Source organism: Peromyscus eremicus, chromosome 22 (genome assembly GCF_949786415.1).
Source record: "Peromyscus eremicus chromosome 22, PerEre_H2_v1, whole genome shotgun sequence".
Taxonomy (NCBI): domain Eukaryota; kingdom Metazoa; phylum Chordata; class Mammalia; order Rodentia; family Cricetidae; genus Peromyscus; species Peromyscus eremicus.
Window position 1 is genome coordinate 35,848,431 of NC_081437.1, and position 142,851 is coordinate 35,991,281.

General features: G+C 48.4%; 1 protein-coding gene across 1 annotated transcript; it reads left to right on the plus strand.

The window, feature by feature from the left end:
* Positions 1–5,404: 5,404 nt before the first annotated feature.
* Positions 5,405–92,386, plus strand: Nol10 (nucleolar protein 10). The gene is made up of 21 exons (XM_059248491.1): positions 5,405–5,557; positions 7,945–7,990; positions 10,818–10,916; positions 13,934–14,011; positions 16,185–16,222; positions 17,470–17,606; positions 18,437–18,502; positions 20,185–20,245; positions 22,063–22,148; positions 28,297–28,375; positions 29,646–29,795; positions 33,647–33,713; positions 36,185–36,237; positions 61,984–62,110; positions 66,099–66,178; positions 66,362–66,460; positions 67,822–67,911; positions 76,662–76,835; positions 77,312–77,559; positions 86,782–86,884; positions 91,584–92,386. The coding sequence occupies exons 1-21, from the start codon at positions 5,492–5,494 to the stop codon at positions 91,701–91,703; spliced, it is 2,067 nt and encodes a 688-aa protein (XP_059104474.1). The 5' UTR covers positions 5,405–5,491; the 3' UTR covers positions 91,704–92,386.
* The last annotated feature ends 50,465 nt before the right edge of the window (positions 92,387–142,851 follow it).

Here is a 142,851-nt window from a genome sequence, read left to right on the forward strand (position 1 = left end):
TTGTATGCATGTGTGTCTGTGTGGGGGAAATGTGTGCCTGAGATCGGTTGTCCTTGGAGGCCAGAAGAGGGTGCCAGAGCCCCTGGAGCTGGGGTTTGGGTTGTGGACTGCCATCTTTAGTTACTGGGAACAGAAACACAGCAATCATCTGAATCATCTCACCTAAGTTAGCTATGGATTCACTATCTTCTTGCCTTAGCCTCCCCAGGGCTGGGATTACAGGGATATACCACATGCCCAACTAGGGCCTCTTCACAGGGTCCAAATACTAGGTTTTTTGTTTTTTGGTTTTTTTTTGGTTAGGTATGTATTTTGTAAATATTTTCTCCCAGTCTTGATACATCTTTTTCCTGTTTTTTATTTATTTACATATGTATCTGTGTGAATGCACGTGTATGTGCTTGTGCAGGTGGACAGGCCTTTGGGCACACAGAGATCAGAAGGCATTGGATCCCCTGGAACCAGAGTTACAGGTGTTTGCCAGACGCCTGGTTTGTTGTGCGGCTGCTGGGATGGAAACCCTGGGGCTCATGTTGTGTTGCTAGCGCTCTTCACGGCCGAGCCGCCTCTCCGGCCCCGGTCTTGAGATACCTGTATTCACTTCCCTAACCAGGCCTGTTCATGCTCACCACTATCATCGCTCTTGGCAGCAATGGTGATGCGGGAGTGTGTGCCGGCCTGTTGTCATCTCTGACCGACCAAAGCATGCAGGAAACGAAGTGTTCTGTGTCTTTTGTCTCTTGTCGCAACCTGTTCGCCATGGTTAAGCTTAAGTTAAACATTCACAGTACCATGGTCCAGTTACTCAGGTCTGCCCTCCAGAGCTAAATGGTGACGATGGACCAGTGTCATGTTCATTACACAGATAAGCTGCCAAGCTGTCTACACTTGTTGAAAGTTGACTCTGGGAGCAAGGAGGCCCTCCCTTGTCTCCACCAAAACTCCCTGTTCTGGACCAGGTCGGTCGCCTGACTCTTTAAGGGGGTAGAAGAGAAAAACACAAACACCTAAAAACACTGCATCAGGCTGAAGTGAGGGCTCAGCCATTAAGAGCAAAAGTTGCTCTTGCAGGGGACCTGGGATTGATTCCTAGCACCCATTGTCAGGCAGCTTACAACTGTAAGATCCAACACCTCTAGGTTTCACGGATATTCACATGTACACACCTATAACCAGTCACAACCATAGCTAAAAATAAATAAATGCACTATTTTTAAAGACTTTGTATGGCTGAGAACAGCTACAGGGGAAGTATTTCCAACAGATGTTACTGTTGTTCATCTCATCTGCAGTGGGAGAAAGAGGCCCAGAGCTCATCCATGGCGAGTTCAGTGGGACCCTACAGGTGACTGCCTCAACCTCTCTCCTTGATTTCTGCGGGATGTTCGTAAGCGCACAAACATGTGGGGGCTCCCCTGACAATGTGACGATCTGTTCTCCCAATTGGGCTGCTCCAGTTATCTCTACCACATGTTCCCAACACCCAATTTGATGACGTTTTCTGTTTATCCGCTGCTTCTGCCTGCTACGTGCTGTTTGTTCTTTTACTTTCGCTTGCTTTATACTTAATAAACTCATTCAAACCCAACTATGGCTATTCTAGGTCATTTTCTGGACTGTAGAGAACAGCCATGACCCTCTGTGGTCAGGCTCTGCAAGCTGTGAGGGCATGAACTCAAATGTGGTCACAGTGTCAGGCACAACATTGCAAAGATGGGGGTTGGGAAAAGCATCATGCACAGCAGTCTTGTGGGCAGGCTGTAGTCCACAGATGTAATTAATTAGCTTATGCTTGTTCTCAGTGAATATCCAGCCATCTTTAGTCAAAGGATTCTTTTTAAAAACATACCGAAACATTTTAAGATAAAGGAGCGGGGAGACAGATATGTGGGGTCAGAGGACAATTTGAGTCAGTTTACTTCTTCCACCGGGGGACCCAACCGGTTGTTAGGCTTAGCAGCGAGCACCTTTACCCTCTGAGCTATCTCTGGCCCTTGGTCAAAGGATTCTACAGTTGAACAGCTGAAACCTAGTGTGGTGGCACATGCTTTTAATCCCAGTATTCAGGAAGCAGAGACAGGTGGATACCTGTGGGTTCAAGGCCAGCCTGGTCTGAGTGACACTCTGGAATCAGTGACTTATGACAAACACATTAATTTTCACAACAGCCAGCTGCAGCAGGCACTGTCACAAGCCTTATTTTTTCAAGGAGGAACCAGAGGCAGGGGGTTAACTCTCATTATTCAGCAGCACATGTAGAGCCAGCAGTGAAGTGCAAGCACTCTAGCTCAGAAATCTGTGACTTAGCCTGAAGAGCAAGCATGTAACACAGCCTTCCATCCAAGTTCACTGCTACCTGGGGACTGGGTGCCACCTGGTTAGACAAGAGGCCGCAGCACTGGAGCAGTCACACTCTGAATGCAGCTGCTGCCTCCCCAGAAGGCTGTGGGGGAAGTAGGTCAGCCCCTGGGGCTCTGAGTGTGCAGAGACCTTGCTCAATTCAAGCAAAGCCTGTGTTCTTCTGTGTGCAGTGGCTGACTCTTGGTTGTGCTGTTCTGGTCAGAGACAAGTGGATGTGCCTGAAGCAAGAATCATCTTCACGGAGCTGTGCAGTATCGACCCCAAAGGCTGAAGTGTGTCCAACATTGAAGGACCCTGGGTCAGGACGACTTTTTTTCTCTTCTTTTTATGTGTGTGTGCTGGGGATCACACCCATAGCCTTGAGCGTGCAGGCAAGCACTCTACCACTGAACTACACTCCCAGCAAGGAGTGCTATGTTCTGTTTGTGTCTTCCCCAAATTCAAAGGTTGAAATCATAGCCCTCAAGGTGATGATATGAGGGGGAGGGGTCTTGGAGGGTTGCCAGGAGGCTTTCTGTGGTGTGACAAAACACCCGTGAAAGCAACCCGAAAAGAGGACAGGTTTGCACTGGTTCGTGCTTTCCGAGGTGTCCTCCATGGCTGGCAGGCTGTGTGGGCTTCAGGACTGTGGTGCGGCTGACCACCATGTGGCAGGAACATGTAGCCTGGGAGAATGTGTGCCTCAAGGTGTGAGGGAGAGGGAGAGGGAGAGGGAGAGGAAGAAGGAGGGAGAGGGAGAAAGCAGAGAAAGAGGAAGAGAGAGCCTCCAAAGGTATGCCCCAGGGACCTACTTCTCCCAAGCAGGCTCCAAGTTAAAATTAAAAAAAAAAAATCTTAGTAGTTTATTTTGTGTGGGTGAACACGTGGAGGTCAGAGAACAACTTGCAGGAATCACCTCTCTTTCACCACATGGGTCCTGGGATAGATCTTAGGTCACCTGGCCTGGTGCAGGGGCCGCTACCTGTTGGGCCATTTCACTGGCCCAGACCCCAACTCTTAAGAGCCTATTCAGCTATCTATTGATCAAGTTGGAGCTGTTATGATTCAATCACTTCTTAATGTCACCATCAGCTGGGGACCAGAGTATTCAACCCATGAACATTTTAGGGAGTGTGATAGTTCATATTCAAACCATAGTGGGGGATGCTGGGGTTAAGGGTGGAGTCCTTATGAACTTGACTAGTGTTCTTATAAAGTAGGCTTGGGGAAGCCCATTGTCCTTTCTTTTTTTTTTTTTTTTTTTTTTTTTTTGGTTTTTTGAGACAGGGTTTCTCTGTGTAGCTTTGCGCCTCTCTCCTGGAACTCACTGGGTAGCCCAGGCTGGCCTCGAACTCACAGAGATCCGCCTGGCTCTGCCTCCCGAGTGCTGGGATTAAAGGCGTGCGCCACCACCGCCCGGCCCATTGTCCTTTCTACCAGGTGCCTTACTCAGCAGTGAGAAAATGCTGATGAAGGAAGTCAGCTCCTTCCGGAGCCTGAGGGTATCTTGGTCTTGGACTTAATGGCCTTCAGAATTGTGAGAAATTTTTGTTGTTTATAAGCTACCCAGCCTGAGGGGTTTCGTTACAGCAGTCAGAGTGATCAATTGTTTCATTTTATCAGCAAGTATTTACTGAAAGGGTCCTGTAACCAGTATTGGCTCAGACAAGGGCCATAGAGATGTCACTGACTACAGATGAGGGAGGTGGTCAGGAACTACAGTCCTTGATGCCAATTACCATAGGTTTGTTTCAAAATAGTCAATCATTCAAGGATGGTAAGGTCCCTAGTGGATTGTTGAAACTGGGTGACATGCAGAGGGTCAGAGACATTATTTAATATTCATATATTACATTTACAGCGGTCTAAAGTAACAAACAGGTGGGAGAAAGGAGACACAGTGACAAATACATTAAAGCAGAGCCATTCCCAGGATGAATAAAGATTTATCGGTTCTTTAAAAATGACAGTTTTTGGAGCTGGAGAAATGGCTCAGTGGTTAAGAGCGTTTACTGCTCTTCCAGAGGACCCAGCTTGGTTTGGTTCCAGCACCTTCACAATCACCTATAACTTCGGCTCCATGGGATCCACTGCCTTTGGGTAGGCACCTGCACTCCTGTGCACATACATACATATACACACAATCAAAATAAATAAATAAATACATGCATTTCATTAACTTCAAATGGACCACCGTCTCACGGAAACTATAGTGTCTGAAGAAAACAGCCAAGTTTAGAAACAAGACACAGCATTACTTTTGGGCTCAATACTATCGACCTTACAGGGTGTTTTATATAACTGGGCATTTTGCTCATAGAAATGAACCAGTCAGAAAAAAAAATCCCAAATCTGCTGTTAATATCATTTATACAACACAGGAAAGTTCTACAGCAGATCCGCTCTGCCCAGAGAAGAAGCAGACAGGAGTGTACGAGCCCTCTCAAAGCCAACAGGTACCAGTGAGCCGCGGCCCAAAGACACAACCCGCCCTCGCCGAGATGTAGACCTGAGGGACCTTGAGGATGAGAGCTCACGTGCCTACTTTTAACCAAAGGTTCTCAGGGGGAGCCAGAAGATTTGGTGGTGGTTTCACAGGACTTTGGAGAAAGCATTACTTAACCGTTCTCTCTTTCCCAGGTTCCTCTTTGCATACTATTGTTTAGTGGGAAGAGGACACAGAGACAGACTGGAGAGGGCCCTGGCTAGCAGTCAGCCTCTTCGGTAATAACGCCGTCCCAAGTCCTCAGATCCGGACAACAGAGGCAGCCCGTGCTGAAAGCGCAACGCAATTGACGAACGTCCCATACATGGGAAGAGCTGTCATCACATACTTGTCTCACATGCCATCAGATTCAAACTTACTCCCTCGCCTCATGCTTCCTCGTACACTTTTCCTTTTCCTTTCAGTGTTTTTCCGCCCCTAGAGTCACTTGCACGTCTCTCCAGACAGACTCGGCTCTCCATCAGCATCTCAGCCCCGCAACGGGAGTCCAAGTGAGCGCGCACTTCCGGCGGCGTCCGGAAGCGCGTCATCAGCCCGCGCCAGTTCCCGCACGCTGTCCCGGTGCGCCTGGGATTCGGGCGCTGGAGGACTCCGGTGGCCCGCGATCTGTGACTGCTTGCCGGGTCCCGGCTGCTCCGCGCCGCCATGCAGGTCTCGAGCCTCAACGAGGTGAAGATTTACAGCCTTAGCTGCGGCAAGTCCCTCCCCGAGGTGAGTCCTCATCCCTTCGTCGCCGTCGCTGCCCCTCTCACTGCCCTAATAGATCTTTAATGCTGCCTGGTTTTATGTCAGCTTCACACAAGCCCGAGTTATCCGAAAGGAGGGAACCTCAATTGAGAAAATGCCTCCGTAAGATCCAGCTGTAAGGTATTTTCTTAATTAGTGATTGATGGAGGAGGACCCAGCCCACCGTGGGTGGTGGCACCCCTGGGCTGGTGGTCCTGGGTTCTGTAAGGAAGCAGACGGAGCAAGCCGTGAGGAACAAGCCAGTGAGCAGCACCCCTCCATGGCCTCTGCATCAGCTCCTGACTCTAGGTTCCTGCCCTGTGTGAGTTTCTGCCCTGACTTCCCTCAGTGGTGGACCGTGCTATGGAACTGTAGCAGAAATAAATTCTTTCCTCCTCAGATTGCTTCGGTCATGGTGTTTTTAATCACAGCATAGAAACTGTAAGACAGCACTTTTGTTCTGCTTGTATTAGGTTCATGTGAAAACATGCTGACGTCTAGAAACTATGTCCTTTAATTGAAACATCATTGCCTGAAATACAGTCGGAGCAATATAGTCACAGAGAGTAGCAACTTACTTACTGCAGAGAGGGAAGGAAAACTCTGGCCCATCCCCACTCTCTTCAAAGTGCTATCCTGGTGTACACAATGCCTCAGTGTATACTTAAGGTCTTGAGAGGTGAGCCTGCATGTCTAGAGACTTCTTTTTTTTAAAAAAAAAATTTTTTTTTTATTTTTCCGAGACAGGATGTCTCTGTGTAACAGGCCTAGCTGTCCTGGAATTCGCTTTATAGACCAGGCTGGCCTCGAACTCACAGAAATCTGCCTGCCTCTGCCTCCAGAGTGCTGTGATTAAAGGCGTGTGCCACCACCCAGTGTCATTAGCAACTTCTTCTAAAGATTATTCTGCTGTCTAGTAAGAATAGTACATTGGTTTTGTTTTTCCCTTTTAGAAGTGACAGATTTTTTTTTTTTTTTTTTTTTTTTTTCTGAGACAAGGTTTCTCAGTAGCTTTGGAGCCTGTCCTGGACTAGCTCTGTAGACCAGGCTGGCCTCGAACTCACAGAGATCCACCTGCCTCTGCCTCCCGAGTGCTGGGATTAAAGGCATGCGCCACCACCGCCCGGCTAGATTTTTTTTTTTTTAAAGATTTATTTATTTATTATGTATACAGAGGAGGGCGCCAGATTTCATTACAGATGGCTGTGAGCCACCATGTGGGTGCTGGGAATTGAACTCAGGTCCTCCGGAAGAGCAGTCAGTGCTCTTAACCTCCGAGCTATCTCTCCAGCCCCCCCCCCCCATTTTTTTTTTCCTTTCATTTCTTTGGGGCTCTTAACTTTGAATGTGTTGACATTTTGAGCTGGACAGTTCCTTGTTAGTGGTGTTTTATAGGATGTTTGCAGCATCCCTGGCCCATACCCACTAGATACCAAGATTACATCTACCAATGTGATGCCATACTAAATCTTTAAGATTTGCCATAAGCCCTCTGGGGAGCAGAACCTGCCCTGGTAGAGACCCATCCACTCAATGTCACTATAATTGACAAGTGCTTTCTCATTGCTGTTCATTCCCCTGCTGCCTGTAGAACCAAATCTGCTTTCGGTGAATGTGTCAGTGAAAAACAACACTTCTTATCCAGGGCTGGCTATTAGGCCAGTCGTAGATCTGTTCTTATTCTTTGTAAGAAATATATTTTGGTTGGCAAAGGGACACATTTATAATTCCAGTGTGTGGGAGGCTGAGACGGGAAGATTGTGAGTTTGTGTTCAGTCTGGGGTACAGAGCTACATAGTGTGACTGTCTCAACACACAGAAACATGTACATGCATACATGGGGAGTGGCGCTCGCTCCATATAGAAACTAAAACCCATCATTGAGAGCTTCTGTGATCTCTTAGCTTAATGGACTAGTTTTATTCTTTTTTTTAAATGCTTTGTAAAACAGCTGTCCAAAAAATTTTGTTTAGTATATGTAAATGTATTTTTAAAAATCCAGAAAATATGCTATCATGGAGTTAAGATTATAGAATAGTCTCACTTTCTGAGCCGGCGGCGGTGGTGGTGGTGGTGGTGGTGGTGGTGGTGGTGGTGGTGGTGGTGGTGATGATAGTGATGATGATGATGATGGTGCGCATGCCTTTAATCCGAGCACTCAGGCAGAGGCAGGCAGATCTCTGTGAGTTGGAGGCCAGCCTGGTCTACAGCGTGAGATCCAGGACAGGCTCCAAAGCTAAAAGAGAAACCCTGTCTCAAAAAAAAAGAGAAGAATAGTCTCACTTTCTGTTTTATTGTTCCTGTAAGCTTGAGTTTTCTAAAATGAAAACAATTCAGGTGTGTTTTACATGGCGGTATCTGTTTTCTCCTAGTGGCTTTCTGACAGGAAGAAAAGAGCCCTGCAGAAGAAGGATGTCGGTGAGTATTCCTGGTGCTCTTTCCTGCTCCAGCTGTCTGCGGCTCACGTGACAGTGTCCTCAGCTGTCCGGCTTTCCAATGTAGGGTATGGGAACTAAGCTTTGCACCCTTCTTTCTTTGATGTGATTGTCTTGCTGATGGTGTGGACCTCAGTCTCACCCCCCTTTCAACCTAACGAGTTAGCCTCTCCTGGTTTCATGGATGGCATCCAGGCTCCTGGGTCAGAGTCACAGCCTTTAGTACTCATGACGCAGCACAGATGGCCCGAACATCAGCGTGTTTGTCCCACTTGCCCCTTGAGTCCCTTGGGAGGGTTTCAGCATGGCTTGGATGAGGCATGCACACAGTGGGCCTGCGTTTCAGGGAGGAGCCCAGGTGGGAAGCCCACTGTTTGCTAGCAGGCGGTAAACAGGCCTGGCCTTCTGTGACTCCTCCATCAAAGTTCTCAGCTGCCAGTAACCCTGAGACACGGCTTAGGAGGACGGCCTTTCCCACAGTTCCGTGACTGCGTTCTTCCTAGTGTGTCAGAACCTTTATGTCAGTTGACTCGCTCAGTTTTGCAACAGAGAGACAAGAAACTTTGGTTTTTCAAGACAGGGTTTCTCTGTGTAGCTTTGGAGCCTGTCCTAGAACTCACTCTGTAGACCAGGCTGGCCTCGAACTCACAGAGATTCCCCTGGTTCTGCCTCCCGAGTGCTGGGATTAAAGGCATGCGCCACCACCGCCCGGCAATTAACTTTTTTTTTTCTTTTTTAATGAACAAAAGAACTTCATGTATAAAATATCTGAATGTAAACAATGAGATTGGTTTGTTACTTAACTGACCTTGATAAATTTATTTCCATTAAATGTTTTCCAGTTGAGGTGCTGTAGATGAGAGGAAACTTATCTTCCTGTAGATTTCATTTAACTGAGTCACTAAAAATTGAGCACTACGAGGTTACTGGCTGTGAGATTGAGATCTTTTGGCAAGCTTCTTGGAAAAATAGACTTTGTATAATACTAAAGTCAGGTAGAAAGTGGGATATGTGTATATATATATATATGTGTATATATATACATATATATACACATATATATATATATTTTGAGACAGGGTTTCTCTGTGTAACAGCTCGATCTGTAGACCAGGCTGGCCTTGAACTCAGAGATCCTCTTGCCTTTGCCTCTGCCTCCCAAGTGCTGGGATTAAAGGCATATGCCACTCTACACCAAACTTTCTATGCTAATATCTTATATAAGCCTAAGATTTGGAACCTTAGGCTTAGAGATATTTAGGTATATATATATATACACACACACATATATATATCCTCCAGCTGAGGACTGAACCCAGGGCTAAATCCCCAACCCTGAAAGTGGGATTTTTAACTCAGAAGGAGTTTTATCTGGTCCCCCCCCCCATACCCCCCTCTGCTACCTTCCAGTGTACTCATGTAACAAAATGGATTCAGATTATTTATGCTTATAAATAATAAATTAGTCCTGCTCAGGACTAATTTGTGTCTAGTAATTCAAGTGGTTCCGTCTTTGATTTTTTTGTTCGTTGTGGTGCCAGGGATTGAACCCAGGGCCTCACACATGCTAAGCATGCTATCTGCCACTGAGCCACCCCCAGGCCTTAAACAAAGCATAAGCACGTCATAGATAAGCAGTCCTCCCAGTAGTCATGTTTATATGGCAACTGGTCAGAATTCTTCCCCTGGTAGAAAAAATGGTTGTTGTTTTTTTTTTTTTTTTTTTTTTTTTGAGAGAGTAGGTGTTAGTGCTGTGGTCCACAGAAGCTGGGCTAGCTCTTCTCTAGCCTGGGTCCTCTTTACCAGAGAGGGCAAGAGCTAACAGGTATGCATCAGCATCAGCTCTAGGCTAGTTTCTTTCTTCTTCTTCTTTTCTTGGTTTTTTATTTTTATTTATTTATTTATTTATTTATTTATTTATTTATTTTGGTTTTTTGAGACAGGGTTTCTCTGTGTAACAGCCTTGGCTGTCCTGGAACTCGATCTGTAGACCAGGCTGGCCTTGAACTCAGAGATCCTCTTGCCTTTGCTTCTGCCTCCCAAGTGCTGGGATTAAAGGCATATGCCACTCTACACCAAACTTTCTATGCTAATATCTTATATAAGCCTAAGATTTGGAACCTTAGGCTTAGAGAGATTTAGGCGAAATCACTCTGATTTTTGTTGCCGCTGTGATTAATGATGGTTTAGTGTTTTCTCTGTTCCTCCTTGACCTGGGTCTTAAAACTGTGCTGATTCCTGTGGACATTTTCTCTTCAGTTAAAGAAGATGCCCTTTCTTTCTAAAAAGTGAAAAAAAAAAAATACATACTATGCTAGCTTTCCGTTATTATCCCAGAGTACCTGAGGCCAACAACTCAGAACAAGGAGCGGTCTGGAGCTTTCTGTCCACGTGCCGCTGGTTTTGTTGTTTGGGGGCCTGCGGTGAGGCAGCACGTGGTGGAATGGACTGCTCACTAAACAGGAAACGAGAGGAGATGGAGCCAACGAGTGTCCTATCGTCTCCTTTGAGGGCATGACTCCAGCGACTAAGACCTCACTGGGTCCATGGCTCTAAAGTTTTACCACCTCCCAATTAAACCATGGACCCAGGAACCAGACTTTGGCGAGCTTGGGCCTTTGGCGGCATTTCAGATCCAAACTGTTAGCAGGGAGGAGCTAAGAAGAAATCTGGGGGGCTGTGTTGGGATCGTTCTCACGGCTGGGAGCCTTCGGGCTGTGTGCTGCTGCTTGTGTAGCTGTGCCTCTCTGGCATGCCCTGTCCTCCCCGATGCCCACGATGAACTAGTTTTTCCCCTTCTCTCTTTGTAGATGTCCGTAGGAGAATCGAACTTATTCAGGATTTTGAAATGCCTACTGTGTGTACCACTATCAAGGTGTCAAAAGATGGGCAGTATATTTTAGCAACAGGTAAGCATCTTTGTGGGTTCAGTTTGCATGCGCTCCGTAACAGGAAGTGCTCTAGTAAGAAGGGTTACTCTCCTTGTTTACCCCAGCGTTTCATTATAAACATTTTCAGAGACACAGAAATGCTTAAATGAGCACCTATTTAACTGCGACCTAGATTCTGCCGTGAATAGTTTACTGTGTTTATCTATCAATGCATATATATATTTTAAATGAGTTTTCAGAGTAGGTCACAGATTGAAGCTTCTTTATTTTTATGTTTTAGTTTTCGATTTTGGGAATCTCTATATATCCTAGTCTGGCCTGAGACTCACAGTCTTCCGCCTCCCCTCCACTTCCGAGTGCTGAGACACAGGCCTGTGCCCTCACACCAGGCTTTGCTCCATTTGAACAGCTTCGTACACACCAGCCAGGCCCGTTGTGCCGTGCTAATGGCTCTCTCAGCACCCGCACATCTCTAAGCCTCTGGGTTTTCTCGGTTTACTGTTCTTATTTTTTGTGTGTGAGTGTTTGCCTGTATGTACGTAAGTGTGTACACCTTCTGCTTTGGGTCCCAGAACTGGAGTTATGCATAGTTGTGAGCCATCACGTGAGGGCTGAGAACCGAACCGTGGTCCTTTGGAAGAGCAGCCGGTCTCTTGACTGTGAGCTTCTATTTTGAGAAACTAGTCAGGAGTGTTGAGAAGATCTGAGCTGTTTGGACAGAGTTACTGAGGGGTACAAGGGCCTTAGACCTTTAATTTAGGTCTTGGTCTTCTGGATCTAGAGACACTAAAAGATGGTGCCAGTGCTCTGGGGTGTAGATTTAGTGAGAAAGAGGGGTTTTGTTTTGTTTTTTGACAGGTTCTCACTCTGTAGCCCTGGCTGGGTAGACCAGGCTGGCCTCAAACTCACAGAGAACTAACTACTTGCTGCTGCCTCCCAAGTGCTGGGATTAAAGGTGTGCATGCGCCGCCGCCACTGCCGCCGCCACCACCTGCTTCAGAGAGGTTTAATGTCAAGTTGCACTTTCTTTTATGAAATCATTCTCTACTTCTGACAAGATTAATTGCTTTCTTACTTAGAACCCTGGGTTTTCGTGTATCCTAAAAAGACTGTCTTCATCAAGAGTGTGTGAGCATTGAGAGTGAGTCTCAGAACCGAAGGTTGGGTTTTAATGACTTTTCATGAATAGCTCTATCCACAGCTAGTAGCTGTGACTGGACAGTGCTGTTGGGTGCGGAGTCCTTCTTGGTGCCTCCCCTCTGGCCCTTTCCTTGGAACTCGTGGAGAATAGACTCGGAGCCGGTCGCTGTCTGCTCTCTTCAGTAGAGCCTGGCTTTTCATCCTCGGCCCTGCTGCTGTCTCCATCTCTGTCTCTGTCCTTGGACTTGCGGCTGAAACAAGGTGGATAGAATTTGTCCTTGGAGGTGCTGTGGTCTAGTTGGGGAAATGGACTAGCCAAGGAAGTCAGTGCAGGGGATGTGTGGACTGTGGACCTGTCACAGAGCGAAGCAGCCTTCAGTTCAGAATCAGGCCCGATTCCAACCTGCCCCTTCCCTTCCCGCCAGTGCTGGGGATCAAACGCAGTGCTTTGTGAGTGCGTGCAAGTGCTCTAGAGACTGACGTCTCCAGCTGCAAGTCTGTCCTCAGTGTCCTTGTCAGACTTGACAGCGGGGGCACAGGGGCTGATTTTATACAAGTGTATGTTTGCCACATTTCTTTGTCCTGAGAGTCAAGATAATGCCAGTGAACCCTGTAGACAGTGCGGAAATACAAAGGAAATACAAGCTCAAACCCAGCGGGAGCAAAGGCCCTGCGAATATTAATAGTTTTTCCTAAGGCCCATCACACACAGTCGTCGTCCAACAGTGGACTCAAGGTCTGTGTGCTTCTCTGCTGTGGAGGGGCTGTTGTTCTTTGGGAGACAGGATGTCCTCTCTGGCCCAGAGCTCATGTGCCATCTGCCTTAGCCTCCTAACTGCTGGGATAAAAGGCATGCATCCCCGTGCTAGGTATATTTTTGGGGTTTTAGAGTTTTCTTTTTAAATGAAATCCAGGTTTTGATGCATGCTAGAATACAGGACCCATCCCCCAACCCCCACCCCCACATAATGTCATATTTTGCTTTTAGAAATTGATCTTTGTTTTTCCTCATTGCAAGCATGGTGCATTTGTACAGAATGCAAACAGTGTAGAGGACTGTGACATAAGATGTGAGCATCCCCACATTGCTCGTTAGAGATGGTTGGTGTCTGTACTTCTCTCCCCACCATTCCCGTGCCGCATCCTTTAGCCATACAGAGTTGGGAGCATATGCACTGTGTTGCAGTCCTCACCTCTGGTCTCTGAACTCATTCTTTTTGTAATCCGTCTTAGGGGCTGCTGAGGTGGCTCAGCAGGTACAGGTGCTTGCTGCCAAGGCTGACAGCCTGAGTTCGATCCTAGAACCCATGTGGTGGAAGGAGAGAACCAGCTGTCCAGCACACTTTGGGAGTCTGTTATCATCTCTGTGTGCTTCATGTTTCCTGGGTGGGTTTGCCGCTCTGTTTAAGTATTGATCTGTCAGTGGAGTTCATTTGTGTGACAGAGTCACAGGGGACGTATTCCCACCGCTGGTACGCTTGTGGCCGGCCTTCTGTAGTCCTCAATTTGTGTAAGTTGAAGTACAGTTTCAAAGTGATTTTCCATCCTGTACCTTACAGGTACTGGAGATTATCAGGCAGGTTCTATCAGTTTGTTTATGAGCGATCTAACTTTCACTGGCACAAATATTAGGCATCTTTTTCATCTTTTGTGTTCTCATAGCAAGCTGTTTGGTTGTTCCTGTCTACTTTTACTGGGTTATTGTGAGTCTACTTCATTCCCTGTGGCTTGTTATTCCCTTTGGGATGCTTGTGTGGGGCTGCTGTTAGAGCCCTTTCTTTGATTTGTGAGAGCTATCTCACCTCAGGCAGAAAGGACAAGCAGCAGTTCTGTGGGGTGTGACTATGAAGAGTGTATCCTTAGGTTTTGCATCACAATTGATTATTTTTTTATAGGAACTTATAAACCTCGAGTTCGGTGTTATGATACCTATCAATTATCCTTGAAGTTTGAAAGGTGCTTGGATTCAGAAGGTAAGAGGCTAACTGAACTCATAGATAGCTTTTTATATTCGTCCGTCACGCTGATTTTTGAAATGGGAGTGGGTGTGTTTTGGTTGCTGGAGATGAAGTAGTTAGATATGATGCTACACTTACCAGGCTGTAGCCCACACTGGGTGGGCCCTCTGCTCTGCACAGGGCTACCCTCAGTGGGTGGGCCGGGTGGGCTCTGTAAGCTCTTCAGAAGTCTGCTTCCAGACTCACTCAGCCTGTTGTGGCTGTGGAACTGGATGGTGGGGTCTCCTTGCTGGTTCTCAGCCGGGCTCCGTTTGGTTTAGAGAGGCTGCCAGGGCTCTGCTCTAGCTGGAGACATCTTTTAGATCTTTCTTTTTAGCCTCATTATTTTACCTTATGTGTATGGGTCTGCCTGCATATTTATCTGTGCACCATGCATGTGCCTGATACCATAGGAGGCCAGAAGAGGGCATCTGATCTACTGGGACTGGAGTTATAGATGGCTGAACTCTGCATGTGGGTGCTGGGACTGGAGTTATAGATGGCTGAACTCTGCATGTGGGTGCTGGGACTGGAGTTATAGATGGCTGTACTCTGCATGTGGGTGCTGGGACTGGAGTTATAGATGGCTGAACTCTGCATGTGGGTGCTGGGACTGGAGTTATAGATGGCTGGGAGCTGCATGTGGGTGTTGGGACTTGGATCTGGCTTCTTTGGAAGAGCAACAAGTGCTCTTACCCAGGAAGCCCTATTCCTGGCCCCGAGAGACCTCTTCTGTTAAGAGTCATGTGATTAGACAGCTATTCCCCGTTGTCATACTGCACAACGTAATCCCTGGGAGCAGTGTCTCAGTAACTCTCAGGCCCCACCCGTACTCACCAGGGGACACTGCACCCTGTAAAGGTCACAGCGGTCACTACAGAGTTTTTTTTTTAAAGATTTATTTATTTCTTATGTATACAATGTTTTGCCTGCATGTATGTCTACAGGCCAGAAGAGGGCACCAGATCTCATTATAGATGGTTGTGAGCCACCATGTGGGTGCTGGGAATTGACTCAGGACCTCTGGAAGAACAGTCGGTGCTCTTAACCTCTGAGCCATCTCTCCAGCCCCCAGAATTCTTTCTAACCCAGAAAGCAAGTTAGAATGGCACAGTTTTACTTTTATCAGTGAGTCTGGTGTTTAGGATCAAGGGGAATGATGCTAATGGATACACTGTTGTGTAGAATTATCAGATCATCTAGTCTACCACACTAACGGATACAGTGTTGTGTAGAGTTATCAGATCATCTAGTCCACCACACTAATGGATACAGTGTTGTGTAGAATTATCAGATCATCTAGTCTACCACACTAACGGATACAGTGTTGTGTAGAGTTATCAGATCATCTAGTCTACCACACTCACGGATACAGTGTTGTGTAGAATTACCAGCAGATCATCTAGTCCACCACACTAACGGATACAGTGTTGTGTAGAGTTATCAGATCATCTAGTCCACCACACTAACGGATACAGTGTTGTGTAGAGTTAACAGCTCATTTAGTCCACCACACTAACGGATACAGTGTTGTGTAGAATTAACAGCTCATTTAGTCTACCACACTAACGGATACAGTGTTGTGTAGAATTACCAGCAGATCATCTAGTCCACTGTTTGCTTCTGGAGAACAGTAGGAACTTTGTGTGCCATTCATAACTGTTAATTTTTGTTTGGAGATAAACTTTGTATAAGCAAAAGCTACTGTTGCCTCTTTTTCTTTTTGTTTTGAGACATGGCTTCTCCCTGTAGCCATGGCTGATTGGGAACTCTTTATGTAGACCAGGCTGGCCTCAAACTCACAGAGATCCTCCTTCTTCTGCTTCCCAAGGCATGAACCAGCATATGACTTCCCAGCCTGGTATTCTTTTTTAAAGCAGTGTTCTAAAGGATGCTCTTTCATTTATATTTGAAAGTCTTAAAAACTATTTAGAACGTCTCAGCAAGGCAGTGGCAAAATTTTTTAGGAATCATAGTTTGTAAATTTTCTTTAGGTCTATAAAAAAAAATCTAGTGGGAATTTTTTTCTTTTAATGTATTTGTATAAAGTTATTCACAGTTAAAACCAGTTAGAATCCTCGCAAGAAGCTTGTGTTTTTGTTAGAACATCAGTCGATAATTGTGATTTCTTTTTTCTGTTATTTTTCAGTTGTCACCTTTGAGATTTTATCTGATGACTATTCAAAGGTATTTACTATCCTTATTTGTATGTCTGTGTGTCTATGTGAATGCGTACCACGTGTGTGCAGTTGCCCTTGGATGCCAGAAGAGGGCATCAGATCTCCAGGTGGTTGTGAACTGCTGCGTGAGTGCTGGGATCTGAACTCAGGACCTCTGCAAGAGCAGCAAGTGTTCTTAACTGCTGAGCCGTCGCTCCAGCCCTGGAACTTATTTTTCTAATAAATATTTCTGTTATAGTCCCAGTGTTGAATTAAAAATCACTGTGTAGTAATAGATAATTTATCATTTTATATTGATTTTTGGCCAGGTGCTTGTATGATGTGTAGTATATTTTAAAACAACATTGGGAAAGAGCCTTTGATCAACTAATGTAGTTGGTTCTCAGCATCACCGGGCCTGGCCTTTTTTCTAAGGACCTGGTAACAGGTGCCCTTTGTCCGGCGTCAGATGGTCTCCATCTGTGGTTCTAATAATTGACGTTAGCCTAGGCATGTTTGCCAGCTTGCCTTCATCTCCTTATTTATACAAGATAAGGAAGCCATCGGGTTTTTCAGGTCTCATAACTCAGCGAGAGCTGGTAGTGTGCTCTGGTACAGTTCTGAGTGCAGTCGAATAGACTTCTTCTCCCCTTTTCCTATTGCCATTTATTTCTCCGTCTTCTGGTTTTTTTTTTCTTCTCCCGAGTGCTGGGAATAAAGACATGCACCACCACCGCCCAGCTCCATCTTTCAGTTCTTATGGTCATTTCAGTACTTACAAATTGTCAGGGAAGCCCTTACTTAATTTAAAATGGAAATGATATAAAGTGCCATGGTGCCCTTTAGTTATTCACCAGTAAAAACCACTTCAGGAGATCACACAATAACTTTTTATGTCAAATGTCATCTTGGAAGAGTTGAACTCACAGTTGAATTTCATGGCTTTTCCCTCTGGCTCAGTTCCTCCCACTATGAGGTACAGATTACCTTTCAGCTGCAGCAGCCATTTATCCTGGCTTGGAATATGGCAATTTTATAACTTATTTTCTCTATTATTGATATATTTGCATTTAAACACCATGCAAACTTCTCAGACACGCTCTGTAGTGTGCTGAGTGTGTGCACACAGGTCTGCGTATGTGTACAGAGCGTGAGCACACAGGTCTGTGTATGTGTACAGAATGTAAGGAGGGGGAGAGATGAGAGTGTTTCTTGCTTGGGAGTTTTAGTGATGCTGAAAGTTAAGCAAACTAACTTTGATTGTTTTCTTTTCAGATCGTCTTCTTACATAACGACAGATACATTGAATTTCATTCACAATCAGGTTTTTACTACAAAACCAGAATTCCTAAGTTCGGCAGAGACTTCTCTTACCACTACCCGTCCTGCGACTTGTACTTCGTTGGTGCGAGGTATCAGTCAGTATTTTTCTCCTTCCCACCTCCCCCACAGCTAGCTTCACTAGGATTGTTTGTAGCCTTTATCTACTCAAGTGTTCTTAATAGAGAAAGTGATGTGTCATTACTGTGACAGGGAATCGGTCTTAGAAAAAACAACCCAGTAGTTTACGTGCTGATGCATAGTCTTCAGTAGGTGGTATCACTGAAATGCTTTAGCACCTGCTGTTTTACTAAGGTCCTTTTTAAAGACCTAACTTTAAACTATGCCTGTGTCGGGTGTTTAAGCCGGAACCCACACAAGCCTCACAGGGCGGCCCCGTTGCTGGGGTTTACAAGACACTGCCGTTTGTTTTGTCTTTTGACCTCCTGAGTTTATAGTTCCTGCCCTAAGCTTGTCCAGTATTTTGTTATGAATGTCATGTATAGTTGTGGACTTGTTTAGGGGGCTGAGGACGTGGCTCAGTGAGTGAAGTCCTTTCTGTGCAAGCATGGGGAGCTGAGTGCAGGTCCCAGGTGTGATACGAAAACCCGGCATGGCAGGGCAGGCCAGCAACCCAGTGCTGAGCTGTGGAGGAAGAGCCCCTGGAACTGGACTGACAGATGTTTGTGAACGGCCTGGAGGGTGCCGGGAACTGAACTTGGGTTCCTGCACGTCTCAGCTCTTAACTACCAAGACTTGGCAAATTCTTGAACAAAGTGAATCTGTTTAGAATAAGTTCTTTATCAGCTTTTCAGAGGGAAGTGATGGCTCATGGGTGACAGCTTTGCATGTGCTTCTGAAGTTTGTATTTACTCACAGGAAAATGCCACATGTAGTTCACCAGATTCTCTGTTCCTTGCAGCTCGGAAGTGTATAGATTAAACTTAGAACAAGGGCGGTACCTGAACCCTCTGCAAACGGACGCCGCGTGAGTACTTCAGCCCTATGGCTACATTGACTTTGTCCAGGAGATGGCGCCAGAGGCTCATGCCATCAGATGACCTAGTTACACTAGCATCCTGGGCCCCAGTTGATAGGGTATCATTAACTGTGCTCTGAGCTGCAGTTCTGATTGAGTTCAGTGTCTTCTCTGTTCCTGATGCCATCAGTCCATCTGTGGATGTGGTCTACACCAGGCCCTAGGTTTGCTGCTGAGCAGATAAATCAATGAAGGAGTCAGGGTTTTTGTTGTTGTTAAACAAAAAGATTTGCTGAGAAGACCAGACGATTCCTTAGAAGTTGGAAGTTCTCATGCAAAAAGACTTGTAGTTTAATCCCAGTACTCAGGAGGCAGAATTGGGTGGATCTCTCAGTTCAAGGCCAGCCTGGTCTGCATAGCAAGTTTCAGGATAGCCAGGGCTATATAGAGAAACTCTGTCTTAATATAACAACAACAAAACTTCTGACTGACTTTTAAAAATGCAGTTTATTATTTTTACTTGTAGTAGTAAGTTTTCACTCATGCTTTGTTTTGTGGTATTTTTATTTTTTGAATTCAGCCTCCAGTGACAGCTGGTTTTGGCAGGGTCTATTCTGTCTCCATGCACTGGGATAGGTGGCCTGCCCAGGGGCCTCCTGCCTCACCGGGGTAGGTGGCCTGCCCGGGGGCTCTGCTGCCCCACCGGGATAGGTGGCCTGCCCGGGGGGCCTCCTGCCTCACTGGGATAGGTGGCCTGCCCGGGGGCTCTGCTGCCCCACCGGGATAGGTGGCCTGTCCGGGGGCTCTGCTGCCCCACCGGGATAGGTGGCCTGCCCGGGGGCTCTGCTGCCCCACCGGGATAGGTGGCCTGCCTGGGGGCCTCCTGCCCCACCGGGATAGGTGGCCTGCCTGGGGGCCTCCTGCCTCACCGGGATAGGTGGCCTGCCCGGGGGCTCTGCTGCCCCACCGGGATAGGTGGCCTGCCCGGGGCCCTGCAGCTAGGCAGACTTGGAAGCTGGACTCCATCTGTACTTACAGAACTAACTTTGCCTTGTCTCTGTGAGAGGCTTCGGAGAAGAGAACATGGAGAGGTAAAACTTCCAAGCTGGCAAGATGGTTTTGTTCTGCGCTGACTTAAAATACTTTTAATTAAAAAAAAAAATGTAACTTCATAATACATGATTGCATAATAAAAAAAGTTATCTGCTCTTCAGCTGCTTGATTTCTTGTTCATAACCTCTGTTATTTATTACGTATCCTTTATACTCTGGACACGGTTGAACATTTTGTTCTTTAATTTAATCCTCACAATAACCCATTGAGGTAGGTCAAAATTCACTTCAGTGAGTAAGAAAATGAGGCTTTGTTTGTCCTCCAGGTCTTGAGATTGCCATAGTGATGACCTGTGTTCTTAAGAATGTGGCATTGCCTTGGAGGAAATAGAAGGGCCTTTCTTCCCATGGTGGAATAGTATTTCAGAGGGAGGGCCTCTCCTGTCTGCCATCCAGCAGGTAGTGTCACCCTGGGTAGCGGGGGCTCTGGTGACTGTGAGCCGAGCCCTTAACTCACCCATGCCTGGATGCATTCCATGTAGATGAGAGTCTGCATGTTTCTGTCCACGGCATTTGGGTGGCTCTTCCCTGACCTAGATGCTCCCTAACACTCCTGTCCTGTTTGTTTTCCTTTCTTAGGGAGCACAATGTTTGCGACATAAATGCGGTGCATGGCTTGTTCGCCACGGGAACGATAGAGGTTAGCGCGTGTTCACTTCACTTTCATCAATGTGTTTTCGTTTGTTTGCAGGTCCATTTTTTTAAAACTTCTTTGTACATTTATTGTGTGTGTGTGTGTGTGTGTGTGTGAACATGTGCGTGTGAACATGTGCGTGTGAACATGTGCGTGCTTGCTACAGTGCTGTGTAGCGATAAGAAGGCAACTTACTGGAGTTGATTCCTTCTTCCATATGAGCCCTGGGGGTTGAACTTAGGTTGTCAGTCTTGCAGTGAGTTCCTTACCTGCTGAGCCATTTTGACAGGCCTGCAGCTCTGTCTTCATTCACAAGCGATTTTCTGGGAGCCGGAGAGATGGCTCAGCAGTTACAAGTGAGTCTTGCTCTCGTAGAGGACTCAAATGTGTTTCCCACCTCCCAGGTAGGGCAGCCCCGCACTGCCTGTGCCTAACACTCTCCGGGAATCTGACACCATCTGCTGGCCTCTTTGGGCATGTGCACCCGCAGGCTCACACCTATACACAGACCTGCATATGTCGTAATTAAAAATGGAGACCTGCCTGGCATTGGGAGGCCTAGGTTTGGTCCCTGGCAGTGCCTAAACCAGTGAGCCAATCAAGTAATCAAGCCAATTAATTAGTCAAGCCTCAGCATTTAATTTCTGAAAAAATTTACACCTTTAGAAATGTTGAAAACAGCTGGACGGGGTGGCACACGCCTTTAATCCCAGCATTCAGGAGGCAGAGGCAGGCAGATTTCTCTGAGTTCGAGTCCAGCCTGGTCAGCCAGCCAGGGCTACACAGAGAAACCTTGTCTTGAAAAACAAAAATTAAAAAAAAAAAAAAAATGAGAATAGAAATGTTGAAAACATAGTTCAATGATTGCATTCTTTACTCCCCCCCCCTTTTTTTTTTTATAAAAATGTTGATTTATTTAAAAAATATTTCCTGAGTCATTTGAAAGTAAGTCATGGATATTATGACATTTTATGCCTAAATGTATAATTCTTAAAAATAAAGATTCAAGGGGTTGGAAAGATGGCTCATAAGTTAAGAGCACTGGCTGCTCTTCCAGGGGACCCAGGTTCATTTCCCAGGACCCACATGGTAGTTTACAACTGTCTGTAACTCCAGTTCCAGGATTCCAGCACCCTCACATATATGTAGGCAAAGCACCAATGCACTTAACATAAGAATAGATAAATTTTAAAAAAATGAGTCAAGCTGAGAATGGTAGATCATACCCTCAGCACTTGCCGGATGGTGTTGGAGAGTCAGAAGTTGAAGGCCAGCCTTGGCTACACAGTGAGTACCCCAGGCTAATCTTGACTATGTAAGTCCTCATCTCAAAAAGCCAAAGAAAAGTAAAAAGTAATACAGATTAAAGCAAATACCTGTCCCATAGCCTTATCTACTCAGGAGGCTGACACAGGAAGACCACTTGAGCCCAGGAAGTGGAGGCTAGCCTGGACAACAGAGTGAGGTCTTTATTCAAACAAACTAACACAAACCCATAAAGACCTTTCTCATAAAATCAGTACTTTTAGTATTACTAAGAAGTTTAGCATTGATTTATATAAAATACAAATGTCTTTATTGCTCCTTCTTTCCGTAGATGCCAATCCAAGGTTTATGTGTATAGTTGGAACTTTTTCATTACTAGTTTCCTTAATTATGAAAGTAAATCACCTTGCGGTGAAACATGACAGTGCCAGGATTATAGGTTCTAAGCTAAGCTGTGATTCTTCATGAAATTAGTGGTAATAAATCTTATTTTTGGTACATGTTTGAAGTTTTCCTAGTAGCAGCTTTTACTTAAGATTGGATTTTCCTTTGTTCAGGGTCGAGTGGAATGCTGGGATCCAAGAGTGAGAAAGAGAGTTGGCGTGTTGGACTGTGCGTTAAATAGTGTCACAGCAGACTCAGAGTAAGTAGCAATCAGTTGCCTTCGGCTTTAGGTCAGCGTGACAGCGTGTTGTGAACTGCTGGCATATGGAAGTCCTTCTGGCTCACACCCGAGACTGGGGTCTGCGATGGTTGTAACAGTTCTTTCCTGTGAAGCTGGGGCGGGCCGGGGAGATGGCCTCCCTCCAGGACTGCCCAGAGTGCACGGCATGCTTCTTCAGCTGCTGTGGGATTGTCAGGTCCGCTGTCAGAACTGGGATTTCAGTTCTGCAGGGTCACTAATCGGGTGGGACCTGTTACTTCAGTTAGCGGTGAGTTAGTGGGCTGACAAGTGTGCTTGGAATGCTCTGTGGAGGGAGCAAGGGATGATGGTTTTTTCTTCTTGTTGGTCGAATTCCTACACTTGAAACATTGAGAGGTGCATACTTGGAGAGAGAAACCCTGTGACCCAAGTAGTGGATTGAATTAAGTAAGAGACAAGCATCTGTGTGTGTGTCCCCAAACTCACGGGTGTGGGCTGCCTTCACAGGCTGGCACCCCTGCCCAGGTGTTTGCTGTGGGATATGAAGGCAGGTCCCCCTCAGGCAGATCCTTGCCCTGGGCTTACCCGCTGAATCAGTTCACGTCCTCTGCCCCCCCCCCCCCCCCAGCTACTGCAGAGAGATTGACACCCTCTGTTAACATGCGTGTGGGAGGGTGAAGCGTCTGATGGTCACAGGCTGCGGCTACAGTAAGCACCCTTAAATCACGGCAAAGGGTTCCCTCCTCTAGGGTGGGAATTCCTGATTCCTCGGAAAAATCTGCTTATATGGAGCTTCTTAGTCAGCTGATGCAGCTCAGTGGGAGAGCGCTGTGGAGTGTGTGCTGTGGAGTGTGGGGGGCTGCGGGTTCAGTCCTCAGTGGGAGAGCGCTGTGGAGTGTGCGCTGTGGAGTGTGCGGGGCTGCGGGTTCAGTCCTCAGTGGGAGAGCGCTGTGGAGTGTGGGGGGCTGCGGGTTCAGTCCTCAGCGGGAGAGCGCTGTGGAGTGTGCGGGGCTGCGGGTTCAGTCCTCAGCGGGAGAGCGCTGTGGAGTGTGCGGGGCTGCGGGTTCAGTCCTCAGCGGGAGAGCGCTGTGGAGTGTGGGGGGCTGCGGGTTCAGTTCTCAGTGGGAGAGCGCTGTGGAGTGTGCGGGGCTGCGGGTTCAGTCCTCAGCGGGAGAGCGCTGTGGAGTGTGCGGGGCTGCGGGTTCAGTCCTCAGCGGGAGAGCGCTGTGGAGTGTGCGGGGCTGCGGGTTCAGTCCTCAGCGGGAGAGCGCTGTGGAGTGTGGGGGGCTGCGGGTTCAGTCCTCAGTGGGAGAGCGCTGTGGAGTGTGCGCTGTGGAGTGTGGGGGGCTGCGGGTTCAGTTCTCAGTGGGAGAGCGCTGTGGAGTGTGCGGGGCTGCGGGTTCAGTCCTCAGTGGGAGAGCGCTGTGGAGTGTGCGCTGTGGAGTGTGCGGGGCTGCGGGTTCAGTTCTCAGTACCGCAATAACAAGCAATCCAGGGGAAAATGGAAGAGCAGGAACAGAGAGATACGTCCTTCTACGTAGACAAATCTTACTCTGTGTGTTAAGAAATACATTGATTTGTGTGTCTGCTTTAACTATTACATTTAGAGTGACAGTAGAGACAGTTAACTGGTCATCAGCTTCATTAATCATGACATGGTGTAGAGAATATTAAGCAATTTTAAGCCAGGAAGTTCACTCCCACATAGAGTAAACTAATGCAGAAATGCATAATAAGGTTTGTTGTTGAAGATTGGGGTGTGTGTGTGTGTGTGTGTGTGTGTGTGTGTGTGTGTGTGTGTACACTAGTGCAGGTTCCTGAAGAGCCAGAGGAGAGCGCTGCACCCTCGAGAGCTTGAGCTGCAGGCGGTTGTGAGCCGCCCAGTGGGTGCAGGACCAGATTCTAGTCTCTGCAGAGCGGTTCGCGCTTTTCTCCCCTGAGCCAGATCTCCAGTGCCCGAGTCAGAAAAATGAGTGTCAGCAGAAAGGAAGAAAATCAGATATGTTACAGGTTCTGAAGGAAGTAGAGAGGTTCATTTTCTCTCCCCTCTAGGCATTGGTTTGTCTTTGAATTACAGTTGAGATGTGTGCTCTGTTCACTCTGTCCTGGGTTTGTTTGTCTCCCTCCCTCCCTCTCTCCCTTCCTTTTTTCTCTTTTGTTTTTGTGAGACATAGTCTTACTCTAGCCCTGCCTGGCCTAGAACCCTGTAGACCAGGCTGGCCTCAAATACTGGGATCCAAGGTGTGCGCCCGATGACCTGAGTCAGTCTCTGGGACCCACGTAGGTGGAGGAGGACTGACTCCAGAGAGTTGTCCTGTGACCTCCAGGTACACACACTCCTGTGTGTATTCACACAACTTTTCTTTTTAAAGCAAACAGATCTGTAACAGTCACATATTATATCTTAAGGCTATCTAGAAATTCAAATAGAAATGCAGTGACTATAGGAGATGTGATACTAGACAATCTAAGAAAAGCCATCTAACTTTGGTCTTTAGAAATAGGAGAGTACTTTTTTCTTTTGGTTTTTCAAGACAGGGTTTCCCTGTGTAGCCCTGGCTGTTCTGGCGCTCACTCTGTAGACCAGGCTGGCCTCAAACTGGGAGATTCGCCTGTCTATGCCTCTGCAGTCCTGGGATTAAAGGCATGGGCCACCACATCTGGCTGAAATATGGAAATATCTTTTAAAAATAAAATTGAATCCCAGGGCAGCCAGTTACACAGAGAAGCCTTGTCTCTGGGGGAAAAAAATTGACTCACATTTTGTACTGAATTCTTTTGTCCTTTAGAGGTAAGGCATTTTCAGCTGTTGTAGTTGAGTATATTTGCTAAAAGCAGTCATTTTGAAAATAAGTCTACTTAGCATAACCAAAGATGCTAAGCCGTTTCTGAACAGAAAGAATAGCAGTAGCACACCTGCCATGCAGTAGAATTTAGCCAGCCAGAGCCTCCAAGAACATCGGAAGGTTTACAGTTGAGCACTTATTTCCCAAACATCTGGAATTCGAATTTCTAGGTTATGACATACGTGTGTGTCTAAGGGCTTGGATACATGCTCAGTTGTCCTACAGAAATTGTCCTACAGAAAGCCTAGAATAAATGTAAGCGTCTGCCGACCTATCGAGGGGACACTGTCTCCTGGTACTCAGCTTACCCTCCTCCCTAGCATGTCTCATCATTCTTCTCATCTTCTTTCTTTTCAGTTTTACTACATTTATTTATTTGTTTTTCGTGCGTGGGGCACACCCATGCTGCTTCACGTATGTGGAGGTCAGAAGTCGTCTCTCCTTCCACCCGTGGGTCCAGTTGCCAGGCTTGGAAGCAGGTGCCCGCCCCCCCATGCTTGGCCCCACTGAGCCTTCTCTCTATGCTGTTTGTTCTGTGAGCTAGGTTCTCACTCGTGTGTGCTGGCTGTATTCCTGGGCTTAAGAGAGTCCCCTGAGTCAGTTTCTGGTACACAGTATACACACAACACCACACCCAGTTTATTGTTTAGAAAGAGCAGAGGATGGCAGTTAAATAAAGCTACCTAACTGCTTAGCAGATCATGATTTGAGTTGTTTGGTTGGTTTTCGAGACGGGTTCTCTGCCCTAGCTGTCCTGGAACTCACTCTGTAGACCAGGCTGGCCTCGAACTCACAGAGATCCGCCTGCCTCTGCCTCCTGAGTACTGGGATTAAAGATGTTCCACATCATGCCTGGCTATTTATTTTCTCTTTTTATATTAAAACATGTTTGTTTTTTGAGATAAGCTCCCTTGTAGCTTCAGACTGGCCTCGAGCTCACTGGGTAGCTGAAAATGGCCTTGAACTCCTTCCCGGAGCCAGAGCAGTTTATGTTTGCCAGAGACTTGGTGAGTCCTCTGTATACAGGAAGTGATGTTTCCGTTGGGTACTTTACTTTGATGTGCTCTGTAGAAGAAAACTCCGTCAGTGGCATGCTCGGTGTTCAGCTTTTGAGAACTGTTTCAGAAGCATGTTCATGGAGGGAAGGGTATATGAATACACCTTTCCATGGGAAAGAAAAACCTACAGTTGTCACAGTGTTTTATTACGGTTTTGTGACCTTTCTATAAACAGGACAATAGCCTTGCGTGTGTATAGACATGAGAAAACACCCAGAGGTATACCAAAATGTTCAAAATAGTTGGCTGTTTTTTTTTTCTGCTGATTAAGTATAAAATGATCTTATTGTATTTTATCATTTTTATAAAGATTTATTTGTTTTTAATTATATGTGTGTGTCTGTTCCTGCACATGAAGGCCAGAAGAGGGTATTGGGTCCTCTGAAACTGGCACCACTATCTGGGTCCTCCAGAAGAGCAGCTGGTGTTCTTAACCGCTGAGCCATCTCTCCAGCCTCTGTATTTTACCTTTTATGTTTAGCTTTATGTTTTTCCTGCAACCCTGCGGCCTGCCATTTCTGTTATTAAACTGCAGAAGGTGGAGTCGATATCACTGGACAGAGTGGGAGGCTGCTGTTCTTTTCTATGCGTGATTAACATCTGTCTTGGCCACCTGAGGAAGTCTGCAGACTTACCAAAAAAACAGGAAGGACTAATGTGGCAGTTGCATAATTTGGTTAGGAAATAAATGTGCATAAGTCAGTGAATTTGGTGTTTATTAGCAATAGCCCAGTAGGAGGAGGCAGTAGACCCAAGTTCTCATAACATGAACTCTACAATTACTGAAGGATTCATTTACCTGAAGAAAGTGATAAAGTTGCATTATAAAATAAACCTTAGTGAAGTAGGAAAATACTTCCTTCCGTATGAAAAATTATTCTAAAGTTCATCTGGAAGAGGAGTGACGGAATTTTTGTAGCCCAGAGGCCTCCTTCCCAGCTGCTGCTCAGAGCAGCTCCGGGCTGGGTCTTTAGGTGGCAGGAGAGGCTTGCTGATGCTCTGGCTCTCAGCCTGGCCTGGCGTCCTAAGGACTAGAGCAGAGCTGTTGTCCTCTTGTTTGGGTGAGGTGTGATCTCCCTGTGTGGCCCTCGCTCCGCCTCCTGGGGTTCCAGGCGTGCTCAGCACAGCCAGCCCCTGTCCACTGCTGACCTCAGGTCTGGTTGTCCACCTCCGTCTTCAGTGCTGGAGCGTGAGGACTGTGGCCCTGCCCCTGTTCTACCTTCAGTGCCTTAGAGGGTGTTAATCTTTATTTCAGATGGATGAAATTGACCTATTTCATTTTTGAAACAATTTTAATTATGGATATCTGTGTCTATATGCCCATGAGTGCAGGTACCTGCAGAGGTCCAAGGTGTCAGGTCCCCTGGAGCTGGAGTTATAGATGGTTGTGAGTCACCTGACATGGGAGCCGGGACTTGAACTTGTGTCCTCTGCAAGAGCAGTACATGTTCTTAACCACTAAGCCCTCTCTCTCTCCTGCCTCGGTGAAATTGATTTTACATCAGAAGTAAGCCTACCCATGTCCCAAGATAAATTGTTTTCCTGAATGAAGATGGGGCTGTTGGGGGCTGGGGAGATGGCTCATTCAGTGAAATGCTTGCTACCTGTACAAGGCACGACTTAGTTCAGATCCCAGCATCCTTGTCAGCCTGTCACAGCAGCACATACACGTGATCCCAGAGCCGGAGAAGTAGAGATGGGAAGATCCTGGAGGTTCCTGACTAGCAAGCTCCAGAATTACTGACTAGCCTACTTCAAAAGTACAGTGGTGGCGCATGCCTTTAATCCCAGCACCCGGGAGGCAGAGCCAGGCAGATCTCTGTGAGTTCCAGGCCAGCCTGGGCTACGGAGTGAGTTCCAGGACAGGCACCAAAACTACACAGAGAAACCTTGTCTCGGAAAACCAAAAAAAAAAAAAAAAGGTACAGTGGATTGCACTATAGGAAGATAACTGATAACATGGACACACACACACACACACACACACACACACACACAGACACAAAATTTCTGAAAATAGGCTTCCATTGTCTGAACAGAAAGGAAGGTAAAGGTGGGTTAGCGTTACATTTGTTTGTGAAATGTCTTTTTTACTATGAAAGTTTGGATGCAGTTAGACTGTAAACAGATAGCTGGGAATAGGATTTTCCTCATCAGATTTGAAGTGAAGACAAATGATGAGCCTATTATATAGTAAAAGGAGGTTTGGTCCACAGTTTCAGAGGACAAACATTTGCCTTTCAGGATAAACAGCTTGCCCACAATCTCTGCACTGAAGTTTAATGGCGCCTTGACCATGGCAGTTGGAACATCCACAGGGCAGGTAAATACGTCCGAAGTGGAACTTCACACGTAAGCCAGTATTTTGGATATGTATTGGGAGACACATACTTGGGACAGGAAGTGAGACTGTTCTCTTTTGGCCAGGTGGAAAGAGTGTTCCAGAATGCTAGATCCTTCTAGCACCTGGGAGATTGATCTAGGTCCTTTGGAATTGGAGTTGAAGTGGGTTAGTCCTCAGACATTTGTGTGTGTGTGTGTGTGTGTGTGTGTGTGTGTGTGTGTGTGTGTGTGTTTGATTTTTTTTCCAAGATGTTTCTCTGTGTAACAGCCCTGACTGTCCTGGAACTCACTTTGTAGACCAGGCTGGCCTGGAATGCACAGAGATCCAACTGCCTCTGCTTCCCCAGTGCTGATATTAAAGGCGTGCACCACCACCCCAACTCAAGGTGTGTTTTTTCCCACGCAACACTTCATCCTACAGTGTCCACAGAACTTGCCTTGTCTTTCCAGTCTGAAATGTATGCCTTTCCTTCCTTCCACACTCTTGTAAGTTGTCTGACCCCAAAGAGGTCGGAGATAACCTGTAATAAATAGATTTACTGCATCTCATCAGGCCTAGAGGGGACCTGTCACCTAAGATGGGGAAACCCAGCTTCTGGGCTCCCCTGCCTCTAACGATGGAAATCTGTCTTGGACCTGCCAGGCCCTTTCCTGCTGAGGCATGCACTGGCCACATTCTCTGTCATGTCGCCTGTCACGGCTGCACCTGCTGTGTCCTGGGCCATCCTACAGATCTGCTGATTAACAAATGAAACAGCATCCTTACAAACCTCTGTTCTTTCCTATGTAGATCAGTAATTGTCAAATCAGTATACCTAAAAACTGCTCCTGGGCTTGACGTCATAAAACTGTATTCTAAGGGCTGACTTTCTGTTAGGCTCTGAGTTGAATGTGTGTGTTGTGTTCACAGAAGGGTATGGAATGTGTGTCAGTCATTATTCCAGGTTTGTGTTTTTTAATTGATTTATTTTGAGACCGCCTCCTGTAGCGCAGATTGGCTTCACACTCCATAGGTAGCCAAGAATGACCGTGAATTCCTGATTCTCTTGCCTCCGTATCCTCGGTGCTGAGGTCACAGGCATGTGCCCCCATGCCTGGTTTTTGCCATGCTGGGGAATGAACTTGGGGCTTTGTGCTCTTAAGTGAGCACTCTGTTAGCTGAGCCCCCTCCCCAGTTCCCAGAGTTCCTACTTTTCAGTGTGCTGTTTTGAAAGTGGCTTGTCTGACTAGGATGAACTATTCTCTTCTAGGTATTGCTGTATGATCTCCGCTCAGACAAGCCGTTGCTAGTCAAGGATCACCAGTACGGGCTGCCCATTAAGTCAGTTCATTTCCAGGACTCGTTAGATCTGGTCTTGTCTGCAGACTCCAGAATTGTCAAAATGTGGAACAAGAACTCCGTACGTACTTTCTGCTGAGATTGCTCCCCGTTTTCCTTGCCTCTTCCTGGTGCTTCTGTTCATTCCTTGTGGTTTGGAGGCTTGTGTGGGTCCTTGAGAAGGGGGTGCTGAGTGGCCATCTGGGAAGCAGCAGGCCAGGCCCCGAAGGACAGAGTGCATCTGTGTTTGAGGAGAGCTGACAGGAGCCTGTCTGCAGGGAAGGAGCGTCCCACTTGGCTGGCCCTGGCTGGCGGCGTTCTTCTCATTTGGTTAAGTGCACTGTGCTGTCCCATGCGTGAGGAAGTCAGGACAACTGAGGGACTGAACTCAGGGCCTCAGGCGTGGCGGCAAGGGTCTCTGCCCCCAGCTGTCTTGCTAGACCCTGGCTTGCATGTTAGAAGTACGTTAGAGGAGAAAAATCGCCGTGAAAGAGAGTCTGCCCCTGAAGAGCCAGCCTCTTATTTTCCTGTGGTCTGTGAGGGTGCGGGTGTGCTGTAGCGCCCTGGGGATCGGAGGGTAGCTTGGGTGTTAGTCCTTCCACCATGGGTTCCTCATGGAATCATGCAGGTCCTCAGGGCGGCACAGCAAACGCTTTGACCTGCCCAGCCATTTTGCCAACTCCATCCCGAGAGCTAGAGGCTCACTCGCCACCCCGGCAGAGTCTCAGGGCTGCTGATTGTCTTTCCACGATAGTGTCGCTGTGTGGCCCAGGGTCATACCTCCACCAGGTAGGGTTAGAGATGGTACCTGTACAGTAATTTCATATGTCTGTCTGTGTGTGTGTGTGTGTGTGTGTGTGTGTCTGTCTTTGGTGGTGGTACTAGGATTGAGCCCAGGCCTTGCACGTGCATGGCAAGCACTGTACCACTGAGTTACATCCTCAGTGTTCTTTTTACTTTTTATTTCAAGAGAAAGTTTTGGTAAGTGAATAGTGTTTTCCTAAGAATATTTGGATGCTGGGTGGTGGTGGTGCACGCCTTTAATCCCAGCACTCGGGAGGCAGAGCCAGGTGGATCTCTGTGAGTTCAAGGCCAGCCTGGTCTACAGAGCAAGATCCAGGACAGCTAGGGCTACACAGAGAAACCCTGTCTCAAAAAAAAAAAAAAAAAAAAAAGATAATTTTGGTTTTTTTCCCTTCAACTCCAAGTGTTAAAAGTAACACAATTCTGTATTGCTGATTTTAATCTACCTTCTTTTTTTTTTTCTCATTTATTTAAAAGTTTGGTTTTTTTTTTTTTTTTTTTTTTTTTGTTTGTTTGTTTGTTTGTTTTTAAGGCACGGTCTTATATAGCTCAGGATATCATTAACTCCTGGCCTGTCTTGTCTGCTGGGCCTCCAGAGCACATGATTATAGGTGTGCTCCACCATGCCGAGGCTCATGTTTTTCATTTTAAACCTAAGTATTAGCTGGGTTGGATGGCTCATGCCTGTCCTCTCAGTACTTAGGAGGTGAGGCAGGAAAGTCAAGTTCAAGGCCAGCCTGGGCTGGAGTGAGACTTGGTCTCAAAACCATTTTACATCAATAAAACAAAGTCAGCAGCAGTTGCCTCTGTTATTCTCTTTTTAAACATTAAAAATAAATATGTTGAAGTTTCTGCACGTGTGTTCCTGCCGCATTGCTCAGGTGCCTTCCGTGGAGAGGAACTGCAGGCATTTGCCAGCTCCCTGACTAGGGTGCTGGGAGCCGAGCTCAAGTCCTTTGGAAGGCAGTGAGTGCTCTTCACTGCTGAGCCATCTCTCCAACCCATAGACTCTAAAAATTCTGTTTTCAACATATACACTAAGTCTGCAGTCTAAAAAGTGTCCACTTAAAAACAGAAGACGGTCCTGAGATGGCAGGAGGCCCAGGATTAGAAATTCAAGGTCATCCTCAGAAACCGGAGGGGCCTACTCCACACTCACTGCCCAGGGCAGGTGCTGGGTTCTCGGGCTATGAGCGGCTCCCCACAGTCCAGCCACCATCACTCTGGCTTTTCCAGCCAGTACTTGGGGGTTTTTAATTTTGCATTTTAGAGCTAGAGAGATGGCTCAGTAGTTAAGAGCACTGGCTGCTCTTCCAGAGGACCCAGGTTCAATTCCCAGCACCCACATGACAGCCCACAGCTTTCTGTAACTCTAGTCCCAGAGGGTCACATGCCCTCTGCTGGACTCCCCAGTCACTGCATACACATGGTGCATAGTCATACATTCAATAAAAATAAGTTCTCAAGATCTTACTTTCAAGCTTTGCATTTTTATCTCCACAAGTGGTGACCTTACTTTCTTTATTCTTCTGGCTGTCTTGGTGTTCGCTGCCCTCCTTGAGGTGTGTCCTTTCCATTGGCTGTTTAGCTTACGAGAAGAGGACCAGCTTACAGCATTTCTGAATTCTTGGAAACATTACCCTGATGCTTGCAGGGGCCTTGACCATGCTTCCTGCTTTGTAGACTTTGGGTTTGGGGGGTTTGAGGACTCTTGGGGGAGTTGGCATATCTTAGACGAATAATTTTTCTGACAATCCTAACTGATGGAAAAACTCTATTTAACTGGGTAGGGTGTGCTTGCCTACAACTTCAACACTTAAGAGGCTGACTGAGGCAGGAGGACCAAGAGTTTGAGGCCAGCTTAGACTATGCAGCTTAGACTCTGGATCACATAATAATCATCATAATAAAATCAAAAAGTCTTGCTAATTGTTTTTAATTGTATAAGTGCATACATTTTATTTATTTAGAGATAGTCTCGCTATGTAGATAAGGCTTCCCTGGAACTCACAATGTAGCTCAGGCCAGCCTCGAACTCACCCTCCTACCTCTACTCTCCAAATGCTGGGATTATAGTTGTGTGCCCCCACAGCTGGCTCTTATTTCTGAAAACTCCCAAGATACTGTAAAGAAGGTGTTCCCTTGCCCTGGCTTCTGTCCTCCCTAAGCTGGCGACCCATTCAGTTTGCCTGTGTCCTTCCAGACCCCTTACTCCTGCATTCCTGTGCTCCAGGGTTCATGGCCTGTTGTTCTGTGTGCTCCATGTGTCTGTCGCTCAGGCCATCAGAGCCTTGTTCTCTTTCCTTTTCCTTGCCCGCTCCTTCCCACTTGAGTGGGAGATAGCCGGGCGAGTTTCACTGCTCTGATGAACAAAAACTTGGCTACTGTTTTTCCTGAACCGTGAAATAACCATCCTGCCTGGGCTCCGTCTCCACCCTCTTCTGGCAGTACCACATCCTGGTGTCAGTCTTCTGCTCATGACTTACGGCTGCAAGAGCTGGCAGAGCTTGTCAGCGCCCCCCTTGAGGACATCACACCGTAATTACAGCCATCAATTCCATTTTGGCACTTCTTGTTTCTTAAGACTGAACACTTCCTCTTGACTAACAGATTACCCAGCTCTGCGTGACCTGCTTTCCTTGTTTATCTTTCTCCTGGTCTTCCTCCACCCCTGCCTCCTCCTGGGCCTTTCTTTTCCTCATTTGCAGCAGTACAGTAGACTGCTCCCCACGTTGAAAGTCGAATGTCTCAGCCTTCACGGTGTAGTGACTGGTGGTTTGTGTTCACAGGGCTCTGTCTGGTGCTTCGCTGCCCTTTGGGTTTTTGTGATACTGCTGCACAGCTCACCTTTAACTGCCATCCTCTACTGTGTACCAGCATCTCTAAGACTTGGAGTCTTCTGTTTTGTTTTGAACAGGGCAACTTTCTGCTGCAGTTTTATTTCTAAAATGAGAATATTTGATAGGTTAATAAGACAAATAAGATTTTAAAGTATAAATTCTTTCAATTAAGTTATTTCTTTTATGTAGCACTAGGTAGATTGGGTCTCCATTTTTATTTTCTTTATGTGTCATTGCTAAAAAGCTGTGTTTGATGATGTTAGTAATTCATTTTTGCTTACTGTTTTAGGGGAAAATATTTACTTCATTGGAGCCAGAACATGACCTTAATGACGTTTGCCTCTATCCCAACTCAGGTAGGCACTCACCTCACGTTCCTGTGTTGTAGTTTTAAACTGCATTTGCTTCATAAGAAGGTAACATGGGCTCGGCCAGGACAGTTCTTGAGTTTTTCGCTTACTTGGAAGAAGAAAGAGCAGGAAGTGGTGTGGATGATTCAGAAAGGGCCACTCTTCATGACTCAGTGCTCAGCCCGCCTAGCTATTAGTAGAAACTGCTAACAAAATGCAGGTAGGCGGGAGGTGAGGTACTATTTTGGTGTATTCTTTTATGTGATTAGTAATAGCATGTGGAAATTGAGGTTAGGGATTTGGAGGAGGCTGGAGTCACCTGGTGATACAGATGGTGATAAAGGTTTGGGATCTACTGCATCATGTACTGTTCAGCAAATTATATGATAGGTTTCAACATTCAGCAACACGTCCAGGGCAGATCCCAAATGGGGTCTGCGAGAATGAACCCTCTCCGTCTCTAGCTGTGTCCTCTAAAGAGAGGCACCCACAGTTCTGCTGACAGGATGTACAGCGAAGCCCGAAGTGTCTCATCGTGCACGTGGGGACAGTACTGTGCCAGTGTGTTACAAGGAGTCATGAGGCAGAGCCGCAGGGCGGGGGAGGGGCAGAGGAGGCTTCCAGGGGCTTCCGTGGAGGGCGGTCACTGAATGGGGTTCGAGTGTCTTTGTGGTGAGGTGATCACGGAAAGACAGCGTCAGAAGGATAGCAAGGAGGGCTGTGGGAGGGCCGAAGTGGACGGACAGGTGGCTGCAGGTGCCGGCAGCCCGGGAGTGACCTGAGTGTCCCCAGAGGGTCCACACAGATGAAGGTGGGCTGGCCTGGAGCTGGAGTGCCTAGGAAGTAGTGTTCTGAGTCGAGGAGCAAGCACACGTGTGTTTCTCACATCTAAGGATTAAGCAGTGACAGGAGAGGCCTAGTGGCTGTTTGCCGCAGACCAGCACCCGGACCCACCCGGTGCACCGTAGTGTAACACATGCAGCCGGCCCTGTGTTGACCACGGGCGGCACCCGGACCCACCGGGTGCACCGTAGTGTGACACATGCAGCTGGCCCTGCGCTGACCACGGGCGGCACCCGGACCTCCTGGTGCACTGTTTCTCTTGGGAGCGATAAGCAGCAGCATTTTGAGAAACTGGGTGGAAACACTGCCCCTAATTCCCGTCACCTCCAAAGAGCCGGGACTGCCTGTCAGAAAGAGTGGCTGCGTTAACCCGTGGTCCCCGTACTGCTCTTGGAGTCACTGCTGCTGTTGAGTTTGACATTACGTCAGAAACAGAAAGCAAGCTGAGGAAGGCGTGTCGGTAGCTACACGGAGATGGCGGGGTGGTTCTGCATCTGTTGGTGGGATTTAGACTATTTAATGGTTTGTTTGATAATGTAAGAAACCTTTTCATTTTATCTGTTTTGAGTAAATTTTCGTGTTCCACATTATATGGGCTAGTGATGTTTATTTTAGAGGGCACCATGCTCACTGAGATCACATACAAGCTTCAAGGGTCATACATTACCTTGTAGAGGATCAGGTAAATGTTGGCTGAGTTCATGTGTAGTCGTGAGAGGATTGGCTGTAGTACATCTCGCCGTCTTGGAGGTGCTGCAGAAAACTTGGGGGTACTTGCTGGCAACTAAACCATCTAATACCCGACACGAAGTAGCTAAATGCCTACAAGTGATGGATTTCTGGGTTGCTGGGGTTCTAGGGAATCCTTTGTTGAATGATAGAGCTGCCCTCCTGCCTGGTTTTGCTTTCTTGCAATGGGGATGCCGTGGAGACTAAATTAACTTCCTAGTGGTTCATTCTTTAAATTCCCTAAGATGATCGTGGCACTCTGACATGTGGGTCTTAAGAAAATGTTTTCTGTGTGAGTGTTCTGCGTAAATGTGTCTGTGCACCACATGCATGCTTGTGCCAAGAGTGGTCAGAAGAGGGTGTCAGGTCCTCTGGAACGGGAGTACAGAGAGTTGTGAGCCACCGTGTGGGCGCTGGGAACTGACCCTGGCTGTCTGCAAGAGCAGCAAGTGCTTTTAACCACTGAGCATCTCTCCCACCTTGATGTGTGGGTCTTTTGGGGATAGCTCTGTATAATGCTCCCTTAGGCATTTGATCTGTGGTCAGTGGTGAAGTTCAATGCAGACGTTCTGATGCTGGGATCTTTGCTCCCTGGAGTCCTGACTGCAGGAAGGAACCTTCCTCCCCATTATTCTTCGCATATTGTGCTCCTTATGCATGAAGCTGGAAATGTTCCAGATCTTGTGTAGAGCTGAGTGCCTCTCTGGAGCCTGCTCATGGCCTGAGCTCCTCAGGAAATTCATACATAGGGTTCACCCGTGGGGAGTCAGCTGTCCTACGACTGAGGTCCCTTGCCCAGAAAGGCAGCTTGCAGATACTGGCAACTCAAGCCTTTCAAACGTTAAACAAGTAGAAAAGGGTTCTTCTTGTCATGTGGTTAACGTTTTCATTGTGTTTGTTTTTAGGGATGCTTCTTACAGCCAACGAATCCCCCAAGATGGGCATCTACTACATTCCGGTAAGAGCCAGCAGGAGCAGGCACAGGGTTTGTGTGTGAACTGGTCATGTGACAGCCTTTGGGCTCTGTGTGGCTGTGCCGCACCACAGACTCACTGTAGATTCGGCGTGCTCTGCGGCTGAGTAAATGTCTCAGCATGCTGCCGTGGGGGATTGTTTTGTGCTGTCTTAGCGCAGGCTTGAGAAGACCAGTCTTCTCAGGCATGCTTTGTTGTTTGCTCTGCTGTGGAGTGTTTCAGGATCTAGAACTTGGAGCTGTTGACTCAGCAGAGGTCTAAATCAGAACAGAGTCCAGCACTCCTGGTTACCTCACGGCAGGCTGTTTCTGTTAGAAGTAAGGTGCACTTGAGAGAGGCCATCTCAGTCTAATCACAATCTGTTACTATACTGTCACCCCTCAAGAATTGTTCTTCTGCACCAGGAGCCCCCACACTTTACCGTTTAGACTATAGAAGGAGAGAACAGAAAGATGTTCTCTTAGGAAGGCAGCCTTCGTGTAGAGCTGGCGTTAGCCATTCTGAGGTCTGGGGGGAGAGGTGGGTGACGGGTCTTACAGATGGGAGGACTTGAGAGCTGGACTCTGACTGCTGTGGGCCGCTCAGCTGTGTGTGGATTGGTTTTTACCGCTCCGCCCGCTGCTGAGTTCTGTTGTCTTGGGAATCTGATGCCACGGCACTCCGAAGTGTTTGTTCTGAGGCTGTTCAGACAGGAAGCTGCTGCTTTTCCTGCACTGTCACTGCCCCTCCCCCAGCCGCACGGCCTCCACTTGTGCCTGGGTCCCCGTCTTCCCTGGTTCCCGTCGGTTAATAGGTACACTGGCTGCATCAGCCGTGTGCCAGGCACTGTGCTGGGTGCCAGCAGCATCACAGTGTACACACAGTCTGTCACCACTGCTCCATCCTGGGTTAAGACGGGAAGAAAGGCGGGTTGGGGTCTGGCCGTGAGCTCTAGGAGGAAGACTCTGAGAGTGCCTGGGAGGAGAGACCCCTCCCCCATTGTGGGCTAGGTGCCTGTGGGAACTTCAGTAAACTGCACAGAGTGACTTCAGGGAGAGCCTGGAGGTTGATTCTGTAGACTAGCTGGAGGGGTGGGCTGAGCCACAGGTGGAGTAGTGTTCAACAGCAGGAAACTGCCTGTGGAGAGAGCGCTCAGGGAGAAAGACTCATGGGGCAGAGCAAGTGCCAGACTGGGAAGGGTCAGAAGTGTGTGTGCGAGGGGCACAGGGAGCCTGGCACACCTCGAGCAGCCAAGAGAGCCAAGGCTGCCCTTTGGAAAGGTTGTGTTGGCTTATTTTTTTTTTGTTCCAAGTGATGGGGACTTCGGGTGCAAGTCAAGAGGGGCTGATGCAGCCAACAGTGAGAAGCGGCCCTCTCGACTCCAGTCTCTCCCAGGCCCCAAGTTTCAGCTTGGTAGCAGAGATTGGACAGGCAGCTGTGGGGTGGACCCAGAGCTCGGGTGCCTGCACATGCAGGACCAATGTGCACAGAGGTCTTGCTAGGCAGAGCTGCAGGTTGTCCTTTGCTCTCCTTCCTGGCCCCGTCTGTCCCCCACTCTTGCACCAAGTCCTGCTCCTCAGCGCCGTGTCTGTACTTGGCACCTGCTCTCTCCCTGCTCCTTCAAAGAGCGAGCCCCGGGCTGAAAGCTTGCCATTTACCGGAAGATTTATATCAAACTTGAGGAGCTGCATTTGGCCCAAGGCTCAGGTGAGGCCTAGAGAACCAGAGACGTATGTGTTTAGTCCATGGCTGGTGCCAAGTGTAGGAGGTCTGACCTGTGATTTGTAGGAACATCTTATAAATCAGTGCAGCCGCCCCACGTCCCTGCAGGCTGAGCTGCAGAGAAGGCAGCGTGGTGTTCTCTCAACGTGTTCGCTTTTGCCCTTCCAGCTGATCCCATCTTTCCTGAACGCTTAGACTCTCTGGAGACTGACACAGTCCTGACTTTAGCTCCCCACACCCTTGCCTGTGCTAGTCCGTTGAGACCACGTGGGTCCCCTCATCTCCATCCCGCTCTCCCAGTCCTTCCCTTTACCCTCTCTCAGGGAGTCCTGTTGTGTCTGCCGTCTCACTTGTTTTAGTGGCTGATTTATCAGTGGTTCCACAAACAAGGACAAGACACAGCTGTCCAGGCTCAGTTTTTCTCTGCAGTGTGGCTCCATCTCAGATAGTTCTGCGTAGTGACCACCTTTGGCAACTGTAGACTCCTGAGGGAATCCAAGTGCTCTGTGACACACCTCAGAGTCCAGCCGTGAGGTTGGTACTGCACTGGAGTGTCCCTGACCTCCAAGGCTCTGCGTACAGCCAGCCCCTGTGCTTGCTGGCATTGCAGTCTCTGGGCTCCACAGCCAGGAGACCCTGGGTCCCCAGTTCCTTGCATGTTCCATTCTGGATGTGCACGCATATCAGAGGAAACTGTGTTACCTGCCTGGGCCTGGGCTCTCTTCCCTCCCTCTGAAGGGTAGGACACTTGGCTCAGAGCCTGCCTTTCTGTCTGCGTTCACTTCTGGTGGCTCATCACCCGGTGCTTTATGACCAGCTACCAGATTCCTCTCCAGCTGGCCGTCTCTTCACCTGACAGGTGTATCCCTGTCTCCTCAGGGCTTCCACTTGGACGTCTTAACTGTACACCACGTGTCCATGTGTAGCCTCAGCAGCAGCCTTCGGTCTGCGCATGGCTCCTGCGGGCTTGCCTGGAGTCATCGTCTCGGCCTCTTAACGTGTTTCTTATTTTACTTTTGTCCCACGTTCAGTCTGCCTTTTTTTTTTTAAAGATGGGGGTCTTCCTGTGCCATCAGGCTGGCCGTGAACTTGCAGTTGTCCTTACCTCAGCCTCCAGGGTTCTGGGATTACACGCGTGCTCTCCCATAACTGGCTATGCGGTCTGTTTTCCGTACATCGACTAGCTTGACTTCAACAGTAAAACTACAGATGGAACAAGCATACGTCAGTTCTGTGATCTGCGTAAAACTGGTCCAGAATAACGTCCTGACTCCTCACACAGTTACGATGTTCTGTATGGGAGCCAGAAAAGGCTGGAGACCAGATTCTCCGTCTCGTCTCACCCTCTTCAGAATAGATCTTATTCTATTATCTATAAGAAATAGCTTAAAGCCATTTCTACTAAGAATGATCAGACCAGATTGCCAGCCAAGCCAGTCATATATTAACCAAAACCCAAGCACAACACAAACTTATTAGAGAGGAAATGCTTTTCTGAGTGGGTGGTGGCCTCTGGTGAGCTGGCTAGGTCTCGTTAGTTTGACTCTAGCTGGAGTGACCTAGGAAGAGGGAACCTTGATTGAGGAATTCATTACGTTTATCAGATGGGCCCACAGGCAAGGCTGTGGGCATTTTCTTAATCAGTTACTGATGTGGGAGGTCCACCCCACTGTGGGTGGTGCTCCCCTTGGACAGGTGCTCCTGGATAGTGTAAGAAAGCAAGCCATGGTGGCACACACTTTCAATCCCAGCACTTGGGAGGCACAGCAGGCAGATGGCTCTCTATGAATCCAAATCCAATCTTGTTTGCATAGTGAGTTCTAAGCTAGCCAGTGCTACATAGTAAGACCAGACCCTGTCTCAAAAAGGGAGAGAGAGGGAGAAAGATGGAGGGGTGGAGTGAGGAGAGGAAGAAAGGCAGCTGAGCAGGCCCTGCGGAGCAAGCCAGTGAACCGTTTCTCCATGGTTCCTGCCCCTGCTTCAGTCCTTCCTGACTTCTTTCATGTTCAGCTGTGATTGAGACATGTAAGCCAAATAACGCTTCTTCTTCCCGAGTTGCTGTCAGTCGTGGTGTTGATCACAGCAATACAGAGCAAACTGGCCCGCCGGGGCCTGGACATAGGGCCTGCACATGCTGGCCCAGCGCTCTACCACTGGACCTCCCCAGCAGTCTGAGCAGAAAGACCAGAGGTGGAACAAAGAGCGGAGGTCCGCTGCTTCCTTGACTCACCTGTGGGAGCCAAGGTGCATGGAGCCTGGACCAGCAGGAGTGAGGTGCATTTTAGGGGATGTTTACCCACGTCTGTCTGTGGGCCATCTCTGAGAGACCTCCAGAACTGTTCAAGAATAACTTTTCAAAAGTCTTGTGAGGTTGGCCCTTGCGCACACATAGTACAAAAAAAGCACTTGGAAATATTTTTGTTTGTTTGTTTTTGGTTTTGTTTTTTATTTGTTTGTTTGTTTGTTTGTTTTGAGACAGGGTTTCTCCATGTTATTTTGGTGCCTGTCCTGAATCTCGCTCCGTAGGCCAGGCTGGCCTCGAACTTACAGAGATCCGCCTGGCTCTGCCTTCTGAGCTCTGGGATATTAAAGGCGTGCGCCACCGCCACCGCCACCACCACTGCCCGGCTAGCACTTGGAAATTTTAACAAGCCGCCAATTAGGCGAGGGAACCAGTACATTTCATAAGCAGATCCTAGGGGAAGTCTGGGAAGGTAGACGTTCACATGGATCAGGTTACACCAAGTGGAAATATGCAGGCACAGGAGAAGCTTCTCCAGAGGCCTGGAGGGCTGACTGGCCACCTGTGTCACAGTTACAGACTGGATCCCATCACACCAGAGTCAGATCATCTTGAAGGCTGTGCTCTAGGCCAGGGCTCTTCTGTGAGCAAGGCTTTATTGGTAAGCAGTGCCCTCCAGCATTCTCACTGAACAGACCACGTGGCCTGCGAGCCCTCACATACCCCTCTGTGCTTACTTACCTGTTTCTCTGTATGTCCATCCCCACTACCTAAAGCATGGGTTGTAGGGAAGTTGTTTCTTTTCCCCAGCACCCACAGCAGTTTGCCTCCCTGTAGATCTTCTGTGTTGAACAATCAGTGAACAAAGAAATACATGTGAGGAGTCTGACGGCCAGATGCTGGGAGCTCTAGATGGTGGTTGTGTATTCTGACAGCTTTAGCTGTCTTTAGACCGGACTGGCATTTCGCATGAGTCGTCTTCTGCTGCAGGTACAGAAGTGGAGCCTACTCCTGTGTCCGAGCATGCTTCTGTGTTCTGAGCAGCTCGGCTCTTGTTCTCTGGAGGCACATTCTGATCAATCAGTGTAGGGGACCAGCCCCCACACTTACTTACCCCAGGGACTCGAGAGGAATGAGGGATAAGAGTTAGAAATAGAGGGGAGAGAAAAACACAGGATAGACTCGGGTGGGCCTGGATCCTTAGCCATCGGCCCAGAACTTTATTCTAAAGGTCTATTTATAACAATGCCAAGGGGTGGAGCAAAAGACCTCCCCCTTGCTAGTTACAGTCACCTGGTACCCAGGCCCATGGTCCAATCAACCTCTTATGCAGTCCTGCTGGGTACAGCCACTAGGAAACCTAGTGGGCTCCAACACACCAGCACACTGCAGTTTTGAGTGATGCAGGACCTTTGCATGGAGGTGCTGACAGATCGCTACAGCTAAGACTATCCAAAGATTTGACGCTGATTCTGTTTGCAGAATAGATTGATTCAACCCTTTTCTTTTGCTGCCAGGGGCCACCCTCAGCAGCACGGGGCTCAGGGAAATCCACGGAGGGGCATACTGTAACTTTTCATCTGGGGGAGCAAGGGAAAAGACACTCGCTCTCCTGATGGTTTCCCTCAGACCTTTTCTTCATTCTTCTTTATTCTGATTCTGTATCCTCTATTTATTTATCTCTATCCAGAGATGTCCCTTCTGTTCCTCTTGATGTGTTTCTTGAAACTCTCTTGATGCTTTCCTCCTAATTCTCTCGTTCTTGATGTGTTCCTTCTCACTCTGGTTTCTTTCCTTATTCTCTGTCTTTATTTTTCCTCTATAGCTCATATACCCCAACAAAATCTTTCAGGCAATTTAGAAATTACAACGTGGTTACATTCTGTTTTTCAAGTGAATGATTACAATGAATACAAGTAAAAAAAACAAAAACAAAAACAAAAAAACAGCGTGCTTTCTATATCCCCTACAACATTTTATGGATTACAGGTGAAAAACAAATTATCCTCAAGAACCCACATACTTTCTTACCCACGCAACTTGCTATGGATTAACAGAGTGTAAGCAAGCAAAGTATTCTTCTCAGTCAGGTGTTTTGGCTGCATTTTGCAGTTACAGAGAAGGGACCAATCACTTTATTACTTATCTTGAAAGGTAATCTTATAAGAAATCTTAAAGGAATCACAAACCTAAACTTTTATACGTGAAAAACAGTCAGCTCTCCTTTAAGTCTTTAGGGTGCATACCCACTCATCAAAAGTTTTTTTATATCAGGAGATTGAGGGCAGAAATGGGTATAAGGAATTAATCATCAGCTTTGGTCATCAACCAATCCTAGCAAGGAAAGTACATCAGTTAGTAATAATTGGGCTGTTTTGTTCTGACCTTAACGAGTTCCTCACTCAGGTATGTGCCTTTCTAAAACTTTAGATTGTCTTCTTGGGTTTTTTACCTCAAAGCTATTTGACAAAAACATCTTAGTCTAACTTCAAGTTCTTTTCAAAGCTTTGTTTCATCTATGATGCGCTCTAAAACCTGTGAACACATCTCCCAACACTCAGGTTAAAAGAATTTAAGCTAGTTGGGCTACTGGGACTCAGTTGTTTTCCTTAATCATGAACCTAAGCCACAGTCTATGTGGTTCCTCAATAGAAACTCGTGTGTTCTAGCTGTGTAACTCTTCCTTGTTTTATTTTTAATCATCAAAACTCTATTTAAACTAACATTATCAATTAGACAGTACAGCTTAGGAAGAAATCATCTTCACAATAATCTACAGGTAAAAATGCCCAGCAGAATAGTATGTTTCCATGAGATAAACACACTACATTACAGGCAGTGGGGATCTCCTCACACCCATTCACACCATGCCAGACACCAGAGAAAGATGGCAGCGGCAAACATGGGAAGGCACAGCAGGAGCAAAAGACATTCCGGGGTCTGTGGTCTCGGGGCCTTGCCTATTCGAGATTCACCCGTCAGGGGGTTTCCTCCTGGTGGCCTGACACCTGAACTTCTATTGCCACCTGCTGCTCCTCTGATGTGGCCACTGTCACTTTTCCTAGGAAACTGCAAGCCAAGGCTGTGTAGCCTTTTCTGTCTGTAAGGATATGTATTTAGCTTTTGCTGTTGTCTGTAAGGATATGTATTTAGCTTTTTCTGTCTGTAAGGATATGTATTTAGCTTTTTCTGTCTGTAAGGATATGTATTTAGCTTTTGCTCTCTATAAGGATATATATGTAGCTTTTGCTGTTGTCTGTAAGGATATGTATTTAGCTTTTGTTGCTATCTGTAAGGATATATATGTAGCTTTTTCTGTCTGTAAGGATATATATGCAGCTTTTGCTGTCTATAAGAATGTATGTGCAGCTTTTGCTGTCTGTAAGATATATTTGTAGCTTTTGCTGTCTGTAAGATATATTTGTAGCTTTTGCTGTCTGTTTATTGAAGTTTCTGCAAAGTTACTCTGTGTGCAGGGCACATGTGCCACTATGGTACATGCGTGTGTGAAAGACTAGACATAGATTTTGCTTTTCTTCGGGTGTGGGTCTGTGCTGTTCCCTGGAGTTGCTGGAAGTGCTGTTCAGTCTCCTTTCTAAGATCTGGGGTCCAGTGTGCCTGATGGGCCCTGTGGATTCAATTCAGCTCACGGCCGACAGCACAGGCTCATTGTGATTACTAACTTGATACTCTAGAGAGCTCCCCAGATGAGCTATCTGTTGGCATAGTAGTATGTGCTGAAACTGCTGTTACTGTATTAGTGTGCATGTCAATTGTGGAAATGATTGATGACATTTTCCTATAAAAGGCTCATTAAGTCAGAGGACTGTTGGACACGGTAACAGAAGTAATTTTGTTAGAAATTGCTGTTTTATAGGACTAGTAGCAACATAGTCCCTTGGTTTGGGGAAGTAGTGCCATAGGCAAAAACACTATCCCCAGGGACTGTGCCAGCAAGCAGAGGATGTACAAGACAGAACACAAGTCGACAAGTAGCTGCTGAAATGCCCTCCTCCCCACTCCAGGTGGCGAGTGTGCTTTGAAGGCAGGAGGAAGCCTGTGAAGCCAGAACAGAGAGCAGGAAGGAATCCTTGATTTACCGCTGAGCACCGGGTTATTCGTTCAAGGTCAGATAACCATTTGTTAGCAGGGCTAGATCCAGGGGTGGTGTCCTTACTCTGTGTCACTCAAGGGAGGAGCTCAGGTTTTAGAGTAAGGTAGAGCTGAGTGAAGACTGGCCTAGGCACTGAGTCACCTTCTTTCCAAGCCTGTTTCCTGGTCACCGTGAGAGTGGGGAGCCAGAGTAGGTGCTCACCTTTGGAGCACTTTGAGTTAGGGTTGGCTTGCTGCTCCCTGGGCACTGAGAGAGTGTTCTCGGCTGGCTCCCCATTCTTTTCCCTCCTGCGTCTAGGGTAGTGCCAGTGATGCATCCTCACTGGGAGCCTGAGAAAACAGCTGTGCGGTCCTTTCTGTTGTGGGCTGTGGTTGAGATGAGCAGCAGCACCAGGGAAAATACTCATTTCCCCACATTCTCACAGTGACAACACACCGAGAGGACCCTGGTCATTTCAGATAACAGGGTTTGGGACGTGACTCATCACTACTGGGCACAAGTCATCTGCTTGTGTAGTGTTGCTCCAAAGGGTTTTTAAAGTTTGGTGGTATTTGTCTGTAATACTGGGGATGGAGGCTAGGCTTTTATCCATGCTAAGATGCCTGTCACTGCTCCAGCCCTTTTTGTATATTTTATTCTGAGATATGGTCCTATATGGCTCTACTAAGTGTCCAGGCTAGCTCTGCACTTAATCTGTAGTCCAGGCTGGGCTTAATCTCAAGATCCCCCCTGTCTCAGTCAGCCAAGTGGTGGGCACAGTAGGTCTGTGCTACCAGGACCAGCTTATTCTTCTTTGTGAAACAGGGTCTTATCATGCTGGCCCGCTCTAGATCCTCCTGTCTCTACCTTCCATGTGTGGGGGTCACATATCCTACCACATGTCATACATTTCAAATTAATGTTTATGTTCCACTTGGTTATAGCCACTTGACTTTAAAACCCGCTGTCTGTGTAAGAGTTTAAATTAAGATTTATTTTTTTTATGTACATTTGGGTTTTGCCTGTATGCATGTCTGTGTGATGCCAGATCTCCTGGAACTGGAGTTACAGACAATTGTGTACTGCCGTGTGGGTGCTAGGAATTGAACCTGGGGTCCTTGGAAGAGCAGCCGGTGCTCTTAACCCTCTCTCCAGCCCCTGAGTTTAAATCAATGAAATAAAGCTAAGAAACGTAAATACAATGACTAGAATACAAAAGGGGGAGGATTTGTAAGATCCAGTTAGAAAGTACAGAGCAGGCAAGGAAGCCCTTAGCAGCCTGTGCAAAATAGCAGAGGGCTTTGGTCAGCTGTTGAAGTCCAAGAGCCTTAGAGAGTGCCCAGGTGTGCGGGGTGTGTGACAAGGTGGGGCAGTGAGGGTCTCCTGAGGCCCCTGCTGTTCACTGAGAAGTGTTTCTGGTAGTTGTGGATTGGAAGACTCAGAAGGAAGTTCAGTACTTACCAGGTACAACCCATTGCAGGAAGCATTTTTGCAAAAGGTAAGGAAAAAGAGATCTTAAAGGCAGCATGTGTGAGGTGAGGAAAACCCCAGCGTACTGGCCTGAAGAAATCTTCCATCACTGAGTGCGCAGGAAGAGCTCTCGGGCCATGAGAGGGACACACCACATGGCAGAGCCACCAGAGCAAAGAGAAGGCAAGTTTGAATGAAAAGACGGGATTCACTTTCAAGTTCAAGTTTGTCTTGAGAGATGATGGTTTTCAGAGGTCTTGCTGTCTAATAAATATACGGAACATCTGCCGACTTTTAACCTCCAAAGAAGGCAGAAAGGTAAAGCCAGGTCCACGGGAAGATTTGGAAGGACGGGGTATCTCATGGGTGCTCACTTATGGGATGACAGATGGGAGGTGTTGATAGGTAGCACTTGGAGTTGGAGTCCAAGTTCTAAATGTTTTCACTAACTTTTCTTTCCAACTAGCAAAGACAGGAGAGTGTTCTTTTGTTTTTCCTTCCTAGCCCAAGTTCACGGCATTTCTCTCATAAGTGGACTTGATCTGTGTGTGAGCGTGCAGTCCAAGGCAGTGTTCTCGTTTGGTGCTGCTGGCCATTTATGTCTGTAACTGTGAAGTGAGAGGTAACGCTTGGTGTCAGTGGCAGTATGTGCTCTGTTTTCAACTTTATACACAGGAGACGGGAGCTTCCTGTTCTAATCTAAACACTCGGGCAGTGACAGTATCTGTGACATTTTTCTTAGCAGAGGAAACCCTCTCCACTTCCCATCACAATTATTGGGCCACAAAAATAGCAGACATACCTAAGGCATTAATGTGTGAAGGTCAGGAAGTAATTTTCTAAGCATCCTGCCATATTTTCAGACATTAATTTCAGTTCTGATTGGGTTAAAAATACTGGGTTAAAAAATTTACAAGTGGGAATATTTGACACACTATGGCATGTGTTATATTGTGTTAATGTATCAGGTGATTCTTGACACACTTACAGCATGTGTTATATGTGTTAATGTATCAGATGATTCTTGACACACTTACAGCATGTGTTATATTGTGTTAATGTATCAGGTAATTCTTGCTTTACTGAAGTGGGCACATGTCAGGCTGTTCGTTCTTGAAATTAATGACCTCCTGTCTGACTCTGGCTTGAATCTGACGACACCCACGGCCTTGCCTCCACAGCTCTGTTCTTCCTTCCATCTTGGGGCTCTCTGGGCTGATGTCTCTGCCATTCTTTGGAAGTAAGGCTTGTATGCCAGCTTTCTGTGAGTGAGACCACTTAGATGGCAGAGGTAGAGGACAGTGTTTGGACGGTGATTAGATTCACCTTTTGAGACCGGGGCACTGAAATCATCAGGTGCGTTGTCTTTGATTAATGTGCCCATTAGCTGTGTTTTCTTTTCTTAGAAATAGAAGGCAGAGAGGGGCCAGTGACATGGCTGAATGATAGAGAAATCGGGCTCAGATAGAACCAAGTCAGAGAGCCGTGAGAGCTGGACTGTCTGTCCCTCATTAGTGCTCCCACTTGCAGCAAATCTCTCCTCTGGGCCTTTTCCTAAGATTGTCCACGTGAGAGAGCAGCTTGTGTGCCTTTGCTGTTTGGTTTCTTTAAGACAGGGTCTTGTGTAGGCTGGCTGGCCTTGAACTCCCTGTGCTTGGTTTCTGTGTTTTGAGATAGTCTCAGTTGCATTGTCTAGGCTGACTTCAAACTCCAGCTCTGAAGCCATTCTCCTGTCTCAGCCTCCGAAGTAGCCGTGACTAAGTGCACACCTTTATGCTCAGCCTAGTACAGCGCTAGCCTCTTGGGGAACAGAGTGGTGCTGTTGGTTGGAAGAGAGTGACAAGACATTGAAGGTTAGCTGCTTGTCCCTGTTTCCTGTGTGTCTGTCCATGATCATATACCCTCATTCATCTGGTCATCACTAGTTTCTAGACCAGTTTCTAGTTCAAGGACATCGTTCTCATACCTGCCTTCCTGTTAGTGTTCTGTAACACTTGCCAAAGCCGCCCTAAGTCTCCGTCGTCAGCCTGTGTCCACAACTTGCATTAGTTGGTCACTCAAGGTGGTGTACATTTGGTAGATTTTCACAAATGCACGGGGTCATTGGTTAACGTGATGGTGTCCTATTAAAAACCTGTGTGCTCCATCTCTTCCTCCCTCTCTGTCTGGCAGGCCCCCAGGAGCCCATGGCCTCTTAATTGTCTTCATAGTTTGCCTTTTTCCTAGAATATCCAGCAGCCATTCACTACACAGTTGTTTCTGTCTTTCTCACAGTGATTTGCTTTTAGTTTCCCTGAATCCCTTCTTGTGGCTTACTTACCAGCTTATTTCTTAGGAAGAAACCTATTGCATGCACGTGCAAGTTTGTTACGCCTGCTGACCAGCTAGTTATTTCCTGTTTTCTGTGAAAAAAAAAAAAAAAAGTGTCCACAGTCAAGGAGCAGGGAGGGGACCTTGGTGCCCAGCTCTCTCTTTTCAGCCTTGCCTTGGGATGTGCTGCCAACATTAGGGGGATCTTTCTCAGTCACACACGCTCACACACTCATGCATGCACACACGCGCGCACGCGCGCGAACACACACACACACACACACACACACACACACACACACGCCTATGCTGATGAAGCCTTTGGGGTTTGCCCTAGTCTGTACTGTACCCAGGGTTACCCGAGATGTGATCAGGATGCCTAAAGGACTGGGCTTTTAAGCTTGTTTTTATTTTAATTTTTCCTTAAGTAGCCACGTGTGGCTAGCAGTGACCATGTTGGCATGTTTCACGGTACAGCCTTAAACATCGCAGACAGGCTTGGCCGTTAAGCCGCGTGGCTTAGACTGCTTACTTTGATCTTCATAAAGAACAGCTCCGGTCCGCTGAAGTTCCTTTTGTAGACCTCCTTTAAAGGAGGCCCTGGCGGGTCTGTGATACCCGGCTTCAGTTCAGCCTCAGAAGTGGGGTTCTCCCTGGGTCTGTTGGTGCATCCTTCACCAGGGCCTCTTCCCTGTTGTGTATCTCCTTTTGCCTTGGTGCTAAGCACCCCAGGGCTAAGTCTTTGCTTCACCCAGAACAGCTGGTTCCCGCCAAACTGTACGATTCCTTCCCCCCCCCCCCCCCCCCCCCCCCCCCGGAGCTGAGGACTGAACCCAGGGCCTTGCGCTTACTAGGCAAGCGCTCTCCCACTGAGCTAAATCCCCAACCCCTGTTTTGAGTTTTTTAACCTAAGCTTTCTTCACAGTCATGTTGGTTAGATTTTGCGTGGTGCCTGGGATCTAGCTTGAGACATCACTAAGAAAGATTATGGAACACGCACTCTTCCCTTCCCACAGCCTGCATCCACTCCCCGTCTTCAGATCCTCAGGACACTCAGGTGGGGGAGTCTCGATTACCCTTCAAGGAAAGTGTGAACACTGAAGTCTCTGTAGCACCTTAGAGTCGGCCGCATTTTACCATTGAGTCCAGATAGGTGGTGGCTGCTGTTGTTGGTTGGCTGGTTTGTTGCCGTTTCGCCCTTGACTTTATTTGGAGAACTGGAAGTCTTTTGCTAGGTTTGAAATATCTTCTTCAGGGTTTCCTGGTCACTGTGCATGTCCCCTGGAGGTAATGAGTAACCACTAAGGGGCAGAAGAGTTTCTGACCTTCCTAGAATAGCGCTGTTGAAATGTGCAACTTTGAGAGAGTGTTGTAGAATTTTTAATTTTAATAGTTTTATTGGTTTTTTTTTTTTCAGGGTTTCCTTCCCTGGATGTTTTTGTATATTATATATAGCACCCTTGGTTTTACAGACTCATTCGGAAAGCACAGAGAAGGCACTGAAAACTTATTAGCTTGTCTTTTGCTGGCAAGGAAGTCAGGTAGAAAGGAAGCAACTGCTGTGCTGACAGCCAAGGCCAGCACGCTAACCATCCGGGGTTCTTGGCAGAAGACAACGGCTGAGCAAGATCTTGGGGGAGTGCTCACTTCCAGGTGCATGATCAAAGCCATAACTCCATTCTCCGGTGGTAAAGTTGGCCTAGTGCCTCTCATGTCCATGGGCGTGTGAGGTTGAGTTTGAGCAGTTAGGAGAGCGTAAGAGGAAAAGGCTGCGGCAAGCAGAGGACCTTGCTTAGCATCTTGTTACTGCAAGCTCTGGGTGTGAACTCTAGGAAACACTCTGGAATTCAAGTGCAGTATGACACAAATACCAAATTGTGGTTTGGAGCTGAGGTACAAGGCCAGGCTCCTCAGCAAAGAGACCTTTAAGAATTTGTTCTTCTCATTCAGCTAACAGTGGACTTTGAAAGAATGAGACCATGTTAACATTGTCCTCCTCCTCCTCCTTGTTTGGGTTTTCAGTCAGCGTTGAAGGAAAATGGAAGCTGAGGAGTTTTTCATGTTATTTAATTCGCCATTCTGGATTCCTTTCTGGCTGGAGAGATGGCACAGAAATTAAATGCCATATTGCTGACCCGAGTTTGGTTCCCAGCCCCATGTAGGGCAGCTACAACCACCTGTAACTCCAGCTCCAGGGGCTGTGGTGATCCCTGCTAGCCTCTATAATACCACATTCATGTGTGCAAACCATACATAGACAAACACATACACACACAATTAAAAATTTTGTAAGCTATATGCCATTTATTTTTTAATGCAAAGCAGAAAGAGATGTAATACTTGTCATTTTTACTTCATGAGGATTCAATCAGTCTCTCTCTCTCTCTCTCTCTCTCTCTCTCTCTCTCTCTCTCTCTCTCTCGACAAGGTCTCTATTTAGCCCTTGCTGTTCTGGAACTCACTATGTAGACGAGGCTGGCTTCAGACTCAGCTCTTCTTACCTCTGCCTCCTGAGTGCTGGGATTAAAGCCATGCACTGCCATGCCTAGCTCTAAATATGTCTAGTTTTGAATATCTGAGACAGATGATTTGAGGAAGGCATCTCATGTTTTTGAATAAGGTATTTATTCACCTAAACTAAGGGGTTCCCTTGGGTGTCTTTCTGCTTCCCCGATCTCTAGTCTAGCAGGAGCTTCTGGTTCTTGCTGAGCTATTTGGTTCCAGGTTCTTCACACTCTGGTAGGACAGTCTTCAATGGATGGTTTTCACCAGCTTCCTTGACGAAGTCCGAGCCTTCAAGTAATGTTAAAATTTATAAATGCAGAGGGGTGGGCTGATTCTGTGTCCTTCTGGTGAGCTAGGAAGCAGTGGTTCTCTAGACAGTCTTCTCAGGGATGGAATGGGGACCTTGAAAGTACTTGGGTCTTTCTGGCCTCTCTGTGGCTCAGCTGTGCCAAGAATGATCCCTAGAAGTTGGTGAAATTGATCCTAGAACCATCTTGCTGTCCCCCACCCAATTGAGTACCAAAATTTGAAAACAAATGAAAAGATTTAAAGATTGATGTAGATAGAAGTCCTACGAAGCTAAACACTTAAGGTGGAAAGTGTTTCAGTACTCTTGGCACACGCTCCCTGAGATTCCTGCCGGAAGTGTTTAACTGGATCTAATTACCCAGGGTAGTCACCGTAATCTAATTATGAGGAGCAGTCTTCTTTTCTTTTTTTTTTTCCCTGAGACAGAGTTTCTCTGTGTAGCTTTGTGACTTTCCTGGATCTCACTCTGTAGACCAGGCTGGCCTCAAACTCACAGAGATCCACCTGCCTCTGCCTCCCGAGTGCTGGGATTAAAGGCATGCGCCACCACCGCCCGGCCATGAGGAGCATTCTTAAGGATGGGGACCTGGTTGGCCAGCTGGCCTGAGCCCTAGAGAATGTTCCCATCTGAGAGGCAGGAATGGTAGAGAATCTTCTAGTTAAGTGCACCATATGATCCTTAATTAGATTTTAAACACAACTTTGTCTAGAACTCTAGTGTTTGCCCGTCAGAGGGTGTAGTCTAGTGGCTTCTGTATTTTCGGAGTCCTGCAGTTGTTACCGCCAGCTAACTCAAGGCTGTTTCACACCTAAAGGAAGCTGCTCACTGTCTCTTCCTCTCCCTCCCCACAGTCCCACCAACCACTGCCTCCTATCACTGTAGAGTGTTTCTGAACATTTCATATACATGGATGGTTTGGTTTTCACCTGTTTTCAGGGCCCATCTATGCTGTGGTGTAGATTAGAGAGTTACTTCCTGCTGAGTGATAGATTTCGTTCATTCTGTGTGTGCAGCGCTCACACGCCATTTGTCGGTGCTGAGTGTCTTTATGACTTCACTCGGGAAGCTGTTTCTATCCGCCCATCTCCACATAGCGTCCCCTCACCCCATGCCTTGTCACTTGATTGTTGTTGAACACTAGAAACTTGGAAGAGAACGTAGCAACTGTGGAAGTGAGTTGGTTATTGCTTGTGTAGCAAGGCTCCTGGGCTAACTATAAAGTCTGTTTCTCTGTTCTATGGAGCCCCAGAAGTCTCTGTTTGCCTTGCTTAATTGTCAGTTAATGATTGAACAGAGATTTCTTTAAATGCCTGGAACCAGCAAGTCTCCAGCCTCTATCAGAGTATCTTGTAAATACAAGTCAGATCATGTCAGGCCTGGGCCAGAACCCTCTGATGGCTTCTGTCTCACTCAGTAAAAGAAGAAGGAGGTCCTGCAGTGGCCTTCAAGAAGACCCTTTTGGCTGTGTCTGGCAGGTCTTTTTAGCGACCTCACACAGGCCCAGCAGTTCCAGATGTGCTCTGTAGTCTCTCTGTTGGGTCTCTGGCCTGCCCACCTCCTCTTCTTCATCACATTTCTCCTCCCATTTTCCCCACAGTTCCTGGGAACAGCGTAACTGTTTCCTTGTCTATGGTTCTCTTACGGAATTGAAGCGCATGGGGGGCGGGGTATTTCTCCTTAGTTTTGCTCTTTCTCCACAGTGAAAGGTGTTTTTTGCTTGATGGTCTTGGATATCTTTAGCAGTCCATTCTTGTGTAAGAGTGAGGCAGTGGGATGCTGCCTATAGATCCTGTGTGAGAGGAGGCAGTGGGGTGCACCTGGGATCCTGTGTGAGAGGAGGCAGTGGGGTGCTGCACCTGGGATCCTGTGTGAGAGGAGGCAGTGGGGTGCACCTGGGATCCTGTGAGGTGAGGCAGTGGGGTGCTGCACCTGGGATCCTGTGAGAGGAGGCAGTGGGGTGCACCTGGGATCCTGTGAGGTGAGGCAGTGGGGTGCTGCACCTGGGATCCTGTGAGAGGAGGCAGTGGACTGCACCTGGGATCCTGTGTGAGAGGAGGCAGTGGGGTGCACCTGGGATCCTGTGAGGTGAGGCAGTGGGGTGCTGCACCTGGGATCCTGTGAGAGGAGGCAGTGGGGTGCACCTGGGATCCTGTGAGGTGAGGCAGTGGGGTGCTGCACCTGGGATCCTGTGTGAGGTGAGGCAGTGGACTGCACCTGGGATCCTGTGTGAGAGGAGGCAGTGGACTGCACCTGGGATCCTGTGAGAGGAGGCAGTGGACTGCACCTGGGATCCTGTGTGAGAGGAGGCAGTGGACTGCACCTGGGATCCTGTGAGAGGAGGCAGTGGACTGCACCTGGGATCCTGTGTGAGGAGGCAGTGGACTGCACCTGGGATCCTGTGTGAGAGGAGGCAGTGGACTGCACCTGGGATCCTGTGAGAGGAGGCAGTGGACTGCACCTGGGATCCTGTGTGAGGAGGCAGTGGACTGCACCTGGGATCCTGTGTGAGAGGAGGCAGTGGGGTGCTGCACCTGGGATCCTGTGTGAGAGGAGGCAGTGGGGTGCACCTGGGATCCTGTGTGAGAGGAGGCAGTGGGGTGCACCTGGGATCCTGTGTGAGAGGAGGCAGTGGACTGCACCTGGGATCCTGTGTGAGAGGAGGCAGTGGGGTGCTGCACCTGGGATCCTGTGTGAGAGGAGGCAGTGGGGTGCACCTGGGATCCTGTGTGAGAGGAGGCAGTGGACTGCACCTGGGATCCTGTGTGAGGAGGCAGTGGACTGCACCTGGGATCCTGTGTGAGAGGAGGCAGTGGACTGCACCTGGGATCCTGTGAGAGGAGGCAGTGGACTGCACCTGGGATCCTGTGTGAGAGGAGGCAGTGGGGTGCTGCACCTGGGATCCTGTGTGAGGAGGCAGTGGACTGCACCTGGGATCCTGTGTGAGAGGAGGCAGTGGACTGCACCTGGGATCCTGTGAGAGGAGGCAGTGGGGTGCTGCACCTGGGATCCTGTGTGAGGAGGCAGTGGACTGCACCTGGGATCCTGTGTGAGAGGAGGCAGTGGGGTGCTGCACCTGGGATCCTGTGTGAGAGGAGGCAGTGGGGTGCACCTGGGATCCTGTGTGAGAGGAGGCAGTGGGGTGCACCTGGGATCCTGTGTGAGAGGAGGCAGTGGGGTGCTGCACCTGGGATCCTGTGTGAGAGGAGGCAGTGGGGTGCTGCCTGGGGAATCCCTGTGCATCTCTTCTCATCCCCTGGAAGTTTCCCTGTTGACTCTTTGAACCAGTTTCCAGACCCCAATGCCTCAGGACCTTCTGGGCCCTTTGGCTTTCTGTAGAGAACACCCCTGGTTCTTCCTGAGGTAGATGCACAGCCGCGCACGCTCAGCCTCTGGCATTCAAGGGACTGGGAAGGGCCCTGATATCGAGACCAGTTGTCATTTCAGCCCACGGCTGGGTTGCGTGCCCCTTTGTTCTCCACAGCCCCGAAGCCTCCAGAGAGTCCTTTGCTCTGGTCTCCTAAAGGTGTGGGAATTAGGTGTTTACTAGCCCCGTCACCCGCTTCCGTCTGTCCCAGATGCACTGTGAGGGACTGTCGCTGCCTCCCCGTCTCTGCCTCCCCCTTCTCACCGCTGGCCGCCTCTGTGCGTGCTCTCCGGTGCCGCTGTACAATCTCCTGCCCTTCACAGTTGAGTCCTTTTCATGGTCGTTTGTGTCATTTTAGCAAGGCTTGGGGTTGGGAGCTGCCATTACTAACTGCAAGCTCCTTTAGTTCTTAATGTTGGCATTAACTTTGTATTGAACTGTTTGCCCGGAATGTCCAGTCTGGCTCTTGAATGTCGACATACTGCCTAATGCTCCTTTGTGCTTTGAGAGCCTTGCACAGGACAGGGAGAGAAGAACACCGTAAACAGGGTCTGTTTGTTTCTCTTGGCCTTATTTTTCTTATCATTGCAGTGTCTAAATTACATTTCTAAACCAAATCAAAATTCAATCGTAGGAGATAAATTTTCTCCTTTTCAGTGGTAAACTTTGCTGTGAGGTAGTGCAGGTCTGTGATTCTAGCAGCTGAGAGGCAAAGGTAGGATGATTAGGAGTTCAAGGACATCTTTAAGAATTGAGGCCAGCCTGGGCTAAAATTGTTCCTAAGAAATAAAGTAAGTCTTAAGCACTAAGATTAAATCCTAATGATGCTAACGTGAGTTTTAGGACCAGAGGACAAAAGGCTACAGCAGAGCAGTGCACCTTTGAATGACTCATAATTACTCAGGCTAATGCATGTAAACTTGGATGTACAATTAGGCAGCTCATTATGCTGCAAATGCAATTACATGCTCAAAGACAGCCCTCCCTTTGGCTCGCCCAGTCTGTGATCGCTGCTGTGAAGTCTCAGCTGTCAGAACTGAGAACACAGGCCGGTGATGGGGGTCCTGTAGCCGACAAGGAGCGAGTTTGTCTTAAGAGTTGAACATCTTAAATTACAGCAATCTAGTCTCTTCCCTAAAGAATCTTGCTGTACAAACATAGAAAGTATCATGAATAAAATAGCGGCCCACGATGTTTATATTATAGCTTAGCTAAGTTTGGTGTATAGTCACTACATGAAACTGTATTTAGTATGTATATTTATATTGGAGTACAATGTTGTCCTCTCTCTCACCTGTCAGTTTTATATTTAAAAAAAGAAGCAAAAACTTCTTTTTTCTTTTTCATAACTGACCTGGCTCGTTAGGACTCAAGCTTGACCTAGATTGACATTGATTCTTTATTATCTTTATTTTATCCCAAATAAGTGTATGAATATATATGATTCTGCTGTAGACACTCTTAATGGGTTTACTAATGGGCCACTAACCCAGAATCCGCTGGAGATGTTATATAATCTGTGGTATATTTACTGTAGTATTATTTAAGATGCCAAACTTCTGGGCTGTAAGGTTGTTTGTAATAAAGAGGAATGACTTCACAGTGAGAACAGCAGCTTGCTGTTTGGACCTAGGTTTAAGCCCCACAGGGACTTACCCCTTTACCCCCTTAAAGGACTTTACCCCTTAGAGTGGTCACTAGTGCTGGTGATGTTTATTGCTCTAATCCCAGAATTTATATTTCTGTTTTTAAAATGTCCTGGAAACAGTTAACTCATGTGGCCGCTGAGTGAAAAGCTTATTCTGTAGTCCGGCTCGGCATTGCTAGGAGTCAGCAAATACAGGTTCTTTTAAAAATTGCACTTACTTTGTGTATGTTTATGTTGGTGGCTGCTCACATGTGGAGGTCAGAGGACAACTTTTTCCACCACGTGGGTCCCAAGGATCGAACTCAGGTGTCAGGCTAGGCAGCAGGCACCTTGCCCGTCAAGCAGCTCATCCTTCAGCATCTGGAATGTGTTAAGCGCATTCTCTGCTGCCGAGCTACAGCTCCTACTTCAGAAAACGTGACCTGGTTGATGGAATGGTAATGACCATAGATTGTTAAGAAAAAAAAAATAATAAGTTTTCCTCAAGTGGTAAAAACAAAATTTAGTAAGTAAATCGATATGTCTTCAAGGATTAGTTGACAAGTAACATTATGCCTTGGAAGACAGCAAGGGACTTTGACAGGTTAATATGCAGTCGTTGTAAGCACAGCAGAGCCGTGACCAGGGTTCTTGCAACTGAACGATAGGCCTATGAAGAGCGCTGGTGTGGATAAGTTCCACTTCCTACGGTGGCTATAATGTTTTCTCTGAAAAGGAAGTGGGAAATGTGCTTAGTAAAGTCACCACTAAATTTTGGGTTTTGTGGGAATATTTCTTCCTATAAAATTTAATGACCCCAAATCTGATTGTAGAGATTATTTATCCTAAATAGGCCTGTCTCCTGAGAAACAGCTTAAAACAGTTCATGAAAATCCAGGTATTTAATCAAAAGGAAGGTCACAGATGTTCTGGGGGTCTGCAAGATGGCTTGGCAGGTAAAGGTTCCTGCCACGAGCTTGATCCCTGGGACACACATGTTGAGGAAGAGGCCGTTTCCTGCTGATTGCCCTCTGCCCTCCATATGATACCTTGTCACCCTCCCCCGCTCCACATACACTAATAAATAAATGTAATAATGATTTTTTTTAAAAGAAGGCTGGAAAACTAGCTTTAGAGCTGGTCTGACATTGGTCATTCCTTCCACCATCCCTAAGATGAAATCCATCTTTTCTTGGTCCTTCAGGTCCGAGGCTGTAGCTGCCTCCACGGTAGGGCTCCACCTGTCCTCACCTACAGTTCTCTGACACAGTCAGGGAGCTCCAGTTGGAAATAGTCCCCGACATGGTGTGTGACAGAACTTTACCTTGGGGAGACAACACACACATCTGCTCACCCTAGACAGAGAACCAGCGACAGAGCAACGTGTGGATGCCACCAAAGTCCAGCATGGTGGACCATGAGTGTCGCTGGGGTTACCCAGCAGTATGGGTGAGGGGTCATTTTCAGGAGCAGAAATTCCTCAAAAGACAAGCGCATCACCAGAGCCTAGGCCAGCAGAGGTACAGCTCACTGAGCTGGGAACCCAGAGCCCACTGCAGAACCTGCAGGCAGCCCACCTGGTGGAGAGTGTCTCCTCTTCAGACAGCCCAGCTGGTGGAGAGTGTCTCCTCTTCAGACAGCCCAGCTGGTGGAGAGTGTCTCCTCTTCAGACAGCCCAGCTGGTGGAGAGTGTCTCCTCTTCAGACAGCCCAGCTGGTGGAGAGTGTCTCCTCTTCAGACAGCCCAGCTGGTGGAGAGTGTCTCCTCTTCAGACAGCCCAGCTGGGTGGAGAGTGTCTCCTCTTCAGGCAGCCCAGCTGGTGGAGAGTGTCTCCTCTTCAGACAGCCCAGCTGGTGGAGAGTGTCTCCTCTTCAGACAGCCCAGCTGGGTGGAGAGTGTCTCCTCTTCAGACAGCCCAGCTGGTGGAGAGTGTCTCCTCTTCAGACAGCCCAGCTGGTGGAGAGTGTCCCCTCTTCAGACAGCCCAGCTGGTGGAGAGTGTCTCCTCTTCAGACAGCCCAGCTGGTGGAGAGTGTCTCCTCTTCAGACAGCCCAGCTGGTGGAGAGTGTCCCCTCTTCAGACAGCCCAGCTGGTGGAGAGTGTCCCCTCTTCAGACAGCCCAGCTGGTGGAGAGTGTCTCCTCTTCAGACAGCCCAGCTGGTGGAGAGTGTCTCCTCTTCAGGCAGCCCAGCTGGTGGCTGCTGCTTCTGGGCAGCTGGTCTGGTCTCAGAGTCTTCCTGCGGCTTACCTTGTCTGAGAGGGACTCTCAGATTCTGTTGCTCACTCTGACAGGGAGGGACCTAGTGACTCCAGTCAGTTTCAAGGACTTCCTGAAGCTATTTTGAGTTGTAGTGCTTCCCTTCAGAGTGGACTGGGGGGACACTGTTGTGTACCACTTGGGTTTTTTTATTTGGGGACTTTGGGGGTCACTTTGCCCTAGGTGATATAATAATTATTTACATAGCACTTATTTCATTATTTGTTTGTTTGTTTGCTTTTGTTTTTTTCAAGATAGGGCTTCTCTGGGTAGTCCTGACTGTCCTGGAAATTGCTTTGTACACCAGGCTAACCTGGAACTTACAGAGACCCACCTGCCTCTGCCTCCCAAGCACTGAGGACTAAAGGCGTACACCACCACTGCCCGGTTGCACTTTTATCATATTAGCTTTTAAAATGATTTTTTTAATGTATATGTGTGTGTTCCTGCATAAGTTTATGTGTACTGTGGGGGACCTGCCCCCACTGTTTTCCCCAGGATACTCTTGAGCAGGGAGAAGTAGAACATATATAGATAGAAATATAAAGGGAGAGAGACAGAAACACAGGATAGCCTTGGGTGGGCCTGGATCCTTATCTACCAGCCCCTTCTGTCTCTGCTAAAGGACTATTTATAGAAATGCTAAGTGTTGGAGCAAAAGACCTCCCCCCAGCACAGCCAAGTGCAGACCATCCCAGACACCTGTGACCATGCCCGTGGTCAGTCCTTCCCCTTATGCAGCCCTGCTGTGTAAAGCAAGCTCAGCTCTCACTAGGAAAGCTGTGGACCCCAACGGTGTACCACATCCATGGAGGAGCCTGAGGAGACTAGAAGAGGGGAATGGGGACCCTGGAACTGGAGGTACAGGCGGCTGTGAGCCATCTGGTGGGAACTGAACCCAGGTCCTCTGCAGGAGCAATAAGCACTCTCCAGCCCCATCCATACCCCAAAATTGTAGTGGGTAGCCATTCCAGCTTTGACCTGGAAGTTAATGCTCTATCCATTAAATATTCACATTTATTATCAATAAAATCAATTTTGGGTACAAGCCTGTTTTATAAATTCTGGTTAGCAGATTCCAGAGAAAGAATCTTTTTATGTAAATCCTGGTTAGCAGATTCCAGAGAAAGAATCGTTAATCATTTCCAGAGAAAGAGCATTAACTTCCAGGTCAAAGCTGGAATGGCTAACCACTACACAAAATTTAGAAAAATTTTAAAGTATTGCACTGGGTGTGGTGGAGCAGCCTTTAATCCCAACACTTGTGAGGCAGAGGCAGGTGGATCTCTGAGCTTGAGGCCAGCCTGGTCTACAGCCTGGTCTAACACAGAGTGAGTTCCAGGACAGCCAGGGCTGTTACACAGAGAAACCCTGTCTTGAAAAACAGAAACAAATTGAAAGTATTATTTTCATGTGTAGTCTGCATGTATAGTTTGCAGTGATGGGGATTGAACCTAGGCCCACACATCTGCTCAGCTGGTCTTTTACTTTAAAATATATAGAAGTCACCTCTAGTTTACAAGCATATCAGCACCTTCACAGTTTCGTGTAGGTGGGAGACTTGGAACTGGTCCCCTGATGACACCAGGAGTCCCTTGCACCACAGTCAGAATAGATCTGATGTTCACCAAAAAGTGATCTTACTTCTGATAGTTTTATAACATACATAAGTGTTTTCATCTGAGTAACAAAAAGAGACCATTTGGAAATAGTTTTCCCAGACATTTTAAATTGTAATGCCAGTGTGTGTGAAATCCATACCTGCTTTGTCCCTTACTTGTCGACCTACAGTTTGGAAGACTGTCCCAGGTGCTGAGAAATCAGCATTAAGAAAACCGATGAGGGCCTCACGTCTTTGTGTTTGGGGCCTCGGGGCCTGAGTTACAGAAAAATGACCATGAGCACTTGTGTCTGAAGAAGCCAGGATTGCTGGGGAAGCTTTGCTCCTCCAGTCGCGGCTGCTGGAAGAGCTTGTGCTTGCAAGTGCAGAACTCTGCCCAGCTCCCCCCGGGCCGCGAGCTTCTGCCTTGTCACCGGGCGTGTTTCAGCCAAGTCCCTGGGGTGCACTTTCCCTGGACTCTGTTCATTGCTATGTGTGACTAGGGCGCACGGATGCACGTGTGTGTGTGTGTGTGTGTGTGTGTGTGTGTGTGTGTGTGTGTGTGTGTGTACGTGCACACTTGTATGCACACCATCTATATCTTCCCTCTGGGGGTAAAGTTTAAACTCTCAGAGGGATCATTGCCAAAAAGTTCTTTATATATTGTAATGTTGGGTATAGGTGTCTGCTGATTTCACGCTACTACCCCACAATTACTTAAACCCACAGCAGTTCCTTTAAGAGAGTCCTTCATGAATTGTAAAAACTGTGTTGCATTTCTTGAAGGTTGGAATCAAACCATTTCACTTATCATTTAAAACAGTATAAATTGTAGTACTGGGAACCGGTCTGTAAGGTTCCTGTGCTCCTTAAGTCTTGGTTTTCATGTTCTTAGCCCCGTAGCCTCTGTGACGGTGTATTGGGGCCTTTTTACCCCCTTTAATAGAAGAAGGTGTTAACAAGGGCTGTTCCCCTTTGTGATGCCTCTCTCTCTTACCTTCTCAAAAAGTTAAAACTTGGTTTTCTAACTTTCATTGTGGTTTTGGTTTTCCCCTGTGTAATTTCTGCTGACATAAACAGGTAAGTTGTCTTTGAAGGTTCCATTGTGCTGACCCCGGGCTCTCTTGTCTGTAGTGTCCCCAGGGTATGAGCAGATTTCTCTGGAAATAAGCACTGACCCCAGTGGATGTGGCATGGTGTGGGGAAAGAAACTGTCAACAGTCAAAAGCTACCCAGGAGTGGGGCCTCGTTCCATTAGCCTGCTGCCGTAAGCCCTGTTCAGTCTCCTGGCCTTTCCCTGGGCTGCCTAGTGGGTATTTACTTTAGGTCAGGTCTGACGGAGTCTGTGTATGAAAAAAGGTGTGGTGTACTAATGATATACAACATTCTTTGTGTATAAGGTTTATTAACGACTGGCTAGAACCATACTTGGGTTTTTTTAATGAGAACGTTTAAAATCTCTACACTCTAAACAGTTGTTGCGAATATAATACATTGCTCTTAGGTATAGTCTAGAATTTAATTTTGTGTGTTTGTGTCGGGGAGGAATGAATACCCGTGTGTGAGCATATGTAAAGGGCAGAGGTCAGGCTCGGGTATAACTCCTCCAGTGCCGTCCATCTCTTTTTAGACTCCTTTGTCGTTGCTGGGCTGTGACTAGGCTCCACTGGCCGTCCAGTGAGCCCCAGGATCTGCCGTTCTCCATCGCCAGTGCTGGACTTGCTGCGCTCACTCCCACGCCGGGGCCTTTGGGTTCGGTTTTGGTTTTCACATGGGTTCTGAGGATCACCGAGATCCCCACTCTTGTGTGGGCTAAACACTTTGTGATATTTAAATGGGCCACATTAATTAGGATAAAATTATCAACTGGGGAATACCTTGAAAGGAAGTCATTCTTAGACTTTTGCTTGTTGTTGACAAGCTTTTTTAAAATCCTAGTGCAAATATATATTGTAGAATTCTAGCACTGTCTTCAATGAGGGACATGGTAGGTAAATGAATAGAAGTTATCATAAGTATCTGAATTGCTTGTCTGTATTTTGATAGTTCTAATGTAACAACGTAATAGCTTTGCACTTTTCCCTTTCAAGTCTAAATTCTTCTACTTTATTTATTCCTTTTCCATTATATTCTTGGCCATGTTTGCACATACCGTAGCTGTCTTTCTTCTGATTGAAACAAATACAACTATGATTAAAGACCTCTGCTATATGGTGTTGTGGTTGACACGGTGACCTTTAATAACCCCCAGGTCTTGGGACCTGCTCCCAGATGGTGTTCGTTCCTGGACAACTTGACAGAAGAACTAGAAGAGAATCCAGAGAGCACAGTGTATGATGACTACAAATTTGTCACCAAGAAAGACCTTGAAAATTTAGGTAAAATGTGATAAAGTATTTATGAAATTGTCTTGTTTCCACTTTCGGGAGTTTTGAACATTAGAATAGACTGAGCCATTTTTACCTGATTTTCCAAATGTCCCATTTCTGCCAAATCAGATATCAAAAGTGTTCTAAATGATCAAATTTATAATCTCTGCTCAGAAAAAGGCTCAGGTAAGTTCGACCAGCTGATGCTGTGTGTGCCCTAGCTGGGAGAGGCTTCCTTTTAGCGCACTGACAGCCCGTCCAGAGAGGAGAGAGCGCGTGGCGTTGACAGTGATAATGGAAGTGTAATAACTTTGAGTCTCGCAGACAGGAAGCAGGTGGTTCTCGGGTCTCTTTTAGGTGTATTTAGTCATAAAGAACCTAATCCAGAACTTAGGATTCAAACCTCCCAGTGGAATAGACTCTTAATGCAGGCTAGCATTCCAGTCTGAAATCTGAAGGGCTCCAAAGGTGAGACCCTTGTGAGCACTGACTTGACACTCAGATGCTCCAGGCTTTTGAGCCTGCATTCTGAAATTCAGGACTCACAGCTTCCCATCTCTGTAGCCAACACCTGACCTCACCAGTTTGCAGAGAGGTTGATTTTGGATCAAGCTGTTAGATTTTGCAGTCTCTGACTAGTCACACCCACTGGGTAGACCTGTAGTGTGATCAGTCACTAAAGAGCAAATCTATCGATACTTGGGTAATCGATCAGACCACATACCCTGAGGAAAACTTAGGTGCTAAGCACATGCAGACACATACTTAAGTTGTGTGTTTTACATGTCAGTACAGTTCAGTTCTCCCTGTTAAGGCTCCAATGCAAAAGTCCACCCTTGCAATTTCACTAATATGTTGAACTCGAGGAAGTTGTCTCTGATTAACTCTCACAGTTACAGTAGAAGAGCACCCCAAGTTTAATTCTGCCTTTGTGGTGGTGGTGGTGTTCCAGTGCATACTACTTTAGACGGCTACACGAATTTTCCCAGTGTGATTTTCAGAGCAGCAGTGAGATAGGCGGACAGCACCCGCCTGTCTGTAGTCTCACTCGCTGCAGAGACCGAGGCAGCAAGATCACAAGTTCCAAGCCTGCCTGGGTACTGAGTGAGACTATCTCAGAATAAAAGTGAAAATCTGGCTCGGGTTGTGTGTCAGCGACAGAGAGCTTGCCCAGCACGCACAGGCCCTCTTGGTTCAGCCTTCAGCACCACCAAAAAGAAAAGAAGGGAGTGTCTTGATGCTCTTCCAGAGCATCATCTCATGCATCATGCACGGTTTCTTTTGAAGATAAATCGTCTCATAACATCCATGGTTTTTTCATTTGTTTGCTTGCTTATTTTTTGTTTTTGTTTTTGTTTTTTTTCTCTCTCTCTCTCTGAATACTTGCACCTAAGTAATTTCTAGAGAGTCGAGAGATGGTTCAGCAGTTACGAACACATACTGCTCTTGCAGAGGACCCGAGTTGGGTTCCCACACTCACATCAGGCAGCTCATAGCCATCTATCACTCAAGCTCCGGAGGCTCCACCATCCTCTTCTGGACTATACAAGTACCCGCATCATTAAAACACGTTTTTAAAAGAACTAGTTTCTGTGATATAGCAGAGAGTTCTTAAGTGTTTCCTAAATGTGGATGCACTTAATATGTTCCTGTTCTAAACTTTTTATTGTTTATTACCGCACGTGCGTGTGTGTGCGTGTGTGTGTGCGTGTGCGTGTGTGTGCGCGTGTGTGTGTGCGTGTGTGTGTGTGTGCCTAAATGTGGATGCACTTAGTATGTTCCTGTTCTAAACTTTTTATTGTTTATTACCGCACGTGTGTGTGTGTGTGTGTGTGCGTGTGTGCCTAAATGTGGATGCACTTAGTATGTTCCTGTTCTAAACTTTTTATTGTTTTATTACCACGCGTGTGTGTGTGTGTGTGTGTGTGTGTGCGCGCGTGTGTGTGTGTGTGCGTGTGTGCCTAAATGTGGATGCACTTAGTATGTTCCTGTTCTAAACTTTTTATTGTTTATTACCACACGTGTGTGTGGGTGTGTGGGTGTGTGTGTGCGTGCGCGCGCGTGTGTGTGCGTGTGTGCCTAAATGTGGATGCACTTAGTATGTTCCTGTTCTAAACTTTTTATTGTTTATTACCACACGTGTGTGTGTGTGTGTGTGTGCGCGTGTGTGTGCGTGTGTGTGCGCGTGTGTGTGCGTGTGTGTGCGCAGGCGCGCGCACATGATATATTTTTGTAGCATGCGAGGCCAGAAGACAGCTTTATGGAGTGAGTTCTATATTCTTCTATCTTTATGTGGGTTCCAGGGATTGAACTCAGGGCATCAGGTTTACATGGCAGTTGCTTTACCTGGTCCTCTCTCTTGTCAGCCCCTGTATTCCTATCCTAAATGAAATGTAAAGTTTCGATATCCTGAAACTTTATGTGAATAGTGAAGACCTTTGGGCAGAGTCTATCTGTGTAGCCTAGGCTGGCCTCACAGTCTTCTCCTTCCTGTGGTAGCCTCGTGGGTGCTGGGATTGTATTGTAATCCTGTGTTACCATGCCTGGCAGTGATAGAGATGTTTGGGATGCTAAGGCTGAACTCGGAGGCTTTGCATGCTAGACAAGGGTTCCCTCTGACCTGGACCCCAAGCCCGATAGTGTGCATGAATGTGTGTATACACGAGTTCAGTTTGTCAGCTGTTTGTGTTTGGGAAGACCAGGCCTTGACATGGTCCTTGGTTTCTGGAGATGTTGACAACACTGCCTCAGCTTTTGCTTCCCTATTCCTACTTAACAGTACACACGCCTGCAACCTAGTGTTGATTCCCAGAATACTGCTTCAGAGCCAAACTGTTTCAGCCGTGCAAGTGGTGCACGCCTTTAGTCCAGCATGCAGAGGCAGAGGCAGGGGGATCTCTGTGAGTTGGAGGCCAGCCTGGTCTGCATGTCTACACAGAGAGTTACAGGACAGCCAGGGTTACATAGAGAGACCCTGTTTCAGTAATTAAATGAACAAACTGTTTCAAAAGCCAAGAACCACTGTTACAAGGAATCTTCTTTACCGTAGTCTGTAGCATGAATCTTAAAAGGTCTTATTAATAAAAACAAACCTGGAGCCAGGTAGTGGGGTGAATGCTGGAAGATCAGAGAAGCAGAACAAGCCACAGCTTCCTCACCTCGCCAATTCCTCCGCTGATCCTATTTCCTCAGACTGGAAGCCTCTGAGTCCTCATCCAAATGGATCTCAGCTGAACTGCTTCTTGAAAGCCTGAGATCTTAACCAGCTCTAGTTCCTGGTCCTCACGCCTTATATACCTTTCTGCTTTCTGCCATCACTTCCTGGGATTAAAGGCGTGAGTCACCATGCCTGGCTGTCTCTAGTGTGGCTTTGAACTCACAGAGATCCAAAGGGATCTCTGCCTCTGGAATGCTAGGATTAAAGGCGTGTGCTACCACTGCCTAACCTCTATGTTTAATATTATGGCTGTTCTGTTCTCAGACCACAGATAAGTTTATTAGGGTGCACGATATTTTGGGGAGCACAATACCACCACAGTAGTCATATTCATAAAGACTTTTCCATCACTTTATACTTAAGACATTTAAGACAAGTGATAATAGTATTAATAGAATTACTTAAATCTTCCCATAGATAGTCAAGATTAATAGTTTTTTCTAGTCCTTAAATATTTTACTCTAAAAGGAAACTGAGTCATAATTCAATTGTGTTAAGCTTAAGCTTTAATGACTGGAGAGGTGGCTCAGTAGTTGAGAGCACCAGCTGCTCTTCCAGGTCAGTTTCCAGCACCCACAGGCTGCTCACAGCTTCCTGTGACTCCAGTCCAGGGATCCAACACCCTCCTCTGGTCTCTACGGGCGTGCATGCACGTGGTGCACAGACATACAAACAAGCAAAACACCCACACACATAAATAAAGGTTCAGAGACAGAAAGAGAAACTGAAATTTTAATGAAGACTTCATAAAGTCCTCTCCTCTTCTGGTGACTCTCGCAGGGCTCACACATCTCGTCGGATCACCGTTCCTCCGGGCATATATGCATGGATTCTTCATGGACATCAGACTCTACCACAAGGTAAGGACGAGCTGTCGGTATTTCAGGGATACTAAGCCATCCACAGCTGCCGCCGCCTTCCTCATGCCTTCATAAAGCATACTTGTGCATTGTAAGGGATCCGCTTCCTTTGTACAGTAGTCATGGTGTATACATGCTACTAAACGTTACCTCTCACTAATTTCTTTCTTTTGTTCTCAAAAGGTGAAGTTGATGGTAAATCCATTTGCTTATGAAGAGTACAGGAAGGATAAAATTCGACAGAAGATAGAAGAGACACGCGCACAGAGAGTCCAGTTAAAGGTGAAGCTTCTCCTCTGCATTAGATCTACCAGAGGAAATAGTTAAGAAGTCTGCCATCATGCTGTGGTTCTCCTTCTTTTAGTTCACATCTTTTGTTGGGAGGGAGGGTGGTCAGGTGTTTAGGGAATAATACATACTTGAGCTTAACCAAAGGCCAAGACCCGGGGCGACGATCTATCTTCATGTCTGCTGTCCGCACACTCAGAGCATCCGATGATGCTGACAGATGTTAGAAATCTGCTTGTCTCGTTCTCCGGTGTGCTCGGTTCTCAGGTTTTCTGCATCCTGGGATACCTAATACAGAGCCATGGTACAAGCAGCATCAGCTGTATTGATTGAGAGGATTCAGTGTACTAACAGTCCACCAGGCATTAGAGCCCTAAGAAGGCAGAAACACTGAGGTGTGGATGGGAGGGCGCTACCTGCAGGAAGCACCTGCCACTTTAGAAAGATGTGGTCTAGTGAGGGGGACCCAGACTCAAGGAGCTGCAGGCTCGTGCTCTTGAGGGGTATGAGAATGGTCCTGGGTGTGTTGAACATTGCAGACTGGTGTCCGCCACTTCTGCTGAGGCCACCTGCTCTTCCCATGGCCAAGAAGTGCTGTTGGGTGGGTGGTTCCCGTCAGACCAGGAGCAGACAGGGAGGAGCTTCCTGTCTGCCTGTTCCTGCCTTCCTGGCTCTCCGGCATCCCATCCATTGAGTCAAATCACTGAGCGATAAAATATTTATAACTGAACATTGGTTTAAAATGTGTGTGTGATATCCGTACATTCTCAGTAACCAAGACTAGTTAGTGGCTTTCCTGAGATTGCTTCAATACTTGTTCCATTTTCCACAGCTCAGAATTTCTAATAGCAGAGAGAGACTGTGGGTGTGTCTGTTTTTAGCAGGAGAGGGTCTGTACCTGCCAGAGTTGCATTTTACGTAGTACGTTAAATGGAACACGGTGTGGAAGAGGACAGTGGTTGTGTAGCCCCATCGTTTATCTGAGAGTCCTCAAGCTCCCATCTAGAATTTACGTTAAAAATTCACCCCTTAGGGAGCAGGAAGCAGTGAGCATTTCAGAGGTTCCCACAGCTGCCACAGAGGGCGGAGCAGGTGGCGGCAATGCCACGGGTCCCAGGCCCTCTGTGGCAGCTTCCCGGTGAGTTGGAGAGGGCACGCTCCTCCCAGCAGCAGACTCGAAGGCTCCTCACCGTTCCGTGCCGTTTGGGCTGCCTGTTCCCTCTGTCGTTCTTCCTACCACGGGCTGATAAAGTAAGAAGTAAGAGTGGACCGTCCTTAGTGAGCTCACGCTGCTCAGAGCTGCCAGCCTGTATGGTCAATGCCTTTATCTCTGTGCACTGTATTCTCTCCGCCAGAAACTGCCCAAAGTTAACAAAGAACTGGCGCTCAAATTAATTGAAGAGGAAGAGGAGAAGCAGAAGTCCACACTGAAAAAGAAAGTGAAGGTAAGACGTCCTGAGGCAGAGAAAGCATCAGTAAGTTGCTTTGCATTTAATGGGCAATAATGTGTATCTCTTTATTGTTGGGGTTCCCCACCCTGCTGTTGAGGCAGAATGTGCTCAGTGTGGGGAGTTTGGAAAACAAGGGGAAGTGTCAAGTTGAAAGTCGCCCTATAGTCTTTCTATAGGGAGAGCCTTAGTGTTGGGGGATCCCCCTGTCTTAGTCCCCTTAAAGTTACACGCTGCAATATGAGAGTAACGTGTATATGCTGAAATGTTACCCTGGTTCTAGAAGATAACAGTGGTAGTTTCCCACGTTGTTGAAAATTCTCTGTATTTTAAATGGCTGCATATTCTGTTATAACTTTCTTAATCCTTTTGTTTCTAAATAACTGTTGTTTTTTTACATTCTGACGAGGTTCTTTGTTGTTGTCTCTGGCTTTTATCTGCGTTTATGTTATGTTGAACTTATGTCTGTGCAGCCTCCTCCTCCTCTGGCTCAGGAACAGTTGCTCCTGTCCGTTAGGATCGTCTGCGTGTGGCAGGGGGAGCGGCTGTTTGGGTTAGCCCCCTGTGAGCTCTGGACTCCAGTGGTGCATCTGACCCACAACAGAACCTCCACATTCAGCATCTCTGAACCCAGCCCCGCCGTGGCCCGACCACCCTCATTACTCCACCATTATGTCGTGGAACGGCACACAGACATGACTTCTTAGAGTGACACCTTTCAGATCGGCACACCCTTGATGTTCTGGAAGTGAACATGGAAATCTGAACCTCTTGATCTGCATGATCTTAAGGGATTTTCTGGGTCAAGGGTTTTTAATTCTAGAAATAGCTGCTTTTGGGTTTTGGTGTAGCATTATGGGAGGTAATGTGCTGACATGTAGCAGCTACCTGCCTGCCTTTCCTGAGGTGTCAGTAGACAGGGACCAGCCAGAGAATAGTAAAAGTCAGCGCAGTCTTGGTGTTGTCCCAAGGTGAGGAAATGTCCTCCCTTTTCCAGATCTCTAAAGACTCTGGAGTCCCCCCGAGTCCTGTTCCCTCCTGTCCTACTGAGAGCAGACAGGCAGAGAACCAGTGTGCTGTACTGCCCCCACACCCCGCCCTCACCCCCGAGGGAGCATGAGGACCTGGCTCATGGAGTAAAGTGGGCCGAGCTTTGGGGATTCCCAGGGGCTTCTTGGCACGTTGCTTGTTCTTTCCCTCTGCTCTCCAACCAGTGGGGTGAGTGTGAGCCCCGCTGTGCTCTGGTTTCTCGGCCTTCCTCAGAACCCAGGCCCTTACCTGAGGCTGGCTGTACACTAGCTGTGATAGTGGAGGCTCCCACAGCTTCCCCGTTACCTGTGGCGTGGAAGGACAGGTAGGATGTCTTAGTACTGTGATTCTGTGGGAGTTCAGACTCCCCGTTCCGTTTTGCCGTCTCTCTTCCTCGTCCTCTCCCGGCAGCTTTCATCCTGGTCTGTGACATTCTTTAAGGAAATTATTTCAACCTTAGGAAGCCCTTTTAAAGTAAAATACATAGATGGTTGTGTGTTTGCATTACATGACTAAACCAGTACTGAACAATGACTGAAGCTTACCCATTTAAACTTACATCTTTGTACTGTGGCTCTGCACCTCCCAATGTACACCAGTGTGTATGACCAGGTGTGAAACTGCCTGGAAATGTGTGGCTTCCTGCTCTGCTGGTGTACTCCCCCAGTGTCACATTGACCTGGTTGGCTGAGCCTGAGGATGATTAGCCTATGACGTCACAGTGTCACTTACAAGCCACGTGAAGTGATCATTGTACTTTCTTGGCCTGGAGCTCCTAGAAGAAGAATGGAGCTGATTTAGACCATAGATGTATGCACTTAGGGGTACACGTTGTGCTCGTGCTCCTCAGCACAGCGGTGCTATGGGGTCTTTGGACTAGATTCAGTTTTGCTATTTTGAGCAGCATGGTGTACGGCCGAGCCTTCTCACGAGGCTGTGATGATAAAGATGCAGAAGCCTGCTCATCCCCTTTGGGAGACTGTGTGTTAGGGACAGGGTCTTTGTGTGTGTGTTAATGTACTAAACATCATGCCTTCCTCAGGCGCTGTCCATCTGGCTGGTGCCTGCGGCTCATTGATGAGACTAGACTAGGTGGCCAGTGAGCCCCAGGGCTCTGGTTGTCTCTACCTCCCCAGTGCCGAGATTATAAGGACACTGCCATACCCAGGTTTTCATGCGGGTGCTGGGGTCACATTTAACCAACTGAGTCATCTCTTCAGCCCTTCCGTTGAAAGTCTTTTGTTGAGGTTGGATGGAGGCAAGGTCGTACAGAGTGGTAGGAATGACCTTTAGAGCTGGAAGCACACAAAGCCGTGCTCATAGTCGGTGGGAGAATTACCATTGCCCCTTCCCCAGGGCTTTCATGAGAACTTCAGAGACGTTCACCCCAGTCCAGGGAAATGAAAACAGGCAAACTGAAGCCTTTTAATGTCCTGGTAATCCGAGCAGGAGAGGACATCCTCGTGTTTTGTTTATTTACTTTATTTAGTGAACACTGTTGAATAATTTGAACAGTTCTTGCTGTCCTCTCTTCCCACGCTGTCAGTATGGACCCAGTGTTTTCCTCGTCCGTCCTAGTAAACTGTCATGCTCGTCTTAAGTTTCGGTGGCTTCCAGAGTTTCATCCTTGGCCCCGTTAATATCATTAACTGTCGCCAAGAGTGAATCCATTTCTGCAGCCCTGGGGATTAAACCCAGGGTCTCATGTTTTCCAGGCAAGCCCATGGCACCAAGTCCCCTCCTAGCTATTTGGAGAGTTCCTTTCATAGGAATGGTGTTATTCCAAGGGAGGTATTTCCCTTCTGTTACAGCTGCTTTCTCATGTATTTTGAGACATTTGCGTCACGCTGTTTTCTCAGGTGCATCTGGAGTCCCAGCCAGGTGACAGTGTCCCTCTTTCCACTGCCAGCTCTTTGCTCTGCCCTCCTTCCCTTCCTTCCCTCCTCCACTACATTTTCATCTCTTTCTCCCTGTTACTTAGCAGCTTAGTGAAGTGAGTGTGTCCTTGGGATACAGGTGCCAGCATGGCTGCGCCACGCTCCTGGGCTGTGTAAACTGGTGACCTGCTGCACATCACCGAGAAGATTGAAAGAAGCACATGATGGCCCCTGGTCATGATCCTGGCTCTTAGTCCCGTAAGAGTGGGAGTTTGTGGGAGTTTACACTCCGTGCTCATGCCACAGTGGAGTAATTCAGAGGTCACTGAAGTTTGAATCCTGTTTTAAGGGCCTGCATCTGTGGGCTCCCTGTGAATAGACTTTCTGGACATCACTTCCAGGCGAGTCCCCTGTTCCCTCTGCATCTACTCCTGCCAGCTCCTGTTCTGAACTCCACAGCCAGGATGGCGTGCGTTTACTCTGGATTCTTCCTTAGGGGCTGATTGCTGGGCTTGTACTGTTTGTGGCGGATTCAGAGGTGGCGAAGCTTAGAAAATGTTACATTCTCATGTCACCTACCTGGCTCTTTATAGCCAGTTCTGTCTTTATAGCTACAGCACTGACCACTAAATTCTTCTAGGAAGGAAACTCGGCTAGTAAAATGGGCCCTGATTTACTTTTTATTGACTTAAATCAAGCCCCATTATCAGTGTTCAGTCTTACTCTTGAGATACAGGCATAATATATGGTCTCCTAAAAATCTGTCCTTAGACAAAGTTATATAATTTGTCATCCAATGGTTTTATCTTCAAACCAAACTGCTCACAAATCAAGGGAGGAACTCTCCCTGCCCCTCCATCATTAAAGAGTGCTTTAAAGAGTTGTGGGCTGCTGCGGACGTCAGTCCCACCTGTGAGTGGGAGTCTTCAGAGCACCGTTTCTGCCCCCTGACAGAAAGTAAGCTCTGCCGTGGCTGCTCCTGGAGCCTAAGAAGCAGATGAGAAAGCTCTTCCCAGTTACTGCTCCCACTGATGATGTAATGGAGTCCAGTAAGCTGTTTACCCTCCAGCCCATCCATGTTGAGCACACTGCGGGGAGGGAGCAGTCTACACAGTGTCAGGGAGCACTGTCTGAATGCTCTTGGAATTTAGAACTCGGTGGTGGTAATTACGATTGCCTCCAGCAAACACGGGTGGAGCTTCCCAAACACACGGGCAGCTCTGAGATGTGCGGGGACCTGGGCCCATTTAAGGGTCCCACAGCATCATGTGCTGCTACACACCAGCCCTGTTGGCTCAGCCTCTGATGCTGCAGTCTGGGTGGTGCATTCTTCCTGGGTTCTGTGTGTGTGTGTGAGAGGCTGCATGTATGCTGCGGCTGGAGCACACGGGACTCAGTAAGCACCCTTGAGGCTCCATATTAAAGCGATAATTCATTGCTCTTGGGACAATATATGATTATGTGCAAACATACTGGGTTATATCAGTTTTAACATTAGAATTTTATCACTTAAAGTTTTTTTCAACTGCCAATTACAATTCGTGTGTTTCTTTTTAATCGCAGGGATAGGAACACTAAAACTAGATGTTTCTGTAGGCCTGCTGGGAGGGTTGGCCACACACCTCATCTTCCCTCGTCGTCCCGTTCTCCCGTCCTGCCTCGTTTGTGCCTCTGTGGGGACTTGTACTTCTGTCTTTGTGGCTTGTTATTTTGGTATAAAGCTCTGACCTGCTGTTGCCTTTCCTGCTGCTTCTTGACTTTTTCCTTCCCGCTGAAGCTGGCTGGTAATTTTGGTTAAGTCAGAATTGGGCATTTACAGTGTTGTAACATGTAAATGCTATTTGTAGCCAAGCCACCTCACATGACTTTGATTTCCCCTGGAGTTAGGAATCGTTCTGTGTCGTTATCACCCATCAGCCCCTTGCTCTGTAGCACAAGTCTGGACCTGGTGGCAGGAGTCTGTGTGGATCAGCTGTATCTGTCTGTGCGTCCTAAGACTTTCTGGGCTGACCATCACCTTCCAATCTTGGGGTCTCCCTGTGCTGTTTCATGTCCTCCTCTATGCTGGACAAAGAATTGGGAGAACCCTGGTTTTCTGAAGGAGTGTGGTTTCTTCCTAAACACTTTCCGGTCTCCAGATAAGTGCCCAGTAAGGGCTCATGGGGGCAAATACAGAATGCAGGTCCTCACAGCAGCCTCCCACGCCTGGCCTGTGCTCTCCCCAGCCAGCGATGTGAGGGTCACTCCTGAAATAGGAGAGGTGACATCCCGGCTCGGCTCTCCTGGCCACCGGGCCGTACTGGGTGAACTGCCAGCCTGCAGTCCGGCCCAGGTGGATTGCTGACTGCCTGCCGAGTCACTCAGCCTAGAAACCCGAGTTTCAGTGTTGGGGAAATTCTCTTAGCGGGGAATTATTTTCTGCCATAATCTTGGTTATTCATAGTTGGGGTAGGGGACTAGAGCTGCAGGAAAACGCAGAGGTGGGGACAAGCTGAGATATTTGGGAGATGGCCCACATCAGCAGCTCTCGGGTCTGTAGCCAGGTGCTCCTGCTGGGAGGGGAGGAGGCCCGAGCGTCAGCATCCTGAGGATTGTCATCTGCAGGCTGGGAGAGCACCTCCACCTGGCCCACCGCCTCGTTTCCCGCCCTGTGACTGCAGCACACTTCCATCTCACGGGATTGCCCACCCCACTGGGCTCCCTCACCACTTCTTGGCTAGAGGTGGGCTAGAGGGCCAGTGTTGTAAGCCGCAGGCCTTCCTTGTATGTTCTGTCTCAGGACAAGGTAATAACAAGTGTCTGCTCAGATCTACAGATGTGATTCTGAGGGAGTGCTGAACACCACTTCACGTGTTTTCCAAATACTGACGAGAGAGAGAGAGAGAGAGAGAGAGAGAGGGAGGGAGGGAGGGAGGGAGGGAGGGAGGGAGGGAGGGAGGGAGGGAGTGTGTGTGTGTGTGTGTGTGTGTGTGTGTGTGTGTGTGTGTGTTTATAGGGCAGATCGCTAGCCAGACACTTGTAAACTACTTCAAGAACATTTCTACCTTATTCTTTTTTTCTTTTAAGACAGGTGTGAAAACAAGCAATTAGACAAGGAAAAATCCCTAGGGGAAATACTTTTACAGCTGGGTCAAAGGAGTTTCTGTTTTATAATCATTCATCTAAAGCACACTTGTCTTTAGGCAGAATAATTTGTTTGTTGTAAATTAAGAGGGAAAATCTTTAAAATACCAGCAACATATTCTACTTAACAGTTTGTTTTTTAAATATAATAACTTTGGTAAATACAGCAAGGTATTAAAGTTTTTCCTTCTTTGTTTTTTAACCTAAAAGTGGGCACATAGCTATTGGCCTGAAATATTGGTTGATCGCCAATATTACCTTTCCTACATCTACAGGTGACTCTAAAATTCACCTGGTAGCCTCCTCCTGTCTCCCGAGTCCTGTGTGAGTTACTGTTCTCAAGGCACCTAGTGGTGTCATTCGAAACGTGGATGACGTCTGTGTCACACGTAGTCTTAAATGAACATTATTTCTTGCCCTTTGCTCTAGTCCACAGCTTTTGTCCTGATGCCCCAATGATGGCTCCAAACTCACCGTTCCCAGCGGTCCACTCACTCAGGCTCGACCACGAAGAGCTGTTTCCAGCCCCGTGTCTAACCCTTATCTCATCAGCTCTGTGGAGACAGGTCTCACAGTGGTGGTCCCTGACTGGCATCAGTCCCTCCCTTTGGTTTCCGTCACCCAGCTCAGGCCCTGGCCTCGTCTCCTCGGCCTCCAGGGCGTCCCTCAGCCCTGTGCTGTGCCGCACACTGCTGCCGCTCTGAGCCGTTCGCTAGCCTGGTGCTGCAGCCCCTAACACGCTCTTCAGCGTCTCTTCCTTTCCTGCCTCTGTCCTGAACAGTGGCCCCCAGGCCCCGGGAGAGCATTGGGGGAGTGGTGAGAGTTCTGTAGTCTGGCTTGATCCGGTTTTAGTTTTGTTTTTAGGATACCTTTTCCAAGTTGCTGGTCTGCTGTTGCCGTCTGATTCCCTACCCTCAGTCAGATGAAATGCTCTCTCATCTTTCTTCTTTTTTAATTAAGTATTGATATTGTGTGTGTAAGTGTGAGTGCTGGGAACAGAACCTAGATCCTCTGCCACAGTAGCACGGGCTCGTAACTGCTGGGCCGTCCAGCCCCTCTCTTCAGATTCTATTTGTCAAAACTTACTTGCTTCCCAGTCTCCTCCTCGACACCATGTCCCCAGGATACCCTCATGGATATTTCTGTTGGAATACTTTCTTTTCCCGAGTACCTTCATTCATTCTGACCATCCTTCATACATTCTGACCATCCTTCATTCATTCTGAACATACTTCATACATTCTGACCATTCTTCATATATCTGCACATCCTTCATATATCTGCACATCCTTCATACATTCTGACCATCCTTCATTCATTCTGACCATCCTTCATTCATTCTGACCATCCTTCATATATCTGCACATCCTTCATTCATTCTGACCATCCTTCATATATCTGCACATCCTTCATTCATTCTGACCATCCTTCATATATCTGCACATCCTTCATACATTCTGACCATCCTTCATTCATTTTGACCATCCTTCATATATCTGAACGTACTTCATACATTCTGAATGTTTCTTCATACGGTGCCTTGTAGCAAACACTTTGTGGCTTTTTTCTTCCCTTTGAAGTTGTGGTCAGGAACTAGAGCTTTTCTCTCCTTGGTCTAGTTTAGAAATGTTTACTCAAGGAAGACTTTTGAACTTGGTGTCTCTTAGAATTTTAGTTAAGGGCTTACCAATTTAGAGTCTCATACATGTAATAAATGGGCCATGTCTTGTGATTTACCATGTTTTTATGTATCTCTGCCATACAAATGCAGCATTCAGAACTTAGTTCAGAGGCAGAGCATCAGCCAGTAAAATAAAGTCTGTTTTGTAAAGCAAGAGCCATCCCAAGCAGGCTGGCCTGTCCCAGCTCTGTTCCATGCCGTCACTCTGATTTATAATTGTTCCTGGGTGGCTGCTTTCCTTCGGCTTCCGGGCCCTGCGCGTGAGATGACTATCACCTGTGACATGAGCACAGACCGTCATCTGTGTAATGTGTTTATTGTACATGTTAGGAAGCTCGCTACTTGAAGTGGTACAGGTAAAGGGAATTAATGTCAGTTCTGAGCTGTGCAAATGACTCTGACTAGCCAAAGCTTTATTGTGTAGTGATTGTACTGTGTTCTTTAAGAATGAGTGATGGTCCAGGAAGAAAACTAATGAAGTTATCCTTAGAATGTGAGCCTGTGTCCCGGCTCCAGATGACTTAGCTGGCTGGTGAACGGCTGCTGCCAGCCTCGCTACACTTGCATGCTGACCGACAGTTTCAGCGCCTTCCACTGTAGAGTGGGAGGTTGAACAGCTTTCCTGGTTTACTTTAATATGTGGCTATGCTTTAAAAGCTATTTTAAAATTGTATGTATTTCCTTGGAAAATGTTGAGTTATTTGTTTTGCACTAGAAATATCAATTGAAGAAAATTATTTCCTATATATTAAGTATAAAATTAGCTCCAAAGATTCATTCTTAGTTCATTATGTGTAATGGCCAAGAATTAGCAATCAGCTGCTAAGTATGCCAATAGAATTCTTTTGTTGGTGGAAAGTAAAACCTAGAATCAATTGGAAAGTTCTAGAGAGCAGTTTGAAAGACGTTTTGGACATTTTACAGTGTTAGTGGCTATCCCTTGTGTGCTTGTTGGTTTATAATAGAGACGTGTTGTAAAGCTGTCTTCCGATGAGATCTGCCTAGGTACCGACTTCACCTGGCCCCTTTCTCCGCAGAGCCTCCCGAACATCCTCACCGATGACCGATTTAAAGTGATGTTTGAGAACCCCGACTTCCAGGTGGATGAGGAGAGTGAGGAGTTCCGTCTTCTCAACCCGCTCGTCTCGAGGATCAGTGAGAAGAGGAAGAAGAAGCTGCGACTCCTGGAGCAGCAGGAGCTGCCCAAGACCGTAAGCACTCGCGCCACGCCGTCTTCACCGCGTGCACCGTGTCCTAAGGAAACTCGAACCGTCTCTCCTCCTCCTCCTTCTCACGCCTTCCCTCCGTTAGTCCCTTGTTCCACTAGACGCTGCTCTCCCCTTCTCATGTCATGTGTGTGTCATGTGTACATACGTGATTCTGTGTGCGTACAGAAAATCTGAGAGCCTCAAGTGAAAGAAACCATGACATTTCACAAAGAGATACTCTCTGTCAGCTGCTGCTTTCACATACAGTTCTCTGTGAGTTACAAAGCCTTTGACTGTACACGGGAGGTAATTAGTTGCATACTAATTGCTTGACATTCACCCCAGAGTACATCTTATTAATTAAGGCACGTCTTCTGATGTGCGATGGAGCGGCGGCTGTCACGTCCTCCGAGGGGCTGCAGCCTCTAATGAGCCATGTTTGGCTGGGGGAAGAGCTCGTCTTGCTTTTTTAATTTCAGGAAGAGGAGGAAGAACCAGAAGGGAAGCCCAGCGATGCGGAAAGTTCGGAGAGTTCGGATGATGAGAAGGCCTGGGTGGAGGAGGTCAGGAAGCAGCGCAGACTTCTGCACCAGGAGGAGAGAGTGAAGCGGCTGGAGCAGCTGAGGGAGGACCAGCAGACGGTCCTGAAGCCCCAGTTCTATGAGATCAAGGCGGGAGAAGAGTTCAGGAGCTTCCAAGAGTCCGCCACCAAGCAGAGACTGATGAAGTGAGTACCGCCATGGGGTACACCACCCCAGCAATGGCTCCTGTCCTCTCAAGTGGTGTGTCCCTGGGGAAAGTGTGGGGATGTGGAGGAGGGGAGCCCCCGCCCCAACCCCTGCAGGAAACTCACTGGTAAAGCCCTGGGCCCTAGCTGCTTGTTAGACACCTTTTTGCCGTTTTCATCTGTTGACATGTTAGGACACTTGTAACCGTTAGATGCCACACTCTGGTCCCTGGTTTTCCCTTGGGCTCCCGACCTCCAGGCACTTGCCTGTCCATGCCCTGGAGGTCAGACAGAGGTAGCAGAGGCAGCACCGTTTGTCTCTTAACAAAGAGTGATGTTTAATTAGTTGGTTTTGAGACAGTTTTGCAGTGAAGTCCAGGATGGCCTCAAACTTGCCATTCTCCTGCCTCCACCTCACTTTTGAGTCCTGGAATGATAGGCTAACGGAAATTTTTGTTGTTGTTTGGTTTTTGCTTTGTTTTGATTTGCTTTTTTGAGACAGGGTTTCTCTGTGTAGCTCTGGCTGTCCTGGATCTCGCTCTGTAGACCAGGCTGGCCTAAACTCACAGAGATCCACATACCTCTGCCTCCCAAGTGCTGAGATTAAAGGCGTACCATCACTGTCTGGCCAGAAATCATTTTTAACAACCAGATCAAGGCCTGGGGGACTCCTCAGTTGGTAAACTGTTTGCTGGTCCAGTGTGAGGGCCTGGATTCAATGCCCAGCATCCATGCAAAAGAGCATGCAGTTGTTCATGTCTGGGAACATCTGATCCCTGGGGCTTGGCCGGTCAGTCCAGCCAAGTCTGCAGACACCAAGTTCAGTAGGAGGTCATGTCTCAGAAAACTGAAGTGGAAGCCGGCTGTAGTGGTGCATCCTACACTGGGATTAAAGGAGGCAGAGGCAGGAGACTGCAAATTCAAGTCAACCGGGGCTCATAGTAAGTTCCAGAGTAGCCAGGGCTGTATGGAGAGACCCTATCTCAAAAATAATTTATGAATTAATTAATTTTAAAAAGTAAAGTGGAGAGTGATTGAAGGTACTTAACTTTAGCTACTAGCCTCTGTATACATGTGCATACATGTGTATGTGCATTTACACACACACATATAGGCAAATATACCAAACACATGTGAGAATCTTGGTCATGTTTACCCTATCTCCATTACCTGATTATTGGAATATTATTCAGACATTTGCTAGAAATTGTTAGCCCTTTGCACCTGAATGGAGGGATGTAAAGAACAACAGACTAGTCAGCTATGAGCGACAGACAGAAAGAGCGGTGGCTGCCAGGGCCTGTTGGAGAGAGCAGGGAGAGTTTGTGTCCAGTGGGTCCAGAGTGTCAGTGGGGGGAGAGGAGCCTGTCCTGGAGACGCTGCTGCTCGTCATGGCTGTGCGGCAATGTGAATATGCTTGGTGCTCCCAGGCTCTCCACCTTACATGGCTTAGATGGTTTTCTGTCATAAATATTGACCATAATGGAAAAACATCAACCCTCAGAAAAATTGTATTGTTTTAGACTGTTTTCATTGGTCAGGTATCAAATGATGATTCTTCCGTGTGAGACTCTGTAAACAGAGCATTGAGATAATGGTTGGACACTCTAGGTGGTCTTTGGAGGCGTCCTGAGAGAAAAGCTGGGATGCCCTTGGGAGCAGCTATGAGGTCAAAGAGGACTGAGCCGGGGTAGTCAGGTAGAGCCGGCCCCACGTTCCATCCCTGGAGCTTCTCCAGCACCCAGCTTTCCATTCAGGAAAGATGGTGTTTGGAAGGCCGAGGGGGTGAAAGGTTGGGTGGGGAAGGCATCCGTGATGCTTCTGGGGTTCTGCCCTGCCTTTCGCGTCTTCCCACTTCAGCAGCTCATCTAACGCCAGGGACAGCAAACGGTGGGTGGTTCCTTCCACTTCCACGTGTCTGGTAATCAATCCAAGGTGTGTTAGAGAATAAAGAAGCCACTGAGACTCCACACACACAGAGTCAGAGATAGAGCTTTGCTTTGGGGGACTGCTGTTTGTCGGGTTTTGGTTTTTTGAGACAATCTCGCTCTTCAGAGAGCCCAGGCTGGCTTAGGTTTTCCTCCGTAGCTCAGGCTGGAATGCGCTCGGAGTTATTTGTGAGTGGAATCACATCGTATTGCTGCTCTCTGCACGGCCTTTTGAGAAGCTGCTGAACCACTTTGCGGGGCGGGTGCATCGTAACTGTGGCAGCTTGCTTTGTCCCGATGTCGCTCTTAGGCCTTGTGTTGGGACAGAGCGTGTGCGGAAGCTTCTGCAGGGTGCATGTCTTGGTCAGATTTTCAGATGCATTTGTCCAGTTTCACGTGCTTGGACCAGAACAGGCACAGGATAGGGAGGCACCGACTGCCAGTCACCCCTTCCCAGTCTGCCCGGGGAACCGCTGCTGGGAAGCTGGAGTGGTTGTTTTCAGTGTAACCATTGGAACTGGGCCACACTTGGGGGTGCGTGTGTCACTCAGCTCGCTGAGTTCTTCCTGGGGGCTGGAGCAGGACAGGAATGTAAAAAACAAACAGGGTAAAAATTGGTGTTTAGAGGCTGAAGAGATGGCTCCGCAGTTAAGAGCACGTGTTGTTTTTGCAGTAGAGGAGGGTCCAGTTCCCAGCACCAACGTGGTAGTTCACAACCATCTGAAATGCCAGTTCCCGGGGATCTGACGCTGTCCTGCACATGGTACACACACATATATGTACATGAAACACTCATACACGTAAAATACATTTTTTTAGATAATTCTATTTAATGGAGCTGGAGAAATGGCTCCGTGGTTGAGACTGCTAACGGTTCTTTAGAGAACCTGACTGAGTTCAGTTCCAGCACTGACATCAGGAAGCTCACAACCACGTGTAACTCCAGCTCCAGGGAAATCTGACTCCCTCTTCCATCCTCTGTAGGTGTCCCCACGCATAGCACACACTCCTGCAGATCATACACCATGCACAGCACACACTCCTGCAGATCACACACCACGTAGTTGTTTTTTCTTAATTTAAGGATAAACAGCAGATCTGGCAAGGTGGCTCTGTGGTACAGACACTTGACCTGAGTTTGATCCCACATCCCACATGAAGGAGCAGAAGAACTGGCTGCTATAAAATGATATCACACATGCTCCTCCGCACACTAAATATAATAACTAAACTTTTAAAATAAAAATAAGCAATAGCTGAATGAACCCACTGTAGTAAAACACTTTTAGAAAATCAAACATTCACTTTGAAAAGAGCTGGAGAAGTTACTTTGCTTCTGTGAGCCTGAAAAGCCCCACTACTTAAAGAGCTAACCCACTGGAGTGTGCTAGCATTGGCCAAAGCAGCTTATTGGGTGCTAGCCTTGACTGAATTATTGTAGCAAATCCTGACCATACATATCCTAATACTGTTTCATAAAGCATTGAACCATTCTCCTTCGGAGAGCTGAAGTGACTCCTCATGTTGACTCCGTGAGTCACCACAAGGCAGTCCAGAAAAGACAGCATCAAAACTGGATGTGTTATGTCTAAGTATTCAATTGGACTTGCCCAGCTCGAAAATCATTTTTGTAGCAGCAGAGAACGTAAATGCAGCCGGCAGTCCGCATTTATACATATGTCTATCAACACAAGTTTCCATGCTTTGCATGTTGCTAACTGTATTTGTGAGTTATTCAGCCACTTATCAGCTTCCCCACCCACTATCCATTCATCAAACATCCAAGGAGTTCCTGGTGTGAGCTAAGACCCTCCTAGACCCTGAGGACAGGAAGGAAGGAAAAGAAGGAAGGACACATGCCTGTGTTGCTCTTAGCTTAGCAGATGTCTTCTGAGTCAGAGAGGTGTGGAGGAGAGACAGAAGAAAGAAAGGGGCTTAATTTAGGGAAAACTCAAGAAAGTCTTTGTGAGAGTCATGTTGGAACTGGTTGTTTGAAAGGCCTAAAGCTGAGCACTCAGTGGGGTGGGGACAGGTCCCGCCAGGTCCCTGGAAAGCCATGGAGCACTGTCCAGCTGAGATTAACATCATCAGATCTATCCCAGTCTCTCCCTGAGTAATAGAAACACTTGTACAATAACATGCTGCATGTCTGTGGTAGAATTAAGGCTTAGAAGTGTAAGAGGCTCCTAGCTAGATACCCATGGCACAGTACCTCAGCTCTAGAGCAGTGGCATAGGACAGTTTGGAGGAACCACTCAGAGAGAGTCTTAGCAGAGATGGAGCCTAAGCCTCCTCGAGGCAGGAGGAGCTGACAGACTCCGAGCCCGGTTATTACCCGGAAGACCATTGAGAGGGGCAGGGGTGGGGGAAACAGACACCAGCGGTAGCACTGGCTACTGACTTAGTCCAAAGGCAGAGTGGAACAGTCAAGGGTGGTGCTGAAGTGTCCAGAATGTTCCATGTGCTAGTGGTGCAAATGTAACACATAAAGAATGGAGCTGGGTTTCAGCATATGAACTCTACAGAGTCTGTCCTCTCGGTGGTGTTCAGTGGGACAGTCTGGGACTGTTTCTCAAACCAAATGCCTGACTGGACTGGACTGGGTAATGCTCAGGAGATTGTAAACATGTTTTAAACAGGAGAGTTGATCTCAAGAGATCTGGCAGTGAAAAGGTGTCAGTATCCTGATGGGGACAGTCCTTTAGGCTGGAGAGGGGGTGTGTAACGGGCGGGGAAGACTCAGCCTCAGGGAGTGGGTAGTAGAGCATCGAGAGAAGGGAAGAATTGATTGACAGTGGGTTAGTAAGGAAGCAGGTAGTGATGGGCCAGGGCCACGTCAAGAGAACAGCCTCCCAAGGGCAGATGCCTCCTCAGCTGAGGGACCAGGAGGGTAGAAAGATGTGAGCCGTGCTTGCTGGCCTTGGGTGGAGTGTAGGCACACAGGCTCTTTTGGGTGTGTGGGGCAGCAGAGACCTGCAGGACACAACGTGGAGGAACAGAATCCAAATGGAGTCCCTAGGTAGCTTCTGGGTGGTTCTTCTGATCCACTGTGTAAAAGTGTTTGTTCTTTGAATCGGTGCTCTGAGGTGGGATCTGGGAATTCAGAGATTTTCTGAAGTAATCCTGCCTTTGAGGACCTCATCTGTGATAGGTAGTTCAGGAGATCTTAGTGAGCGTCCTGTCATGGTGACCACATTGTCCGTCTGTGGCACATTTTCACTCTTCGGTCACTTTTTCCCAGCTCCCCCCACTGAGAGTGAAGGAACGTTGACCACAAATGGAGAACATTTAGAGCATCAAGTTCTCCTCTTTTTTCTCAGCTTCCTGAGTGCTGGAATTCCAGGCATGCTTCACCAGGTCCAGCTTCAGAAATATAGTTTTGACATTAATCCCTTACTTGAAGGACGGTGTGATAGCCAGTCATACATGAGCCTGAGCTGTACCGCCAAAGAGTGCACCTGTCAGGTGGCACCCAGCCTCCTTCCTTGCTCCTATGGATAGTAGCCTCCTCCTTCAGCAGGCACAGGTCATGGCAGTCATGTTGCTCGGCTTGTTCTTTTCACAGTCTTAGAACTAGTGTGTGTGAGAGAGTGTCATGTCTACTTTGTGCTTCACAGTGGTCTTTGGGATGGGTGTGTGGCTCCTGCTGTACTCTCCTTGGTGTGTGTCTTCAGGTCGTTTGCCTCTTTCCATGTCTCATGGCTGTGAATGTACTCAGATGCAAGTATTGCTTCAGAATGTATCCTCAGTGACACGTGCTGGATCAAAAGCTGTCCTTAGCAGAGGGCCTGCTTCCCCGCAGCTACAGCAGCTGTTGAGCATGCCAAGAGAGGAGGCATCACATTGTTGGCTGCTTGAATTGATCCCCTTGCAAACAAACAAAAAAGCACCATTTGCAAACTGGAAATGTTGAAAGTGTTTCTAATCTTTATAGGAAAGGCAGAGATTTGTCGGTTATTAAAAAACTGCCTTTTTTAGCGGACATGTGGATGTGCTTGCATGAATTTATGTGCATCATGTATGTGCAGATACCAGTGGGGGCAACAAGGTGTCAGGTCCCCGGAACTGGAGTTTTAGGCAGCTGTGAGCTGCCGGTGTGGGTGCTGGGACTCAGACTCTGGTCCTCTGCTTTTAACTGCTGAGCCCCCAGAGTTAGTGATTCAGGAATGCCTAAAATTAAATTGTGAAGACGGAAGCACGGTGTTCTGGTTCCGTTTGCCATGTGACTGGACTCTGTGCTGAGGAACACTGCTCTCCATTGCCTTCTGCTCTTCAGCTGGCTCTCTCCTGCAGAGGGGTTCGAAAAACCTAGTTGAAGAGTGATTTTTAATTCAATGTTGCTAATTAAAAAAATTATAAAGTATGTGCTGTGTTTTAAACCTCGAAGAAGTAAGTCATTCCCCTTTCCTGGGGCAGCTAATAAATATCTCATTTGATTTTTCCCTTGTAGTTTATGCCCATTTTCTTTTTTATATTAAGGTTTCCTTACTAATCATTTAGGCTCTTCCCCTGAGAGGCCTCTGTGCTACCTTGGGTAGCTGAGTAATTCGGCTTCTAATCTTAATTCCTGTATCTTCTTTTAGCAGTCACCGTGTTTTTTGTTACCTTGTCCTGCTTACATTTTCTTTTCCTGGAAATACACAATTGTACCAATTACAAAGTGTCATGTATCATCACCCCCTACACATACCCCAGACCTGAAACCTGGGGTCGGGGGGAGACAAGGAGGGCCTGAGGTAAGACAGGAAGTCAGCCCGTCCCTACCTGTGTGCTTCTCTGCATCCTGTCCCAGGTGTTGTGCAGCTGTGTCTGTCCTCCGTGGTCTGTCTGTCCAGTCGCACTCAGGCAGCAGACACTGACCTGCTGGGTGGCAGCCGCGCTCGGCGAGCTGACCTTCAAAGGGAGGGAAGTCGAGCGTGCTTTAATGTAGAAGTCTGCACAGCATCCCCAGCTGCCTCTGATCTTCTGCCATGGCTCGTCCGAAAACTCAGCTTGCTTGCCTCTCCAAGCAGCCTAGACAGAACAAGTTTTTACAGGCGCAAGAGGAGAGAACATTGGGAGAAAAGCAGTTATATGCCCTAGCGTGGAGGAAGTCAGGGATTCTTAAAAGAGTAGTAATTTCCCACAATTGACTTGAAAAGTCTTTCACTTCCCAAATGAAGGTTCTCTGTGGCCCACTTTGTCTCTGTGGCTCCATAGTTGTTCAGAATTCCTGTGAACTTTGAAGCTCACCGTTTAGAGCTGTAAAAAGAACAAACGTGAGCAGCTGAGGAATCTGCCTAGGTGGACAGTTTACTGCACTGCAGTCAGCCTGAGCCTTACCTGAGTTCTTTACAAACGTGAGGCTAGATTTTAATGTCTTCTAGTTTGTTACGTGGAAGCTTGTCACTGAGAACACTGGATGGACATGTCTCCTGAAGAGATTGCATAAATCCAGTGTGGTCTGACACACACCTGAAACGCGCAACTCCCTCCCCTGAACCCCAGCTTTAGACGTGATCCCCACCCGGCCCGGGGCAAGTCATTTACCATCACCTCCCTTTTGCCGTCTATAAAGGATAAATACTCTGTCTCAGGGATGTTGAAAGGATTAATTAGTTAGTCTGTCAAGAACTTTGAAGATGAAAAGTGCTTTAAAAGTGCTTCTTAATAACATTATCGCCTGGAAAAGAGCGCCGCTTTTATGCTAACTGCTCACACCTCAGACTGAAACGAAGTGCGCTTAGCACGTTACTCGGAGTCGTAAAGTGAGATCAATTTCTCATGGTGTGAACATCAAACATGGGCTTCAAAGCCTCAGAGGAACACGACTGTGGAGCAGCTCCCTCAGGAGCAGGGTTCCAGGCCATAATTAGTCACAGCGAGATCGAGAGAGCAGCTCCCACCCGCCTTTGCTTCTCGTTCCGTGGGTTTTCAGCAGTGGCTTTAACCGTAGAGCCTGTTGGTGGGGCCCCTCGAGGAGGGGGGGGGGAGTGGCCTTCACTTTGTTTTATTCATCGCTTGTGTGGACGAGAAGGAAACGGAATTGAAAGCAGACCATTTTCTCTCTCTGGTTCTCTCTTCTGTCCTCTCCTGGTCTCCTCAGAGGGGTCTGCGTGTGCTGCGGCCATTCTGAAGCGGTCAGTGAGCCGTACTGTGTGACTGTAGGTTTACTTCAGTTTTCTCCCTCTAAAACAAGTTAGGGGGCTATCTTGAGATGTTCTGATTTATGATAGAGCATTCCGTAATTTGCAGGTAAGTTTTTATGTATCATTGATGCTTTAGAATTTGAGTGTGATATTGGTCCTGGAGAGTGGGCCGTGGTGGTACATGCCTGTGATCCCAAAACTAGGGAGGCTGAGGCAGGATTGCCTAGTGTTCAAATCAAGGCCAGCTTGGACTATCGAATAAAAGTCTTTGTCTCAGTACAGGCTCACACACACATACACCCCGGCACTGGAGATCACATGAAGGATTTTTAGGTATAAAAAAGAAAATTAATTACAGATCAGCCAACAGTAATAGAGATTCCCACTGTATAAAGAGACTGGAATAGTTTAGAAAACCTGATCAAGAAGTGAATTTAGATTTAACTCTGGAATAAAATGTGTCCAGACCTTAATATCGCAGCCAATGTCTCGGTAAAAAGAGATCAGGTAGAATTTACCCAGAGTATCCCAGGACAGCCGTGACTGTTACATGGAGAAACCCTGTCTCTAAAAACCAAAAAAAAAAAAAAAAAAGAATTTACCTGAAGTGCAAATTGTTTCTGTTCCTGGACAGTATGAACAGATGGATTTGTGTTCAAGTTGTCCAAACAGAAGATGGGAACTGCTTAAAGCTGAGGAAAGAAAAGCCAGGCGAGTCCTAGCAACGCTCTGTGGCTGAGAACTCAGTGTGTGCCTAGTGCTTTGTGGAAGGTGAACGAGGGGCCCGCATGTCCACCCGCCCCACTGGTTCACATACAGAGTGGACTAGGATCACCCCCGTCACTGCAGAGCGGCATCACAGGAAACCATGCGCCAGAAGCGTGGCTCTTTGCGTTTTGGCTTCAGACCTGTAATTGAGGAAGATAAGTGCAGCCATCGAGGTCTAGTTCCTTAGACAGGGGACTCATTGGTGTTTTACAGTGTGCTTATGCAGAGTGACAGTTTGAGGACAACCAGCTCGTCTTTGGGTTCTGCTAGACAAGTGTTACTGTCTACCGTGTGCTGCATGAAAGACTTGTTCATGCGATCAGTCCTAATTAAATCTTGTTCCAAATGGTAAATCAACGCATGTTCATTAACGTGCCGTTCTTTTAAATCTCCTACAGCAAAACTCTTGAAGATCGGTTGAAACTTGAAGCAAAGCACGGGACACTGAATGTATCGGACACCACTGTGGGCAGCAAGCAGTTGACATTTACACTCAAGAGGGTAAGTTGTTTCCTGGTGTTATGTTCTCATTCATACAGGAAACAGTGGCTCTGTGTCTGGCTTCTGGACCACTTTCCCAGACTTCTCTCGCTAAGGCAGATCTGTTCCCTACTCCAGTGCTTCCCTGTAGCCAGAGCCCCTGCAGCGTGACATCTGAGGAAGAGTGTCTGGGAGTGTTGTGGTGATGTGGGGAAGGGGGGCCTCAGGCCGCAGACGGCCCTGCCTGGTGACCGCTGTTCCTCTGGGTCTCTGTGGCCCCTGACTGAGGAAGGGGATGAACACCCAGTACGCACCTGGAAAGGACTAGGAAATGGCTAGCTGTAATGCCCCATGAGGAGCCCATGTGGCCCGCCCAAACACAGCCATTTCCCAGCATGCTTTCGCAGCCAGTGGGAATCTGTTGTCAGTTGTCTGACCCATTTCTTCAGCCAGCTGCAGTGTGATTGATGCCTTTGCACGTTGTGGGAGGACTGAGTTGCTCAATGTCTGCCACTAGCTAATAAGTGGAACAATGCGGTCTCATCCTCAAAAAATAATTTTCTCGTTCCCAGTCAGTCCCTCAACAAAGTCATCTAGTAAAAAGGGTGACTGCGACCCCAGCTGTGGCTCTGTTTCTAAACTGGCATGTCACTTACATGCCCTCAGTTTTCTTTTTCAGTGTGTGTTTCTGTAGTCTTTAGCGATGCAGAAGGGGAGCTGTGTGTTTCACACAGGAACATTCTTTAGCAGTACATGTTTTTGCAGTTTTCTGAAACCGTCAGTCTGTAATTTATCAGAATTTTTAAATTAAAACTATTTGATAGATTAGATTTTTTTCCAAAATAGAATGAGCAGAGTTTGACTTGTGTTAACAAGGCTTATTGTTAACTTCCTGTCTCCACTCTGTAAGCACAACTTTATCACCTTTGCCAGTAGGCTCCCCTCTAGAAACAGACCTTTGCCGCCAGGCTCCCCCCTAGAAACAGACCTTTGCCCACAGGCTCCCCCCTAGAAACAGACCTTTGCCGGCAGGCTCCCCCCTAGAAACAGACCTTTGCCGGCAGGCTCCCCCCTAGAAACAGACCTTTGCCGGCAGGCTCCCCCCTAGAAACAGACCTTTGCCGGCAGGCTCCCCCCTAGAAACAGACCTTTGCCGGCAGGCTCCCCCCTAGAAACAGACCTTTGCCCGCAGGCTCCCCCCTAGAAACAGACCTTTGCCGGCAGGCTCCCCCCTAGAAACAGACCTTTGCCGGCAGGCTCCCCCCTAGAAACAGACCTTTGCCCGCAGGCTCCCCCCTAGAAACAGACCTTTGCCGGCAGGCTCCCCCCTAGAAACAGACCTTTGCCCACAGGCTCCCCCCTAGAAACAGACCTTTGCCGGCAGGCTCCCCTCTAGAAACAGACCTTTGCCGGCAGGCTCCCCTCTAGAAACAGACCTTTGCCCGCAGGCTCCCCCCTAGAAACAGACCTTTGCCCGCAGGCTCCCCCCTAGAAACAGACCCCCAGTTTCTCTGTGTGGCTCTGTGCGGCCATATTGCTCTTGTTCCTTAACCATAACCAAGGCAGCCCCAGCAAGGGGAAGACCAGAAGCAACCCTGGGCCGATTTTCAGTGAAGTTGGAAAATACGGACAGAAAAGGACGTGCACACTCACGCTGTTTTCTTTCTCTGGCTGGTGCTGTTGGTCCTCCATGTCCGTGCACATGCTCAGCAGCCCTCCACAGCTGAACCACATCCCCAGTGCTTTGCAGTGCTCACTACATCTGTAGCTAGCTCACTCTAACCCGTCATCACAGAGCTAGGGAGATGGAGTGGGGGACGCTGCTCAAGAGGCCTGGCTTTGGGCAGTGAGAAGATGCAGTCATTTCCCACCACACCGCACCGCACCACAGTACCGCACCACACTACCATACCACACCACACTACCATACCACACCACACTACCATACCACACCACACCACACCGCCATCGCACCACAGTACCATACCACACTACCATCACACCATCACACCACACCACACTACCATACCACAATTCCACACCACACCACACTACACCACACCGCCATACCATACTGCACCACCACACCATACACCGCACCACACAGAACTTTTAAATCAGAAGACTCCAAGTTGAATGTCACTTTGTAAATTTGTGGTAAGATGAAAAGATACCCTAAGAATTGCTTGAAGGGACCTCAGAATCCAGTGGAGGCTTTGAAACTATTGGGGGAATATACTACATCAATTAGTGTTTGACTTGTGTGTTTATTACTTGGTTGGCATGCTCTTAATTTTTAAGTCTATCAGTGTTAACTATATTTAGAGAACGTTTGTGTGTTTGTTTATAGAAGTTTCTTTGACTTCTGTTTATTGTGTATGATGCATCGAGGGAAATCCTGGAGTCGTCCAGTGCATCCCTGGGTGCTTCCTGCGGTGGCGTTAGACTTCACAGGGAGACGACTGCTCTGACGAGCACTGCAGGCCTGTCCTCTCCCTTCCCCAGGAGGGCTGTGGGCCATGGCAGGGAAGTCAGGGCAGGAGCTAGGAGGAGGAAAAGCTGACTTGGAGAAGAGCTAATTGCCTCGTAATCTAGATGAGTGGGTAACACAGTGGCAGTCTCCCGGTGCAGCCTTGGGGAGAGAGGCTAATGATAGAGCTTTGTCTGCAGAACAATAGTGGCCTCCTCCCAGCTCCTCCTGCCTGTCCTGGAGACCGGGCCCCACGGCCACACGAAGACTCCAGAAAGCTCTTACTCAAGCTCCTAGCATCCTGTCCATCTGGACTCAGCATATCATCTTCCACCAGTATCTGAAACGCATCTCACAAGCCAGACGTGGTAGTGCTTGTCTCTAACCCCAGTCCAGGCGCTTGGGGCCTGAGGCAGGAAGATCATGAGTGTGAGGCTAGTCTAGGCTGCATAGACACTGTCTGGGGCTTGGGGGCGCTTTTTAGGGAAACTTGGTTATCCATAGCTGCAAAATGTTCTTCCCCTCTTCTGCTTCTGACCCCAACCCCTCACTGGAACAAACCCAGAACCTAGATAGATCATCATAATCAAACAGCTGTGTCAAGCTCTGCTGGGGTCGTGATGTCGCAGTTTGGTCTGCAGGGCAGGTGCAGCCCCCAGGTTCCAGAGTCCCCCATTAACGCAGGAAACCAGTACAGTGCTCTGAAGTGCCACCCAGCTCAGCCCTGGGTCTTCCTACGGGTCTTTCTGCTAAGGAAATGGACAGGGTAGATGACACATTACAGAATTCGCCCAGAGTGCGTGCTCCAGAGGAGGTACACCGCTGACAAGGAACCGGACCAGGGCTTTAAGGAGCAGAGGCCCATGCCAACATGCATTTTTTATAGATTTTATTTATTTTTATGTGCACATGCGTGTGTGTGTGTGTGTGTGTGTGTGTGTGCGCGCGCGCGCGCGCGTGCCATGTCATGCATGTGGAGGGCAGAGGGCAGCGTGTGCCGTCAGTTCTCTCCTCCCCCATGTGGGCCGAGGGAATTGAACTCAGGTCATCAGGCTGATTGATGGCAAGCACCTTTACCCACTGAGCCGCCCCAGCAGCCTGACGTAATGTTTTTATTTTTAAAAACGTACCGGGCGGTGGTGGCACACGCCTTTAATCCCAGCACTCGGGAGGCAGAGGCAGGTGGATCTCTGTGAGTTCGAGGCCTGCCTGGTCTACAGAGTGAGTTCCAGGACAGGCACCAAAGATACAGAGAAACCCTATGGGGGAAAAAAAAATGCATACCGGCCATGACCAGAGGAGTGAGCCAGGAGGATGTGGTTGTGTCACAATCCCCCACCGCCACTCAGTGAGGAGGGGAGGCTAGGAGAGAGAACACTGGGCGCTTAGTCTGAAAATGAGCACAAGATCCTGATTGGGAGAGAGAGCCGAGGATGCAGAGATGACTCTTTCTGGCCTCATCAATTGCTTCCCTTCCATCGCTCTCCCACACGCACTGTTCAAACGCAGACAGTCTCCTCAAGGGAAACACTGGTGCGTCCGGAAAGCTCCAAGTGCAGCAGGCGCTGGGGTCTGAAGCCAGGCCTCGCCCTGTGAGGCCCAACAGCCACTGGGGAGCAGGCGGGGTCTGGGAGCATTCCCTCTGGGAGGCAAGTGAAGATGGAGAACTCCTGGCAAACCATCCCCTCCGTCAGCCTGGTACACCCCAGAGCTGTGAACCTGGAGCCACCTGCCAAGCCTGGCAAGGGTGAATAAGAGCTAGTCTGTTCCTTCGGGGGAGGCTGGATTCATCTGTGTCCCTCCCTCCTCCCGAGCACCCAAAAGCTCTTTGGAGCTAGTCCTAATGAGGGAGTTAATCAGGTTTGGGTCATAACATATTTTGATAAAATAGGACATTTTTTGTTTGATTTGAAGTCTGTGTGAATGACTTCACAGTTCTAATGTGCAAGCTGAATGAGCTGGAGTGGTTCTCTGGCTCCTTGAAGCATCCCAGGGGTCTCCTGCAGTATGCTGGGCTGGTGTGTGGATGCTTTTCCTCCTGCCCAGGGATTCAGAGTCTCTCCTTTGGGCAGTGGAAAGTGGCCTTTGTCCGGCTGCTGCCACCGGCCGCCAGAACCTGATGCTGAGTTGTGCTGTGTGGGGGAGGTCCCAGGACTCTGTGACCGGGCGACCCTTTGCTGCATCCTAGGGTCTCCAGATGACCCCTGGCCTTCTCTTTTCCGCCCCTCTACTCACTTGCCTTTCTTTTAGTCTGAACAGCAGAAGAAGCAGCAGGAGGCCGAGAAACTGCATCGCCAGGAGAGGAAGAAGCTGCGGAGGTCTGCTGGCCACCTGAGGTCCAGACCCAGAAGAGGCCGGCCCTTTCACTGACCGGGGAACGGCCTGTGTGACCAGGAAGCAACACTTCTTCAAGACTGTGGAGTCTCACCAGGGAGTCAGACCCAGGCGAGGGAACTGAGTGGTGATGGAGGTCTGACCTGGCCCGCCACTCGGCCTGAGCAGTCCTGAGTGCTTTTTCTAAGTTGTTGCCCCCTTAAATACTGTCGTCTCTGGAGGTAATGGGGAAAGCAGGCACCGTTTCTAATACTGGAACGGTCTACATGAAATGAAAAGTTTCTGCTGAAAACGGGATTATCATGTTGTAGGAATGTCTGGTTTGGTTTGGTTTGATTTGGTTTTTTGAGACAGGGTTTCTCTGTATACCCCTGACTGTCCTGGATCTTGTTCTGTAGACCAGGCTGGCCTTGAACTCACAGAGATCTGCCTGCTTCTGCCTCCTGAGTGCTTGGACTAAAGATGTGTGCCACCACTGCCCATCCAGAATGTTCTTGCTCACAGTGTCTTCTGCCCCTCAAGACTGAGCCACACAGAAGTCCCACTCCTGTTTACCTGGTGTCTGCTGATTGGCCCTGTTTATGTCCATGAGTTTATGTCAGCAGACTTACCTGCCTGCTTTTATATTCCTTCGGTATCCTTTTTAAGCTATTTTTATATCAAGAGTATAAATTAATGGTAATGAATAATAAATGGATGCTACTGGCTATTTGTTTTAACTTGTCACAAAATTACATAGTTATTTTCTGCTGAGGTACTATTTGAGATGGGCAAATGCTTATTAAAGAAAAAGGAGATGCTTTCATTTGGACAGCTTCTCTGAGGAGGACTCCTTCCTGTGGAAAATTTAAAAATTCACTTCAGCTTCCATAGTTTGGAGTTTCTTGTGTGTGCAAGTGAAATGGAAGCTCTTTGGACTGAGCCTGTATGGAGTCCACAGGGTGGACACATGGATTAGCACGGTCTGATGGTGCTGGACACATGGATTAGCACGGTCTGATGGTGCTGTGGAAAGGTCGTAGCCTCCTCAGAACACCCCACCCCATCAGAGCTGTGGACTTGGTCACGTGTCTCCCTCTTTCAGTGTGGCCCCTGCCTCTTCAGCCTGTGCTGTGAACTCAGAACTTACCCCAACCCGCACCCACACAGTTCACTCCTTAAGCAGACCCTCGCCAGGCTGAGTCCCTGGCGCCCTCCTCCCCCCTTTCTTGAAGTTGGCTGTTCATGTCCCCAGCCGTGTTTCTGGGTTTACAGTTGCTTTTGTACAGCTGTCCCCGAAGTACTCAACACAGGCAGCGTGAGGGAGGGTCACCTTGGCTCTTGGTCTCTGAGGGCCGTGGCGTGTGCAGAGGCTGTGCACGTCACTGCAGCCCATGGTCCTAAAGGGCTGCCCTGAGAACCTGGGACTGGTCTCTGCCAGCTTGTCCCAACCTCCAAAAGCACCAGGCACCAAGATAGCACCGCTGTCTGCAGAGTTCGGGGCCATGGAGAACATTTCAGATTCAGACCCTAACCTACCCGTTACCAGCCCCGAGATATGGCTTTAATCCCCCTAGTCCCGCCAGCAGCTGTTCTCAGTGAGCATCTGGGAGCTGGTGTGAGAAGTGCACCCCCAAACCCGGGCACCAGGGTGAGCACCTAGGAGCTCCGTGTGAGAAGTGCACCCCCAAACCCGGGCACCAGGTCACAGGGACAGAGGTTCCTGAGTGACATGTCCTCTCCTCCAGATCCCAATCAAAGCTTTGATATCCTAGAGCCAGTGCCTAAATCTTCTGTTTCAAGTCGTCTCAGCAGTGGTCCTTAGAGAGAAGGAGGTGTGCTCAGAGACACGATTGACCGGGACGGACATACTGACACGGGACGGACATACTGACACGGGGTGGCTTGGGGCTGAGAGACTAAGAAGGGCATCTGGGAAGGTTAGCTCAGGTCCTCCTCCTCCTCAGAATCCCCAGAGGCTCACCTCTCCTTCCTGACATCCTGAGTCCCTGAAGGACCCGGCCTGGCACTGACTCCCTTGTTAGCTGTCAGCACCCTGACCTTCCTCTTTTCTAAGGCATTCCAGGCATTCCCTCAGCCTCCACACATTCATTCCATTCCTCCCGGGCTCTCAGGTTACTTTCCCTGTCTGCTCAGTTCTTCCTGTCGAAATTGTCACCCCCCAGTGCCAGCATGCCAAGATTACAAACGATACTCGATATAGATACGCTTTTCAAACCTTACTGTGGGGCCACAGAGACGGTTCAGTGAGTAAAGACACCAGCTGCCTTCCTGAGTGGAAGGAGAAACCAGCTTCAGTAAGTCAGCGTGCACGTGTACACACACACACACACACACACACACACACACACACACACACACAAATAAATAAAACCTTAAAACATTTAAAACCTGACTACGGAAAATGTCAGTACGTACAGGATGAACCAGCCTGTCCCAGCTGGTAGCTTCCACCCCCCACCCCCCCCTTCTGCTTTGAGGTAACAGATCCCTCCCAGCTGCATGCGCCTTGCTCACCATGAAGGTTCTAGGTTGACTTGTCCAGTGCTGGCTCCCCTTTCCAGAATGTCAACTCAGTAAGGGTTGGGGAGGATGTTTAATTAGTATGTTTTCTTTGTGGCTGTGTATCTAATTTCTAGAACAATGTCTGCCACATCATGGATATTTAGTTGTTATGGGGTATCCACCAGAGAAGACCTCTCAGATATAGCCTATAACCAATTGAAAGTCTTTATTTCAGCCAACTGAGACTACACTCAGGAATTCAGGACCCAAGTATAAGACCAAGCCTTTGGGGTAAGGGGTTTTTCAAAGACAAAACCACATCCTGGTATCTTGCTTGGCAGCTGCAGAGGAAGGTTTTATGCAAACAAGAAGTTAAGACAACCAGCGGAGGAGGGGGCGGGTTGCAGAAGCAGGCAGTGTAACAGAAGGTGCAGGAGCCTAGCTGGCCATCTTGACCTCGGGTTCTGAGCATAGAATTGGGTGATTTTCCATGGGATTCTCCCTCGAGGAGATGAAATTCTAGTTAAACCTAACGTGGCCTCAGCAAGAATCCAAGATGGAGGAACCCCTGCACTGTCTTGCCCCGTCACAGGGGACTGAGTTGAATGAGAACCAAAGGTTAAACTTTGTCCTTAATACCGGAAGAAGCTCCTTTCCATGCCTGAGGAGTGCTTCCCACCTGCTGTTCCAGAGAGGGCAGGGTGCTAAAATATTAAATTAGAAAGATTGGAGGAAGACTGGGGAAAAGGAAATTGGAAATAACCGTTACCAGTAGCCCTTGGGAGAAACTGTAATATAAGGGAACGGCAAATGGGATGTCTGAGGTCAAGAAAGCATTTTCTTTCAGCTGGGAGAGGTGGCGGTGCGTCAGTATGCCGTCGGAAATAAGAACGAAGAGGTGAGGGGCTGGCTGGTGAGATGTTTCAGTAGCTGAAGGTGCTTGCTGCCAAGCCCGATGACCTCGAGTTCAGTCTGTGAACCCCACGTGGTGGGAGTGAATTGACTCATACAAGATGTCCACTGCACACTTGTGTGCACATATACCCAAATAAATGTTATAATAAAAACTGTTCTAAAAGGGGAAAGCAAGCATGATATTAGAGACATCAGTTCACGGTGTCCGTAAAGAGATGGCGTGCTGGCTGGTTTTATGTCAGCTAGACAACGCGCTGGAGTCATTTTCGAAGAGGGAACCTCAGTTGAGAAAATGCCCCCACGGTGGTCAGTGAGTGGGCCTCCTAGAGGCCTGGCGGCCTGGAGGAGGAGTAGCAGGAAGGAGGCCTGCTGTGCTCCTGGGCCTCCTGACCCATCCGTGAGAGCCCCCGTGGCTGCCCCAGCACACACACACACACACACACACACACACACACACACACACACACAGGAAGTTCCTATTCTCTGATGGTCCTTGCTCCTTCAAAGCCGGCAGATGGGAAGGAGTCCATCTATGTTCTTTAAGGAGCCTTGAGTTTCTTTTAGATAGAGGACAGAGTGATGAATCCTAGACTCAGGATTGGAGGATTTTCAAGTCCAGCTGGCCGGAACAACTACTCGGTTGGATTCTCCTGCCTGTACCCCGCTCCCCGCCCCACCCCCCAGCTCACGTCCACTCTGCTCACACACTGGCTGACCCTGTAAGGCCTGCAGCCTTCTCTTCCTGTAGCGCCTCCGGAGTTCTGCAGCGTGAATGTAACCTGGGAAGCTCTCCTCCCCGGAGCCCCACTCCTGCCTCTCTGCCCTCAGCCCCCGATGGCCGCTGTTCCTCTGTTGGAGCCCCCTTGTGTCCACTAGCCTTACAAGCATGGCCTGGTCAATGGTTGCCTCTTCCTGAGAATTTCCCTTCTAGTCTGGGCCTACCGGCCCCCTGCAGTTCCCTTTCACACAGGGGACAAGCTCTGGGGTCCCTTCCTGGAGGGGGCGTTCCTTCTCCTCACATGGTGGCTGTACCTCTTCTTAATGTCCCACGGCCAGCTGCCAGACTCATGGCTGCTGGTCCCCTTTCCGCCTCCCCGCTCGCCCAGTGACAGAGTCACTGATTCGCCGACTAAACAGAGGCCCTGCCAGCCTGGGCAGCTTCTGTTTTCACAGGATGATGACGGAAGAGTCACAGGAATGGAGCCCGAGTGCTCTGTGGAGTAAGGCTGAACAGAATCCCAGCAGGCCCCGGAGCTTACATCCGAAGACCTGTGGAGTGGTGTGGGGCTGACCTGGGGACCCCAGAGCCGCAGCAGACTCCAAGGTGAGCTTTGCTGCGGTGCTCAGGGAGGACGGAGCCTTAGCCACTGTGACTGGTACAGAAGAGGGGACTCAAGCCAGGGCAGGTGTGTCCCCTGGGACGTGAGGATGAGTGACGCTCTACAGTCTTAGTCCTGTCCCCCATTTCTACAGTCCCGCAGCCACCGCCCCTGCTCCCCCTCTTCCCTCTCTGCACCCCATCAGTGTTTGTACACAGACGGCAGCGTCAGGGATCCTCGGACCAGGCTGTGAGAATCTGTAATCCTTTAATGATGGAGGCCTTTCCGAAGCCAGCATGGAGTCTGTTAGTGAAGACAACAGAGGAAACAGGAGGAGACCTGGGTCTGGTCTAGACTTGCTCCTGGCTAAGCTGCCAGTTAGGGGCACAGCCACTTAACCTGCTGTTCCTTGGTGTGTGCATCTGTAAAATGGGTTTAATAGTATCTGTCCCCTGAAGACTTCAGAGAGAGTTCGTGGAGCTTAATGAGTGAGGTCCATTAAAGCCCTCAGAAGAAAGGTGGAGCTAAATACAAAGCACTATTGTAATTACCCTGCAGGTTCTCCGAGCCAAGTTGGAGCTTGTTTTAAGAGGGTTACCATGACGATGGATTTGTTTTAAAAACTCGAGTTTCAAAGGCATCGCTGCAAGTCTCCAATAAGGAGTGAATTTCATCTTGCTAGTTTTTGTTGCGGGGGTGGGGAGTGGGGTTCAGAGCCTCACAACCACTTACCACCTGTCATGCTGTTGAGGGTGACTTCTTGCTCTGAGTGGCAAGGACCAGAGTACCCCTCCTGAGCACCTAGCGAGTCTCTTTTTGAGACAGAGTCTCTCTGGATAGCCCTGGCTGTCCTGGAACTCACTCTGTAGACCAGGCTAGCCTTGAACTCACAGAGATCTGCCTGCCTCTGTCCCGCTGGGATCAAAGGCGTGCGCCATCACCGCCCGGCCTGGTGAGTCTTAATGAACATTGTTCATTTCGTAAGGCCACAGCACCCAGCGCTCGACATGCTCAGGGTGGTTGCTGACTGCATGGAGGAGACACAGTCCCGATTCTACTGGAAACAGAATTTGCTAGAAAGCTGTTACCTGGAGTTCTGAGAGGCCAAGAAGCCTCCAAGGTCTGCAGTTTTGCAAGCTGAAGATTCAGGGCTGCTGATGATAGAAGCTGTAGTCCACTGGCCACGGTTTGCAGACCTGTGAAGGGCTGGGCTTTCAGGCCTGCTCTGCCTGCAGAAAGGGCAGAGCTGGAGGGCACTCAGCTACACCCTGCCCTTCCACCCCGGCCTTCAATGGGTTGGGTGAGGCTAGCACTAACGGTCACATCCATTGCTTTAGTCAGCGTGTGGACAGGGCCCAGTAAAGCTCACATAGACTTCCTATCTCACTGACATGTGCCATGCTCCGGTGACATGACAGGCCTGGAGCTAAATGGTTTACATGCCTCCTCCTCTGGTGTTGGTCGGGCCTGAGGCAAAGTTCTTGGCTGTATGGACCTTCATCTCCTCACCTGAAGGATGGGACTCGAAACAGGACCTGCCTCACAAGTCATGTTCAGCAACAGTCACTCAAGGCATGAAGGGCAGGCCAGCTCACCAGCCCGTGTGTCACAGGAGGTTCAGAGCCTTGCCTGAGGCTCATGTCTCCTCAACAAACCACGATCCACGGGTCCCTTTATGGCCCTGTTGGGTTGTCTCTGCCCCCCTGGGTCAGCTGAGACCTTCTCAAAAACTGTAGCAGCATCCCTATGGTAACACCCTGGGGTGGAGGCAGGGGGCCGAACTGAGGTGGTTGCACCATCCCTATGGTAACACACTGGGGTGGCGGGGGGCCGAACTGAGGTGGTTGATATTAACGGAATGTGTTAGTGTGGAAGGCAGAGGCCAGAGGTGTGCCTCAGTCCTGACATCTCACAAAATAGAAGGGACGTAGGGAAGAAGTCAGTGAAAAACCACGCAAAGGCAGCTGGGGTGAGTTTGGTGGACAGTACTTACATTTCAGCTACCACCAATGGAGGCAGGTAAGAGTCCTCCTCACCTACCCCCACCAGTTCTACAAGGCCAAGTCTGAAAATCAGCTCCAGATAAGAAAACTCAATATGTCACTTAAGTTCTCTGAGCATCAGATTCCTCCAATCAAGCACGAGGTAACAGTCCCCACACTGCAGGACACCTGGCCTGTTACCTGCCTATCCTGGGCAGCCTTTCCTCAGGCCCTGTGCTGGCCCAGGCGAGAGCTCCGAACACAGAGAGTCCTCCCTCTACGGAAGCTCGTAACTAGTCTGGACCAGCAGGCACATGGACCTCGTGGAGCCTGACCATTGGCTTCAGCAGTTAGCAGCGCTTTGGCATTGTTTGGATGCATCAGTGAAGAAGATTTGGGAACCAGCTATACGACACGGGAATCAATACCAATTATTAAAAGATGGAGAAGGATGGCAGGACCTCCCTCCTAATTAGTGACGTTGAGGATGATAGGCTAGCGTTCATTCCGACTCAGATCCTGAGGTGGTCAAGGCTGGGATTTTCTTACCTGTTGCTACAGAATGTTTTCTGTGTACATGAACTTAATGGGGCAGTGCAGATTCCTCCCAAACATCATAAGCTGGAGCTGTAATCACAGGCCAGCCTGGAGCACTCACCACACAGAGCACTCCCACAAGCAGAGCACTCACCACAAGCAGAGCACTCATCACAGGCAGAGCACTCCTACACACAGAGCACTCTCACAAGCAGAACACTCCCACAAGCAGAGCACTCCTATACTCAGAGCACTCTCATAAGCAGAGCACTCCTACACACAGAGCACTCCCACAAGCAGAGCACTCCCACAAGCAGAGCACTCCTATACTCAGAGCACTCTCATAAGCAGAGCACTCCTACACACAGAGCACTCCCACAAGCAGAGCACTCTCACAAGCAGAGCACTCCCACAAGCAGAGCACTTACAGAGCACTCCCACAAGCAGAGCACTCCCACAAGCAGAGCACTCCTATACTCAGAGCACTCTCATAAGCAGAGCACTCCTATACACAGAGCACTCTCACAAGCAGAGCACTCCTACACACAGAGCACTCTCACAAGCAGAGCACTCCTACACACAGAGCACTCACCACAAGCAGAGCACTCCTACACACAGAGCACTCACCACAAGCAGAGCACTCCTACACACAGAGCACTCACCACAAGCAGAGCACTCCTACACACAGAGCACTCTCACAAGCAGAGCACTCTCACAAGCAGAGCACTCCCACAAGCAGAGCACTTACAGAGCACTCCCACAAGCAGAGCACTCCCACACGCAGAGCACTCATCACAGCGGGTATGCTGCTCTGCTTTCAGAGGCTGCTTGCCCTTGGCTGTGGGGCTGTGCAGACTGCAGTGGGGCTTAGGACTCATGCATGTGGAACTTGGCCACATCTGTTGTGCTCACTGGAAGGAGGGAAGGGACCTCAGCATGTCTGTGCCTGCACACACCTAGAGACACAGATCTGTGAGGGTAAAGGTCTCTACTGCACCTTGGGAAGATGTTAGGGTGTCACAAACTGTCATAGATTTAGAAACTCAGGCTTCCCGGGTAAAAAAGAGGACAGTAGAGTAGACAGGGCTAGGGCCAGCTGGGTAAGTGGTGAGCTTGCTGCTGCCTGGCACAGTCTGTGAGGTGGCTGGGCCAAAAGAGGGAGGGAGGGAGGGAGGGAGGGAGGGAGGAGGGGAGGGAGGGAGGGAGGGAGGGAGGAAGGGAGGGAGGGAGGGAAAAAAGAGAAAAGGAAGGAAGGAAGGAAGGAAAGGAAGGAAAGAAAGAGAAAGAAAAGAAAGAAAGAAAAGAAAGAAAGAAAGAAAGAAAGAAAGAAAGAAAGAAAGAAAGAAAGAAAGAAAGAAAGAAAGAAAGAAAAAGAAAGAAAGAAATAAAGAGAAAGGGGAAAGGAAAGGAAACAAAACAAAAACCTGAGTTCCGGTGGGAGACTAAGAAGTGACCGGCCAGTAAATGACAGAGCCGGGATTTGAACGCAGCAAGGCTGATTGGCAAGTCCTCAAGGACTGGACAGAACAGTGGCAGTAAAGTCCCTTGTGTGGCTAGGACCCACGGGGAAGGCGGGCTTCAGAGAGAACTGACTGAGGCTGGCACAGAACCCTGGGGCTCCCTAACGGAGCGTCCAGCAGAGGAGAAGAAACGAGTCTGAAGCAGGAGGCCTGAGAAGGGAGGTGGGGTGGACCCTCACTGGGGACGAGGCAGGGAGAGCCTCCTTCACTGGGGGGGGGGGCACCAGCTTAGAAGGTCTGTGGTGAAGAGTGTGGAGCCTGCAGTAGACTGCTCCAGTACTGCAAGCTCACCCACAGCGGGAGAGAGAGCAAGACACTCTTTGAAGAGTCACTGAAGACATTTCTGCTGCAAAATAATGGTTTGTCCCTCAGGGGTTGGCCTTGCAAGTAGGGTCATTGCCTTTCATGTAACCAAGCAGAGCTCCATGTGGAGAGAGGCCAGGACTCAGCACCGTGAGACCGCTGTGATTTGCACCCCATCTCCCCCCACTGCCCTCAGGCTGGGAGTTCTCAGGGCCACGTTCAAAGCACAGGCTACCACCCCAGAGTGGCCCATCTCCCATGGTTCTCCTTTTGCTCTTACTTTTAAATCTTAGCTTTTCTTAGCAGGCCTGGCTCTTGACTTTAACCCTCACTTCAGCCGCTCCCAGCCCTGGCAGGTTCCAGGAAGAACAGTTTGTGTGCCTGGCTCCTAGCCAAGCGGTAAATAATAGGTGACCACAGTGATCATGGCCAAGGCCAGGAGCAGACCATGTCTCCTCCCTGGGGAGCTGAGGGTCCTGAAAAGGCCCACATGGAAAGCCATCAGCCTGCCTGAGTTAGTGAGTGTAACCAACTGTAAAGAAGGTCTCCCTTTCAGTTCCCAGTAACCATTGTGACCCCATGGGCCACACTGCCACTGCCCACCCTGTGCCCTCACCTGCAGAGCACCTAGGACCGTGATGACCACATACGCAGGGTTGATGCTTGGGTTTGCGTTTAACTGGGGGGAACAAAGGGGCCAGCGGATATGTCAGAGGAGGATGATGAGGTGCCCATCTGGATATTGTCCTCATCCTTCCTGGTCGGCTGTGTGTGTGTGTGACAGCTGTGGCCTTGAAAATGCTGCAGGACCAAGGAGATGAAATGGAATGGGGCCATGAGAAGACTCGGTAGGGGCTGAGCCTGGTGCTCATGTTGTAGGCCTTCCGTGCTCCAGGGCACTTGTGGGGGGAACCCATGAGCGGATCTTTGGGCTTCTGGGCACCTGCAAAGAGAAAAGCAGAGACTGAAGCCCAAGCAAGGGCAAACAGGATCGGGGCGGGGGGGGGTGGTCCTCGATTTCATTGGAGCAGGTGGAGTGAGCACCCTTTGGAGACTGGGTGGCCCTCTGCATTCTGGTACCTTTTTTTTTTTTTTTTTTTAAGCTCAGGTCATCTCCAGAAAGCAACCTAGAAGACCCCAGGCTTCCGGCCAGCTGCAGCCTTTTCCTGTGGAAACCCTAGAGGCCCTGGGCCCCAGAGCTGGAGCATGGCCCTGATCCTCCCGGATATGTTTGCAGAAGTGCTCAGAAGTGCTCGCCAGCACGCCCCGTTTGGAAATGTCTTAAGATAGGAAACACAGTTGTCCCTGATGAGCGCCTAGGTGACAGGGGATGCTGCAAAACAGAATCATTTCCTCCCAGGCTGCCAAGTGTGGGGGTCCTGCCCTGCCTCTGCACATCCTGCAGGAGTGACTCAACTTGAGTTTCCCTCCCAGACTCTTAAGTGGTTTCCATTCAGGAGGCCAGTGTCTGAAGGGGCTGCGTCTGCAAGCACAGCGGGGATCCAGGCAGTATGGCCAGCCGCCTCTTCCTCCACAGCAACATGGCTGCCTTCAGTGCCTAGAAAGCAGGCCCAGCTCAGCCGCGTCACAGTCACGCCGTTAACTCTGACAACCCCTGACAGAAGCAGCTGGAGAAAGCAAGGGCTGGCTTTGGCTCACAGTTTGGGACCGTCGTCCGTAGCGGTGGGGAAGGCATGGCGGCGGCAGCGTGAGGCCCCTGGATAGATTGCATTTGCGGTCCAACTGAGAAGGATGAATGGATACTGGTCCTCAGCTCTCTCTGTCCTTTGTATTCAGTCCAGGACCCCAGCCCAGGGAACAGTGCTGCCCCCAGTGAAGGTGGGTTTTCCCACCCTGATTAATCAAGAAACTCTCAGACATGCCCAGAGGTTTGTCTCCTAGGTGACTCTAGATCCTGTCAGGTTGACAAATTAGCCACTGCTTGGGGGAGGGGTACATGCCAAATGACCTTTTAACCATTATTCTTAAAAGATTTTTAAATTTTTATGTGTATATGCATGTGTGTCAGTGTGTGTGTGTGTGTGTGTGTGTGTGTGTGTGTGTGTGTGTGTATGTATGTGGCACGCGCGCGTGCCACATGGGCAGGTGCCTGTGGGGGCCAGAAGAGGGTGCTGGATTCCCAGGAGCTGGAGTTTCATGCCGCTGCATGTGGGTGATGAGAACTGAACTCGGGTCCTTCTGAAGCACAACCTCTCTCAACTGCAAAGCCGTGGCTGCAGCCCTCGTTTTAACAGTCTTTAAGCATGCGGTTCAGTGGCCGAGGTATGTGCACGCTGCTGTGTGGCATCCCCACCATCCACCTCCAAAGCTTTGTCATCTGCCCTGCTGACACCCTGTGCCCCTTGACCCTAATCCTCCCAGCTGCTGGTGACCTTTGTGCTACTTGCTGACTGTGAGGTTGCCTCAGCTCATGGGATCATCCAGGCGTGACCTTTTGTGTCTCGCTCATCTTACTCACCATGTGGTGTTCAAGGTTGATCTCTGTGGTAGCATGGTGGGTGGGTGTCTCCCCTTCCTGAGGTTGAGTAATAGCCCTCTTGTGTGCACGCACACCACCTTCTGCCCATCTGTTCCTCTGTCACTGGGGACACTTGGCTCGCTCCCTCCTTCTGGTCATCATGCCTTGTGCAGCTGTGAACACTGTTGGACCTTGTGAGGAGTTACTAAGGTTTTTTCTGTCATCGTAAAGAAGGAGTTATTTTGTGTGTCTGTGAGTCTGTGTGTCTGTTGGAAGAAACCTTGCAGGAGTTGATGCTCTTTTTTTTCACTGTATGGGTCCTGAGGATCAAACTCGGGTTGTAAGGCTTGACTGCAGGCTCCTTTACCCTGCTGTGGAATATTACTTTAACTATGTAAAGGTGTGTTACGTTTGTTTGTATTGCAGAATATTACTTTAACTATGTAAAGGTGTGATACATGTGTTTGTGTTGCAGAATATTACTTTAACTATGTAAAGGTGTGTTACATTTCTTTGTGTTTTGGAATATGCATTAATTATGTAAAGGTGTGCTGTATTAGTTTATGTTGCATTTGTTCAACTAGGCAAACGTGTTACATTTGTTTATGCTGCATTTGTTTAACGATTAAAGATGTGTTGCTTTGCCTGCCTAAGATACCTGATTGGTCTAATCAAAAGCCGAACAGCCAATGGCTAGACAGTATAGAGACAGGCGGGGTTGGTGGGCAGAGAATAAGTAGGAGGAGAAATCTAGGCTCAAAAGGAGAAAGAGAGGGAGACATCTGGAGTCAGCCAGGCATCCAGGCATCCAGGCAGCCAGGCAGCCACCAACCATCCAGACACGGAAGAAGCAGGAAAAGTAAGTCATACAGGATGAAAGAAAAGTAAAAAGCCCCGAGGCAACGCGTAGATGAAGAGAAACAGGTTAAGTTAAAGAGCTAGTGGGACGAGCATAAGATAAGGCTGAGCATTCATAACTAATACTATGTCTCTGTGTCATGGTTTGGGGGCTGGCGGTCCAAACAAAGCGTGCTGCATTCTCACTGAGCCATCTCATAGGCCCCTCCCCGTTTTCTCTGTAGCCTCTCAGCATCTTTCCAGGTGCATAGGAACCACCAGAAGAAGAAACCGCTATCCAAGCCCTTTGCCCATTTTCGGTTGGGTCATATTTTATTGTTGTTGCTTTATGGAAGTTATTTACGTATTCTGGACACTGTCCCCCTGTCCTGGTATTTTATTTGTACCTGTGCATGCATTTATAGCTGCAACAGGAAGTCAGGTTTGTGGGGAATGGACTGGGTGGCTTCTTAGTCACTTCCTGCTCCCCGTGTTACTAGAGGGAGTCTCCAGGGTACCCCGTGATCAGTGTCCAGGTTCTTTGTATTTCGAACAACAAGAACAGAGTAGCATCGGAAGTACAGATCTATTAGGAGTGAGTATAAAACATAGAATACAGTCCACAGAATGGGAATGGACTCCAACAGACATGGGAATTGGGAGCCCCAGTGTGGGGTCCAGAGGATCTTATTGCACATGAGAGGTGTTCCCTAAAAGGCAGAGCCTTCTTTGGCTGTTGTAGGTGATGGTGTTTTCTGGAGAGGGCGTGTATAATCATTGGGGTGGTCTAGGGCAGTCTGAGTGACAGGTTGTTGGGTGGAGGAGGTCCTGGAGTTAACGTTTTTGTTTTGTTTTTCGAGATAGGGTTTCTCGGTGTAGCCTTGACTGTCCTGGAACTCACTTTGTAGACCAGGCTGGCCTCGAACACACAGAGATCCTCCTGCCTCTGCCTCCCAAATGCTGGGATTAAAGGCGTGCGCCACCATCGCCTGGATGGAGTTGATTTTACGATTCATAGCCACATGTATCTGATTCTCTCTTCCTGCCTCGTAGGGAAGAGAAAGGGTTCTCAATGGGGTGGCTCGAAGACTAACCTAGGGAGAGAGCGCAGTGTCAGAATCGAGCCCACCCAAGTCTACATCTCTGGTGACTGATGTCTGCAGTGCAATATCCAGAGGGACCTGTCCTGACTGGTTTTATGTCAACTTGACACAAGCTAGAGTTTTCTGAAAGGGGGGAACCTCAATTGAGAAAATGCCTCCATAAGATCCAGCTGTAAGATATTTTCTTAGTGATTGATGGGGGAGGGCCTAGCCCATGGTGGGTGGTGTCATTCCTGGGCTGGTGGTCCTGGGTTCTATAAGAAAGCAGGCTGAGTAAGCCATGGGGAGCAAGCCAGTAAGCAGCACCCCTCCATGGCCTCTGCATCAGTTCTGGCTCCTGGCTCCTGCCTCCTGCCCTGCTTCAGTTCCTGTCCTGACTTCCTTTGATGATGAACAGTGGGTATGGAAGTGTAAGCCAGACAAACCCTTTCCTCCCCAAGTTGCTTTGGTCATGGTGTTTCGTCACAGCAATGGGGGAGCCTAAACTAAGCAGGACCTTTGGAGACAGGTGAACTGGAGCCTGCTTCTTCCCAGCTCCCATAATGGACTCAGCAGTATGTCCAAAGGTGATGGCATGTCCCCTAAGGCCAGAAGACCCTTGAGCTGTCTAACCCAGGCACCCCTGATGTCACCCAACAGAGTTGTTTACAGAATTTCCCGGTAACCCCAGGCTCCTAGGAATGGCTCCCTCTAGGCACAGCGGGCCGCCTCTGTCCTATCCCCACGGGCAAGTGGAGAGGCTACCTGGCCTTTCAGAGTTCAAGGTCAAAACTACTAAGATAAGTACCCATGAGGCTCTCCCAGTGGGGAGACTTGTCCTGGGGTGGGCGCCACCAGGCACCAGTTGGGCACCGGGAAATAGCCATCTCTCGTGGAGGAGACGGGACACTATATTGAGTCAAATGTCAATTCTGTGACTGAAACCTCTGCTCCCTACCCCCTAAACCAATGTGATGGATGAATGTCTGAGGGGGACAGTCTGTTGTCTTAGGAGACCTGCTTCGGGCAGACAACGTATGCGCCCATCCTGTACCCAGGTGTTTGTATAGTAACATGTACCCAGTAAACCTTCACTCATCTGGACTGACCGGTCATTTTCGAGGTTGTGAGAATAAATAAGATTGTTAAAGTCTGGCACAGTGGTGTATCCAGAAGATCCCAGGCACATATGAAACCCTTCCAGTGGCCCTTGAGACAGAAGCAGACTGCTACTCCATTTTGCATGAGTACAAGTTCACAGGCTGCTTGTCCAGACTGGCGGCAGTTAGGTTCGAAGTGGACCGGGGACATGACCAATGGTGGGGCCACTCACATTAGACTCTGCCGGATGCCGTCAGATGTGGCGTAACATCTAACGGCCCGGAACTTCTCTCATCCCATAGAAGGAATGAACAGCTGGGCAGACAAATGGAGCTGGCCGTGGATGTAGCAGGGTCCACGCGCTCAGATAGAAGAGCAGTGACTTGCCCTCTCTCCCTCTTTCTCTTCTGAGATCTGGACCCAAAGTGTGTTGACCTCGTTTGAGATGTGAAGACGAGAGAGCGTCTATAGAACAGTGGTTCTCAGCCTGTGGGCCGTGACACCTTTGGAATCGAACAACCCTTCCACAGGGGTCGCCTAAGACCATCAGATATTTACATTATTTACAGACGTTTCACCCAAGAAAACAGATATTTACACTACAGTTCATAACAGTAGCAAAATTACAGTTATGAAGTAGCAATGAAAATAATTTTATGGTTGAAGGTCACTACACCATGAGGAACTGTATTAAAGGGTCGCAGCATCAGGAAGGTTGAAAATCACTGCTGTAGGTTGTAACAGAACCCAGAGACAAAAGGAATCTGGGTCTCCAAGACCTTTCTGGAGTAGGGCTTCTTAAACTTTCCCCATTGGTGGTCTATCTCCCTCCCCTCCTCCCCCCTTCCCCCCTTCCTCCTCTCTCTTAGAGTGAATTTAATTGAATTAATAAGACAGTGAAGCTGAGCCGGTGGTGGTGACGGTGGCGGCAGCCATGCCCCCCACACACCTTTACTCCCAGCACTCAAGTGGGTCTCTGTGAGTTCAAGTTCAGCCTGGTCTACAGAGTGAGTTCCAGGACAGCCAGAGCTGCACAGAGAAACCCTGTCTCAAAAGAAGAAAAGAAAAAAGAGTGAAGCTGTGTTTGCTACCTCCATGAAATGAGACCTTTAAAGAACAGTGAGCTAGGCAGGGTGGCAGCACACTTCTAATCCTACTCAAGAGGCAGAGGTAGGCAGATCTCTGAGTTCAAGGCCATCCTGGTCTACATAGCAAGTTCCTGGCTAGCCAGGGATACATGATGAGACCCTGTGTCTTAAAGTTTCTGCTGCTGTAAAGAGACACCATGACCAGAGCAACTCATAAAGAAAGCATTTAATTGAGGTGGCTCCCTTCCAGTTTCTGAGGTTCAGTCCATTATCATCATGGCAGGGAGCATGGTGGCGTGCAGACAGATGTGGTGCTGGAGCTGAGAGTGCTTTGTCTTACAGACAACAGGAAGTTGACTGATTGTCACACTGAGGGAAGCTTGATCCAAAGAGACCTCAAAGCCCGCCCCCACAGTGACGTACTTCCTCCAACAAGGCCACACCCCCTAATAGTACTACTCCTTTTGGGGGCCATTTTCTTTCAAACCACCACACCCCCATCTTTAAAACAAAAAACAAAACAAAACCAGGAGCTGGAGAGATGACTCAGCAGTTAAGAGCACTGCTGCTCTTGTAAATGACCAGGGTTCTGTTCCCGGTGCCCAGATGGCAACTCAGAATCACCAGTAGCTTCAGTTCCAGGAGATCCAATACCCTTCTCTCACTTCCACAGGCGCCAGGCATGCATGCATGTGGTGCCTACACATGCATGCAGGCAGAACACTCACAAAACATAAAAATGTTTGAAACAGCAATAACATCAATACACAAAAAACGGCAGCTGTGCTGATGACATTTTCTCCGTGTCTGTCCCGGTCGAGAACAAATGGAAGTTTCCGTTTTAAATTCCTTTTCAAAATGCCGAATGGTGATGTAATCTGACTTCATGTCAGAGAACACCTTTAACAGTTCTCTGTGGTACCGTTTCTAAGTTTCCTTGGCATGACATGGTCATAAATGATAAGCCCAGGAGTTCCGTGTTTTCAACATGCGCAGCAAAAATACCTTGCTGAAGAATTAACACGTTCCTTCCACAAGACCCTTACTGTTAGTAACTCCAGCAGGCTTCCCTCGGCACAATGGAAACTTGCAGAGGGCTCGCTCAGCATTGGCCCAAGTTAAGATCTTAAAAGGTAGGTGAGTTTCTTGTTCAAGTCAAGAACAGTGTTGGCAGAATCACTCTATAAACTCTGGTCCAGGCACACTGGCAAATTCCATCTCCTCTTCAAAGCTCTCAGTGTGTTCTTGGTCTGGTAGCGAGCTGCTGGGATAGTTGCAGGAGGCTCTGTAGGGTGGCATCATCTTTGAGGTTACATTGACCAGGTGATGCTCCTCCCGAAATGACGCTTGCATCCATGTCCAACTCGAAGGCTCCAGTACCAGGCTCCTCTTTGTCCAACTGGGTCTGGGTGTTATAGTCGTCCATGACAGTGTGGGGAGGGGTGACGAACACCTCCTCACTGCTCTTGGACTCTCCTTCTGGGACAGAGCCAAGTGGAATGTCTCCTTCACACAGTGTGCCTGGGGCTGGAGGCTCAGGCTGCCAGCTGCCAATGGCAAAGGTCGCCCAGTCAGCCAGGTTCTGGGGCAAGGCTCCGCTGCAGAAGTCGCCACTGAGACTCAGTCCTCCCCACTTTATACACAGTCCCTTTTCACCGGGGAAATTTTGACATGACCTTGAGTAAATAGATAGATTGACGTATACAAACCAAATGTTTACTGACAATAAATCATAAAGTTCTTATAAAACAACTCTTTTAGTATACATGTAATTTTGCTATGTATTAACAAGGAATGCAAATTTGCATACTTGATGGATGTGCTTATATATTTTTACATAAGGAATTAAGGCTTGGGGTTGGGGATTTAGCTCAGTGGTAGAGTGCTTGCCTAGCAAGTGCAAGTCCCTGAGTTTGGTCCTCAGCTCTGGAAAAAAAAATTATTGGGCCGTGTGGTAGTGGTGGTGCATGCCTTTAATCCTAGCACTCAGCAGGCAGAGCCAGGTGGATCTCCGTGAGTTCCAGGCCAGCCTGGTCTACAGAGCAACTTCCAGGACAGGCTCCAAAGCTACACAGAGAAACCTTATCTCAAAAAAAAAAAAAAAAAAAATTAAATCTTGGCTAGATTCTGTGGGATATATTCATTATTTTTCAGAGTTGATCAGTGTTTGTATTTTATAATCATCAATGCTGAGAATGCTGTTTTGCATAAATATTAGTGCAAAATGAAAGAAGTATATCCAGGGCTATTCCAGAAGTTGTTAGAAATTCTGACCCTCATCTGAAACCAGATTCATTTAAAGCAGTGGTTCTCAACCTTTGGATCACAATGCCTTGGAGGGGGGGGGGGGTGTCACCTATCGGATACGTTGTATATCAGATATTTACATTATGATTCATAACCGTAGCAAAATTATAGTTGTAAAGTAGCAACAAAATAATTGTATGGTTGGGGGTCACCACAACATGAGGAGCTGTTTTGAAGGATTGCAGCATTAGGAAAATTGAAAACCACTGATTTAAGGTTTGTATAAAATATATATATATGTGTGTGTGTGTGTGTGTGTGTGTATACATATATATATATATATATATATATATATATATATATATATATATTAAATGAAACTCAAATCCATAACTCAAACAGGAAGTGTAGCAGTCTAGCACCACACGTTCTGAAGGTAGGCTGATTTGATATTCTTGTGCTGAGGCGTGATGGTGGAAAAATATTTCGGGTATTTGCTTTTCATAATTCAACTGTTGTTTGTAGAAGGGTAGAGAATCTGTGATAGGTAAAAACATTGCACATTCTGGCACAGAACAGTCTAGAACCTGGACTGAGGTGTCTCAGGCAGCATTGGTTGGTGTTGCATGGTATGAAGTCATGCACCGCACAGACTGCATGTCGCGTGTTCTCAACCCAGACTGCGGTGACGTCACGTGGTGCAGCACGGACGAGCCGGCAGAAACGCGTCAGATTTGTTGCGCATTTGAATTCAGTTTTGGTAATTGCACACTCAGAGGCCCTTTACCACTGGCCGAAGTTTTCACAGCACCCTGTGTTCCGTTTCATGACCCCTTGTGAGATGATGTCTCCCTCACAGTTAAGCCGAGTCCTGGATCGGATCCACTCCACAGCTCCATGTTTTCTTCCAGGTTGTTTTGTGAGAGAAACGGGCTCTTTCTTCAGGCTATTGTGATCATCCCTCTTGCTGCTCAGCTTCCCAACTCAATGTGATGTGAAGCCAATCTTGGGGTGTGGTCTCTAGGCTCCTCTCCATGCCCTTCTGTGGGATATCAGAGGGGTGACTTCCCACTACAGCCAACTGATGGTAGGCCCAGAGGAAGCTCACCTTTTCTTATGCCAGCAAAACTGAGACGTGGCAGGCTTTGGCTGTGGCAAGTCCTACGTGGGGACAGCCTGGTGACCCAGCTCTTGCTCTGACCATGGTGTCGTTGCCCCACCCTTGTGTTGGAAACCCTTCTCCTACACGCCTAGAGGATTGGGGGGTGGGGATGAATGGTTGTTCCTAGTCTCCCCATGGAGAAATGCGGTGTGTCCTTAAATTGGCTCAGCATGGAGTCCCCAGTGGGCCACCAGCACAGGGACTGTGGCAAGAGGTTCTTCCTTAAGGTGACAACGCAGAACTTCCCTAAGAGCTGGGCCACTGAGATGCCTTCTGCAGGGACAGGCTGCTGGGACCTGAGGTTATGCATGTTTTCCTGAGAACAGGGCACACGGGCAGCCCTTTTATGATGTGGGTAAAGGTGCTTGCCACCAAGGCTGACAACCTGAGTTAAAACTACATCCCAATTATTTCACGGGATCCCCACATATGAACTAGAGGCTGAATTGTATCCCACCCACCCACCCTTGCAAATTAATACATTGAAGTTCAGGTCCCCTAGGATCTCCAAATATAACCTTAGATAGAGATTGAATCTTTATGGGAACAATCAAATCAAGATTCTGTGATTAAAGGTGAGCTACAGTCTCATATGACTGGTGTCCCAAAGAAAGTGGAATTTGGACACACACACACACACACACACACACACACACACACACACATATGGGAGGATGCTATGTAGATGTGGTAGCAGAAACCAGAACAAGAAACTCATAAGCTGAGTGGTCGTGTCAAAGATGGTCAGCAAAGCATTGATGCTGGGAGAGACCTGGGGCAGACCCTTCCTTCTGGCCTGAGAAGGTGATGGCCATGCCACACCAGGGCCACTGGCCTCTAGCACCAGAAGCTTGTATCCGAGCCATCTGTTAGTAGTGATTCATTACAGCAGTGACGGAGAGCGAACAATCTGGAGACCCTAGTCACAGCACTTGAATTCACTCGAGGGGACCATGGGTCCCGGAAGAGAAGGGTCTATGCTGTCCACACCCTTCCAGGTCCCTGCAGCAGTCATTACTCCCACCCAGTCCCTCGAGGGCTGTAAAAGAACAGATCCTGGGAAGCTAAATTAGGCTGAAAAAGAATATTCTAGAAAGAGGGAATCCAAAGCCCCCTCCTACCCTCTGGGCAGCAAGGGCCGGAGGCTGTGGGGGTTCAGATGGTACCCGAGGAGCTTGTTTACTGGTGCATGAAGAGGGGTATCCCAGGGGATTCAGGGGTCATGGTTTGCAGACCTGGCCTGCCGCCTCTTTCAGGGCCCAGAGGATGCGCTGCTTTCGGCATTCAAGCAAAGCGAGGTGGGATTATTGCTTCCTTGATGGCGAGGGTTAGGTTTCCTTCCTGTGACCAGCACCCCTGGCCTAGCAGCTCCCTCCCTGGAAAAAGCTGCAGACACGTGTATCCTGGCCATCTGGGGCTGAGAGTATTTCCTCTGGATTGTTTAAAGGAAAGTTCACGGGTAAATGTGGAAAAAGCCGGCTGAGCCTGGGCAGGTCACCTGAAGGTGTAGCCCGCCAGAGAGTCCAACTGCCCTGCCTCAGCCCTGGCAGCCCCAGCTCCCCATGCCTGGGGGCTACCTCGTCACAGTGATATTAAGGTTTCCACATCCCACTTTGCAGCAACAGAGCCAGAGAGCCATGGGGTCTGGTAAGACAAAGCGGGCATTGACATTCAGGGTGTGGGGCTCCCCACGGCTATAGCAGTGTGTTTTTGTGAGCCCCTAGGGTTTTGAGGGTTGCAGAATAGACAAGGCCAGAGTGAGAAAACTAAGAGAGTGGGCCTCTCCGTGGAGAAATAAGTCACAGTGTTTAAGAGCGGTGACCAGTCTCGTAGCCCTTCACTGCTCTTCTTGGTGGCACCAGCCACCCTTCCCGCTGCCCCATTCCAGCCCCCCGCCACACAGCCTCCCTTTCTGGAGGGGGTCCTGTCCCTCACCATGCAGAAGCATCTATTTTCGAGACCTAACAACTGCACACACCTCAGAGACTGCAAGAGCTCATTTGCTACTGGTCACCATCCTCCGCTGCTGGACTTAGGGTGACACTGGAATGAGAACCCCCCCATCTCGGTTCCCCGCCTCCTCCCTGCCTAGCACAAAGCTGGCTGTGTCTCATTACCAGGAGAGGAGTGCTAAGAGCATGCCGGAGCTCAAGCTGAAGAACTAAGGAGGCGAGGACCTGCAGGTGACCAGCGCCTGGACACGGGTCTGGGGACAAAGGCCTGGGAGCGTGGAGATTCCGACAGTCACTGGGAGGAAACACCGCAGGCTACTCCGCGTTAGACCTCTGTGGATGGACCGCAGTACAGGGCAGCTCGTGCCTACTGCCAGCTGCCTCCCGGGCACCTGTGTTCCCTCGTGTGTCCTGTGGTATGCATGAGCCACTTCACAAAGTTTACACCCCGGTTCCTCTTCCCATTCTCCCAACACATCCTGGGCAGATGCTGCCTCCACCTCTCTGTTGTGTACAAAGAGACCTAAGCCGAAGTGAGGCATGCCATATCTGGAAGCTCATATGCCTTACAAAGTGGACATCCAGTGGGGCTTTGTGCATGCCAGTCTGCCTCTGCCTCCAAGTGCTGGATTAAAGAAAGGTATTCACCACCTCTGCCTGGCAAGTCCTAAGCTCTTGAACATGAGATGCCTTTACTCTGGAATTTTCTGCCTGGAGACTGCCAGATCTAGCCAGTAATGTGTAGGTCACGGCACTGTCCATGATTGGTTTCCCTTGGAGACACAATGCCTTATATTTGCCTTACACTCCTTGTGGTATACAGCATGTAGTAAGCCTTGGTTTGATTTGATATGGACGTTTAAAATCTGAGGAACGACAAAACTTTCGTGACTTCCTGCCATCTCCAACAATCCTGCCTCTTTCCTTCTGGACATGCTTTGTGACAGTTCCTGAAGGGCCCCGTTTGAAGGATGCAGCACTCATTTTTAACCCAGTCCCCGCTGGTCATGCTAAAACCCAAGTGACCTCACTTCTTAGATCTAATCTTCCGGATGGGAAGCCCCGGGGGCTGCTGCATGGAGCACTGGCTAGGCATCACAGGATCGTGAGTGAGGCCACACGTCAGACTGGAGAGGGGAGAAAGAAAGGCTTCCTGGAAGGAAGGGCTAAGGTCAGACAGACACACAGCCCACAGTGGTGGCACACATGGGATGGCCACGGCATAAGGTCTTTCTAGCCACCGAAAGCTGAAGGATGCTGGGTTACCTTGACACTGGCCCTTGTCCTTACAGCGACAGGAATAAACAGGACATTGTCTGTGGGGGCCACAGGGTCACTTTCCTTTGAGTCTAGAGGTGAAAGCTGGAGGCAGTTTTTCTCCACCAGCAAGAATCTCACACTGGCTAGGGCTCTTTCTTCCAATGCTGGCACGAGGTGGGAAAGTCAAGATGCTCTGGATTGTTCTGTGTACACATCAGCATTGTTCATTTTTTTAAAAAGTTTATTCATGCTGGGTGATGGAGGCACACGCCTTTAATCCTAGCACTCAGGAGGCAGAGGCAGGTAGATTTTTGTGAGTTCAGAGGCCAGCCTGGTCTACAAAGCGAGTTCCAGAACAGCCAGGGCTGTTAAACAGAGAAACCTTGTCCAAAAAAAAAAAAAGTTTATTTACTTATTCCTTGTTCCTACCACTTAAAAAGCATCATTTAAAGTAGACTTTCCAGTATCAAGTAAAATGCAACTCCTGGACCTTCCACTGTCTTCCCTGAGAATGGGACTTGACAATCATGTGACTCATCAGACAGAATGAACCTCTTCAAAGACCCATCAGAAATAGCATTCAACCAGATATCTGATCCCCCTAGTCCAGTCAAGTTGACACATAGAATTAGCCATTATCCTAACCCAAGACGGCCTAACAGCTAGACGCTGTGTATGATTCTTCCTACTTGGTCTCTATCAGCTGCTCAAATGGCCACTGAACGGCTCAGAAGGAATTTGAATTCATGCCTACTAGTCCTCCGATCTGAACTGTACGTACTCCAGGCTGCAATAGTCCTGGATGGCTGAACGGGCTGGCAGGCACTGTGTGTGCCTCCAGACAGGCTAGGGTGTTAAAACTAACGTCATTCCTATTCCTCCACTTCACGTTTCCTTATCAGCCATTGGCTGTGTGCAAGACCTCATAGTGAGCTCAGCAGAGGTGTGAAGAAAGTGACGCCAGGGTTTCCTCCCAAGGTCTGGCATGTGACTGGGAAGCAGGTGTACATGGAAGTCATGTGGAGACCTCAGGAGACAGAGGAAGGCCCTCCAGGGACGCAGATGTCATGGGCGACTGCTTCCTGCAGGAAACTCGGGTTGCGCTGAGCTGTAACACGTAAGTAGGGCTTGCTTGAGAAGGTGAAGAACATTCCAGAAAGGAAGAAATGGAATAAGCAAAGGTCAGAGATGGACATATTGGGGGGTGGGGGGAGACATTGATGGAGCAGCCTGGCCAGAGCAGCGAAGGCTGTAGCAGGGCCTGGAGGGAGATATTTGGGACACGAAATGAGAGACGATTTAGCCTTTTAGAGGATGGAGATTCAGACACGCACCATGGCTTCCCTTCGAGGACATTAGGCAAGGCAAACGCAGAAGGACAAACAGGTGCCTGAGGTCCCTCGAGCGGCCAGATGCATAGAGCCAGGAAGCTGAGCAGCGGCTGGTAGGAGGAGGAATGAGGAGTAAGTGTAGAGTGTGAGATCAGGACGAGAAAGTTCTGGAAATGAATGTTGGCCATGGCTGCACAACACAAATATGTGTAGTTCTTGTGAACCGTAAACTTATACACAGTGTGGGGCACGGTGATGTAGGCTGTGCTCTTAGCACTCAGGAAGTTGAGGCAGAGGGGCCATGAGTTCGAGGCCAGCCTTGGCTGCACGTTGAGACCCTGTAGTGATAAATCTCATGTGGCACATACATCTATTGGAAGGCTAAATGCTACATACTAAGAAGTTTGCACGGTAAACCACCTCAAAGCCTAAGGTCTCCCAGTAGCCACTGTTTCGTCTGCCACAGCTCTGCAGGGCGGGGCTCAGCAGAAAAAGCCCTTGGTGTCATGTCGTCTTAGGGTTTCTATTGCTGGGAAGGGTCACCATGACCACAGCAACTCTCATAATGAAAAACATTTAATTGGGGCTGGCTTACAGTTTCAGAGGTTCAGTCCATTATCATCATGGTGGGACATGACGGCATGCGGACGTGGAGCTGAGAGTCCTATATCTTGTACAGGCAACAGAAGGTGGTCTTTCTCACTGGGTGTGGCTTGAGCACATATGAGACCTCAAAGCCCACCTCCACAGTGACATACTTTCTCCAAGAAGATCACACCTTCTACAAGACCACACCTCCTAATAGTGCCACTCCATTAGGGGGCCATTTTCTTTCCAGCCACCACACATGTGGTGTTTGCTTGTGTCCTTGTGTCCTGGCTAGTTTTATGTCAACTTGATACAAGCTAGAGTCATCAAACAGGAGGGAGCCGTAATTGAGAAAATGCCTCTGTAGATCTGGCCATAGGCAAGTTTATAGGGCATTTTCTTAATTAGTGATTGATAGAGAAGGGCCCAGCCCATTGTGGGTGGTGCCATCCCTGGGCTGCTGGTCCTGGGTTCTATAAGAAAGTGGCTGAGCAAGCCATGAGGAGCAAGCCAGTAAGCAGCACCCCTCCATGGCCTCTGCATCAGCTCCTGCCTCCAGGTTCCTGCCCTTGCTGCTTTTGATGATGAACTGTGATGCGGAAGTGTAAGCTGAATAAACCCTTTTCTTCCCAAGTTGCTTTGGTCATAGGATTTTGACACAGGAATAGAAACCCTGATTAAGACAGTGTGGGTTGCTTTCATTTGTAGACCGGGGCATCTGAGACGATGAGAGATGATCTGCTCACGTAAACTCGGACTGCAGGGATGGACAGAAGACTACACCTGTCTTCGCTAACTGGTTGGATGGATCCAAGGATGAAATTCCCCAGTGACCAGTGCAGACATTGAATATCTCAGAGCCAGATCTTATTAGTTCTTCTGCATTCTACTGCTCCAAAGAGGCCCAGGTTCAAAGTGAAGTGAACTTGATGCTTTTTTCACAGAACCTAGGTTGAGATCCCAGGACCCACACAGTGCTTCACAATTGCCTAGAACTCCAGGTCCAGGGGATCCCAGCCCCTCTTCTGACCTCCACAGGCACTGCGTGTACACGGTGCACACATATACTCGACACACTCACACTAAATCAATCAATTTATTATTTTAAAAGTGAGATGGAGATTATTATGGGCCAGAAAAGAATGTCGTGGAGCAACATTTATGAGTGTTTCTTTGTTGCAAACTGTGCACGTGATTGCTCTGATGTCTCTTTATGAAATTGACACTAAAATGGAGGGACTCCTAAGGTCTGAGCTGTGATCATTCTAACACGTGTCTTCATTGCTGGCACCAAACCTTCACCCGCAGCCTCAATGTGACGTGTTACTGGTGGAGTACCACCGTTGGGGATCGTTTCTTCTAGGGACACCCCACTTTGGTAATTTGCTTAACGAGCTGAATGTCTGCTTCTAGGTTATTGGTTTATTTCGGATTTGGTTCGGACAGCCTTCACGGCTAGGAACACCCAGCCAAAGATACAGACAAGCGAGAGGGGAGGGTCTCAGTGATCCGCCAGACTGAGCTTCTGCTTAAGTGCGCAGGTTGTTTGCTTTAAAAACGTGACCGATTAACTCCCCACCGTCCCCATTATCAGCCTTTTGCTTTTGCAAATTAGCCAGAGAGGTTTGAGTGTTCTCTCTCTCTCTCTCTCTCTCTCTCTCCCTCTCCCTCTCTCTCGCTCTCGCTCTCGCTCTCGCTCTCGCTCTCGCTCTCGCTCTCACCCCCACCTCACCCCCTTCTTAGACAAGGTTTCACTATGTAGAACAGACTGGCCTTGAACTCACAGACGTCCACCTTCCTCTACCTCTGCCCTCACCCCCAAGTACTGAGATCTAGGATGTGACCAGTATCCCCCTGTGTGTGTTGAGATAGTGTCTCTCTATGTACCCTGGCTGTCCTGGAACTCACTCTGTAGCCCAGGCTGGCCCTGAACTCACAGAGATCCGCCTGTCTCTGCCTCCTGAGTGCTGGGATTAAAGGCGTGGCCCATCATGGCCTGTTTCAGTTTTTATATTTTGAATAGCTGTGTTGCAAACCCACCTGCTCTCTTCATCGGAAGCTTCTAAGTCAGAGAATTATGCTCCCCACTTGTCATGAAGTTGTCTCAAGTTTTTTAGGTGAGCAGATGTGATTTGTTTGTTTGTTTTTCGAGACAGAGTTCCTCTGTGTAACAGTCCTGGCTGTCCTAGAACTTGCTTTGTAGACCAGGCTGACCTTGAAGTGATTTTTTTTCTTACTGGACACCGATTGTTAATTGTTTACACAGCACTGTGATGTTTCTTAACAGATTTTTCAAACTGCTCAGTTGCACAAATGAAGGGGTTGCTTTCCCCTGCTTTTCAATTTTACTGTGCTGGAGACTGAACCCAGGGCTGAGCTGTGTCCTCAGCCCAGTGATTGCTTTCTTAGGATGAGCCCAGCACTTTCCCCTGAAGGTACCCCCGCGAGGCTGTGAGTGTGTGTGTGTGTGTGTGCATGCATGTGTGTGCATGTCCATCTGTATGTGGGTGAGTGTGTATATGAGTGTGTGTTTTCAATATCTAGGGAGCGACCCACCACCCACAGTAGCTGACATAAAGGAAAGGTCAGTGAGTCCACGGGCTAATCTTTGATGTATTTGTTTGAAACTCACGGAATCTCTTTAATGTTCTGTCCTGATCATCTGTGGATTTTTGGAACAAAATATTTTATTCCCTCTTTCCCTCATTTCAAAGCATTGGAAAAATCCATGTCTGCATAAGTTCCTGTTTTTATCGAGGGGACAGCCCCATGGAGTATGTGTCCTCCCCTCCCCCAGCCTCAGGGACGAGGCCGTGAGTTCCTGTCCGTCTCTGTAACTGGACCCTGATTTTTTTATCTTTTTAAATTCCAGGTCAGATGCCACTTCAACAGCTCTGAGTGTTTCAATAACATGTTGTTTCCCCTGGAGAGGTCAATTACAGTTGAGAAAATACTTCCTTTCCCTGTTATCACCATCACCACCACCTCCACCCCTACTCCCCTCTACTCCCCACCCCACCACCCCACCACCACCATCACTTCCACCTCCCCCCCTCCCCCCCACCCCACCCCCTCTCCCCCACCTCCACCATCACTTCCACCTCCACCCCTACCCACCACCCCACCCCTTCCACCCTTCACCCCCTCCCCCCCACCTCCACCATCACCCAAATATTTCTTAAACTGCACCTATTGCTCACTTGAGCTCAGATACTAGGATCAGTCTCTTTTGGGGACCTCCCCCCAAAAGTTCAGCTTGTCATTTAAGCATGTTTAGTAGCCACTAGGCCACATGCCCAGATTAGATTAGTTATCATAATCTGTGGGGGCACTCATGCCGCAGGTACACAAATGGAGAATTCCAAGCTTTTGATGCCAACATTTTTACCCACCGAGTCATCTCACTGGAACCTAGTAAACCTTTAAAGCCATTTCTCTAATTTTAGAAACATTTTACATGGTGTTTACATGGTGTGTGTGTGTGTGTGTGTGTGTGTGTGTGTGTGTGTGTGTGTAGATGCTCACATGCACCAGGATCCATGTCATGGCACCCTTGTGAAGGTCAGAAGTCAACTTGTAGGGAGTTGGCTCTGTCCTTCAGCCATGTGGGTCCTGGGGATTGAACTTGTCAATCAACTCATCAAGCATGGCGATCGGCTCCTTCACCCGCTGAACCAACTCTCCGGCCAGCCCCTACCATTTCTCCACTTGACTTGCTTTAGTTAAACTTAGGTAATACGATCCAGTATCTCCATAGTGAGTCCTCTCCATAGGACACATGTGATGATAAATGTCACATGAGGAGACAAAGGGACAGGTGTGGGTGGGAGTTTGAGTCTTCTTCGTGCAGTGTTAACTTGACCTATGGCCCAGCGGTTACTGGAGATAATCCATTTGATAAACATTTGTAAATCTGACTTTGTTAAGAAACTGAATCACAGAGGATCCTTGAGAGTTGGTGACTCATGGGTCTGACCACCCCATGAACGTGCCTGGGTGGAATCACAAGGTTGGATGACAGCACCCTCGCTCTTGAGAAACCCACAGTTCAGTTATCACGGGGCAAACCCCAAATTCCATCACGGGATACAAATAGAGTTGGGGGCTGGAGGACTGAGGCGAAGGAAATGGCTTTAAGTTGGTGTTGAGTCAGAGGGAAAAGGGGCAAAGATAAACTTCCCGGAGGAAATGAAGCCTGTTACTAAACTTCAAGGCCGAAGTGGAGATAGGACCTATGTTGTACCCACAAGGTTCAGGAAGCTACCAGGGACGAGTCAAGTCATTGGGAGAGCTTCCAGGCTGGCCCAGAGGAAGAGGAAGGTCAGAGAAAGGCCACAGTGCTGGTCTTCGTGTGCGGGGCAAGGAGGTCACAGGAGCCCCTGAAGGCTTGAGGGGGGTAGGAGCTATTCAGAGGAAGCCAGGGGTACCAGACCCTGTTAGGGTGTTAGGACAATCTCTCTCATAATGGGCAGAACAATGGTATGGCAAGGAAGAGCGCGGAGACATGGGGCTGACCAGAGAGGTCAATGTGGCTGTGGAGAAGGACGAAGAAGTTGAGGTCCCCAGAGAGGGGCTGCTACCTGGAGTCAGCCAAACTCAAGGCAATGATGGCCTCACTTACACACCAGGTACCAGTTCAGGGGTCTCAGGCCACCTCCCTTTAGACCAGCTGACTAATTGCAAAGGTCTCCACAGACACCCCCCATTTCTATCATCCCTTAGAATGCTCACAGAGCTCAGGAAAGCACCATACTGAAGGATTATGGTTTGTTGAACTTTATGATCATTGTGGGGATGTAGGATGTGTGTGGGGAGGTGGGTGCCCTTGTGTGCATGTGGAGATCAGACAACCACTTCCTAGAACCAATTCTCTCTTTCCACCTTTCTGTGGAAAGTTCTAGAGGTTGAACTCATGTTGCTGGGCTTGCAAGCCAGTCGCTTTGCCCACGAAGCCATCTTGCTGGCCTTGTTTGCTCTTGGGTTTTACAGCAAACAGATACAAATTAGAGCTGATAAAGAAATTGAGAAGAAAGTAGGAGGCTCCCAACAGGAAGCTTCTGTCATCCTCAGGGTCCCACCAAATTTCCAAATTGAAGTGTGACATGTACAGACTATGGCCACACAAGGTTGCTTGAATATCTGGCTAGGGCCTCAATGCCCAGGTTTAAAGGGGGTCCATTACATATATTCACAGGTGACAGATCATTGTCCATGTAATTGAACTCAGCTACTAATCCCTTATCCTACATCCCAAATTAGTTTGACCTCTTATGGCTCAAATGCCAAAAAAAACTTTCTAATAACACAGTGGTTTCTGATGTCACCAGTCCCCCACCCTTCCTAGTTAGCTGAATATGCCAAGGACCACCATGACTTACCTCATTACTATTAGTTGTGGTCCCAAGAGCCCACCATGAATGACACTCTTGTGGTCCAGGGAATCCACAGAGCTTAGAGGCTCCCTCCCTGGACACTGGCCAATGAGATGCCTCAGGAGCTAGGATAGGAATGCAGAGTTGGGGGATGGGGGATAAGGCATACCCTGGAAAGCAGAAGTTTTGAGTGGTGACCTTAGGGTGCTGAACTGATTTGGAGGGGAGAGCTGTCTGGGAGGTGGATCCTGTTGTTCTTAATGTCCTCATTGGTTGCCGAGTTCTCGCTATTGAGGCTCAGCGAAGCACAAGCTGGCAGAGGTGGGTTGTACCAGATCAGGCAGGCTCCTAACTCACTTCCCTTGTCTGTGTCCTTTCCTTTTCTCTGGCTCCACACCTGCCCATGTGGTGAGGTCCTGCTGTCTGAGCCATCCCTGGTCAAGACTGCTGCTGGATTCTGGAATCATGAAAAGCTGGTCAGGGTCCATAAAGACTCAATCCACAGTTTAGCTCTGAGGCAGGTTAGGTCACATCGTGTTTACACATCATTAGTTCATGATGTGCAGAGAAACCTCTAAGTCAAATGTAAATTATGTATGGGGCCAGAGCTGGGCCAAATTTAATTCAGTTTGACAGCTGGCTTTGCCCAGGAAGGTTTAAATGTTGCTGATGGAAACATTGCCTCTGTGTGGTAATTTGGGAAGTGGCTGCTGGGTATTTTGATAGTTGCTGGTAGGATAGAAACTTCCGATTACAGGAGGAGGACAACGTGAAGGGAGAGGAGAGGGAGGAGGAGGGGGAGGAGGGAGACCATTAGCCACTTTGAGGAATACAATCTTTTCAGACATCAGACCAAAGCTAAACAAACCCCAAAGGAATATTAGATTACAGCAGCAAGGAAACCCCACAGCCTGGCTGTGTTGTTTATAACCTTTGAAGACTGTGACAAGAAGATCCATCTCTTTCCTTCCAGCATGGCCAGTCCTACCCCAGCTGGATGGACAGGAGGAAGAAGTAACTAGCAAACTTCTGTTTGTCACAGAGCCCACTGGGGAGAACTCAGCTCTGACTTGAAGAGCCAGTCATCACACTAAAGATGCCCAGAACAAAGGGCAGCTCCAAGAGCTGATGCCAGGCCTGAAGGACTTGTTCTGGGGTGCACCCTGGGACCCCACCACACACTCCACACCCCCTGGAGAAGAATGCAGGAGAAAGAGGAAATCACACAACCCAAAGAGTCAAGAGGATACGGCCTTCTGTCTGTAAAGTAGATGGGTGTCTGTGTTCCTCCAAAGACCTGGCTTGTCATTGGCAACAATGTATATAATTCATCTGCTTACACAGGGGAGTGCCCATAAGTAACTACTCTGGTTTACCTCACCTGCCTAAGGCACCTTCTGATTGGTTTAATAAAGAGCTGAGTAGCCAATAGCTAGGCAGGAGAAGATAGGCAGGACTTCTGGGGAGAGAGAGGAACTTGGGGAAGAATCTGAGAGGCAGAGATTCACCAGTGAGACACAGAAGAAGTCAGATGTACAGTACTGAGGAGAGATAACGAGCCACATGGCAGAATATAGATAAATATAAACAGGTTAATTTAAATTTTAAGAGCTAGTTGGGAACAAACCTAAGCTAAGGTCAAGCTTTTGTACTTAATAAGTCTCTATGTCATTATTTGGGAACTGGCAGTCCAAAGAAGGTCCAACAATATTTGGTGCCCAATGTGGGGCCTGAACCCACCACCCTGGGATTAAGAGTCCTGTGTTCTACTGATTGAGCTTGAGGCTAGAGAGCATCTATCCAGATTTGCTCTTGGGTCTTCTAGAAATCAGATGCCCTGCAAGAAATACCTCCCCCTGTAACATGTCAAGAGGGGACTAGACTGCGAGGTGAGAGGGGGTGACATCGTATCCCTTGTGTAGTTAGGAAAAACATATGTGCAAGTAGCAGTTCCCTGGGAGGGGTGATGATGGGTGGAGGGAGGGGACTCCTGTGTCACTTAGGGGATAGGTAAAGGACGAGACCGAAAATGGACAGCGACCCTGGGATGATTGTGTACTAACCTCTCCATTTTCATCTAAAGCCCCTTTTAGGGCTGGGGTGGAGGGAGGGAAGAGGGAAGCGTGGACAGAGGGCTGGCCTTGATAAGAACAGGTCCAAATAGGGCAAGAGACTCCGAGGCAGCAGTTCTGGAATGTCCTTGCTAGAGGCCAGGATGCTGAGAGATCTGGTTCCTTGTTATCTCACATTCCTGCCTGGAAGCCTCAGCGAGGGCCTGATGAACCCTGAGAGGAAGAACCTGGGTACCCCAACTGCACTGACCATGTCCCATGCTTCACCCCAGTTTCTGCCAGCAGTCCTACAAACAACCCCCAGACTAGCATCTTGAGGGCATCCCATCTGCAGAAACCAGCTCCTCCTATATAGAAGCTGTACTCTCCCCCCCCACCCCCCACGCTGCCTCTCTCTCTCTTTCTCTCTTTTGGTCTATGAATTTCGTTCTCCGAATATCCCAGACAAGAACCAGAAAACCACTGGCTCAGGACAGCTTTAGGTGCCGTTGAATTTTCTGAGACCCACCCCTTCTCCAGGCTTAGCAAGAGCTGAGAACAGCTGCTTCCAATTCAAATACACCCCTTAAATGTTCCGTACCATCCTAGGCTCTGACTCCCAGATTTGGCCTCTTAGCAGGAACCCCGAACATGGGGCACCAGCCTCAGGAACTGCTTGGTGACAGTTGCCAGAACAGGAGACAGGGTGGATCCGAGTTTTCTGGGCCCTGAGGCTCATTCTGTTTCCAAAGCCCTGTTTAAGAAAAATAACACATAATTATGAGCACGAAATTGCTGGCTCCACTAGGTTCCTAGAATAGCTTCATCCAATGGGGTCAGGAGCTGACACAATAGGAGAAGCATCGTCAGGACCCAGAGAAGGAGCCTGAGTGGGGACCAGTGATGGCTGGCACATGGGCTGGGGAACTGTGATGGCCCCCACGGGGCCTTGGGAAGGACGGAGACAGAAAGGCTCCTGGGAGCCTGTGTGGGGAGGCAGCCAGTGATTACAGGAGAGCGGGAGCAGTTGAGTAAATTAGAGGGCTGCTGTGCAGGATGCTCTGAAAGACAAGGCAGGTAGTGTCCATTAAGGGAGACACTCTGCTTCTGTCCTGGGGAAGCAGGGTCTGCTGGCAGCAGCCGGTGGAGCCCAAGGCTCTGGGCTGCAAGGCCCAGACTGGGGAAGAGAATAGAATTCCAGGGCAGGAGGAAGACGAGGGAATTGTGAACCGGAGCATCTGCAACTGAGGTGGGGGGAAAGAGCGAGGGGGCAGGAGGGGGAAGAAAGAAGAGCAAGGACCCCAAGACCAACTTCTCGACACAAAGGAGATTTATGTGCAGCGGAGGGACAGAGGGCAGGAAATAAGAGACGGAGACAGGAGATAGAGGATGAGGGAGAAGGGGAAGAGATATTTGTCCTGGAGAGACAAAGGACTGCCTCTGGATAGAGAGGAGACAGACATGGCCCATAGGCAAATGGCAGTTTATAAAGGTAAAAGGGGAAACCCCATATTAGGATGAGTTGGTTAATTTTGATTGGGTGTGTTAATTAGATGAGCCAAAGGGGGGCTTTTGATTGCTGGACTTCAATACTTTGGTAGCTGGACCTTGGTGATCAGCCTCAGGAGGAGGAAGTGGCCGAATAAGGGAGTAGACCTTGGCAGCCAGCTTTAGAAATGTAATCTCATGGTTTAGCAAGTGGAGGGGATGGGAGAGAAGTAAAAAAAACAAACAAACCCTCTCAGTACCATGCTTGCCGTGCTCGGGCCTGCTGGAACCCTTCATTTCCACCTTTCTGCTTTATTATTGGCTGTCTAGGTGTTGGCTGTGTGGGCATTGTTCTCTCTGGCTGCTTCCTGCTGACGTTGGGGTGTTGTTGTTAGGGGACCCCAGGAAGCTGGGTTGTTGGTCAAGGTTGGGAAGAGCAGACTGTGTAAGCCGATGTCTGGGTTCTGCGGGACCATCTGAGGCTAGGGAAGTGTCGTCTGTGAGGCTGGACCAGGATGTAGATTCCGAGGAGACAGCTGGGGCTGGCAGTGGAGTTGCTGGAGCAACCTGCCATTGATTTGAAATCTGTTGGGACAGATAGACTACAGACAGAGGTGAAGTTAAGTTTAGGAAAACAGATTGACCTTAGATGTACGATTGAAACTTATAGGCCCATGATCCTGGAAGTTGGGAAGAGGAGTCCAAGACCAGGGAAAGGGGGAGAGGTCCCACCTCAGGAATAGACAGATGGGGAATTTTAGGCTACGAATTGACAGGAGTACTTCTCAGGAGTCTGTCTGAGGGTTCTTAGAGGAGCCAGGGAAATTTAGAATGACTGTATGAGGTTAACTGGGGACAACTGTCACTTGAAAGCAGGGTCTGGTAGTGTCAGGGAGAACACAATTTGAGAGGCTTGGGAAGGTGAGAGCCTGAGACTCCAGAGCTGAGGAATTTGAGGGGTGTGGCCTGTCAGATGGTCTATCAGTGAGGGAAGGGCTGCAAAGGAGGGGTCACCTACACACTGAAGCAGGGCAGAGACGGGAGGGGGAGGCAGAAGGAAGTCCGTAGTCAGTGCCTGGCCGAAAAGGTGGGTCCGAAATCAGCCACTTTATTTTTCCTTCCCCTCTTGATAAAGGCTCTCTCTGTGAAAATAGTGTTTGGGTGTGGTTTGGGTGTAATCCAGGGTCCAGGAGGGATCACGCATCTGTGTGCGGGTCTCTTCAAGAAGAGCTTAGAGCAAAGGGAGGAAGAGGCAGATGGTAGCTCAAGCCTGAAATCCCAGTACTTGAGAGGCTGAGGAAGGAAGATCGCTTCGAGTTTCGGGCCAGCCTGTGCTACCGAGTAAGACCCTGACTCAAAAAAAAAAAAAAAAAAAAATGAAGGAGAAAAAGAAAAAAAGGGAGGGGGAGTGACTGAGGGCCCAGTCTCTTTCCTGAAACCTTTCTGGCCATCTTGCCCACTCCCATCCCTCTGCCTGCCTCAACAAGAGGCCACCTCCCCACACTCCAGAAGTTTGCCCCTGCCGCAGCTCACTGGCAGAGACCCCAGGTGTGGGATGTGAAGCAAATGTGTGGTGGCTGCCGGTAAATTTGAAAGGGGACCAGAGCTGTTCTGGTTAGAGGGAGGTGAGTGGTCTCCTCAGAGTAAACATGCTCCAGAAACTCAGTGGATCTGAGTGCTGAGTGGAGAGCTTTGCAGTTCTGGCCTAAAAGAGCTCTGGAGGTGAGAGCCCAACTCTCTTTTGTACAGTTAGGACAACTGAGGCTGGACCTGGGGCCAGAACCTAGCCCTCTGGCCCCCTGCTCTCTGTCTAGCTAGCTTCCTTGAGCTCTGTCTTCCCCTGGGATGACACCCACCCCAACCCCAAGCCAAGTGGGAGAGAAATGCGGAGCCCTGAGGAGGGGCTTTTCGGTGTGAGGGTCTGCAAAAGAGAAGTCCTGCTCCCTGGGTCATATCCAGCCTGCTGCAACTCGTGTAGACCGTTTCTTCTGTGGCTCAGAGAGCCCGGCAGCGCACACTCTCCAGGCCTCCTGTGACCTGTGGCTGTGGTCTCCATTTCCTGACTGACTCGAGGAACAGTCTCCAGGAATTTGTCCCAAACCTAAAAGTGAGCCTAGGGTGAAGAAGTGCAGATTTCACCTGCCTCACTGTGAGCTGGGGTGTCATTTTTATGGCTGTGGAAGTAGCCTGGGATCCTGAGAAACTTGGAAAATCACAAGGAGGAAGAAGAAGAAGACGAAACTGCCTCAAGACCATAGGGAAGGGGTCAGGGAAGATGTCCGTCTTTATTTTAGATTCTTTGCAATGTATGAAAGCAACTTCAGGGCCAGGCTTGGTGCTGCACACCTTTAATCCTAGCACTCAGGAGGCAGGGGCAGGAAACTCTCTGTGAGTTTGAATCCAGCCTGGTGTATGTTGCAGTTCTAGGCTAGCCAGGGTTACATAGTAAGACCTTGTCTCAAAAAAAAAAAAAAAAAGTACCTACAAAATTGTCATAGCTAGAGTGACATCACCTTCTGCTTTGTGTGTTTGACTTCCTTAAAAAGAAAACAAATGATCATAGTAATTACTAGTAATTACATTTCTCCACATCAATAAACAGTATCTAAAAGCAAAGTTGCTAATTTTTTTTTTCAATTTAAAATGTTAGTGGCAAAGATATCCATGTTGCCTGGCTCACCCTGTTGCCAAACAATATGTGAAAACAGAAATGCCTCTGTCCCCCACCCCACACACTCAGCTGGCTCTGCTCCCTGTGACTCGGGCCAGGCAAATCGGATACAAGAGATTTGGAAGCACCAGAGGCTCATGGGAAGAGGCCTGTCAGAAGATGGGCCAGCCTAGGACACAGAGGGGAAGTATGGCTGAACCCTTTGAGGGGCAGGTACACTGAGGAATTCCATGCCCATCGCCCTATTAGCCCCTGTGGCCTCCTGTCACGTGGGCACTGGGGCCAAGGCAAAGCGTTAGTCCCTTCCTCAGTGAGAGGACCTCAAGTGTGACCGGGCACATGGCTACTGGGATAGATGCCACACTTCGCAGAATGCCTTGATACCACATAACCAACTCAATCCGAAGGTTTGTGGGACAGTGTCTTGTCTGAATTCTGAGCCATCCCTTCAGAGAAAGCTGGAAAGCCCAACCTCACTACTTCCTGCTCGCCGGAAATAGGATGTGTTTGCTGGAGAAGGGCAGCCACGTGAGGCCATGAGGTGTCAGCTTCCTGTTGATCTTGGCAGAACAGCAAGCGTAGAGTCCTGGGTCCCAGGAGATTGTTCAAACACAGCACTAGCTCTGGTCTGTTTACCTCTAGGCTTTTACAGGTGAGAGACAAAAACTGGGTCATTGAGATGGGTCATCACATAAAGGCTCCTGCCACCAAGCGGGGCCACCTGAGGTTGATTTCTGGAACCCACTTGGTGGAGGGAGAGAACCAAGCGTCACAGGTTGTCCTCTGACCTCTGCACTTATGTACTGTGGTGCGCATGCGCATGCAAACACACACACACACACACACACACACACACACACACACACACACACACACACACCCCTCTCCAGTGAGCATTTAAAGCCCTGGGCTCTTTCCACAGAGCATCCCTGCTATTAGGGAAGGCTGCTAATATTTATGGATTGTCTCCCGCTTGCCAGACATGTACACATACTTTAATTAAACTTAATGTAATGCAGCTTCATTTAATTTTCCTCCAAACCCTGAAGCGTTAGTATTATTATCCCCATTCTATGGATGAAGACGCCAAGGCTCAGGGGTGCTGAGGACTTGGAGCCAGCACATACAGTGAATGCCGGTCCAGTGGCCCCATGTCTGCTCTTCCCACTTCCTCCCAGCACCTTCCTGTCTCCTGATCCATCCATTTCGCTTCTGAGGTAAAGCGTCTCACCCGAGAGAGCCAGGTCCCTAAAGCTGCTCCTGTTTGCTTTATTTCTCACCAGCCTTCCGCTTGAGACGAAGCCCAGACCTGAGCCATTTCTCAGAGGTTTGAAGAAAAACTTAAATCAGGCTTTAATATCAGTAAATTCTTTTCTTTCTCAAGGAAAAAAAAAAATCCCGTCGTCAGCTATAATAAATCCGCTCATTACCCTTATTACAGTGATTATGCTCCTGCCGCTGTAATTGGCTTCTCCAAGGTTTTAGGAGGAACTGTGTCTTCAAAGGTCTGTGCTTAGACATGGCCTTCCTTGGAGCTGAACTTGGCTTTGGTGGCCAAATTAGGAGCCTGAGTCCTGGGGGAGCTACGGGTGAAGGAGGGAGACCCACAGCTCAACAGCCTGCAGACGCTACAGCAATCTTGTCCATAATCTCAGTCCCAACTGTGCATCATCTACTGTACATGGGTGTCTTCTCGGGACAGGCCTCTGCTTGTCAAACAGAAGCAGCTTGGCTCCGGGAGTTTTCTGACAGGGCTCTGTGCTTTGCAAAGCCCATCCCAGGACGGCCAGCCTTCTGCAGGTGCTCGGGCTGGCTGTGGGAGACGAGAGAAGAACTGGGACAAAGAATCCAGGGACCTATGTCTGGAGGCTTGCTTGGCCTTGGGCAAAGGCACTGACCTTTTGTCAAAGGGATGAATAAATGTATTCAGAGGCTCAGTGGTAGGTGCCTTAGTTTCCCCCTCTCTCCCATAGGAAGCTTGGACAGGCTGGTGTTCTTGTCCTGTGGGCACAAACTCTCATGTGAGTCCTGCCGCTTGGATTGTTAGTGATGGGCCACTGTGAGGAGCACGTGCCTCAGTTACACCGCCTCATGAGTGACAGAGGGAGAGGCGCCCTCCTTGGACTACTGTGGGTTGGAATCCTGACATTATACGTGACTCTGGGCCAGGCCCAGCTCCCCACGGTTCAAATGTGGGTGATAACTGTGAGCCACCCGCTGGGCAGACAGGCTTCTGGCCCAGCAACCTGCTCACACCAGCATGGAGCACCTTGCAAGATGCAGAGAAGCCATAGTATAGAGGGTTAGTAGCCAGCAGGCAGCTGGACTGCGCCATGTTTTGTGAGCACCAGTGAGTGCTGTGAAGAAAAAAATAACCCTGTCCCTTGCAGGACAGACCTCAAAGTGGCCATTTACCTGGCACCCCCTGCCTGGGGCCACTTGCCTGGGATTCTCCTGGACCTTCCAATCTTACCTTCACAGGACCCACCTACTGCAAGCAACCACTGTTCATCCCAGCCACCATTGGAGGGGCCTTAGTGCTTCACTTCCAGGAACTGGAACAAGACAGAGCTGGCCTTGACCATGGTGTTTGCAGACTGAGGGTGAAAGGGTGGCCCCAACCTAGGAAGATCCCCTTCTGTGTAGTCACGATTCAAAATGGCTGCTGGGGAAGGGGAGAACGAGAACCTCAAGGTTGTTGCTCTGGCTTTTGCTCCAGTGCCCTAGACATCATACATCCTCTCCTCTCTCTCTCCTCTCTCTCTCTCTCTCTCTCTCTCTCTCTCTCTCTCTCTCTCTCTCTCTCTCTCTCTCTCTCTCCACACACACACACACACACACACACACACACACACACACTCTTTAAGACAGGACAATGATTGTGGTCCACAGGGGGCTGTGTATACAGAAGGCTGTATGGTACTAGGCATGCAGTAGGTACTCATAAATGGGGCAAAAGCAGCAGCTCTAATGATCAATAGACCTTGGTGAGCACCTAGCCAGAGCCACTGTTTGATAGGCCCTAGATCCAAGAACTAAAGTCCAGAGACACAGCAAGAGCTGGACTCAGCCTTGCACCTCACCCACCCCAGTCACCTCGTCAGTTTTCCCACAGGGCCACATCTGCTTGTCTTCATGCACAGCTCCTTATCTTCTAGCATCTTTGGTGTCCTTGTGCCCGAGCTTAGAGTTCAGTCCCTACCCATTCTGTGCCCTGCACCATCTAAATGATATTAGGCTTGGTGGACCCTGCCTCATGATGACGCCTAAGCCTTATTTATGCCCACGGTCTCCTCAGCCCTGTCGATTTGGCAGAGAGACACTTCCTGAAGCCCCTCTACCACAACCTCTCTATGCTCAGGACCAAGCTTCTCCCTCCTGTCCCTGCACAGGATATGGCTTCTCCTGAGCCTGGATGTGGGGTCATTGCTACCCCTGTCTCTCACACGCTACAACCAAGTGTTAGCTGTTCCTTCCATTTGCCTTTGTTGTTTGAGGGGATCTGGCCTTCTTAGTGTTGCATGCAGCTCTTCCTCCCCAGCCTCCTGCCTCCATTCCTCCTCCACATAGCTGCCCAGTCCACATCAGAATCCATCCATCCTGAGGGTGGAAACACACCCCCACAATCCAGCACCAGGAGGCTGAAGAATGAAGACTGAAGGTTCTTGGTTAACCTGGCCTACACGGCAAGATCCTAGCTCAATAAAACAAAACAGAACAAAGATTCACTAACATTTACCTCGGCCTGAATGCCCCTCTCCCCTGGTACTCCACCAGCAGAACTCTTCAGTCCTTTGCAGGGCCCCTATACCAAGGACTTTGACTCGGCTGCTTCCCATCCCACTGTGCCTTGGGTCTGGACCTCTATCAGATGGAGCCCTCTGCCTGCCTGGCCCTACCTGCTCAGCTGTCATCCTGGATCTGGGAGTCACTCCTTTCCGGGGGTCTTTCCACACCTGATCCCTCCCTTGGGGTTTCCCTGTTACCAAAGCAGAGCTTTTGTGCCTTTCACTACATGGGCTTGCTGTGATCTGTTACCTTCTAGACCTGATATACTGTGCCCAGCACACATCTGGCAAGTGCTCAGTTTCCCTACAGTCATCTTTTATGCTTGTATATTTTTTTATTGTCTGCTTTCTGTTTTCTTGAGATGGGGTCTCACATAGCCCAAGCTGGCCAGAACTAACCATATCACTAAGGATTACCTTGAACTACTGACCCTCCTCCTGTCTCAACCTCTTGGATACTGGGATCACAAGTATGGGCTATCACCTAGTTTATTTTGAAGTCAAGGAGCATGTTACAGAAAATTTGGAAATTAACAGAGATCACTAATTATGTGTGTACATGGTATACAGTGTACATTTGTGTGCAAGCACATGTGCCAGAGGAGGACCAGAAATGTCTGGCTCTATCCATGTCCCTGATATTCCTTTGAGGCAGGGTCTCTCACTGACCCTGCTTTGAGACAGGCTCTCTCACTGACCCTGCTTTGAGGCAGGGTTTCTCACTGACCCTGCTTTGAGGCAGGGTTTCTCACTGACCCTGCTTTGAGGCAGGCTCTCTCACTGACCCTGCTTTGAGGTAGGGTTTCTCGCTGACACTGCTTTAAGGCAGGGTCTCTCGCTGACCCTGCTTTGGGGCAGGCTCTCTCACTGACCCTGCTTTGAGGCAGGCTCTCTCACTGACCCTGCTTTGAGGCAGGGTTTCTCACTGACCCTGCTTTGAGGCAGGGTTTCTCGCTGACACTGTTTTGAGGCAGGGTCTCTCACTGACCCTGCTTTGGGGCAGGCTCTCTCACTGATATGGGAGATAGGCTGGCAGCCAGCAAGCCCCAGCCTCTCTCCTGTCTCCACCCTCTATAGGGCTGTGGTTGCAAGTGCACACATGACCACAACTGAAGTTTTTTTTGTTTGTTTGTTTTTTTTGTTTTTTTACCAGAGCACTAGAATCTGAACTCAGGTCCTCATACTTGCTCAAAAAGCACTTTTGCCCACTGAACTGTGTTGCCAGGCCCAATTATGAGAGATTATTTACACATTTAACTATCTTGTAGTTAATTCATAATTAATCATGGACAGTGTTTTATTGTGTTTCCTTCCTTCTTTTCTCCCAGTAGTTTCCTGTGGGTGTTTTTCCTAGAATTGTATCATATTGCATATGTAATCTATACCCCTCCTTCACTCATTTATGTGAATTTCTTTTTTAAAATTTCTATTGATTTATTTTTATTATATTATGTGTGTCTCTGTGTATGTATGTGTGTCTATGTATGTCTGTGTTTCTCTCTCTCTCTCTCTCTCTCTCTCTCTCTCTCTCTCTCTCTCTCTCTGTGTGTGTGTGTGTGTGTGTGTGTATGTGTGTGTGCATGTGGCAATTAGAGGACAATTTGTAGGAGTGGGTTCTTTCTTTCCACCATGTGGGCCCTGGGGAGTGCATTTACCCATAAGTACCTTTACCTGCTGAACCATCTTACCCACCCTATGTATCTTTCAATTTTTTGTTTTATATCATGAGCTGTTTCCTAGGCTGTGAACTCCTTTCTCACTCAGTGGACTTGGATTTTTCATTCCTCTGTTTGTTTAACAAATATGCATCTGAGGCTCCTGTGGACATGGAAGCACTGCTCCCCCTACACTGGCCAGGAGAGGTTTAGCTCCAGCCCCTGTGTAGGCTCCACTCTAGCAGGAAAGCTGGATCATCAAGAAGTAAACTGAAGGATGGCTAGTGCTATGAAGACCAAGGACAGAGTACTGCAGGCGTATCTAGAGTACATGGTCAGAAGAGTGCATGAAGGAATGATATCCAGACAGAGGTTGGAAGCCTTCACAGAAGAACCTAGGTCAGGTTATAGCCAAGGTGGGGGTGTGGTAACATTTGAGATAGAGTTGCAGCTTTGTTGGAGAAAACTGATTTTCTCTTTGTCAACAGATCTCAATTACAAATAGCATCTCAGTTAGAGGTGGGACCCTGTGTCTACTTCCCTATCCCAGCTCTGGGACCCCATCTGCCTTGAACCTGTGCAGGTTTGTGTGTACTGCCACAGTCTCTGTGAGTTCATATGCGCATCAGTCATCTTGTGTCTGGAAGACACTGGAGTCATCCACCAGCCCTGGCTCTTAAAATCTTTCCACTTCTTCTTCAGCGTAGATCCCTGAGCCTGGAGGGGAAGGGTTTGGTGAAGACATCCCATCTGTAGCTGAGTCTCTCACTCTCTGTACATTGTCTAATTGAAGGTCTCTGTGTTGATTTTCATCTACTGCAAGAAGCTTCTCTAATGAGGGTTGCATAGTGCACTGATCTATGGGTTTAGCAATGTCACTAGGAACCATTTTATTGCTGTTTTTTAGTCAAACAGTAGTAGTAGTAGATTTCCCCCTAGACTCATGACTTATCTTGTCTCAGTTTCTTGGCCACTTTAGCAGTATCAGGTATGGGTTCCATCTCATAGAGTAGACCTTAAATCCAATCAGAAAGTGATTGGTTACTCCCATAACATTTGTACCATGATTGTATCAGTGTATCTTGCAGACAGGTTGATGCTGTAGGGTTTGTTACTGGGTGATAGTGATGATTAACTTTCTCCTCTGGTAGCATACAGAGTACCTTCCAGCATCATGGATGCTAGTCAGTAGCAATGAAGCTTCTAGTTGGGCATCAGCTCAACTTCTCCATATCCATATTGCTGTCTTCAGCAATAGGGCCTTGCCATCATCTTGTGAAAAGCAACCCACAGCCTTGGCAATAACTTGTATTGTTTAGGAGGTTCCATGGGATATTCCATTGGGCATAACTCAAAAAGATGTAACCCATTTGTTGGTTTGAATAAGAATGGTCCCCATAGGCTCACAGATTTGAATACTTGGACACCAGGGAGTGGTAGTTCTATTTGAAAGGATTAGGAGGTGTGGCCCTGTTGGAAGGAAGTGTCTCAAGGGGGGTGGGTACTGTGAAATATTATTTTAAGTAGGCAAAGATGTTACATTTGTTTATGCTACAGAATATTACTTTGTGTAAAGTTTGTATTTGTTGTTACGTTTGTTTATGTTGCATTTGTCTGACAATGTAAGGATGTGTATTTAATTATGTAAAGATGTGTTACATCTCTTTTACCTTGCCTGCCTAAGGCACTTGTTTGATCTAATAGAAAGCTAAGCATGCAATAGCTAGGCAGGAAAAGGATAAGTGGGGCTGGCAGGGAAAGGGAATAAATAGGAGAAGAAATCTAGGGTCCAAAAGAACAAGAGGAGAAGAGAGGAGAGAATGAAGGAGATGCCTGAGGCCAGAAGCCAGAAGCTGCCAGCCAGCTAGACTCAAGATATTCAGAAAGAAGGAAAGAAAGGTAAACAGCCCTGAGGCAAAAGGTAGATTAAAGAGAAACAGGTTAATTTAAAAGAGCTAGCCAGAAACAAGCCTAAGCTAGGCCGAGCATTCAAAACTAGTAATAAGTCTCTGTGTCATGATTTGGGGGTTGGTTGGTAGCCTCCAAAAAAGAAAAAGACTGGTGGCAGGATGGGGGGAAGGCTTTGAGGTTTCAAAAAGCCCAGTCCAAGCTCAGAGTTTCTCTTCCTGCTCCCTGTGGATGTAGCTCTCAGCTCCTTCTCCAGCACCATGTCTGCCTGCACACCACCGTGCTCCCAGCCATGATGACAATGGACTAAACCTCTGAAACTGTAATCTATCCCCAATTAAGTGCTTTTGGGTATTTGTTTTTCAAGACATGGTTTCTCTGCATAGCTCTTGCTGTTCTGGAACTTTCTCTGTAGACCAGGCTGGCCTTGAACACACAGAGATAAATGATTTCTTATAATTATGAGTTGCCTTGGTCATGGTGACTCTTCACAGCAATAGAACACTGACTAAGACACCATTCCTAGCACTGCAGGTTTTACTTGGTGGCATAAGATGTTTAGTTGGGACATTGTCTCCCCCATTATGTGATGATTCCATTTAAGTTCCTTTCATATATATATATATATATATATATATATATATATATATATATATATATATATATATATATATATGTGTGTGTGTGTGTGTGTGTGTGTGTGTGTGTGTGTATGTATATGTATATGTATGTATGTATGTGTGTGTGTGTATATATATATATATATATATATATATATATATATATATATATGGCTCTGTGTAGCCTTGGCCACTCTGAAACTCACTCTGTAGACCAGGCTGGCCTTGAACTCAGAGATCCTCCTGCCTCTGCTTTCTAAGTGCGCCATCACTGCCCAACTCACATGGTTTTTCAAATGATCTGTAGTGGTAGTTGTTCCTCCCATATTCCCCCTTTACCCTTCTCTCCCAACTCTCTCCTTATTTAATCCTCCTATTCTAGTTTTCCCTTTGTCTGTCTGTCTGTCTGTATCTGTCTATCTGCCTGTATCTATCTATCATCTATATATAGAGAGAGATAGATATATATATAGATAGATATAGATGATAGATAGATATAAATGATAGATAGATAGATAGATAGATAGATAGATAGATAGATAGATAGATAGATAGATGATATAGATATATATTCTGGTTTTCCCTTATCTCTCTATACTTTATTTCTCCTTCTTGGGGAGATGCTCTCCTTCCCTGGCCCCTTACTAAGTATCTAAACTCTGTGGTTATTTGGATTTTTTTGTTTGTTTGTTTGTTTGTTTTGTTTTTCGAGACAGGGTTTCTCTGTGTAGCTTTGCGCCTTTCCTGGGACTCACTTGGTAGTCCAGGCTGGCCTCGAACTCACAGAGATCCGCCTGGCTCTGCCTCCCGAGTGCTGGGATTAAAGGCGTGCGCCACCACCGCCCGGCGGTTATTTGGATTTTAACACATACATCAAAAGCTTACAAGCTAATATCCATATAGAAGAGAAAACATACAATATTTGTTTTTTTAAGTCTGGGCAACCTCACTCAGGATAAATTTTTCTAATTCCATTCATTTACATGCAAATTTCATGATTTCATTTCTCTCTCTCCCTTTTGTTTGTTTTGTTTTGTTTTTGTTTCTTCAAGACAGGGTTTCTCTGTGTAGCCCTGGCTGTCCTGGAACTCGCTTTGTAGACCAGGCTGGCTTTAAACTCACAGAGACCCCCCTGCCTCTGCCTCCTGAGTGCCGGGATTAAAGGCAGGTGCCACCACCACCTGTTGGATTTTGGTTTTCTTAACAGCTAAATAATATCCCATTTTGTGATGTGCCACATTTCCATTGTCCTTCCATCAGTTTATGGATATCTAGGTTGTTTCCCATTTCTACGTATTGTGAATAGAGCAGCAATGAACATGGATGAGCAAGTGTCGCTGTGGTAGGATGTACAGTCCTTTGGGTAGATGCTCAAGAGTGGTGTAGCTAGACCTTAAGGTAGACTGATTCTTAGATTCCTGAGGAACTGCCAAACTGATTGTCATAGTCACAGCCATTAATCTTGAAAAAGACAGGCCGAGCGCTTTCTCTACCTGGAAGGGTAAGTCTGCACGGGTACCTAGCAGAATTCACCTTCAAAGTAGGGCAAGTGTGTCCTTTTGGCCCTGCCCCACTGTTGCTCCTGCTACAGAGTGAGCGCTGTGGGTGTGATCTGCCCACAGGGAGGAAGCTCCGCTCTAGTATCACTGCCGACGCCTCTGTCTGGCACTGAGAGAGGAAAAGCTGATGGTTTCATCACCCAGAGGCCTGGCCTGGGAACTCCACGCTTTCTTTGCCTACATACCTTCATCTGCATCCAAGCAGAAGCTTTTTTAGGGCGATCTCCTTTGGCAGAGAGGAGAGAGAAAAAGACTCTGCAAGCCAGGCTGAGTCAACTGACTCCTTGCTGCATTACTGGAGGCCGAGCAGTAGACTCAGGCAGCTCCCAAGTGTAGGTAGGCAGTGGACCATGTCTTCATAGTATTTTCATCTTCTTTTCCATCAGAATCTTCACTGCGGTCAGAGTGGGAAGGTGCCCAGTGCACATTAACCCTGAGTCTACACTCACCACGTCAATGTGAATCCCCCTTGCAAAGGACTTCGTATTTCCTCAGGATTCTGAATAGCCTGGACCAATCACACACTCCCATCTTGGACAACAAGATGCTTTAGAAGTGTTTGCTGCTGGGGACCTTGGAGAGAAGGGAACTCTTAGTTCCTGCCTTAAACGCCGACATGGTGTCTAGAGTACACGGTGGCCATTTTGTGACTATGAGATGGAAAATGTAGGGACAATAAGAGGCATTTAAAAAGACCTGGAAGCTGGGCATGGTGGCACAGGCCTGTAAATCCCAGTCCTTGGAAGGTGGAGGCAGGAGGATCAGGAGTCAAGGCCAGTCTTGGGGTGGAGGCCAGCATAGACTACCTGAGATGCCCCCTCAAACAAACAAACAAACAAACAAACAAACAAACACAACAGAAAAGGAAGAGCCCAGAGCCCCTGCCTCTTCCAAAGGACATTTCTGAGTATACAGCCCAACACTCCTGACTTTTAACCTCTCAGTTTCCTTATTGGTTTGTATTATATTTTATTTATCGTGTGTGTGTGTGTGTGTGTGTGTGTGTGTGTGTGTGTGTGTGTGTGTGTCACAGTGCACTTATGCAAGACAACTTTCAGGAATCAATTCTCTCTACCTCATAGTCACCATGTTGGTCCATTTTTTTTTTTTTTGATTTTTATTTATTTTTCACTTTTTGGTTTTTCAAGACAGGGTTTCTCTTTGTCGTTTTGGTGCCTGTCCTGGAGCTTGTTCTGTAGACCAAGCTGGCCTCGAACTCACAGAGATCCGCCTGGCTCTGCCTCCCGAGTGCTGGGATTAAAGGCGTGTGCCACCATTACCCGGCCGGTCCCAGATTTTTTAAAAAATGTAATCCTAGATTCCTACTTGCCAGGCTTTTTACTTGGAGGGGAAAACATTTCTAACAAACTCATTTGGTGTCCCTAAAATCCCCCCAAATCCCCTAAAAGTTGCCTTGAAGCTTTCATGGTTCTGAGGTATTTAATCTGAGCAAGCGTCATCGCTGTCTGATGATTCGAGCAGAATGTCCCATATTTCATTTCAAGGAACTTGGCCTCCTCACGGTGTCTAAGGGTCTGTGCACTGACAGTAGATTCACCACATGTTCGGATGAGGAAAATTAAGCCAGGAGCCATTGACTGACTAGAAGACCGTCTGGCCATGATGCCAGAACCCTGCTGGTTTCCAGAGTGAGTGCCAGATGCAGATCTTCCCATTCTCGTTGACCCCGAGGGATGAGAAGGAAGGGTCACTGCAGGAAGGTGGTCACAGCACTGTGCAGATTGGCATCTGAGCTTGTGGCACCTGAGCGGCCCAAACATGTTAAGAAGCAAGTTTGCGTTAATGAGATCCTAGAATAGAGTCAGTCCCAGGCTCCCAGTGGGAGCAGGTGCTCTCCTACTGTGACAGGTGGCATGGTCACCCTGGTCCCTGTTAAGTACTTTCCATAGTAGGCAGAGCACAGCATAAAATAACAAGGAAACAGGCAGAAAGAGTTTAGAGGCAGAGACAACAAACTGAGCCCCACATATTTCACATAATAGAATCTGAGATAACAAAATTTAAAACTGTTATGTAAAAAGACAGGACACAAACTCTAAAGTGTATTCAGATAACAGAAAATTATGAAAAGCTGATAAAGAAAAACAATAAAATATAGCTGTTTTTGTTTTGTTTGGACATGATCTCCCTGTGAGTCCAGGTTACCCTCAAACTTAAGACCTTCCTCAGCCTCCTGAGTTCTGGGATCACAGACGTGTACCATCACACCCAGCTGAGCTTAGCACCTGCACACTATATGGTGGTGTTACACACCTTTAATCCCAGCACTCAGGAGACAGAAACAGGTGGGTCTCTGTAAGTTCAAGCTAGACTGATCTACAGAGCGAGTTCCAGGACAACCAGAGCTACACAGAGAAACCCTGTCTCAAAAAAAACAAATAAATAAATAAAGTAATAACTGAGCATTGAGTCTAATACATGGGTTTAACAACTGATTAGATACAAACAAAGAGAGAATCAGTGAACTGGAAGACAGGCCAGAAGAAATTATTCAAACCACAGAGTAGGGAGTCCAAAAGATGACACTCATAAGAAAGTAGTAGCTCAGAGAGAAGAAGAGAGGATGAAACGTCTAAGCACACCTAACTGACTCTCTGGAAAAAGAAGCAAGAGGAAAGAGAGCAGCTGTGCTGTGGAAAAGATAATGTGTGTGTGAGAGTTTTTCAGAACAGATGGAAGATGCTGCTGTCAATTTAAGAAACCTAGTAAATGCCACAGACTAGAAATAAAATAAAATAAAATAATGAAAGTCTTGCTGAGTCTTCATCACAAACAGGAACGTCCAATGGTGTGTCCAGGGAACTGATATAACTTGACCAGCCTCGGGATGTGTGCTCCTGTTGAGGAAGAGCCAAGCAAGAAAGAGTGTGCAACAGCCAGCTGTGGTCTGGCCAAGTCACTGAATGAAGAAGGTCAGAACGACGTTGGAGGCACCCCTGCACTTTGAACCTTCACTTTGTTATTTATAGCACCAAAGGAACGGAGGAAACGATGGCAACTCCATTCCCACCCCTAGATGGTTTTATTTCTAATAACTGCAGCAGAAATCCATTGTTTCCCCCCACTACATTATCCTAGTCCATCTGGAAACATGGTCTCTATGACTACCTTTGAATTTGATGGAAAACATCAATTTCCCATCTTTGGAACTCTTGAGAAATTTTCACAGCGTTGTAAATTGTTGACATGTCAAAGCTTATGTTTGATATAGTCCCACATTTCACTGAAGATGGAAGAACCAAGGCCAGAGAAGATGGGGAACACAAATGGTGTCTGCAGATAGTCCAGGCCTAATGAGGGGGACTCCTGGCTCTAAGCCGGGTCTCCGCCCAACACCCAGCTGCTCACTTCCTGGAGATGGAGGGAGCAGGTTCTTTCGTTCTCAAGGGGAAGACATCTCAACAACTGTTGGTTACCATGGACCAAGTTATGTAAAACACAAAGAGTTCCTGGAGCGTCCCAAAGGTGACATAGAAATAGAGATAGAGACACCCTAACAGATCAAAACAGCCCCAGTTACATAACCGCGACATCACGCGGTGAATCATCGCGGTGTGATGGGGAAATCAGATTGGTCACTAGGAAAAGTAAAAGGCTCGCTCTGGTGAGTCACGGGGCCCACCCTCCGGTGGAGCCTCTCAAGGGCAGACACCTGCCGGTTGATTCAGAGTCTGCCCTTTGTCTTCCTGTCTTCCACATGGATGTTTCGATGTTTCACAATGGAGCTTCACAAGGGATGTAAATTTCCAAAGAGGGCTGGGCCCAATCGAAGCCCCACACTCGGTCTCTGGGCTGTTCTGGAAGGTGGGCTCTTCGTCGCCTCCTAGGAATTACCAGGGCTACAGCAGCCACTGAGAACAGGGCCTCCTGCCTTTCCGAAGACACCTGGGCTCTACAGGATTGTTATCCTGATGGGTCTTTATGACAACTCCATGCAATAAAGGTCATCCCCTTGATGGAGAATGGAAGCTGCGATCGATCAGCTCGCTGTTGAGCAGAGTCTCACAGTCAGGAGGGGAATGATGGCGGCAGGATCCCCCAGACAAAGCCCCTTGAGGACTCACCCCTTCCTAGCTGGCTAGAGGCCTCCTTTCAAACTTCTGGCTGCCTTTGTGCATAGCTGTGGTTGTCCCAGAGAAGACCAAGGCTGTGGAGAAGGGTGTGCTGGAGACCACCCTCATGGCTTAGATGCCATCGAAGTGGTGGTGTCCTATCACAGTGAGTCTGGAAGATGAGATAGGACCGACAAGCATTGTATTAGGGGGAGACCCAGATGCGCTGTTCAATAGCCAAGCAAGGGGCCTTATGCTCTACATAATCCATGCACTGCTGCGAGGTCACGTAACTTGTGCTCATTGTGCTCACGCAATCTATGCTCATGCATGGCGTAGCTATGTAAGCTCATATGCGCCATGTGCGGGAGAATCCATAAAAAGCGGGTCACAGACTCCTCCCTCCTTCTTCTATCCCCTTCTCCTTCTTCCTCTCTCTCCACACATGTTTCTCAAACAGGCCTGATCACATCCTTTCCTGTCCCTCTCTTCTCCTAATAAACTCTCAAAGTGGGTTTTGTTGTACCTCGTGGCTTTTCTCTCATGGTAAACAGCGCCGCTTAATGAGTGACATTGCTGGGCTGGAGAGATGGCTCAGAGGTTAAGAACACCGGCTGCTCTTCCAGAGGTCCTGAGTTCAACTCCCAGCACCCACATGGTGGCTCACAACCATCTGTAATGAGATCTGGCACCCTCTTCTGTGCACATAATAAATAAATAAATCTAAAAAAAAAAAATGAGTGACATTGCGCCGTGGCATAAAACTGACAGCCTCTACCTGCGGTCACTCAGCATGACCTGCACCTCTACGCTGTCCCTCATCTTTCTCTGCTGTGCGGGAGACCAAGGACACCTGCTACAAGTCACTGGACCCTTCCAGGTCTCAGATGTTCACGTCCCCGGCAGCCCCGAGGAGAGGCAGTTCAACGGCAGCCACTTCAGGCCAAGTCCCCTGGAACGAGGGTGGTTGTGAGTCACCACGTGGGTGCTGGGAACCGAACCCTCTGCAAGAGCAGCCAGGGTTCTTAATGGCTGAGCCATCTCTCTGATCCCAACCGCACACTTCCAGATGGTCAAGTTCAGATATGTGCCAGGAGACGCTGGAGGGGAGGTTAGGTTAACCTGGGAGAGGCTCATGACTTAGATTGGAGAACCAAGGAGGCATCTAGAACGTTCTGTGTCTCATCCGTGAGCTGGTTTTTATGAAAATTCACTGAGCTATCTGTTTCTGGTATGTGCTCCTCGATGGCCTGATGACAAAGATTCTTCACTGGGCCAAACTTTAGCCAAGGTCTGAGCCTTCTGCTAGGCCCACCTGCATGCTTCCTCATTAAATCCAGTATTAGTAAAGAGCTCTGATTAGTTGCTGGGACAACGCTTCCTATCCTTGACCTCCGAGCGCACTTGATGGGACCTTGATGGGGTGCTCATTCTTCACCTACATCCCCAGGGCATGTCTGGTCACCTGTGATGAGAATCTGGTTAGTTGGTTTAATCAGGATTTCTCTCTGGCTGACATGTTTCTCTGTGTGACTCACATCCAGGTCTGTGGCTGTGTATTCCCAAGTGCCTCAGCCCCAGCAGACCCTCTTCGATGACTCCTGTGCCCACAGAACAGAACAGTGTTTTAACAAGTATCACTAAACAGCCTACTGATTCCTTTAATAGCTATCATCAATATACTATTAGGGCAGGGTCTGGCTGTGTAGCCCAGACTGCCTTTGAACTTGTAATCCTCCTGCCTCAGGGTCCCTAATGCTGAAGTTACAGGCATGCACCATCACGCCAGGT

What these genes read in the sequence shown, in the direction of transcription:
- Nol10 (XM_059248491.1), top strand. Translation starts at nt 5,492, where the DNA reads ATGCAGGTCTCGAGCCTCAACGAGGTGAAGATTTACAGCCTTAGCTGC. An exon ending in TTGTACTTCGTTGGTGCGAG is followed by an intron (nt 17,607 to 18,436) that starts GTATCAGTCAGT and finishes TGTTCCTTGCAG; the next exon opens with CTCGGAAGTGTATAGATTAA. An exon ending in CACAGAGAGTCCAGTTAAAG is followed by an intron (nt 66,461 to 67,821) that starts GTGAAGCTTCTC and finishes TCTCTCCGCCAG; the next exon opens with AAACTGCCCAAAGTTAACAA.